The 144,179-nt window shown below is 36.8% G+C and overlaps 1 protein-coding gene, 1 long non-coding RNA gene and 1 other non-coding gene across 10 annotated transcripts in view; all 3 read left to right on the forward strand.

The window, feature by feature from the left end:
• The first annotated feature begins 9,519 nt into the window (after positions 1–9,519).
• LOC126752866 (uncharacterized) lies at positions 9,520–71,543 on the forward strand. Of its 2 annotated transcripts, none has more exons than XR_007666044.1 (4): positions 9,520–9,617; positions 9,679–9,739; positions 41,564–41,599; positions 70,993–71,543. It is a non-coding gene; the product is annotated as an uncharacterized LOC126752866 (long non-coding RNA). The 2 variants fall into 2 exon arrangements; XR_007666043.1 differs by having other exon boundaries at positions 9,556–9,621.
• On the forward strand, positions 62,203–62,368 carry LOC126754301 (U1 spliceosomal RNA). The gene has a single exon (XR_007666282.1). It is a non-coding gene; the product is annotated as a U1 spliceosomal RNA (small nuclear RNA).
• Positions 71,544–116,085: 44,542 nt separating the features above from the next.
• The window catches only part of LOC126752855 (tyrosine-protein phosphatase Lar), a 966,561-nt gene continuing 938,467 nt past the window's right edge, over positions 116,086–144,179 (forward strand). For 3 of the 7 annotated variants that reach the window (XM_050463854.1, XM_050463855.1, XM_050463858.1), the window contains exon 1: positions 116,087–119,366. The gene's annotated coding sequence lies outside the window, so the exon portion shown is untranslated. Of the gene's footprint in view, positions 119,367–144,179 lie in introns of all 7 variants that reach the window. The other 4 variants (XM_050463852.1, XM_050463853.1, XM_050463856.1 and 1 more) reach the window with 3 other exon arrangements.

A 144,179-nucleotide genomic window follows, 5' to 3' on the forward strand; every position in this document is an offset into this window, starting at 1 on the left:
CCTAAATTAGTTTATGTCTGAAAGTTGTTTTTACCACATACCACCTCAAATACTATCAACCGTTATACCAAAAGATATCTTTATTTAATGTAAATGAAAAGCAAGAATTCTTTGTTCGTTTGTGAAGCTCAGCATATCGGTGAAAATGAAGTGGAAATTCTACAAACTCATATACAACCACACATTTGAGCGTTAACTGTCGACGAATATGACCTTTGGGGCATTTGGACAGCAGCTTTGGCCTGGCGCTATGTAGCATTGTGGTGCAGTTAAGAAATTCCCATTCGTTCTGTGGTTGAACCACTCGAACTGCTATTCACAAAAGTGAAAATGCGAAAAGTGAAAAATTCAACAAGCAGTGGTCAGAGAAGAATGAGAATAGAAGTATGTAGCAGAGATATTTAACAATGCAATTTTCTATTCAATTTTATTTCATTTTATTTTTTTTTTGTGCAATGCAACTAGGTACATTCCATTTTCTTCCAGTTATCTGACTTTTAGTTATCTGACTGCTAAATGCATTGCGAGTCAATGAAAAAACGACTGACCGACTAACAATGGCAGAGGAAATAATTTGGTAACTTTACAGTTAATAGGAGGTAGGTTCAAGGAAGTCAAGAAGAATACTCAAATGTCGGAGGGTGGATTTACTTGATTGCCAACGGCAGTGACACAAGTATTTGAATGGTTGGAGAATAACTTGGCGTATACTTACTCAATTAGAGGGCTATAAATGCGTCTACATGGGATTTTTGAAAACGCCATGGAATTTAAACTGAATATAGTCCTTATAACTGAAGTAGACCTTTTCATAAGCCATGCTGCAACGTACAACTAATCGATGCAAATAAGAAATAATAGCCTTTGTCCTGTTAAGGTTTGGTTAAGCTATACTGGTCCTTTGTAATGCCAGACGGAAGTTCATTTATTACCAGCTGAACTGTTCGTCAAGCAGAGCGTCATAATGAAATCTAATTTTGGTATTTCCTTTATTCTCTTTAACTGCGAAGCTCCTATCCAAGCCCATATTTATCTTGGTGATCCTACACATCCTGGAGGCATTCCATCTTATCCTGATCTATCTGTAAGTCTTTCCACTGCTTATTCTATAAGCCACTTTTGATCCGATCGCGTAGATGATGCAAGACCCGTCTTCAGGTCGCATGCTCTTGTGTTATCTACCCACATTTAATGTAACTTGAAACTTTCTCTCCCAGTTAGAGCTTGAGTATATGTGGACAATTGTATTCTATGACAGAAGATTCTTATGGAAAATTCACCTAACGTCGGCAATCTTGCAGCTGCTTTCCCTGCAGAGCAAAGAGATCTATACAATTTTGAAGCTGTGGCCTTTTCGACTCTCTCTTCCACTTTGAATTTTCACAGCAGTTTGCTGTCCAAATTTTTTTCCAGCTACTTGGTGTGTTCTTAATTGTTAACTCAACACCGTTAAGACTCGAGGGTTTGCGAGATCTTGTACCGTACCGTGTTAGTAACTTAGAAGCTCTCCAATATTTAGGGCTAGCGAGTGAAGTGCACTTTCAGTCAGTTCTTTTTTCTAGCCAGACAAAATCTGGGTTAATTCCGGTACCCTAGAACCGGCTGTTGTGTGAATTGTTTCATAAGCCATAAAAGCCTTAGATCGAAAGTTATGCAATGATAGGTTTAGGCAGTTGATAAACGTAAAAATATAAGATTTCTTCGCTAATCTAAGATGATTTTATTGCAATTTTATATCCATACCCCAAGATGGAACAAATGGAAAGAATGTGAGAATGTCAGCTTCTGCAAACAAACAGTTGTCGCACTCGCCACTTAGAAGTCGTAGATAATTTCGTGTATCTTGGAACCAGCATTAACACCAACAACACTGTCAGCCTTCAAAACCAATGCAGAATAACTTTTGTAAATAGGTGATAGATACTTCGGACTGAGTAGGGAATTGAGCAATAAAGTCCTCTTTCTATCTCCTCAAATACCGAATTCTTCAAGTCACTGACCTGCTACATATATGGTTCAGAGTCATGGACGAAGACAAATGTGATGAGTCGGCGTAACAAGTTTTCGAGATTCTACGCAAGATTTATAGTCATTTGCGCATTGGCAATGGCGAATATCGCATTCGATGGAACGATGAGATGTACGAGATGTACGACGACATTGACGTAGTTCAGCGAATTAAGAGACAGCGGCTACGCTGGATAGTTCATGTCGTCCGAATGGATGAATGAATGAATGAGAGTATTCAACGCAGCACCTGCCGGGGGAAGCAGAGGAAGAGGAAAACCTCGACTCCGTTGGTACGACCAGGTGGAGAAGAACCTGGCTACACTTTGAATCTTCAATTTGCGTCAAATAGCGAAAAGGAGGAACTCGGCTATAACAGCGTAAGCGATGTCTGTGCCAATTAAGAAGAAGAAGTACTTGTAACACTCCAAGTGAAGTCTTTGGCAACTCAAACTTTCATCAAAGCATAGTTCTCTTCCAATGTCGTTACTGCTTAAGATCACAATGTGATTTGATTTTTAATTTGTGAATTATGATTCACAATTTATGATTTATGATTTTTGGTGAATGATTTGCGATTTCCTATTTCTAAGATTTACGATTAAAGCTTTAAGACTTAAGATTTAAGAATTAAAATTTAAGATTTAAGATTTAAGATTTAAGATTTAAGATTTAAGATTTAAGATTTAAGATTTAAGATTTAAGATTTAAGATTTAAGATTTAAGATTTAAGATTTAAGATTTAAGATTTAAGATTTAAGATTTAAGATTTAAGATTTAAGATTATAATTAAAGATTAAGATTTAAGATTTAAGATTTAAGATTTAAGATTTAAGATTTAAGATTTAAGATTTAAGATTTAAGATTTAAGATTTAAGATTTAAGATTTAAGATTTAAGATTTAAGATTTAAGATTTAAGATTTAAGATTTAAGATTTAAGATTTAAGATTTAAGATTTAAGATTTAAGATTTAAGATTTAAGATTTAAGATTTAAGATTTAAGATTTAAGATTTAAGATTTAAGATTAAAGATTTAAGATTTAAGATTTAAGATTTAAGATTTAAGATTTAAGATTTAAGATTAAAGATTTAAGATTTAAGATTTAAGATTTAAGATTTAAGATTTAAGATTTAAGATTTAAGATTTAAGATTTAAGATTTAAGATTTAAGATTTAAGATTTAAGATTTAAGATTTAAGATTTAAGATTTAAGATTTAAGATTTAAGATTTAAGATTTAAGATTTAAGATTTAAGATTTAAGATTTAAGATTTAAGATTTAAGATTTAAGATTTAAGATTTAAGAGTTAAGATTCAAGTTTTGAGTTTGAATATTTAAGATTTAAGAATTAAAATTTAGGATTTAGGATTTAAAATTTAAGATTAAAGATTGAAGTTTAATCAGAATATCATTAAAATTATTTGATGATAATTATTTGAAATATTTTTTAAATAAAATTATTTTTCGCACTATCGCCCGCTCATTCTCACACCTTTTCTCCTCAGTCATTCCCAACGTTCGCCAACAATTTTAGGCTTAATTGAAAACGCAAATCGACATTGCTGCGTAAGCCTATCCTTTCGATTCCAATTCGTTCTTTGTTTTGTTCATATTTCTTTTTTTCAATTTGTTGTATGCCAATTGCCACTACATACAAATTTCTACAATTTTTTTTTTTTTGGTAATTGCCCACCAGTTGGCAATTTTTCCCCTCAATTACCTTTGGACCTATTGCAAAAATCACCAAATTCATTGTTGCTTTGTTATAAGCCAATATTGCTGTTGTTATTGGCAAAAACTTTTTCGTGTGTTTGTATTTGTTTTTGTTTATTTTGTTGTTGCTATTATTGGTTTTTCGACATTCAAATATTCAAACAAAATTGTAAGCCAAGCAAATAGCTGCCGGCTGCAACGGAAGCGGAAAAAATTAAACATTTAAATGTTGAGATTTCAAAAAAAAGCAAAACAAAAGCGCTCGTGGATTGCGTCGAATGGCGTGCCGCACTTTACTCGTTGTTCGTTGATTTGAAACGATTTTTCTGGTTACGCACTTTGATTACAAATCGACGCGGGCAGTTGGGTTTATGGTAATTGGCTGCCGTCGGCCTCGGCTAACAATTTCCCAACGTGCCCTGCAAGTGGATTAATAAAGTCGCGAATTTTTCATTTATTGCTCTTTTGTTTTGCTTTCATGCTTTTGTTTTGTTTTTATATTTGACTTGTTTATTGTGCGAAAATCGGTTAATATTTGTAAAACAATTAGAACAACGGCAGTTGGAAATCATTTGGTTATTAAATTTACTAGCTGCCGGCGCTTCTATTGTGCAATACCACTTGAAAGAAAAGTGTGTTAATTGATTTGGGAAATCTTGTACAATTTGAATGTTTTGTTTTTAAGTTGAATTGAGGCAATTTCATGATAAATGTTGCTTTTAAATAATTTTTTTTTCAAATAAATCAAATTTGTTTTTCATAAAACATCGGGTGTTTTTTTAGATGTCTGGTTTTTCATGAGGCAAAACTTTTTTCGTTGTTGGTTTTTTGAACAGCAGTTACTTCATTCATATCCAGTTTGGTCTACCATTACATAATGAACACTCTCTGACACAACGATTTTTATAAGAAATCGTGCGATTTAATACCGTTTAACTGTTTTTTGTGATTCATACGAAAGAAATAACAAAGAAGGTCCAAAAATTTTGAGTGTGGAGAAAAATTTCTGTTGCCGAAACGTTCAGAATGTTGGAGAAGGTCTTCGGTGATAATTGTTTCTCGCGAGCAAGTGCTTTTGATTGGTAGAAATTATTCAAAGACGGTCGAGAACGGGTTGATGGCAAACCACGTTCAGAACGACCATCAACATCAACTGATGGTCAACACAATAAAATAAAGGAATTGGTGCTTGAAAATCGACGATTAACAGTCAGAGATCTTACTGGCATCGTTGGAGTATCGCAAGGATCAGTGAAAACCATTTTGAAAAATCTGTTAGGTCTAAGAAAAATTACTAAATTTTTTCGAAAAACAGCGTCGTTTGTCATTTTGAAAAATCTGTTAGGTCTAAGAAAAATCACTCAATTTTTTCGAAAAACAGCGTCGCGTGAACGTCTATGCCTTCGGACTGCCAGGAAGTTATGAAACGTATTATTACTGGCTATGGGTGTCGGATCTATGTTTACAACCGGGAAACAGACGGTCAATCGACCGAGCATCATTGCTAAGATGAGCCAAGCCGAAAAATTGAAGGCAAAGTTGCTAAAGTCAACTGTTTCGCGGATCGGAAAGAACAATTTCTAACGAAATTAGCCCCGTAGGTTCAAGGCCATAAAAAGTTTTTGGATGTTATTAGACAATTTTAAACAAAAATAAATAATTTTTCAAATTATTGACTACGATTGTTGAGTTGACATCCTTATGAGTGCAAGAGAGCGTAATGCTGACCTAACCTCCGCACAAGATATTGACGCTATGTCAAGAGAAAATTAAAATAATTCTTATACTTCCATGGTGAATGTAAAAATTTGTTCAATGGGTTCCAACGTGATCGCAAATAGTTCTGATGAGCTACACGTTTCCTGAAAATACTTACCATGGAGAATAACATGACAGAAGTCTACAATCTCGTATTGAGAGATCGCCAATTAAACCTGCGACAGATAGCTGAGACAGTAGATATCTCAAAATACAGCGTGGATCATATCTTGCATTAAAAATATGGGCGTGGAACCGCTGTCGGCAGGATGGATGGCGCGTTTACTGACTCTGGAAAAAAAGCTAAACAATGAGATTACTCTTTTGTAGTATTTGAAGCTGTATAGCTACAATTGAAATGCTTGGGTAGTTTCGTGGCTCTCGAGGACAGATGTCGATGATGCGTTGAAAAACTCCAGATACCATGCTGAAGTCTAAATAATGGCAAAGATGTTCGGAAAAAGCGAAGAATATCTTATCGACTGGAATACATTTGGCCACAGATGTATTCGACACCACGAAAGAGTTGGACTTTGAGGATCGATGTATGGGTGTTGCGCAAGTTAACGCAAAAAATAGTTAGTGGTGCTCGACAATCTCAAGCGTAAATGGTCGTGTTCGATTCGCGGTGAGCCGGCTCAAACGGTGGTCAAGTCAGTATAGATAGCTAGGTAAGTAAGAAGAAGTAGGGTTTTTCTGAGCGTTTGGTGCAATTGTCTGATAATACTCCACTAAAACCCTCAGTTCAAATCTGTAGTGTCGGATCGTTGAAGCAAGCCCGCCGGTGGAAGCAAAGGAAGGTCTCCACTCCGTTGGAAAGATCAGATATAGAAGGCCTTGACTGCACTTGGTAACTCGAATTGGCGTCAAATATTGATCGGCTTTTTAACTCGGCTATAACTGCGTCTGCGTCAGCAAAGAAGAAGAAGAAGAAACAATCGCTCAGAAGAGGCTAATAGGAGAGAAGTTCTGTTCCATTAAGACAACACTTGAATACACCCATGCATAGTGATTTGCCAGAAGCGCCTGGAGCTTAGTCGGACGGTTTTGATGCATCCACTGTATAGACCGCACCTGGCTCCAAGTGATTACTGTCTCTAGCTGACTATGGCGAATGCTTTTTCTGGAGAAGCATTCGCCTCAAAAGAAGTTTGTGAAAATCATTTATCTCAGTTTCATACCATTTGGGATGAGGGTTTCTATGAGATTTTCAAAATGCCAACATGTTATCGAAACAAACAGTACATATTTGACCTACATCGGTTTTTTTTAACTATGCTAAAACGCTTCAAATTATTTAAAAAATAATGGATTTCTTTTTAATGGACGTTTTATGTATATATCTAATATAATCAATTATGTACCATAATCCAAAATATATTCCACCTTTTCATTTCCTGCTTGATTTATGTCTATTTGTGTGCACATCGGCATAATTGATCACCTGTTCGCGCCAAGAAAATCAATCTATAAACGTACGCAATAAAAATTCTGCAGCAATAAAAGAGTAAAAGTAGATAATTGTTAAAACGCTTTCACATTATCGCCGTGCGCACAGATTATTTTCATTATTCCGTCTTCACACACATGCGACTAACTTTTTTACGAGATCACGTTTTGCAACATTGACAGCATTTCCAGCAGAAAAAGTTGTATTTTTGTTTATATGAACACAAACACACACAAATAAACAAAAATATATAAGTGGGAGTAAGGCACAGAAGTTCCTCTAGCAAAGCTTTTACAAAGTATAACAGACAAATGCTTAACCCACATTACAGTTTTGCCCAAAAGCAGCGTTCTTGAGCGAGTAGTTGTTGGCCTGCAGAGAAAAAATGTGTTTTGTAGCAAAAGCAGCGCGTGTTTTTATAAAAAAAAATACGGTTTTTATCAGTTCTCTCTCTTTTGTGGCGTTACGTTCTCGATATGGTATTTTTGGTGGAAGCACATATTCTCACTTTTTCTTACTTTATCGCTCTTTCGCGCTCTCTCTCCACATATTTACCTTTGCTTGACTGCAAAAGCACGCAAACTCAATTTTGTTTTGCAGTTGCTTACTTTTATGCGAATTTCCCATTATTTTGCGCCTGAAAGCAGACTACAACACTTTTATAGTATAATGTGTCATTTAGTTTACAAAAGGGTGCCCACCCACTCGTTACATTAACGGCGTGAGGAAGCTATATTTTCATCAAAAAAGACGAAAGACAATTTTACGTAAAAAATAATGGTTGAAGAAAAGATTTGTGGACTTAAATGAAAAATGAAAAATTTTTAAAAATATTACACAAAAAAAAAAAACAAAATAAAAAATGAAAAAAATATAATATCAGTTTGATGGATTTAAATCAAAAATTAAAATTAATTAATAAAAAAATTTAAAAATATAAAAAAAAAGAAAAATAAAATGAAAAAAATAAATAATGACTAAAAAAATTGAGACTGGAATTTGTAGACTCAAGTGAAAAAAAAAAAAATAAAAAAAAAAAAAAAAAAAAAAAATAAAAAAAAAAAAAAAAAAATAAAAATAAAAAAAATAAAAATTAAAAAAATTAAAAAAAAAAAAAAATTAAAAAAAGTTAAAAAAAATTAAAAAAATTTAAATGAAAAATTAAAAAAAAATAAAATTTAAAAATATTAAAAAAAATTAAAAATGAAAAAAATGTAAGCAATTTTTTAAATTTTCTCCAGCCGCAATTTATAAAAATATTAAAAAAATATAAAATATAAAATAAAAAGATTAAAAAAATATAGAGAAAAGGATTTGTGGACTGAAATGAAAAAATACGAATTAATAAACAAATTTAAAAATATTTAAAATAAAAAAAAATAATTAATTAAGAAAAAAGTTAAAAAATATTAAAAAAATATATAAAAAAATAAATAAAAATTAAAAAAAATAACGATATAAAAAAATTTCTGGATTTAAATGAAAAAAAGAAGAGTTAATAAACAAATGTAAAGATATTGAAAATATAAAAAATAAAATAAAAAAATAATGAATAAAACAATAGAGAAAAAAATTTGTGGGCTCAAGTGAAAAATTAAAAAAAAAAATGTAAAAAAACTATAAAAAATAAAAATAAATAAATAATGAAAATTAAAAAAAATAACAATATAGAAAAAGATTTCTGGATTTAAATGAAAAAAATAAGAATTAATAAACAAATGTAAAAATATTGAAAATATAAAAAATAAATTAAAAATGAAAAATTAAAATAAAAAAGTAAAAAACTATAAAAAATAAAAATGATAAATAAAAAATCAAAAATAATAATTAAAAAAATAGTCAAAGATTTAGGACTTAAATGAAAAATTAAAAAAAAAATAATTTACAATAAATTTAAAACTATAATAAAAAAATTTCAAAAAAAATAAAAATTAAAAAATTTAAACAATTTTTAAAATTTTCTTCAGCTGCAATTTACAAAACTTTAAAAAAAATTATAAAAGATTAAAAAAAATATAGAGAAAAGGTTTTGTGGACTTAAATGAAACATAAAAACAAAAATTATTTAATAAAAAAGTTTAAAAATATTCAAAAAATATACAAAAAAAAATAATAAACAAAAATTTAAAAAAATAACAATATAGAAAAATATTTCTGGATTTAAAAGAAAAAATAAGAATTAATAAACAAATTTAAAAATATTAAAAATATACAAAAGAATATAAATATATATAAAAAACGAAAATAAATGAAATATAAAATAAATAAAAAACTTACAAAAAAATAGAGAAATAGATTTGTGGACTTAAACGAAAAATTAAAAGAAAACTAATTTATAAAAAATTTAAAAATTATAAAGAAATTCAAAAAAAAATTAATAAATAAGAAATTAAAAATAAAATAAAATAAAGAATCAAAAAAAATATTTATAAAAAATTAAAAAATATTTATACATTTTCAACTACTACATCACTTCAACAACTTATGAAGAGCTTTTTTGCTGGTTTCTGCTGCATTTGTTGCATATAGTGCGCGTAACACATATTAATTGAATTAACTTTGTGGTCAACAGCTAAGTGCTGCTGGTGGATGTCAGTGAACTGCGGCGAGCAACAGAAATGGCAGACAAACAAAGTTAAAAGCAAACCAGAAAAAATGCATACTATGCATATGTACATATGTATATATGTAAGTATGTATATTATGTGTCTAATCGCATTAAAGGTTATTCATATCAGCCGGCTTGCAGGAAAGTAGCTGAGTAAGGCGTCTGCTGGCAGTAAATTATCGATATCGATTATTGTGGGCTGGTAAGTAACTAAAGGAAATGTAATAATAATATATATATGTGCATTAAGGTGGTCCCAAGAGAAAAATAATTTTTAAGTTCCAATATTATAAGAAGTAAAATTAAGGTTGAATATATCACATTAAGATTTTGCTCAAAATTTGAGAGGCATACCTGTGACATCATAGGTTAGGTTAGGTTAAATGGCTGATTAAAGATCACACGTGTGTAGTCCTTTGTGAAGCCATTGAAAAGAAAAAATCATGTGTTCGGACTTTTAAATTAGCAGAACGCTTAGTAGCCAATACAAATTTGCACAGGCGTTTTATTTCAATTCCCGCCAGTGCAGTGGGATGTCTAAATGTATCCGCTCTCTCGTCTTATTGGACCAAAAGCGTTTTGCGACAACGCATGTACGGATTAGGGCTCAGCACTGGCTAAGCTTTCATGAAGCCCAGCTATCTAGTAGTAGAACACAAGAGAATACGAGAGCACCGACCCGCTCCTATTCTACCGATATCGGTTTTAGGGTGCCTTTTCTTGCTAACTTATCAGCCTTACAATTTTCTGCGATTCTGCTGTGGCCTGGCACCCATACCAGTCACAAAGACACGCGATGCTACTGATAGCGAGGTTAGACACTCCTTGACCTACCCTGAACTCATTGAGTTCAAGGCTAGTATTGTCGCCCTGCCATCTGAGTGGAAGGTCAGTTCTCTGTAGGAGGCTGAACTACGGAGTAGTAAATGAACTACGGAGTAGTAAATCCACTGCTACTTTAATGGCTGCAATAAGGCTTGGAAAACACTGCAATAGTCAGGAAGTCTAAAGCTGGAGTCTGTAGAGAGATCCTGATAGTAAACCCATCCACCAACCTTCCCCCAAGTTTTGATCCAGCCGTAAAGAAGCTCACTACCCTTCTAATCCAATGGCTTCTTCCCATCCACAACTCCTTCGCTGGTATATGGGCAGAGAAGAAGCCGCCTGAGTTCGGTTTGGCGACTCCATGATCCAAGTGATCCGTTATTGGTCAAAGTGTGTGAGGATTTCCGAGTGCTCAGACACGTGTTCTGTTAGGAACCCAGATTCTCTGAGTCTGATAGCAACTATCGCAGCCATACACCTTCCGATGATGTCTACGGGCAATAGGTGCAAGATGGCGTTAATTGCCATGGTTGGAGTGGACCTTAGTGCACCACACGCGCTGATAAGCACCACCCTCCACCACATAAAGACTCCATAGAACTTAATGAGCTTGACTATGGTGTCATAGAGCCAGAGAACCACTTTCGGTGAGAGACCACCTTTTTGAATGGCTCCTCTACAGCAGGACAAGCTAATTGATGCTTTTTTTGATTTATGTTCAATATTCGACTTCACGAAAAGCTTTATATTTACGATGAGCTCTAGATCATTGTATCCGCCGGTTGCGGCAACGATACCACCAGGATCTGTAGTATTTTTTAGTAAATAAAACTGTCTCGGTTGATGGCGAGACCATTTTAGGCTGCCCAATTCCTTGAGATACCCTTTTGTCAACTCGTACACAGTACTCAGGAACTGACTAGCGCTACATCGTCTGCACAGTTTGCAATCACCCGGCATCCACGATCTTCAAGTTTTTACTTAAGATATTAACGAGGAGGATTCATAGAAGAAGATAGAGAATTACACCTTGTAAGTCAACGATCACAGGCGTTTCCCTATTCCGTTTCAATCACTCTGTCTCACAGAAGACTGAAAATGTGGTATTTGAGGTTTGATGAAAATCAAGACCATCCAGAACAGTTACGACTGCTTCGAAGGCTCCGTTAATATCAAGGAACGTCCCCAACAAATTCCTTCACCATAACGGCTTCCTCAAGAAATGACACGTTAGTTTGCAAGGCAGTATTCACTGACTTGCTTTTACAATAAGCGTGCAGCGTTCCTAATAAATGGTCCGTCTTGGAATGGGTCCTCCTATGTACCAGTCCATCAGCCTCTCCAGAGTTTCTAGTAAGAAGGAGGAGAGTCCTTGACTGTAACGTAGGAGCCCTGCCAGCCTTTGAGATGAACATAACTCTGACTCGTCTCAAAGCTTGTGTAGGCTGTGATAGCCTTAATAATTTTTGAGAGATTGATTAGTATTAATATTTTTATATGTATATAATTAGTGAGTATACACAAAAAATTAAAAAGAAAAAAATTTTTAACAGGTTTTTCTTAATTTCCCAAGTTACTAAGAAAAATTTTCGATTTCTGCAGTTATTGCGGCCTTCATATTTAATAAGAATTTAATGTCAAAATTATATTTTTCCAAATATCAGTTTGAACTGAGCTTATTGTTTCTGCTTTAAGGGACCAATTAATTCACAAATTGAGTAAGGTTTTCCCCTAGTTGGGTCCCGGCTTGTTATTTGATCAAATGCCTTCAATTACATTAGAAGCGTCCTTCCAAAATAGCTTCCGAGCAAAATTTTCTATAGTCATTTATAATCCTCTAAGTATTTGTACTGTCCTGGCCTCCCATGCCCATCCTGACAGAGCTTTTAATGTTGCCCCATGCCAGTTCACACAACCGTATTACCTTTCGGGGATACCAAATTCAGACATAGCGGCATAAAGGCAGTTCCTTTTCGTGCTGTCGAAGGTCTTTTTATAATCGACGAAGAGGTAGTGTGTGTCGATCTTGCTTTGCCAGGTCTTTTTCAAGATTTGGCGCGTAGTGAAAATCTAGTCGATTGGAGATTTTCCAGATCTAAGGCTACACTGATCCTCGGACATGCCTTCATCTGACCATATCTTGCAAAGAAGCTGATGCAGGCAATTTGTCACTTCTTCACCGTCGTTTTTGGATAGCTCGGACGGTAATCCATCGGCCCTTGCCGCTTTGTTGTTCTTCAAGCGGGTAATTGCTATTCGGAGTTCTTCATGGTCGGGCAATGGAACGTCTGCTCAATCGTCATCGATTGGGGAATCGGGTTCACCATATCGTGATGTTATGCCTTCCCAGTCATTCAGCACGCTGGAGAAGTGTCACTAGATCACCACTTTAGGTCCTCCAAGAGTATGCTTCAGTCTTGAAATCTTCCGTTAGTCGCCGTATCTATTCGTTCTCATGTTCTTCATACTCACGCATTTCGGCCTCTTTCTTGTTTCAACTCTCAGTATTTATCCCAACCCGCTTGTGTTGTGGTCGATCGCAGCATTGCGGTGAAGGCTGCCTGCTTTTTCTCCACTGCAACACGACAGTTCTCATCGTAATAGCTGTCCTTTCTCGATCCTACATTTGGGAATTCAGTATCCGTACTTACGATATCTGAACATTACAATGGATCGTATTTTTAACTTTGCTATTGGGGTTTGATGTAGTTACAGAAAAACCGGTGTGGATGTCTAACCTAACCTTAATAAGGGGCTTTTTCATAGGATCTTGTTGGTAGATCTAGATAAGACAATTTTTTCTCGCGCTTTTGACATTTCTTTTGAGTGAAGTTTGCAATTTCATTATGAAAAAATATACGATCCAACAACAAGTCGAAATTATTAAAATTTACTATCGAAATTCGGAGTCAGTGGCCTCAACTTTAAGAGCGCTACGTCCAATTTATGGACGTCATAAGGCACTTGTCAGATCAACAATAGAGCGTCTAGTGGAACAAATCCACAGGAATCCACAGGCACAGTACATAATGTTCCCGTACCAGTGAGACAAAGAAGTGACCGTAGTGTCGAGAATATTGCTGCCGCTAGCATTTGAGGAAGACCCAAATCAGTCTCTCAAACGTCGTTCTCAAACGTTGGGCATCTCTGTGACATTGTTGTGGCGAATTTTGCGAAAAGATCTTGGCTTACATCCTTACAAGATCAAATTGACGTAAAGACTGAAACCGCTTGAAAACCAGAATAGTCGTATGATAGTGAATTGAGCTGAGCAACAACTTAAAAATTATCCCAATACTCATTAGAAAATCATCTTCAGCGACGAGGCTCATTTTTGACAAAATGGGTCACCATTGCATGCCGAAAAAATTACGGTTTGGTGCGCTTAATGGACAGGCAGCGTCATTGGCCGTATTTCTTCCGTGATGATCAAGACCGGCACGTTACTGTGAATGGGAATCGATACCGCTCAATGATAACCCAATATGTTTGGCCCGAATTGGATGATATGGACTTGAACAATATGTGGTTCCAACAGGACGGCGCCACAAGCCACACAGCGAATGTCACAATCGATTTATTGAAAACCAAGTTTGGTCACGAAATGACCCAATCAATTGGTCGCCTTGGTCGTGCGATTTGACGCCGTTAGAATATTTCCTGTAGGGCTATGTCAAGCCAGCGACGATTGATGAATTTCGTACGAATATCGAACGTGAAATTGCAGCTGTATCAGCCGATTTATGCATGAAAACCGTCGAAATTTGGGTTCAGCTACTGGACTTCTGCAAGCGTGCCCATGGTGGCCATGCAAAAGAAATCCAAGTCCATACATAATGGCATCGAACGCGCTTTGACAGGAATAAAGAATTTTATTGATATTCCAATCCGCTTTTGTTTTATTTAAATTTAAATTTTGTAGCTCTCTATTGAAAGCCCCGTTATATGGTATAAGTATAGATTTTGGGTGTATTCTAAACCGGCCGGATAATGTAGGATTTTGACTGCCTTAAACCAATTTTAAATTCATAAGTAGCTTGACTGTTATGGATACAACGAATACTTTTTCGCACTTTCACAATGAAAAAAATATATCAAATTATGTTTTCAACGGTTAAAAATACTACACCAAGACTAGGCTTATTTGCAAAAAAATTTCGTCATACCAACGGCTGTTTTTTCCAATCTGTGTTTTTCAATGAGACAATACCTTTGCTGGATTTATTTTTTAAATCCTCAAAATGTCGCTATTTGGTGTGCTCTATGGGTAAAAAGGATCATTGGTCCATATTTATTCTAAAGTGAAGCCGGCCATAATCGTACAGTCTATGAGGAACGCTATGAAGCCAGGATTAGTGACGGTATTTGTATCAGAACTGAAGAATGTTGATGGAGACACGCTTTTGTACCAAAGAGACGGCGCTACTTGCCATACAGTCAACAAACAATAAATTTAATGAATTTATTCCAGACAGCCGCTGCCAACAATTTTCCGAAAGCACTTCTAAAACATATTGGCGAACTCTTGTCTTTATAAAAAAACAATTTTTTAGCCATAACAATAGATTATATGTGTTTTCTATCCACAACCACAAACCACAAGTCTTAAAAAAGCCCCTTTATAATGAATACAAAAATCACAAGTTTTAAAAAACACCCTTTATTATAGATGAATACAAAAAAAATGAAAATTTAATGAGATCAGTCTAGCGAATCACATTAAAAAAAATTCAAAAATCATATGCACAAGCACACACATTTACTGCTCCGAATTCATGTGCTCGTGTGGAAAATTTGAAAATTTCCTTACGTGACTGTGACTACCTGGCTGACTGTCTGCCTACGCTTGCACAACTTATTGGAAGTCTGTGTGCAGTAATGCATTATGACTTGAATGACTTTTGATAATGCTTAAGATGGCTTGCCATAAGGGCACACATACACCTGAGCGCACATATGTACTCATAAGTGTGTATGTTTGCATATGCAAAAATCTATGCATATAACTATGTGCTTACATATGTATACCTCGTGAATATTTGACAATCAGTGTTGAAGAATTCGCTGGGGCAAAAGTCAAAATCTCGAGAAACTTTTGAGCGCGTGAAATTTACGCTGCCATGACTCCGTGCAACTTCTTGGCGACTGCACTTGACTTACTGCGCTGGCTTATGCCATTTTTATGAAATGCCTATTTATATGCTTTGTTTTCATTTTTTCACATGAATATAGCGGTATTTTTTTTTGTATTCGCTTGACTTTCTTACCCTGCATTGTTTCTAGTTGGCTGCGCTCGCTTTCTCATTCTTCTCAATGCGTTGCAGTTGATCCATTGTCTGTCGTTGATTTGCTCGTAATCACTTTTCATAACACTAAATTTGCCCACTTCGAAGTCAGCTCCTTTGTGTAAATAATTAATTAGTGTATGAAATTCCACTATTTACTAAATGCACTCTGGCTGTTATGAAGACATTTGGCATTCATTAGTATTCTGTGTGCGCATTGTTTATAAAAATCAACGAAAAAGTTTTTGATGCACAAAATTAGTATTGAATGCACTTCATGAATACAAATGCATACGCAGACGTGTGCGTGTGTGTGAATATTTTAGCAGTCGAAATGAGTGAAGCATTGTTACAAATCACGAATGTACGTGTTGCTCATACGCACTGGCAGATGGCGGTAGTATATGAAGACTGCATAAATTGAAATTAAATTAGCTAAAATGAATCAAAGCAGACAAAAGTGTATTAATAATGTAAATATAACAATAAAATTTAATTCTACAAATAAAGGTGAACTGATTGCATTGAAAATTGAATTATTTTAAATTAAGGTAAATTAATCTTAAATCAAGCTAAATTAAGTGAAAAAGGTAGGAGAACTGAATGGTAAATATATATAATTACTCAAAGAAATTGTAGTTCGTGAAAATTCATTAGAATTAACCAAATAAATTCAAAGAAATTAATATAAATTAAACTAGTTTCAAAAGTTATTGATAAGTGTTAAAAAAAATTAAAATAACTATATAAATAATAATATATTATATTGTCAAATATCTCGCTTCCGCTTTTTTGCTCTTTACGTAGGTTGCTATATATAATTCTGGCCTAATAATGTAAATAGGCATATTTATCAACGAAAATGGTTTTTTTTTTTTTTGTTTTTTTTTTTTTTTTTTTTTTGTCGATTGCTGTTTTGTTTCGGGCTCATACGCATGGATCCATGATTCGTCACCTGTGACGATCTTATAAACGTCTTTTGAAGCACCGCGATCGTATTTTTTCAGCATTTCTTTACATCCAACGAGAACAAACCTTTTTTACGGCCAGGTGTTTGCAATATCGAATGATTGTCAAATTGTGCCTCTATCTGAAGGGATCCATGACGGTTTTACGGTATCGATCACGTACGGTATCGATGTTTTCTGGCACAACGGCTGTTTTTGGACGACCTTCACGGAATTCGTCTTTGAGCGAGCGTCGGCCACGATTGAATTCGTTGTACCAGTTTTTACAGTGCTATAGGATGGTGCTTCATAGCCATACAAAGATTTTAGTTCATCGATGCACTCTTGTCGTGATAATCCACGTCGAAAGTTGTGAAAAATGATCGCACGAAAATGTTCACGAGTTAATTCCATTTTTTGGCCGAGATGAATTTTTTAATTCCCTGTAAATAAAACAATTCACGATTAAATGACAAAACGTTCTGAGTGATGTTATGCTAAAAAATGTCAAACTTTCCAATGGAAATGTCAGATTGCACCTGGCAACATTTAGTGTTGCCCTAGGCCAGAATATATATAGCAGCTCTCGTATTAAATGCTTTCTAAAAAGTGTTACAGTGATCGGATTTAGTTCAAATATGCGCCGTTTCGTTCGATAATCTGTTTCCATCTAGACGGCAACTTCATAATACCCCCCTCGTAGAAGCCCCCCTCTTTATTTGTGAAGCACTCGGACAGCCACTTTTCACAAGCCTCTTTTGAGTTCCATTTTACACCAACAAAGGCGTTCGCCATGGACATGAACAGGTGGTAATCACTTAGCGCTATGTCCCGGCTATATGGCGGATGCAATAAAACCTCCCATCCGAGCCCCCGTAGCTTCTGACGAGTCATCAATGAAGTATGTGCTCTGGCGTTGTCTTGGTGGAACACTACATCCTTCCTATTCAAGCGGTCCAATTGTTCACAGTAAATGGTAGAATTAAGTGTCTGGCCATATGGGAGCAGCTCATAGTGGATGATTCCCTTCCAATCCCGTCAAACACACACCTGGCCGTCAATCCCGGTTTGGCCACTGTTTGGGACGATTCACCGGCCTTCGTCCACGACCATTTTCGCTTGATATTGTCGTATGTGATCCATTTTTCGTCGCCAGTCACCATCCGCTTTAAAAATAAGTCGAGTTCGTTCCGTTTCCGCAGCATATCGCAGGCGTTGATTCGGTTCCAAAAGGTTTTTTTTGCGTCAAATCATGCGGCACCCAAACATCAAGCTTTTTTGTGTATCCAGTCTTCTGCAGATGGTTTAAAATCCCATCCCATCTTCTGGGCGATGTCACGGTCTAACTCGATGTTTTCCATGATTTGATTGGTGATTCGTCGTCACAGGTCTTCCGCCGGCTGGCTTATCCATGGTGTCGTTTTCACCCACTTTGAATCGTCGAAACCATTCCTCCGCAGTTCGAAGTGATAGAGTTCCATGTTTGCGCGTCTATAACTATTGAACACAATATCCAAACTAATCATGCATAGCGTCGTTTTGTAGGTTATGTCAAGACCTTTCAAAGATGTATAGTATTGCCAGATACGAGCTCTGTAGCGCTTTATACATAGCCGTGAAATTCAAAAGACAAAAAGGCGAAAGGGAGATATTTGAAAACCTAATATATTTCTTCAAAAAAAAGTCTTTAAACGCTTCTTTTCACCAGACCTGTTTTTCTATATGTTTTTGGGATCGTTGAGCTCGTACTCGGAGTCTGTTTTGCCCCATCGCATCGTGGTTTTTTTCTAACTTCAAAAAATATGCTGGATTTTGAATGGAAAACTCCACGTTTTATATTTTTGTTAATAATCTTGGTCAATGAAACTTGTTACGGGGGGTTTTCTAGGTGATTACGAATCTGAGCTTAGGTAAGGTTAGGTTAGATGGCTGATCTAGAGAGATCGCACGTGGACTGCTTTTTGTAGTCCTTTGCGAAGCCATAGAAAAGAAGAACTCCTGTGTTCGAACTTATGAACTCGCAAAACGCTTAGTAGCCAATACAAATTTATACAGTCGCTCAATTTCCATTCCCGCCAGTTCAGTGGGATGTCTGAAGGTATGATATTTACGTCTTGACCTCCAAAACGCGAAACAATCAAGAAGGAAGCATTGAGTTATTTCAACCTCATATTCTTCCATACAGCTGCTGCAGATAAAGCCTTATAGAATTGACGCCAATAAGACAATGACCTTTTAAAAGCCCTTTAATTAGGGAGAGGCTAGCCTTACTGAAGGCAAAAAGATCACTAGTTCTCTTGCGATCGATCTTGGGCCAAAAGGCTTTCGCGACTGCGCATGTATCGATGGTGGCTCAGCGCTGGTCAGCTCCTGCGAAGCACAGGTATCTAGTGGGAGAACATAAAAGGATACGGAAGCACCAACCCGCTCCTATTCTGCCAATAAAGGTTCTGGGGCCTATTCAATTTCCTGCGATTCCGCTGTGACCTGGCACCCGTACCGGTCTTATCACAAAGACATTCGATGCTAGTGGTTAGGTACTCTTTGATCAACCCTGAATGCACTGATAAAGAGTAAAAAGCTAGTATCACCGCTCTGCTATCTGTGAGAATGGTCACTTCTCTAATGGAGAATCTACTGCTACCTTAATGACCGCAACCTCGGCTTGGAAAACACTGCAATGGTCACAAAGTCTGAAGCTGGAGTTGATAGAGACAGTAAATCTCTCCACCAACCTTCCTCCCAAACTTTGGTCCGTAAAGAAGCTCACTACCTTTCTTTTTCAACGGATTTCAACGGGTGGGAACCCACAACTCCCTCGCCGGTATATGGGCAGAGAAGGAGCCGCCAGAGTTCGGTTTGGCGACTCCATAATCCAAGTGATCCGGTATGAAGTCAAAGTGTGTGAAGATTTCCGAGTGTTCATACACACATTATTTTAGGAACGTAGATTCTCTGAGTCTGATAACAACTCTCGCATGCTCTTCAGAGCAACATGTCTACTGCTTGTTGGTAACCACTTCTGTTTGAAAAATAAAACATTAAAGTGATCCAGTAGCTTAAAGTCAATCTTGATGGAGAGCTCTATGCAGCAAACTCTTTCTCTAATCTTCTCTGCAAGCTTCGACACATCCGTGAAATAGCTCACTTCGCCTCTTTTCCAGAAACATCGAAAGAAAAACCATTAGGAATAGGCTCTGCGTAGCAGTGATACAAGTTTTCAAGGATGCAGTTGAAGAAGGAGAGAGTTTCAGAATATTTCTGTTTCGTAGCAGAGATGCCGCGTTATATTTCAAGTTTGACACAGTAAGCAAGTCTATTCTAAAGCTAAAAAATCGTTGAACACAAACACTAGTTCTCGTCTCCATGCTCTATGGAATTTAGTCTGGCCTAAAAACATTGGTAAATGTCTTCCATCGGTCTGTTCCACTCTGTGGGGACATTCTTTGAAACAGTTTTATCTTTTTGAATGTTGTCCTCCTATTTCAATCCTATATATGTATATAAGTGTCCTCAAAGAGTTGACGGAATAAATCTTTAGTCGCTTTTTATGCTGGATGATATTTGGTACTCGTAACATAGTGTCTTTCCCACAATTCCTACATCGCTGTTTTGTTCAACGTGAATCATGCATTCAGAGGGATCATCCCGTTTCAGCTACTTACCCTCAAATAATAGCAATTGAAGGTAGATGATTGGAATTATTTGGTGACCACCGAAGCCAGCGCATTTTCGGTATCTCCGCAGAGTTATAAGAAGATTAAGTACAGTTTCTCCCACTACCGTAACTAAAGTTGTTCAGGCTTTGTAAACTTTGTGTTGGTATTATTAAGATATTTTTTTCAGATTTTACTAATGTTATATAGAGGTTATGGTACTTATGTGATCTCTACGAAAAGACAACGAATTCTTTTTTAAATTTAAAATACATAAATAAAGTTTGTCACGAAGCTTGGAACTGCCAGAATGAAATGTTCGAGATCGTATAAAGAATTGTACATACATATATAAATGATCAGCCTGACGAGCTCAGTCCATTTAGCCATATCCGTCTGCGTGTCGGTCCTTCTGTCTGTATATATGCGAAATGGTCTCTCAGTTTTTGAAATAGCGATCTTTAATTTTGCACATGGGTTTTTCGCCTCCTTTGTCGAAACCGCCGATATCGGACCAATATAGCATATAGCTGTCATACAAACTGATTGATCAAAATTAAGTTCAAGTAAGGAAAACTTTTTTATTTGACAAGATATCTTCATAAAATTTGGCATGTATTCTTGTTCAAGGCAATGCTACAATTTCCGAATATATTGTTCAGATCGGACCACTATAGCATATAGCTGTCATACAAACTTACAAATTTAACTAAAGCTCTTGTAAGGAAAACTTTTTTATTTGGCGAGATATCTTCACGAAATTTGGTACAGATTATTACACAAGACAATGCTAAAATCTCCAAACAAATTGCGTCGATCGGATAACTATAGCATATAGCTGCCATATAAACTGACTGATTAAACTCAAGTATGATGGGAAGCTTTTTTATTTAAGAATATATCTTTAGAAAATTTGTCATGGATTATTGCCCAAAGCAGCGCTACAATCTCTGGATATATAGCTGCCATATGAACTGAATGATCAAAACCCTTTATACTATATGAAATGCAACTGTGAAGGCGGTTATAGCTTGGGTCAGCCGGAGTTAATATGTTTCTCTTGTTTTTTTTTTTGCCAAACCGAAAGGCGATACGATTGCAATCTCAGCAAACACACGAAGATATGTAAGCATTTTTCCACTTCAACTGACCCACAGAAAAAATCTGTCGCAGATCAATTTTCACCGCACATTATTTAACTCTTCGGTGACCAAAATATCAAGAAAAAGCTGCAAAGGACTTGGATTATACGCTGGCGTTAGTTATGTAAGCCCACAATCGACAACACCATGGAGGAGCAGCTAACATACAAATACAACAACTACACAGCTTGGATGTAGGTGTGTATTCCCACACAAATATACAGAGGCACATATGTCAAAATATAGTCAATATATATACAAACAGCTAAGAATGCTCGATGTTGCTGCTGCTTGAAGCTATTTGAGACGTGCTCATGCCACTTTGCCGCTCGGTAGGTCCTCAAGTTCACACTCAGCACACCGTTCGAGATGATAAGGATTAGAGAATTGGAAGCAAAATGCCGACATTGAAAGACACAAAATGAAGAAAAATGAATAGCACTGTGGCGCAGTGGGGGCGGAGCGCAACGAGGTTTTGAAAGCTGAAATCTGTGAAATTGTGTTGGCAGTAGAGCTGATAGAAGAGTGCGAACGTGTTAAGGTGAAATGGGTGGAACCAAATAGCAAAAAACAAAAACAAAAACAAAAAAACGAAAACGAAACTGTAAAGCAAATGACGAAGCCAATATGGTTGCGCAAATAGATGAGTGATGATGAAAAACGAGCAGCTGAACGGCAAATACGCTTGTTGGCAATCCTTTTTGTACTGCAAGGCAACACTGTGCAAACAAGCGTAATTTCAGTTTGTCATTTTCGAACGTAAAGCCAAAGCCAAAGCAGCAGCATGCAAGTTGTGCGAGTAAACTAGTATTTAGGGTTTATTTCATTTTTCTTTGCCCCTTTTCTACAGCTACTTACATGTGTCACGTGCTGGGGACAAACATCACGTGTCACACTTATAAAGTATGTGTTCGAGAGTAACAAAAATAAGAGAGTTTAAAGTTAAAAAACTTACGAACTCAAGTTAAAAATGTCAACTATCTTCTTGCATGCTCGCCGCCTACGCTAACACATAGACGAGCATATGCACTTTGCATTAAACGCCTATATTTTCCACAAAAATCTTGCGAAAGCGCAAACTTTGTGCGTCATGTTGTGCGACATGCTGCCGGGGCGTGTAAACAGCTGTTTGTACTTGAAAAACTCAAAAATTTTGTTGACATTTTGCGAAATGCAGTTTATTTTTTGACGGTCTTTAAAGCAATATTAGACATTTTTGTATGAAAAACTAGAACTTTTCAAGTGAAAATGCGTTAATATTTTTTGAAGGATTATAAAAACTATATCGATACTATTTTATTGCGATGATTGAAGTGATAGGCCTAAACTACAGTCTATAATACAAATCAAGCGATACCAATAAAGTTTTTAAAAAGGCGGCAACACTTTTCAAAATTAATTTTGTCGAAAACCATTCTGAAACCTCTTTATTATGATGCACTCATCATTAAAATATTTTTTATATTTTATAAATTTAACTTAATAAAAAATAGGTGGCAACTCTGCGCAAAAATATGTATTATTTCCTTATGACAATTGAAGTCTCTAATACAATTTATGCAATACAAATAAAGTTTTTGAAAAGGTGGCAACACTTTTCAAAATTAATTTTGAAGAAGACCATTCTGAAACCTCTTTATTATAATGTACTCATCATTAAAATATTTTTCATATTTTATAAATTTAATTTAATAAAAAATACGTGGCAACTCTGCGCAAAAAAATATATTATTTCCTTATATCAATTGAAGTGATAGACCTATGCTAATTAGTATAATTCAAATTAAGCGAAGTTTTTAAAAAGACTGCAACATTTCTCAAAAATAATTTTGACGAAACCATTCGTTTTTCATTAAGGGTGTTTTCCACCCACAAAATGGCGGAATTTTTAGTGGAAAATAACAGTTTACACTTTAGATGGCCGCCAAAAATTTTTGAATGCAAAAAAAAATTATCAGAGAACGTTGGGGGGAATATTTGATTATAGTTTAACTAATTTTTCTTTATTTTTTATTTTCGGATAATTTTTAGCCGAGTTATGGTGAACACCTCAAAGTCTTTTTTTCTCAAGTCGTTATGGGAGAAGCTTTGTTACCGGCTTATGCTTCAATATTTCTACATGAAAAAATTACCATAGATTGTCAAAAATGTGCTCTATTATGTACAGAAGGTCCGAATAAAATTACTCAATTCAGATTTGAGAAATAAATTCACAAAAAAAGTCTTTTTTTTACCTTGACCTCTCTATTATAAAATATCAAAATTATTTATAAATATAATATTATATTATTTCTTTGTGATATTTGTAGTGATAGACTAAATAAAAAATTTCTAATAGGTGGCAACTCCGCTCAAAAATATTTTAAAAATATGTATTATTTCTTAGTGATATTCGTAGTGATAAACTTAAATTACTTTTTCCAATACAAATCATGAGTTGCCAATAAACATTTTAAAAAGGTGGCAACACTATTCAAAAATAATTTTCTCACCATTAAAATATTTTTTAAATTTAATGGAATAAAAATTAGGTGGCAACCCTGCCCAAAAATATATATTCAACACTGAGCTTTATTAAAGTTAGTTGCAACCATTTTCAAAAAAATATATAATATAAGTATATAAATTATTTTATTTCTGAAAAAAAATGTTTTCTTTATTTGCGCAAATTTTAAATTTTCTTAAGTAATTTAATTGTATTAATATGTTTTAAATAACTGGAAACCATTCAATTTAACCGGACTTTGTTGCCCCACTATCGATACCTCTTCCAGTGTATCATACCTTGCGGATCCCAGATGCTATAGAGTTTTTCATTGTAATGTTGATGCTATCTTAACAAATTATTGAAATGCATGCATGTGGCAACCTTTTTTATTTAATTTATTTTTTCCAGCTTACAAATAAATAACTACACTTTGTGTTAGTTTAAAAGAATTTGCTATCATTGTATTAAATGCACATCGTCCTATTGTCATTTACTATACTAAATAATATTTTCAGCTTGTCTCTCCTTTTCGTCAAGAAAAAACATTCAAAAACAAAAAGTTCGCACCACCACATGATGCACCCTCTTAAACTTATCGCACTAATTTAACAAAAGCATATTTGCTTCCCAGCTGCTTGCCGTACTCTACAGCAGTGTTGCGCGCCTAAAAGTAGGCTATTGAAATTGTTGCGCTTGCTAATCACGCTCTAACAATAAATAAAATGGAATATTTTTCACTCCAGCAGCGAAAGCATATTGCTGTTAGCGACGTGGCAAACTCCTGCTGTTGCCTGTAGACACCATTGTTGTAGTTGTTGCCGCTATATTCCACGCTAATATTGTTGGTTGATGTTGCTTTTGTTGCTGGCATTAATGCTAATGCTTTTGGTCGTTGGCTTCGTCTAATGCTATAAATTCTAAGCCAAATGTTTGCATTTTCTTATGGTTTTGCTCCACGCTGTTCTGCAACGCTATGCGCTAAGCTTGTGTATTTGTTGTTATGTTCGCTTTATTTTTTCGTGCTTTCTCTCGCTAAATGTCACATTGAATGAAGAGACTGCATTGCTGGTGACAGCCCGAAATGCAAGATGTTGCATCAGTTTGCCACAGAATGAGAAACGTAGAAATTCAGAAAGAAATTACGCGGCTAATGTGACAGTGTTAAGGCATAAACGGGATTAAAGCGTTCGGCATCAGCTGCGACACAAATTGCTACGGTGTGGAGGTCGCTTGGCAACGCTCTTGCATTATGCATCTGTATATATTATACCATACATATATGTATACACTAGACTGCATTAAAGTGCATCTGGTGACAGGATTATGTGCCACAAACGGTATATTGAAAGTGAAATGGCTGACTGTATTATGTCGGACATGTGGAGAATTTTATGGTTTAGCTTCTGGTGCATTAAGTGCATTTAAATCCAAGTAATTTAATCGAATGTGAAGTTTAATGCTATATCTTCACATATATATATATATATATATATATATATATATATATATTTATATTATATACATAAGTTTATCCTAAAGTTAACGCTTCGGTCGAAATATATCCGCATTTACCATCTAACATTTACCTGCTGATTGGCTCTCTTCGTATAACAGGTCAATTGAAAAGTTCTCGGCCTGACACATAGATGGAGATAAAGTAGATTGAAGTAATCGCAGGATAGCGAGACTCCTTTTCTGAAACCTCGTTTGGTATCGAACGGCTCGGAGAGGTTCTTTCCGATCCTCATGGTGCTTAATACCGCAATGACTGTTAACACAGCCGTATTAGTTTTGCGGGGATACCAAGTTCAGACCACTCGGCATAAAGGCAGCTCATTTCCGCGCTATCAAAAGCAACTATTTCACACAGTACGCTCGATAGAACCTTATGCGCGATGTTGAGGAGGATTGGTAGTTGGCGCAGATTGTGAGTCTCCCTTTTTGTGGATCGGGCAGAGCACACTTAAATTCCAATCGTCGGGCGACCATATTCTACATTGAAGCTGCTACATGCACCTTAATAGTTCTTCGCCGCCGTATTTGAATAGCTCGGCCGACAATCCATTGCTATTCGAGGGGAATGGAGTCATGTTTAGAAGTTCACGCAAGTGAGGAAAGTTCTCTGAGCGCCATTCACTTGGAAGTGGACCAGAAACGATTCTTTTACATATGGCTCAAGCAGCTCACGACTTCCGATCATAAACCAAGTATCATCAGAGTAGCCAAAAACATCCGTTTAAAGGCGACCTAAAGTAAGAAGACGAACCATTCCTCCCCAGGGCTGTCCGCTGGGTTTGGAATAACGCCCTCAATGAAAAGGAACAGAATATGTACTTCACATCACTCACGAAAATTTGGATATGAGAAAGCGCTGTAAGAAATGGGTCCAGCGCGAGCTCACTTTTGGCCAAAACGACGAGTTGATGATTCGGAGCAGTATTTGGATTCTAGATCGCAATAAACCACAGTTTTTGCAACGATAGGTGACAATGCATGAAACATGGCTCCATCATTTCTCTGCAAAGTCCAATCGTCAGTCAAAAGATAGCACTCGATAGACTCCCTCCAAAGAGTGGAATAACGCAATAGACGGTTGACAAGGTAATGGTGTCTGTATTTGTAATGATTTTGATTGACTACCTTGAAGTGTCAGTGAAAACGATGGAATAAATCCATGAATTGGCTTTCGCAGCGAATATTTCCTGATCTAAGATCTCAGAAGAATGTTCGCTGGGAAGAAATTTCCGTCGAATGAAGAGTTAATAACCGAAACTGAGGCCTATTTTGTAGCAAATGACACCCTTTTCAGCCTTAAGGGGAACTATGTTGAATAAAAATAGGACGAATTTAGTCAAAAAAATGTATTTTACTATGGTAAACCGGGGACTTTTCAATTGACTAAATAGCTAGAGGAGAAGCGAAGTTGCGTGTTTGCGGATGAATATAAGTTCATAGCGAAGGTTAGTGGTGAAGTCTGTTATTGGAGACTCTCCTTATGGGTCAGACTTCTAGGGACCATTCTAGCGGCTTTAAAGCAGATTAGATTTTCATAATGGTAATACTGCCTCTGCCTCCAGCGATGTCCAAGACTGTAGGCTCGAGACTGGTGAACTCCTCGACCAAGTTTAGTATTACTATAGTTTCCTGGCTCTTGTAAGCAGCTCTCCGTCAATTCAGTAAGAAGATGCTGTCATAGAGATAAGAAGAGAAAACTACAGCTACCTTCGGAGAGGTGAGCTTTTACATTCACAGCAGAGCAGTAATACTGGCTGCCTGAGGTCTCAAAACTGGTCGAGGAGTTTATGCGGCTTAGTATTAGATTACTGGATCACTCTTGATCAACCATCAGAACTTCCGTCGGTACTTAATATAAAGTTTTCCCAGCACCTGATGGAATTTTCCGGACGTTGGTCTTGGCAAGTTGCACTAGTATGAAATGTTTGGATACACCCAAACTTAGCCTTTCCTTATGTGTTTTGTTATAAAAATGGTATGTGAAGGGTTTCATAGCTTCGCTGCAGCTGAAGTTAAGGTGTGTGTTTGTTTTTTTTTCAAAATTTCGTTATACTTGTTTTCCAAAGATAAACAAATTGTTAATACCCATAACGTGCGGTTGATTTCCAAAACAAAGTTGACAATGATTCTACCAGAAAATTTCTAAAGTCTGATGAGGCAAGCAATGGTTGAAACATTTAATTGCGGCAAACAAACTGAACAATGGAAAACTGTCAAGTTTCCCCCAAACAAATATTACCTTTTTCGTAGTAGTACAAAAAATTACAACAATAAATTCAACTATATTATGACATGGCAGTTTCAAACTTAACGTAACCATCCCACCACAACAGTAACCAACAGCTGACCGCCGAGCGGGCAGAACAATGCGCTTCAAGGCGCTGCTACGCGCTGTGGAGGCGCTGAGTGAAAATTCGCCTCCATTAAATTCGGTTTGCGCAGTTATTTGTATTTTGGCATCTTCTTTGCACTGTGTAGACACCGTTAAGTTCAATACGTTTGAGCGCTCCGAGGCGAAATATTATATTAAAACAATGAAGGGCTTCGGGTGACCGAACATTTTATACTCTCGCATGATAAAGTGATAATCGAGATTTCATTATACGTCATTTACATATTTTTCAAATGCCGTATTTGTGTAAAGTTGTATTCCGCTATCATCATTGGTTCCTAATGTATATCTTATACAGAGAAGGCATCAGATGGAATTCAAAATAGCGTTATATTGGAAGAAGGCGTGGTTGTGAACCGAGTTCACCCATATTTCGTACATGTCATCAGGGTGTTAAGAAAATATTATATACCGAATTTCATTGAAATCGGTGGAGTAGTTCCCAAATATGGTTTTTGGTCCATAATGGTGGGCGACGCAACGCCATTAAATTTTCAATTAAAAAAAAAAGTATTGAGTGCAGCATTCTGCCATTTCTTCCGTAAAATTTAGTATTTCTGACTTTTTTGTTAGTCGGTTAACGCACTTTTAGTGATTTTCAACATAACCTTTGTATGGAAGGTGGGCGTGGTTATTATCCGATTTCTTCCATTTTTGAACTGTATATGGAAATGCCTGAAGAAAGCGACTCTGTAGAGTTTGGTTGACATATATAGTAGTTTCCGAGATATGTACAAAGAACTTAGTAGGGGGCGGGGCCACGCCCAGTTTTCCAAAAAAATTACGTCCAAATATGCCCCTCCCTAATACGATCCTTTGTGCCAAATTTCACTTTAATATCTTTATTTATGGCTTAGTTATGACACTTCATAGGTTTTCGGTTTCCGCCATTTTGTGGGCGTGGCAGTGGGACGATTTTGCCCATCTTCGAACTTAACCTTCTTATGGAGCCAAGAAATACGTGTACCAAGTTTCATCATGATATCTCAATTTTACTCAAGTTACAGCTTGCACGGACGGACGGACAGACAGACACCTGATCACTTTGGTATATATAACCCTATATCTGACTCTTTTAGTTTTAGGACTTACAAACAACCGTTATGTGAACAAAACTATAATACTCTCCTTAGCAACATTGTTGCGAGAGTATAATAATTGCTTAGGACAACTAATGCGATTGCCAAAATTAAATGGCACTTGTAAATTGATTATTTGTGGTCCACTCGTTTCCATATTTCGAGATAGATATACTATATATAATAATAATAAATTTGATGAGTTGATTAGTATGACGAGACGAGCTTATTTGCGTGACTTTGTTTGCCATTCTGTCCGTTTGCTTTCGTCCATCTATCCTTACAACCAATAACTTGAATCAAAATAAAGATAGAGAGGTAATGTTGGACCATTGCCGCACCCTAAAACTACTTTCAATCGAAAAAGTTCAAAGTCTTATGATTCAGCCATAAATTAGTCGTCAAACGTAAGTTTTATAAACAAGATCCAAATAGAGTAAAGTATCTGTGATTTGAAAAACATCTTAAAGTTGGTTTGAGCCCACCCTCTACTAAGTTTAATGGGTATATCTCGAAATTTTCTGGTAAAGGTCGAATCGCAGTTTTTGCGGCCCTCAGATACCAAATAAGAAAGCCTCATAGTCTATGGTTAACTTTATACCGGAAATATCACTAAATTTGTGCGATATCCTAATGAATTTAAGTATTTATCTTTTCTGACAATAATTTGACCTGCTGTTGAAGCAAATACATTCGATACTTCCTCCAGATGGTATATACATATGTACTTAGTTTACAACAGCGCACCAGTCGTTCTTCCTTTTTATTGTTTGGCGCCAATTTTGAGATTGCAAGTGCAGTCTGGTAATTCTCCATCTGGTCTTTCCAACGGAGTGGAGATCTTTCTCTTTCTCTGCTTCCCCTGGTGAGTACTGCGTCGAACACTCTCAGAGCCAAAGTGTTTTCATTCCTAGCCATCGTAGCCGCTGTCTCTTTGGTACAACTCATCGTTCCATCGAATGTGGTATTGTCCAATGTGCAAAGGACCATATATGGTGTCATCGTCCATGCCTCTGCACCATATAGCAGGACGGGGATGATAAATGAGTTGTAGAATTTGGTCTTTGTTCATGAATATTTACGTTTAATGCCAACTGTATATGAAATCGGTGATATACCTGCAATAACCTTATTCGTGTGGCTTGCCAAGAGATGATATAACCTTATTATTACATTGTTCATATATATCATTCATTTCAAACGTAAAAGAATAATCTTTGCACTTAACTTTGTGTCTGAAAAAGAGCGGAGTTTTTCTATTTTCAATACTTTATTAGGGTATTTCGGTGGGAGTTTATGCTGAACGATAAAAAAGCTCTCCAAGCTGAGTTGGGATTTTGCTCCAAATCAAGAAAACGTTAGGTAAACCAGTAAGGCCGGTACAATCAGGAAACGTCAAAAGTTTTATGACGAGAATCTGGAAGCAATAGCCGATGAAAATTGTTGCCAAACACAGAATAACTACCAGAATCTTCAAGAGTATTACAGCAGTCATATCAAAATATTTGCAAACAACCGGATACATACAGAAGAAAGAAAATCAGGTGCAATAAGATACCAATAAACGTTGAAAGACGTTTTTACATGTCAGAAATGCTGCTTCAATGCTGCAAAAAGAAGTAGTTTTAGCATCGAATTGTAACAGGTGAGAGCAATTGAATCCATTACGACAACCCTAAAGGCAAAAAATCATATTTGAAATCTGGAAAACCAGTCAAACCAATAACCATGACGTAACAATGGGGATTAATGGAGCAAAACCGCATACAAAAACCATTAATGGATACTCCAGAAGCCAACAACTCATCAAAGTGGAGCGGGCGATTAACTTTGAAGAATGGCCGAAAATTGAGAACTATTTGCAAACCAGCGGCTAGGAAGTTTTGCTCACCCGTCTTATAGCTTAGAGCGTGCTTCTTCTGACAACCAGTTGTTGCAGTACGACGTCATTGGAATACGGTACAGATCAAAACATCGATAATTGGTATCAAAAATTGGCTTGATTCGTTCTTAGAAGCCAAGTTGGTACTGTTCATTTGGAATGGAATCTACAAATTACCGGGAAGATGGCAAGATTGTATAGGTTTTAGCGGGAAATACTTTTGAAAATTCCTATCGCCTATCGTATAAGCTTTTCTCAAATAAATATTAAAACTTTGAAAGAAAAAACCGCATAAAGGGTGATGCATTTCGAAGTTTTCTACTTAAAAAAAAAGCACATCAACTTTAAATTTAATGGGTAATGTTTATTTTCATTCGAAAGAATATTTTTGGCATTTATTTTTTTTTTTGAAGAATATCTCTTTCAAATTTTGGTCACACCTATATCTCAGATGATCCATCCGTTGAGTCCAATTTTCGATGACTCGTTCGAGCATTACAATTAGTAACTGGCGATTGACAAGCGTGATATTTTGCTCCAAGGCCTGAATCGAAGTGGAATTGTCCGTATAGACTTTAGACTTTACATATCCCCACAGAAAAAAAGTCTAACGGTGTGATATTACACGATATAGGTAGCCAATCGACCGGCTTAAAACGTGAAATTATTTGCTAACCGAAGTGTGCTCTCAATAAATCCATTGATTGATGCGATGTGTGAAAAGTGGCACCGTCATGTTGAAACCAAATTTCGCCGAGATCATGTGATTCAACTTAAGAGATCAAATAGTCGGTTATCATGGTGCGATAACGATCACCATTGACGGCTACGTTTCCACTGGCATCACTTTTAAAAAAATACGGACCGATGATTCCACCGGCGGACAAACCACACCAAACCGTTGTTTTTTTGAATGAAATGGCAGCTCTCGAATTTTTTCGGGTTGCTCTTCGTCCCAAATGCGGAAAATTAATGAAACCGTTCCATATGTTTCTTCAGCCACCACCCATTCAATATTATGATCTTCTACTTTCAGTTGATTGCCCTCGTTTTATGGTAAAATTCATTTCGTTAGCGATTACCATTAATAACACTTTTCATGCCATTTATTTAATTCGACTTAATTTTTATGTAATTCTTAAATTCTTTTTATTTCGCGCCATTAATTTTATTTAATACTTCTTATTCCTCTGACTTAAAATCATTACAATATTAATCGCCTCAAAAGAAAAAAGCGACATCCTCTCATATACTCACACTTATAAATATATGAATTCGCACTGCAAAAGCACAATCGAGAGTCGTAAGCTCTTGTTAGCAAATCATAACGCGAAAAAGCGCAAATTGTGCGGATTTAGTTTTTATGAAAAGCGAAAAGGAAAAGTTACAAAAAGTAAAGAACTATTGCAGAAAAAAAAGTAATTTCTTCTATATTATTTTTTCCACGCGAACGCTAAAAGTGCTGTATATGCTAAAAACTATACCATAAAGCGATAATAACAAAAGAAAGTAAGAGACAAGCGTTCAGCCAGTCACATTCATACTATTATGCAGTATTATGCGCTAACTAACCTAACCAAAAGGATAAATGGTTCAGCGCGCTTGGCTGTTGCCTTTTGTTTTCACAGTTGACATGCCACACTTTAACGCCCGCGTGAGTATGGTGAAAATGGCAGTTGCCATAAATTAGACAAAAAGTTATGTGACAAATATTTTTACAAAGCTGCCAGTTTTCTTCATAAAATACCAAATGCATGTGCATAAGGGAGTTATCTAAGCAGACTTTGTGTGGTGAACGCTTTGTTTACTTTACTTTAATTTTGTGAAAATTTTGTATTTTCCGTTTTCAGATATTTTTGAATAGATGTGTAAAATAAGGACGAGAGATGAAGTTCCTTGCGCTAGGTACTTACATTAAGTCTTATTCGTTCTCTCAAAGCTGGAAAACTCTCGACGAATGACATTAAGAATAAAGACAGAGTCATATCATGCTACTTTCAAACTATTCGAGAGTCTTTATTAAGAGACGAGATACAAAGTTCTCTCAGAGCTGGAAAACTCTGGACGAAACGATGACTAACCAAGCTAAAATGCATAAAGAATGAACTCAGAGTCATATTATACTACATACAAACTGTTCGCGAATCAGTAATATTACGAGTCCGCTATCATTCGATAAAAATGATTTATAGATTGGTATAAATTTTGTTATGTTCGTGTGAAGTTAGAAGCCGTTTGTTTATGAGGCGAAAGTTTGTTTGATGATTCTTCTGGAAAAAATTTAACAACGAGTTTTCTTGAAAATTTTCAGTGGAATCAGGGCTACAGAATTGATGAAAATATCGCAGAACTACAGGGTCCAGCACTCGAAGTGTAACCAACCTCAGACCGTTCGCGCAACTGTCGCACTGGAATCAGCTCTTTATAAATTTGCTGAATGACAGTTCGGAGTATTCTTCAAACGTATACATAAGCGACGTTTTGTCAAAAGTGAACGCAAAAAAATAAGTGATCAGCGATGGAATTCAAACGTAATAGTGTGATTGCTTTATATTTAGCTGAAAAATCACAGCCAGCAATTGTTCGTGAGCTCAAACACCCTAATGTGAATAAAGTTTTTGTTTATCGCACCATCACTCGTTACAATGATACTAATAGCATCGCAAAACGACATGGAGGTGGTCATCAAAAGACTACAACGTCACGTGAGATGGTTCGGAAAGTGAAGAAGCGACTTGAGCGAAATCCACGACGAAGTGCCAATCAAATGGCTAAAGAACTGAAAATATCCGACCGCAGCATTCGACGCATATTGAAAAATGAGCTCAAGGTCAAGCCTTACAAGTTCCAAAAGGCCCATGATCTCACACCGAAGCAGCAACAAGTAAGACTTGAGAGAGCGAAGCAGTTGCTTCGCTTGGCCGAAAGCGGTCAAATTCCGAACATTGTGTTTTCTGACGGAAAAATTTTCCAATTGAGCAATCCGTAAACTCTCAAAACGATAGGGTTTACTTGATCGACCGTTCATACGAGAATCTAAGTCATCGGTTGGCTACCAGGAGGCAGCACCCGCCACAAATAATGGTTTGGACCGCTGTCACCGCAGATGGGCGCTCTCCAATTGTTTTCATCTAGGCTGGCGTCAAAGTAAATGCTTCATATTATCGGGAAAGTGTTATGGAGGCTGGTTTGAAGCCGTGGGCAAACAAACATTTCGGTCGCAAACCATGGACGTTTCAACAAGACTCAGCGCCGTCCTACAAAGCGCGAGTGAACCAAGAATAGCTGGAAAACAACGTTCCGAACTTCATTAAGAAAGCCATTGTCCGTGATTGGGTCAAAATACCGGCAAGTCACATTCAGGCAGGTAGTTAAGGCGAAAGGTGGTCATATCGAGCAAAATTGAATTGGTCCTGAATTTATGATTATTTACACACATTTTGTACTTTAAAATAAATATAAATAATTTTCCAAACCGAATTTATGGCTTTTTTTATTGGTTCGAGTGCCGGACCCTGTATGGCAGGGTGTCTACTTTATCCAGAACACAAGTATTTGAATGACACAACACCTTTAATGACGGACACAAATGATCGAAAACTTGCTTGAAAATCGTCGAGTTGGAGTGACGCTTGTGAATGCTATAATCGTACTAAAAGACGTGATAGTCTTAGAGCCAGTAGTCGGCAGACTGTAGGTACACCATATTACTAATGCTCTAAGCGTTTTTGCTACCTTAATTGAGGTTTCTCCAAAACATGAGTTCTGATCACATCAAACCCCACTTCAGGTGCCGAAAAACGTTGACCTCTTAGTTTATTTTTAACGTACGGCAATAAAAAGAAGTCATTGGGTCCAACGACAGAACTATACGGAGGATGACTCGTCAAAACGATGGTTTGAGTGCTTACATTGTCGTGGTGAAGAGTGATTCGTCTTTCGCAGTTGGTTTTCCTGATTTCTTGAAAGAAATGGTTGTATACTACTCAGAATTTACCGTTCTGCGTTGTACTGTGGTATGTTTGCAATATGTATATCGAGTTGTTCCAAAAAAACAGGCAACCATTAGTTTGTAAGTGCTTCATGCGCGAACAACTTTTGTTGGGTTCGGCTCATCGTGAAACAACCATACAGTCGTCTGCTGTTTACTTTCAGGCCCACACGTGTAAATCCACAATTCATCAACTCTCACGATTCCGTAATACCGCTATCATATTTTTTTATATTTCTTCCAATGAATAGACAAGAGTCTTTTTTGAGCGATTTGCAAATGTGTGGCAACCACTGTGAACCATTTTTTTAATGAAATATTAGTGCAACATTGAATGTATGCTGGTCACACTAATGCCTATAATTGCCCTTATCTCACGATAGGTCACATTATAGTCTGACAATATTATTTTGCGCACAGCATCAATAGTTTCCGACTGATTTTAAACGACCTTCACGAAATCCCTCTTGCAGTGATCTACGACTTCGTTTAAATTCATCAAGCCTTCGACAAACACTGGTCTTTGATGAAGCTTCATTGCCGAATTAATTTCGATACACTGTTGCTGAGATGATACACGTCGAAAGTTGTGAAAGATAATCGCGTAAAAGTGTTTACGATTCATTTTAATTTTTTGGCCACGATGAACATTTCAAGTTACTGTAAATAGCACAAGTAGCGACCGTATGTCAAGACGTTCTGAGTATGTATAACATCGAAAATGTCAAACTTTACGATCAAGTTGTCAGTTCCCAGATTGCAAAGCAAGTCTTTCCAAATTCCGAAATATAAATGGCAACTTACTTACCTCGTGGCAGAATGAATGTTTAGCAAAAACGATGTCATGTATATAAGCTTGACAACGTAGCTGAAAACCCGACTTTTGAGCGAATCATTACTGGTCGTGAGAATGTTCAACAACCTAGCGAAGATCGCTTCAAAAATAAGCCGAAACCGTGAAGGCCTCGTCAATATCGGTGAAAAGTCAAGTTGAAACAGTGGCTTGACGGCCAATAATAAAACCTTCAACTACGAAACAATATAAGAACATATCTTTTTGAGATTTTTATGTTTTATTAATCACTAAACTATCTACACTCACCATAAGATATATACTATCTAAGGTATCAAAATAACTTATTTAAATTAGCTTTGGTTAAGCTCCTTCTTTTAACAGTTTTGTCGATGTCCGTTCCCTCACTCAATACGTCTAAATACTTTTTAATAGATGCCTTCTCTTTAATGGGTGATATGCTTTGTATAGGTAACATCATATTCATTGGATAGGGCAACACTGATCGCAAATTATTAGGGATCGAATCTTTTTCCATACGTAGAAGATTCATAAGTATATCAAAAGTATTAGCGTTGTGTGGTGTCTGTGTCTTTGATATTTCTACTATATTTTTTGGCGTCTCTTCTCGCACTGGTGTTATGGTTTCATCCTGTTTTAATTTGTTTAATTCTCCGATGATTTTTATTTCAAAATCTTGTCGGCGTTTTCGGCCAATTCTTTCCGTCCATTCGTTCCTATTTCCTAAATTTATATTGTTGGTCCCAGATAAGTCCATAATCATAAGGTGTTCAGAGCGTCGATGTTTCGAAGTCGGTATCTGATAATGTCATGATGATGAAAAGAAAAAGGTTGTCATATTTATACCAGCCCGTGTAAGGCCGAGCATATGAGTCGAGCAGGTAGATGTTTAATGAACCTTGATATTATTTTTAAATTTTGTGTACCTGTCCGTGGGTCTATGTACCTTTTTGTGAGTTATTGCATAGTCAGTTTACAGGTAGATTGTTTAATTGTTACGCCTCTAAGGATCAAACACTGACCGCATTATTATACTTTATTATCATCCTTTTATTTCAGTAGAAAATTCCTCAAAATGTTGAACTATTTGTGAGGCCAGTCAAGTTTCTTACGAAACGCTGCTTTTAGCGAAAATCATTAGTTTAAATGTTTCACCTTGATTTTCGACCAACTTTGTAGGGGTTTTTCAGTTTCGGCTTATTTTTGAAGCGTCGTTCGCCAGATTGTTCTACGGTTTCAATGTCATACGAAAAATATGCGCGAAATAGACCTTCCGGTTTTGCGAAACCGATCATCTTTTTCTCTCCCAAGAAGCTATGTCGGAAACAACGTGAGCCTTGAAATTCAACGAAGAATAACTCTTACCAACGAGTGCTTCTTCGGATTGAGTAGGCAATTGAGAAGTAAAGTCCTCTATCGACGAACAAAAACAAAACTCTATAAGTTACTCATTATTCTCGTCCTGTTATATGCTGCAGAGGCATGGACGATGACAACATCTGATGAGTCGATGTTACGAGTGTTCGAGAGAAAGGTTTTGCGAAAGATTTTTGCTTCTTTACGCATTGGCTACGGCGAATATCGCATTCGATGGAATGATGAACTGCATGAGATATACGTCGACATTGACATAGTTCAGCGAATTAATATGCTGGCTAGGTCATGTTGTCCGAATGGATGAAAACACTGTAGTTCTGAGACTATTCGACGCAGTAACCGCCGGGTTGAGCAGAGGAAGACTAAGATCTCCACTCCGTTAGAGAGTTGAAATAGAGAAGGATCTGGCTACACTTGGAATCTCCAATTGGCGCCAAACAGCGAAAAGGAAAAAGTACTGGCCCGCTTTGTAAACTCGGCTATACCGCGTAAGCGTTGTCTACGCCACTAAAGACGAAGAAGTCGTTCAGTTTGTGAGATATCGATCTGAAATTTTGCAGATCTGTTTTGCTTCCCCACGAAACTCCGTCGCAACCGCCGATAGAGTACTACTAGCTGTCAAAGCTGAAAGAGGGAGGTTAAGTTCATGCATAGAAAAGTTGTTTATTTGACAAGATATCTTCACGAAATCGGTCCAAGGCAACACTATAATCTCCGAAGAAATTGTTCAGATCTCTATAGCTTCCATACAAACTGACCATTCTTATAAGGAATTTTTTTCTTTTGTCATCCTTGAATATATTATTTTGTAGAGTGCGGAAATATATGTTTTTTTTAATTTTTTAAGAATGCGCTGAGTTTTATGACGACAGGCCTTTTGTCATCCACCAAAACGAAAGCGTTGAATATATTATATTAACGGTTTCTACAAAATAAAATATATAAAAACTGCTGACCATTATTAGCAAAATTATATGTATAGATGTTAAAGATGAGTGAATGGTCTAAAGAGTTTTAAGAGAGTTGTATTCATTCTACTCTCAATGGGTTTGAAAACAACAATGAAACGAGATTGCAATTAAACTTATGAGAACTGTTTCAAAATGGCGCGGTTCAGCGCAAATTGAACTCTTAGGCACGACACTCTTACCTACCTACCTGTGTTCTCATAAATTCAAAGATATCCAACATCGCGGGGAGACGTTTATTGAGCTAAAATATGAGCGAATAAGTTTAGAAAATAGTGACAATGTTTTTAGTTGTGTTCTTTGAAATATCGGGGACTTTGGTAGAGTAACACTAACAACACTGAAGAGATTCACAGCTTAAGGATGGTTTCAATTGTTGTGTTTCTGTAGCTCTTTCGATTTAATTTTTCATGTTGAGGTTCTAAGAAAGACTAGTTACTTTGACACAGAACACCATCATTCACACTCTTGGAATATATCTCTCAAAGTAGTATCTTTCGTTTTTGTTAAACGATTTTGATTTAATTTCTCATATTGAAATTTACGTTTCAAAAGTTCATGGGAGATCAAAAATATAAGTCAAATTATGGGTTTGTTGTCAAATTTGCTTATTATTTACTAAAATAGATTGCAAATAAAATGTATTTAACAAAAAAAAAAAGTTTGTGAATTTAAATTTGCTGCGAAGTAATACTTACTGTGACCTTATCTATTCCTCTAACACATTCCCTGCAACCCACCACCAATTTACTGGTTGGCAACGCTGCTACTGCCTGCCAGTTCTTCTACTAAATACAATCAAGTTGGCAGATAGCTAAGCTCCCTCTACATTAAACAACAATAAACGCAATTTCAGTGTCACTGATTGCTTCAGCAATTATTCTGGAATTTAACCTTAACCCGCGGGCGAGAAACAGCTGGCAACTTGCAGTACGCGCGTTCCTTAGCATTTAACGTTGGCATCTCAGGTCACACAATGCAAATGCCATTTAATATTTGTGTGCGCTGAAGAAATGCTGGGCATTTCAATGCTGCGCCCTTCACAATATCAGAATACCTGCAGGCAGAGTTCAATTTTATCGCCTTTTGATACTTAGCTGTTGGTAGGTGAAGCTAAGAAAAGGAATAAATTTATAGTTAAAGCTGAAATATGTTATTTGCAGTTAGTACGTAAAATAATTGTCGAAGTAAGTAGTAGGTTAAAGAGCAGCATTTTCTGCAGTATCTTGAATCGAGCTTTAGAAATATATATATTTTTTTTCAAATGATGCTAACGCTATGAACTGAAGCTCTTGGCCCTCATTTGTATTGTAAGTAGTCCTTTACCGAAATTTTACTAAGGATCCGTGCCTTCAACGTCCTTAATGCTGCTAATTGCTAATCCATGGAGCGGCAATTTCAATTTGGGGAACAAGAAAAAATCCTACGGAGCCAAATGAATGGTGAATACGGTGGTTGATCGATTATGTTCATTGCGTTTTTGGCTTTAAATTCGGTCACAATCGTGGCTCGATGCGATGGTGCATTATCATCCTGTAAAACACATGAATTGTTCTTTCACAAATCCGGCCGTATTCGACAGCTGTTCCCAAACAAACGCCTCAATACGATCAAAACCTGCTTTTTGACCGTCTGTCTCTTCTGTCCATGATGCACCAAACTACGAGTATCAAAAAATCTCTATGAATTTGAGATCGAAATTCGCAGGATCAAGTATGTCTAAAGAGATGTATTTACGGTACTCTTTTTGAAATAAATTCAGCTTTATCGGGACCAGTCGAGCAAGAACAAGTTTCATACCAAAAATATCCACCAAAATCATTCAAACGGACTTAGGAGATATGTCGAGCTCTCTTGCCATCTCTCTTACACTCACCTCACGATTTTCAAGCATCATCATATCGTTCACTTTTTTACTATTTCCATCAGTTGAAGAGGTCGAAGTCGTCTAGAACGAGGCATGTCTTTAACAATCTCTCGACCGTCTTTGAGGGCTTTGTAGCATTCGTAGGCTTGTGTTTTTGATAAAACTGATGCACCGTAAGAATTTTCCAACATTCGCATCGATTTCCCAAATGGAATTTGGTTAGAAGTACAAAATTTGAGATAAATTGTTTGTTCGATCATTTTATCCATTGTAAAAATCGGAAGGACCTACTGAAGAGTACCGACTTAAGCAGCTGATGCAAATAAACCGGTTAACAATTCGCGCTCATACTTGCCATAGTAACTAAGTACAGTATTACAAACCTTATTTTTTTGAAATATCTCATTTATCCGGGGAATTTAATTACAATTTCCGGCTGCTTTTTTGCCACAGTAATATCCGGCTGTTAAGATTATTTAAATGACTTGTGGTTTAGTCGAGAAAACGGGCCGGACGGCGAAGAAATCTATTCTTTGAATAAACATAATTAAATATCAAAGATTTGGCAGATGTTTAGCTGAGTTTCACATGTTTTATCGAGCAGCTGATGGATTATCCTCATAGTCTTTCTTCCACTAAACGGTCGCGTTGTAGTTCCTTAAGTACAGATGAGAGTGGAGGCAGAGAATATAAGTGAATTTGTTAATTTTTGTGATTTTATTATCCTTTAACGTAACAAACCATAGGGTCACATTGTTAGGTGTCTCCAGATACCTTCGTTCTTTTATTTTATTTTAAAATTGGCTTGTTTATCCGATATTTAAGTTTCCACTTGTTAAGTCTGTGACTTTATGTTAATGGTTAATGGTACAAATAAGACAGATTTTACTCGTAACTTGCTAAACCTCTTTGGCCACTTGTCAATCACATACAGTCACAGCTTTATAAATTAGTAGAAATTATTACAAAAAACTACTCAACAGATATTTTCGAAGAACAAATATGATCCAAACAGGTCCATGCAACTGAATGCGCATATGTACAAAAATAGTCCTATCTTCCTATGGAGTTTTATTCAACAACGACGGGAGGATACAGAAAGCGATCATTTACACAAAGAGCTAGGCGGCACTACTTACGGCCTTGCCATCGCAAAAAGATCTATTATAGCTTGGTAAGCAAATGTACTCGGACTGTCAAAGAAAAAGCAGGCAGGTTGACTCCACTTTCAATAATTTTAGTATCCGTTCACAAATTGATCACGAATGGGACTGCACTCTTCCTAACATACCTACAATCTTATTTTGTGTTCGTGTAATGTTGTTGTGTGTTTGACAGCTTTTTATTTAAGACGCCACAAGCTTACTTGATGATTCTTATATAATAGGTCAGTAGACTCATGACGCATTCCCCGAAGCGTATTTTTCTCTTTCGAAAACAGAAGAAAGTCAAAGGAAACCAAATCTGGCGAAGACGATGGTTGAGGGATAACTATTGTTTCGTGTTTGGCTAAAATATCAATCACAATCACACCAGAGCGTGACGACACATTCAGGTTCGTAAAGCCTTTCCAGGCTGAATCTATTATTGACCATTAATGGAAATGAGGAACAAAACGTTGCTTTCGTGAATTACTATTGTAGACTTTTTTATGTGAATTAAATGGGACATTTATGACTTGAGTCCATTAAAATATATTGGCTTCATTCGCACTCTCTGCTCTCTAAGTTGACTTGCATTTTCTTTAGTTTCGGGTAAAAAAATTTTATTAATAATTTTTAATTTTTTTCTTTTTCAGATATTCTTCCGAAAATATCTCAAACAGTTTAATACGGTAAGTACAGTGGTCTATCTAAACTGAAAATAATATGTCTATCCTTAGAAACCTTTCGATTATTTCGTTATAATTCTACTACTTTTATAAACCATTTTCTTATCCCAGGTTCTATACAACGTGTGACAATCTAAGGCCGATATGTATTTGAGAAAAAGAGCAAAAATAAAATTTTTAACTGATATTTACTGTAATACCACAATTACACAATTCACATAACGCATAACATGGCTTTCACTGGCTTTTTGATAGCCTTTCGCGGGCATTTATTCGCAGCCAGAAGTCCAAAGGCAATCAAAAAACAATGTATGTAGGAACATTTGTACACCACGTGGCTGCTTTTAAACCAAATTGATTTCAATTCAATTCAATTGTAAAGCAAACACAAGACACACATTAAGTTGGCACGTTTAGTGGGAAAACTTAGTTCTTTAAGTTGAAAATAATTAAAATTTTGGTTGAATCTTTTTATAAAAAAATAAATTAAGGGTTATTGGTAAGTAGATTACACACATTAGGGTAGGGAATTTAGCAAAAAATCTCTCTTGGCTTCTTTGGTAACTAAGGACGTAAAACTGATTTAGGTTAAGTGGCGGAGGATCACACTTACAGTCCTTTGTGATGCCAGACGAAAAACTCTTTTAGTTGGATATCAGCTACCGGCAGAACTCTCTGAAGCTATCATAAATCTGCTTGGTAGTTTTATTTCTATTTCCACTACTTCACGCTGGACTTCTAAAAGTATGAGATCATAGGTGTTTTTGTCTTGATCTTACATAAGCGGGACGTTCGAAGAGAAAGTGTTAAGATGATTATAATTAATCTACTTTCAAACAGCTGATGAAGCTGGCAATCGGTAAGATGTTCAATCTGTCTGCATGACTCCCGTTCGGTTAAAACTGCAACACTAGAACTCTCGCGATTAACCCTGGGCCAGAAGGATCTTGCCATTGCACAGCTGTTGGTCTTGCTGGTCTGTTCTGGAGCTGGCCTCATGCCCAACAGTCTAGTAGTGAACTAGAAGAACCTAATGGAGGTCGTACAGCTGTGACTAGGCACCCAAACCAATCTAATTATATAATAACACGATGCTAGAGATAAGGAGTTCTAGACATCCTTTTATTAATAGATCTCCTGATATCTTTACGGCAGTCCCCTCCACTTGGAAGACGATGGTTAGTTAGCCTTGAACAGGAACTGATGAAAAGTTCCTGACAGTGTATTCCAACAACACTCTCCGCAAGCTTTGATCCATTCGTAAGAGTTCTTTCCTCTCATATCTCCCTCGAAGGTATGTGAGGAGGTTCGGTGACCTGCTAATCCAAGTATTTTGGAATGAAATCAAATTGTGTGTGTCAATTCCAGAATGTCCGGGTTCACAATCATCTCAGTACCCAAATCCTCTGAGTCGGAGGACAGCTGTCGCGGCCTTAACTTTTCGGCTATGTTCGCGGTTCTGGTTTCTTGGCGCTTCCATTTGAATCTAAAGCCCAAGCAGTTCGAAATTCTTTATTTAATTTTGCTTGCCTTTCAATTAATCTGTCCCACCCTAATCCATATAAAAATAAATGCCTTTACCAATATATGTATATATATATGGTACATATATATTTTCGCGTATGTTTGTGTCGCTAGGTACGCAATCTGAAACCACTAAATTGTGCAATGTAAACTTCCGTTTCCGCTACACCACAAGCGTATATGTAACACATAATTTCACCACCACCAAATGCAGCCATACTTGTTCCTGTTTTAATATTGCAATTTTACGACAAACAAAACCAGCCACATAACAAATCTACACACCGTCAACTAAATGTGTATATATATGTATGTACGTATGTGTATATCTATGAGTGCCTGCAAGTTGCTTGCCTTTACAGGTGCGTCACGCTGCAACAAATAAATTTACACAAGCACATACTTACATACATATTAGTTGCACTCTTGTGGTAGCTGTTGGCGCGAACATACTGAGAATCGTATATATATAGGTTTGTTGAAATATAGAAACACTTTGTGTGGTATAGCAGCAACTGTATTAGGATTGTCCTTAAGGTAAGGTTGGGTTAGCAGCTTGATGTAAATTCCAGTGAGGGCAAACACTGCTTGTCTAAGTTTGAACGCACAGTTTACGAGCTAAGCGTTAGTATTGCCGCGCCCGCGCGTCAAAGTGAATGCTCACTTCACTAAAAGAGGTTAAACCTCGGCGCCGCAAATCTACTGTTACTTTAACAGCAGCTACATCTTAATGAAGAACACTACAGTAGACTGGTAGCTTAAAGCTAAGCTTGCTGGAGGGCTCCTTTTAGAAAACTTCCCCTCCAAACTTCGATCCATTCATGATAAAGCTCACTGCTTCTTTTCTCCAGCGACTGTTCATCGTTCAAATAGCCCTCTTCGGTATGTAAGCAGAGCTAAAACCTCCACGTGTAGCCTGTGCGATGAAGTGGTTCAAGTTTTCAGGGATACTATTTAACGAGGAGAGTTTTTCAACATGTCTCTGTTTGAATATTTTCATATACTCAGCTTCCCTGAGCTTTAGAGCATCTTTCGGAACAATGCACCATCCAGTAATATTCAGGGTTGCTATTTTTAAAATGGCATTCGTTAATATTTTTGGTGTAGTCTGTCCTAACTTTACACTAAATCTTACGGATTGAAGATTTCCAACTCAAAACTTATCATATGCCTTGAATACAAAAGAACAGTGTTGCTGGCGACCTTAGATCTTAGAAACGCCTTCAACAGCATTATATGGGTGGATATGATCAATGATCTCGAAAAAAAGCTTTACAGTCTCCGACTTCCTCAGAGCTGTGCTGCGGAGCTACTTTGGTAACAGAAAACTGCTGTACCAAACTAGAGAAGAACAGATGGCGTTCACGTCAGGAGCAGCACAAGAAACTTGTGAAACATCAGAACTCGAAATTCCAGATGAATCGTACTTAATTGGCTACGCGGACGACATTGCAGCAGTAATTACACCAAGAAACACAGAAGAAGCGTGAAAAAAGCATAATCATGTCATGATACGGACGCAAGCATGGCTTGACGCACACCAGTTCGCTGTTAAAAACAGAGCTACCAGTAATAACATATAAGCACATACCTCTCCAAATAACTATCCAAATGAGCACGGATATTCTTAGGACACACAAAGCAGTAAACTTCTTAGGGTTAAGACTGGACTGGTTAATCCGGATTAACCTTCTAGGTACAAATCCAGATCGCCGTAGGAAAGGCATCGAAAATCAACTTAGCAAACTAATGGCCAACAAAGGAGGCCCCAGCCAAGGAAAGAGAGAACTCCTAATGTTCGCGACATTCAGCATTCTATTATACGGAGCTGAGATCTGGGCAGATGTGGTTAAAAAAGAAAACCGGCGTAAGATAGTGAACAGAGTGCACCGCACCGTAGCCCTGAGAGTTGTATCAGCCTACCGAACAGTGTCAGGTAATGCAAAACTAGTTATAAGCTGAAATGGTCCAATTGATTTTCTGGCATACGAAAGGAAAAAGCTGTGGGAGCAAAAGATAACATTCGAAGATAACAAGAGCGCAATAGAACAAATAAAGAAAGATACAACAACACCAAGACACCATGGGAGAATGAGAGTGGCTACAGATGGCCAGCAAGACTATTAAAAGACCTAAACTTATAGACAAACATAACTCAACTGTTATCCGGTCATTGATACTTCAAAAAATACCTCCAAAGAATGGGAAAAGTCGAAGAGCCGTTATGTCTTTACAACGACGCGAGAGAAGGCGACGCTGAACACACATTTTTGGAAGGTGTGCGATGGCAACGAGAACGCACCGCCGTAGAAGACCTGGTTGGCCGTTCCCACGACAGACGAGTTTACGTAACCGGAACGGACCCATTTTTTTATCCGGCCTAGGACTGTCAACTCGACAGAATGCCACCGCTACAACAACAACAACCAGGACATTCTTCTTACGTGGTGATCAAGACAGGTACGTTGCTGTGAATGGGAATCGCTACTGCGTTACTGATAACCGAATATTTTTGGCCAGAATTGGATGATATTGACTTGGACAATATGTGGTTCCAATAGGACGGCGCCACAAGCCACAAAGCGAATGAGTGAGACAATCGAGTATATATTCGAATAACCAAAATTTTTATTCGTTGTTTTAGAGTATACTTAAGTACCACCCTAGTGTTCATACATATGCATGCTTTCACTAAACTTCCATCGCTTCTATTGTTAGATATTGTGCCGCGCAAATATTACGAAATTCCCAATGGAGTGAAATGTGTTCCAATGCATTCCGAAGGATAGCGATAAAGCAATAGGGAATGAAAAATATATGTATACTTATATAACGGTAGCAAGTGCTGAACAATAAGCATCAGAATGCAATTGAATTGCATTTGGTTTATTGCCATTCACTTCTAGCGAAATTGCACAAACACACATTAATATGCACTTAAGTTTTTATGTGTGTATGTGTAGCTCGCACATTGACAGTAAAATACAGACACAATCAAATAAATTCGCTGCACTTGAATTAATGTTTCGTAAAGTAGAAAAACATGAGAAATGCCATTGTGGGCAACTTTGAAGCACCAAAAATAAGTTGAAATTTAGATTCTTTGTCTGCTTCCTTACCTCTTCGTTTTAATTCGATCGCTTGCAAGTTTGTAAGCTTTTCTATTGGGCACCTTTACCTGTGTGGTTGAGCATATAATGTTCGTAAGTGAAAATAAATTGTGTCAGTTAATTAAGAAATTGCTTAGAATGAGATAATTGATTAGCAAAAATGAGTAAAAATTTTCACAAGTTTCTTTTGCATCAAATTTTTCACCAGTGAAATCGTTCACCATAGACAAGAACAACAGGAACAAGTAGTAATCGTTTAGTGCCACGTCCGGACTATGTGTTAGATATATAAGAACCTCCAAATCAATCTCTCGGAGCTTCTGATGAGTCACTAACGACGAGTGCGGCCTGACGTAGTCCTGTTGGAACACAATTCCTCTCCTGTTGGACACAGCTGCCCGCTTTTGAGTGATTGCTTCCTTCAGACGGTTGACAGTACAGGTTCGCATGAAGAATTTGAAAGTAGGAGCGCAGCAAAAAGTAAATAATTCTCTGCCAATCCCACTAAACACGCAAACAGCCAAATCTTTCTTAACGTTAACCCTGGCCCAGCCACTGTTTGCGCCTGCTCCCCTGAATCGACCACAAGCGTTTTCACCGGAAGTTATTGTAAGAGAACCATTTTTCAACAACAGTAACCATTTGATTCCGCAATGGATCGATTTTGTTGCGATTCTGCAGCGAAATTACTGGATTATTTGAAATTTTCCCATAAATTTTGAGGTTATTAGAACAAAGTCTTCCTACAATAGTTACATATAGACGTTTTCTATGCTTACAATATTTAAATATAACTTTTTTCTATAGGAAGTCGGGAGGAAACATTCTTAACCGTTAAAAATTCAGCCACGCCTCTCCTCTTCTTTTTATCGACTTCAGATCGACAAGGAAATAGCTTTGGTTAAGTTAGTCTGTTAGGCTACTAAGCCAGACTTTTGCTCCTTAGCGTTTCAAATGATGTGTCGAATACAATGAGGAGTATTCTAGTCTTTTAGGACGCCAGCGCTTAAAACGTATTTAAAAGGGCTCTGCGCATTATCAGCGATACCTCTTCCACTATCCTATAGCGGTCGAAACAAGTACACAATAGATGCTTCGTTGTTTCCCTGATGCCTCGCTCATGACATTTCCTGTAGTGTTCTCGATCTGTCAGCCTTATTTTGTAGGCCGCCACCAGACAGAGAGCAGTGAGTATTCCACCAATGTTCCTTTTCTCTGTCTAATTTCATCCTGCAGTCCCTTCAATCGAGAGCCAGTAAGAACTTTGTGTATTGTCGATCAGCCGTTTTAAAATATAGCTTTTGCAGGTTTGCACCACGGTGGTAATTCCATCACGTTTTAATACGTTCTTGTCATGCTCCTGTCCAGATTGTCGTATAAACAATGCATAGGTTTACCATTGTTAAGTTGTTATCTCTACCCTACTATTGGCAATAACGATCACTATCTCATTAATCTCTCCATACCTTAATGGCCTGGCTTCCAGGATTAGTGAAGCCAATTGGCGACACTTTCCACTGACGCCTTACAACCCAAGACACTTTTTTACGCTATACAAAATGAGGTTATCGCCTTGAATAATTCTTGGCTGTTCAGGTTTATGTTAAATCTGAAGTTGCTTGCTGATGCAATAGAGGCGGGTTCTTCTGATTTCCCAATAACCAAAACCTCTGCTTAAAATATACCTCAGTGGTCCGGCAGTTCAATGGGCTGCCTTACGCTTTACTCTGTACACTATATAATATATCCCCGCACCAACTCTCTTCTCCATTTCCGAGCCAATCGTATAAATGTATACTGTCGCTAATATCGCTGAGAGTGTCCATGACGTATGGAAGGACTTGGAGCAGGTCAGAAGGTTTTTAGGTCGTAAGGTTAAATTTAAAGCGTTCAATTACAGCTTGTGCAAGAACTGAACCCGATCGACCTTTCAAAGTAACATCGCTTCGCTCTATGGACTCTTGAAAAGTTCCAAGAAGATTAAACATTTTCGAGCCAAATTTTGTACATCGATGAGGTCCATTTCAGGCTAAATGGGTAGGTAAACAAGCACAATATTCGCATTTGGGACGAAGAGGAAGCAGAAGAGATTCACGAGCTGTCATTTCATCCAAAAAGCTACGATTTGGTATGGTTTGTTGGCCGGTGGAATCATCGGTCCATATCTCTTCTAAAATGATGCCGATGATAATGTAACCATCAACGACGACCGTTATCGTGCCATGATAACCGACTATTTGATGCCTGAAACTGAAGCTCGTGGTCTCGGCGACATCCTAATATCCATAGAAAACTTTATTATTTGACAAGGGATTTTCACGAAACTTGACACGGATTATTGCTCAAGGAAAGAAAAGTATAATCTTCGAAAAAATTGTTCTAATCGTACTAATACAGCGTATTTTTTTTTTAATTTGACGAGATATTTACACGGATTATTGTTTGAGGCAGCGGTGCATTATACGAAGAAATCGGATCACTATAGCAGATGGCTGCCATACAAAACTGATCAAAATCGAATTCTTATATGAAATCTATTGATGAAAGCTTTAGTTATTATGTTAGCGTCAACATCAACTTCAGATCCAACTTAGCAAAGTCTCAAACGTGCGTTTGTGCATAACAAATAAAAGCAGATCTTTGCAAAACGTTCATATTTATATATAGAAACATACATACACATATACAAATGAATGTCTATTTCCTATTTTCGTATGCCCAATTGCACCCAACATGTCTACAAGCCGACGGATGCACATATGGGTGTAATCGTGCATGTATTTGTTTGCCAGAATGGTTATGTGTACAGCGAATTTGCGGTTTCCTTGGCGTAGTCAATTGGTTCGTTACTTGGTCGGCTGTACAGTTAGTTGCGTGCACATAACTACACACCAGTGTAAATAAATAGCTAATAGCTATAGAATCATGTGTGTGTGTATATCATTTATTCGAGCGGTTGATCGTTTGGTCATTTGGTCAGTCGGTTTGGTAATGCCGTTAGTTGATTCACTGGTTGGTTAGTCGATTGGTTAACCATTGTGTGTTGAATTGAATAAATATTTGTAAAGTTACATGTACATACCTTATATTTAAGTAACTACTTAGATATGTGCTGTAAATGTCTGCATTATTTAGATGGCGTGCTTACATCCGGCTTATGGGAAAAATTTTGTTTGAGCTCATCCATATTTGAAGTTGTTGTACTGGCACTGAAGGTCCGCCGCGACTGCATCGAGTATATTGAGCGCGAGAAGCCCAATTTTGGACCAGTTTTTGCAGCAATTGGAGCCATATATCAGCAATAACGCGTCGAATATTTTCTTCCCAGGCGTCAATCGTCCCGAGCCTATCTGCGTAGCCAAGCGACCTCACATAACCCAACAAAAAATTGTTCAGCGTTGTTAAATCGCTCGATCTTGGAAAACGCGCCACAGGCCCACGACGCGAGATAATGCGCTCACAAAAAGTAACCTTCAAAAAAATTATTGTTTCGTTGATTATGTGGCATGTAGCGTTTTGTTGGAACCATAGGTTGTTCATATCAACATCCTATAATTCATTCTTTCAAAAAGTCATTAATCATGGTTCTATATGCCTCTGTTCCACAGCAGTAGTAGCGTATTCGGTGGCCACTGCACGACATGCATTATCCACTAGTGTGAACTGGTGTGAAATCTGCGCATGGCTGCTCGAATTACCGACGCTGCTAGGCGATTATGTCCACCAAGAGTAGAAGCTCGATAATCGAAGAAAACTGTCAATATAACCTTGATTTTTGACCTGCTGGTGTTAACGCGGCAGTGTTTTTCGAAAAAATTGAGTGAATTTGAAATAACTGATCTTTTCGATATTCCAACGATGAGTTGATGTTGATGGCGGTGCTGGACGTGGTTCTTCGGGATTTCGGTGTACTGTACAATTTAAATAAATTTTCTTAATGCTATGAGTTCCAAGTCAAATGGCTACTTATACTAAAGATGATAGAAGAATTTAGGTCTAGTTGTATCTGAACGCCTCGATACAATTTTTGGTTACTTGAAGTCGATTTTCGTGAACGAATACTTCTTCAGGGAGAATACTGGATTCTGGCAGAACAGGTTACAAAGAATGTCGTCTCATCGACAACTTTTCCCAGATTTTAAAATAAACAAAGGAATGTCTATTAAATCTTCGAAGAACCGTGAATAATGTCAACATCCAATAAGTCAGATCTTGAATTAATCGAAATAGACTGAAGCGGCCATTTCCGCGAAAGATTTTTACATTGAGAACTTTCCAAAAAAAAAGCAATGACAGAGTCTTGATTTCGAATGATGTTATTTTACTATAAACCAGGTTAGGTTAGGATAGGTCGTAAGATTGATCTTCGCTCCATAGCCAGCGCAGGATCGTACATGGATAACTGTGAACAGTGATTCTTTGTAATACAATAGATCGGCGAAGCGATCTTGCTAAGAGCAAGTAGTTCAGAGGCTTTTTAATGATTCACTCTGGTTCAGGCGTACATAACAGCAGCACAAGTTCTGATTGTGGACTAGCGGACCGAGCTGAGCTTACCTGAGGTCTATAGATCTAACGATAGTACGCAAGAGAAGAACAGACTCCTTTCTAATCGGGTAAAGTTGGACTATAGGTACCGTCCTTAGTGAGCTCATTGTCGCTTGGCGATTTCGGGCGATTCCGCAATCATACAAGCCTAAGATGAGAAAAGCTTGTTACTATTTCTAACGAGGTTCTGTAATCCTTGCTTAGTTTTGAGCACGCGGTCAACGAGCTCAAAGTAAGTATAGTCTCTAGGCTATTGGAGCGTAAGTATAGTATATCTCTGTGTAGGAAACGGCATACATAATACCTTAAGGTAGCACTTAATGACAGCACCTCCGCTTGAAAGGCGCTTCAGTGGTTTGGTAGCCCGTAGCTGGAGTCTCAAGTCGAATGTGACTTATGGAGCTATCGTGAAATGATTGCAAAACTAAACCTGCCGACTTTCTACGATAGTGAAACGGTATCATAATTTAAAATTTGAAAAATCTTCTTGGAGAGATATTTCTGAATTTCTACATTATAGAAATATTAAAGCAAAAATTCGTAATTACTCTTAAATAACGGGTGATCCAAGTAGAGGTACTTTGTTCAAAGCTTTATTTTGACAGATCATCATCTTGAGATTTAATTGAATAATATTTGACCAAATAGACCAAGTCCAGCATGCAGTGAATATAGCAGCTATAGCTAAGAGAGTACATTAAGACCGTGGAGAGTCCGTTCGGCGTTGTCCGCAGAAATTCGGACTGACGTACGAAATGATTTAGCGCATTTTACGTCGAGATCTTAAACTGAAAGCGTTCAAAATATAGTTTGTGCAAGAACTGAAGCCGATCAACTTTCGAAGTGACATCGCTTCGCTCTATAGGTTCTTAAAAAGTTCCAAGAAGAGCCGATGTTCCAATGGGTATGCAAGCAACATTGCCGCATTTTCGATGAAAAACAACCTGAAGAGATTCAAGAGCTGCCATTTCAACCAGAAGAACCAACGGTTTGGAGTGGTTTGTGGTCCAGTCGAATCATCGGTTCATATTTCTTCAAAAATGATACCGGTAAGAACCTAACCGACAAGAGCGACCGCCCCATGATAATCGACTATTTGATGCCTGAAATTGAAGCTCGCGATTTCGGCGACATTTTGTTTCAACAAGACTGTGCCACGTTCCACTTATCGCATCAATAAACAAATTTATTGAAAAAACACTTCGGTGAGCAGATAATTTCACGTGTTGAGTCGGTCGATTGGCCACCAAGATCGTGTGATATCACACCGTTAGAATTTTTCCTGTGGAGATATGTAAAATCTAAAGTCTATGCGGTCAATACGGCTTCGATTCAGGTTTTGGAGCAAAACATACCGCGTATCATTCGCCAGTTCGAAATGATATAGAGTCATTGAAAATTGGACTCAACGGAAGGATCATCTGAGACGTAACCTGGCCAACATTTGAAAGAAATAATCTTCAAAAAGTCAATGCCAAAGAATGTTCTTTCTAATGATAATAAGCATTCGTCATTAGGTTTGAAGTTTCTGTGTTTTTTCTTTCAGAAAGTAGGGAATTTTGAAAGGGATCACCCTTTAAAAGCTAGAATAACTGTTATTTGCACTGCTTCCAAAGAAAAAATTCCAATTTCTTTTTCCAATTTCCGTTCAAGGAAAGCAAGACAGAAAATTTATATCTATTTCTTAGAAAATATTCAAGCCAAACAAAAATATTCATTCAGTAAACAAACGAAAAATTATTTTCGTAATGACATCACTTGAAAAATAAAAAATAAACAAGAAGTAGAAGAGTAGAAGAAATAAAGCTTTTAGCGGTCGTGTAACATTTATCAGAATAATTAATGCATTTCTTCCTGGTTCGAAGTTTATTTTCGTTGATTTACGCCCACAGCTACAGAAATTCGCTTAAATTGTTGTATGCAGTCATATAAAATGTATATTATATTATATAATACAGGCAAATGTTTTCGAGTCACGTAGCGTTGTTTACCCTAAACGAAGAATGAATGAATTGCATTGCATTACTAATTTTTTACTTTCACTCTTTCAACGCTCTCATTTCACTTTTACAGTCACTCGCTGTTTGTTCGTTTTTTTGCTCTCCACTACCTTATTAGTGTTAGGTTTAGAAACTTTTAGAGGCGGTGAAAAATGTTCGTCGATAAAATCGTTTGGCATGCGACCAAAAAATACTAAAGAGAACAACATGAAACCGAAATTGGGCAGTTAATTTAATTGAAATGGGATGCAATTTGTTACGACCAACTATTAACTTAACGAAGGGGCAACTACTAAAATAATCATTTGTGTTTGTATTTTGGGAAATTGTAGAGTTAATAAAAAATAGACATACTGCGGAATGATACATATAAAGGATTATGAAATAAATCGAAACTAGTTATTGTGAAAATTATGGTATATGGGAATTGAACTATGTAATTCACGTAAGCCAATAGGACGTCCAATATTTTCGATTTGGGAATATTTTTTTCCGTCTGTCTTTTAAGGCCTCCGAATATTTTTATTAGCGGAACGTTGTCCTCCGACTGTCTGGGGCTGGTTTCCTGTCATCATCTTATAACTCCAAGGCTCTTGGGGCGCTATCAGGCGCTCTTTCACTTCATGGTTTGTCTGGTTACATCTGGAGGTACAGCCCTTCCGCTACCTCGGGTCTCCGACGGGGTTGCGATAACCAGTCGGCGCCTCCTAGTCTTGCAACGGATGTGGAGTTAGTTCCTGCGCGTCTCTTAGTAGCCGAAGAAGGGTTACTGTCCCTACTGCTGCTTAGAGAGAGCTTCTCTGCTGCCTTAACCACTTAAGAGTGGCACCGCTCATGCCCGCCTTGCGAGGATTGTCAGGGCCACCGGGACATCCAGCTTCTGGTGTAGAGAGCATTTTCTTTCCCCGCTTTATCTTCTTTTTCCTCTCATCCCCGGCTCGACTCACTTACCTCCGTGCAATTGATCCTGCTTCAAGGTCCCTCTTGCCGGTATGTTGTTCGCAGTACACGCCTTCTTTTGAGTACCACTACAGGAAGGCACATCATCATCGAACCGCTCGTGCTTTTCAGGAAACTCAACTTGCGCCTACCACCTGATCCGCTCTTACCTGCAATCGGCATGTTGCAGTCGGTTGATATTGTTGTTGTTTTTTCTGTAGTTGTCTGCTCATCTATTTCTTACGACCATCAGCTTAGCTAGGTAAGCCTACTGGTCTACTTTTTATATGGATAAACCAAGAGTCCCAGCGCGAGATCCTCTTGATGCGGTAAGGCCACTGTTACTTCCTAAGGCGCCCGGTGTTGGGGAGGCTCCGTTAGAATACAGCCCAATTTACCTTAGAATACAGTCCAATTTACCAGGGCATGCGAGTCACATAAGATCCTAGATTAGTAGGTGTGACCGCATGGAGACAAAGTAGGATAATGTCCAGTTTTATCCCTTACAGCCCAAAGTGAACCGTGAAAATTACTTGCGCCTAAAAAGTTGACATCGCCGCTGGTGTAGGTGTTCTGACTGTCCAATAGGTACACGCGCAGCTAAATATTTTGTCGGACACTCTTTGCTAAAGCTATTTGGACGAAGGCGAGGTGGAATTATCTTGTTACTTTCTTGTCTATTGCCAGGTTTCTGCCAGACTGAGATTGAAGTAACTCGGCAGACAGACATTTAGCATCTTAATAAATTTATGGTAAGCTCAAAACGCTTCGTAGATTTATGAGGTGATGCATTTTAAGCAGTGTTCGGGTAAAGGAAATAAAAGCATCTATTTTTTGAACAAGCCTAGGACTTTATATAACCTAACCTACAACCTCTACAATTATGGTCAACCCAATCTTGGTGTGAATGATAAGCTCGCTGCTTCTCTTTCGAGTTATTTTACTCAACTGATACCTTGAAGCCGCACAGGTACCGATTATTGTCCATTACTCCCTTCTTTGCCAACTTAACAGCTTTGAAGTTGAAAATATAGCAGCCGCAGCTGAGAGTGTATATGAAGACGGTGGAGAGTCGATTCGGCGCCGTTCGCAGCAACTCTGTGTATGGAACAACTTGGAGCATTTTTCGTCGAGATTTTAAATTGAATGCATACATAATACAGCTTGTGCAAGAATTTTAGGTCGAGCACCTTCCCAAGCGAAAACGCTTCGCTCTATGGTCTCTGAAAAAGTTCCAAGAAGATTCGACCTTTACGAGCTAAATTTTGTTCAGCGACTAGGCTCATTTCTGGCTCAGTAGGTATGAAAACAAGACATTTGTCGCATTTGGGACAAAGAGATTCAAGAGCTTTTATTTCATTTACAAAAACCAACGGTTTGGTATGGTTTGTGGGCCGATGGAATCATCGGTTCATATTTCTTCAAAAATGATGCCGGTGGGAACGTAACCGTCAGTGGCGTCTATGAGTACCAATAAGGTCCAAAAGGCTAGTTTTGATAATGCGATAATTTCCATATCTTTCTCGACATTTTCGCCATAAAGACCTTGCGACTGAGCAAAAAATATTGTATTTATGATTTGTTACTCATGTCAACGGAACAAATTTGACCCGAACTGTTAAAATATTCAACAATTTCACGTATTTTAATAAAAATCCGTATTTTGCAGAAAAAATACGCTTTATGAATGTGGAATATTTAGTTACTTTGTCAACCATATCTTTTGCGACCTCTACTAGATGTAATTTTTTCACGTGTTTTGGAAAGAGTTTAAAATTAACTAAAATATGCAGACTCGATAGATTTGAGATGGTGGAAACCTCTCTTTCTCACGATTTTTAAGAACGGTTTCATTAATTCTGGCATGAGATCGAACTTCACATGAACATAAGAAAGGTTTTACCAAAAAAAAAAAAATATTTCAAATAAGTTCGCGGTAAATTCGATCAGATGGTAAGTTCATAGTCTCTAGTAAAAGTTTTCTGATAGCAAGTTTTAATTTTTCTCTAGAATCATCTGAAATAGAGAGGTTAAGTATATGACCATTATTCGTACGTTTAGTTCAATATCTCGACCGATGGCATTCTCAAAGTTTTCGTACATTTCTTGCTTAAAAAAAGTCACTTGACGCTTCACGTGTATTTCAAGCTCTTTGATAATCAAATCTATCCAGCAGCTGCGTTGTTTTGATGCATGTACGGACTTAGATCTGTGGATTAAATCATGTGTGTAACCCTCACTCAGACATTCAAGTTGGCCTCATTGTTGGCCTGTCAAAAAGTCAAGTCACCTCGGAACAAAGCCGAAAAAGAGCAACACAAACGAACACAGAGGCGCGGCATCGCCAACCTATCAGCATAAATCTATCTCTAAATGCAGCCAAACTGTTGCGCAAATGCAGAGTCTTTCAAGTATCACATATGTAAATAGTTCAACTGCTGATATTCGTATATATGTATATGTGGGTTATGGATATGTATATACTTCTATATAATAGTCGCAGGCAGTCACCGCTTGTGACTTGGCTAAAACGCTTCCTTCATGCAATAAATCCTTTTCAATTAACTTTGCATTTGAATTTAATTGCTTCCACTACACACGTACATACATAAGTATATATATACACACATACAGATTTGAGATATGTGATTATGTATGTTAGGATGTGCAAAGTTTTTCAAGTTGATTTTTTCTCGCTAACGCCTACTGGCTGAGCATTCATCGAATACAAGTGCCTTATAAATTATGTTGCTCATACGTCATGATGTACGGTAAGAATGCGTTATATACGATATATAACTTCAACTGTGTATAACTTTTAAAGGAATATTTTTATGGAGAAAATCAGGCAGAAATTTTTTCAATCAACTTCGCTTGCGATGAAAATATGAATTTCTTATAGCATGAAGAGTATAAAAAATCTTTATCTCGATTTTGATCGATCAGTTTGTATGGCGGCTATATGCTATAGTAGTCTGATCTCAACAATTTCTTCACAGATTATACCATTGTTTTGGGTTATTATTTATGCCAAAATTCATGAAAATTTATAATCAAATGCAAAAGTTGTCTATACAAGAACGAAATATTGATCGATCAGTTTGTATGACAGCTATATGCTATGGTACTCCGATCCAAACAATTTCTTCGTAGATTATAGTACTGCCTTAGACAATTATCTGTGCCGAATATTGTGGAGGTATCTCATTAAATACAAGGGTTTTCCATATAGGAATAATTTTTGATCGATCAGTTTGTATGAGAGCTATATGCTATAGTTGTCTGACCTAAACAATTTCTTTGTAGTCTATATTATGGGCTTAGATAGTTATTCGTGTCAAATTTCATTAAGATATCTCGTCAAATCAGTGCTATAGTAGTCCGATATTGGCGATTTCAACAAATAAGCAGCTTCTTTGGGAGCAGTGAACGAGTACAAATGCCAGTTCTACCTGCATTTGTGCTTAAACCACAACCATGACGATTCTCTCCGAAGGGCCAGTCCGCATGTGCAGGTTGGGCGAATTTTAATGACTTCTGCCCCCCGCGGTACCAGAAAGAAGTCTACGGTCAGACTTCGTTGCCGAAAATACTATCAGTTGAGCCTCCATACAGCTCTGGACTGGTGGCCAGGGGTTGGAACCCGTACACTCATCACATTCAGACACCACTCACACAAAAACCGCCGCGTAAAATACTTACGTCCTAATAGTTCGGTACTCCGACTAGTGGAGGGCACACTAATCTAACATCTAAGTGTCCGTCAGTTCAGCGAATCCCCATACCAACCAAATCCCTAATGTCCGAGTACTTCGGTAATTCTGCAATTTCATGTACCAAGTCCTCAGACCGTAAGCCACACAAACACCCCGACCAGATCCTGTGATGCAAAAATGCAATCAGAGGCCGATGCCCCGTAAGCAAAAATCCCAGACTCAGACAGAATCCGAAGTCTGGGTTACTCTCAACAAACACAACATCCGGCAAGTACACATAAATCACTCGACCGTTAGGACTATAGTTCCAACGGTCTTGCCACCTATATTTGACCATAACGTCTAGAGGACTACTGCTGCCCAGATATCCCTCCCTCTTCTTCATCATCGGAAATCCAATCATTCCGCAGCAATGACACACTCAAGCCCCTTCTTAACCTGAATCCAACAGCAGGCTGTATGACAATCAGGTCAAGAGGGGGTACACCTAACAGAACCTGCATAGCATCCGTTGAAACAGTGCGATATGCCGAGACGGAGTTTTGACCAGTCGGACATGGCTAAGTCTACTCAGCTCGTCAGGCTGATAAATTATATATATATTTGATAGGGCCCTTCGACGATTCTACACGCTGTTCGTGATGAAAAAATTCAACTTGGAAATAACGGACACCCTTAACATATATGTGTGTGTGTGAGAAGAGAGTTCGTAGCAGCAGTAAATGGAGATGTGTTAGGTTTTTTGCAAAGCAGCTGTGTGTATACTTTATATACATATATGTATGTGTGTCAGTCATATTGATATACATACATGCATATATCTATATACATATGTATACGCGACCAAAAGTTGCATGCATTCAGAGTTATCCTTTTACGTTGCTGATATCCTTTGGCTGTCTCTTTTATGCTTTACGGTCATAGTGCAACTAATAATACCAAGCGCACACACCACACATATGCAGATGGATCACCAACTACTTATGTACATATACAAACATATATGTATATGTATGTGTGGGGCCTTTGTACATTGGCGCCTCTCGCTGTGTGTTATCATCTCATTTCTGCTTGGCTTAGCTGTCGCCATTTTGAGGTATTAAAATTATTACTCACACACACATACACACGCAACAACAACACCAATACAAACATAAACTCCGTCGCACAGTTTTGGCCAAAACACACACATCCAACATCAAGTGTTGTTAGATAATTCAGTGCGCAAAGAGATGAGAGATGAGCGTGACAAAGGAAGCTTATAAGGACTCGTAAAATAACTTGTGTGTAACTTTAGTTTGGCGCAAAATATTTGGTTGCGAAATTTCCGGAACTGTGCAGTTTAGTACTATAATTGTTGGCGTGCATTTCGTTGCATTCTGACAAGCATACTTTGGGGATGAAATGCCAGCCGTCAAACTTTTCTGTGTCGAAGTTGTTGCCCAAATTTTCGGTAATACCGAAATTATTGGCGGTATTCAAGTGGCATTGGTTAGGGTTAAAGTTTTGGTTAAATTAATAGAGTTTGTGGTTATCATAGTGGCCTGCTTGAATGAAATATAATATATTATTTTTTGTAAGAAATTTCTGTTAGTTTTAAGGGAAAAATGTCTGAATAAAACAATATTTAACAAGTAAGAAAGAGCTAAGTATAAGTATAATCGAGCAGTCCATACTCTCGCAACTTGTAAAGATTAAAGCCTGGGAAGTGCCTTCAGGTATACAACGTTTCTTAGTTATGTGGCGTCTAAGGCGAATTTTCACCCAATTTTATTCATCAGCGAGTAAGATCTAAACTAATAAAGTGGCAGCTAACCACAAAAATTACGGATTACCTCAAAAATTTTAATATGTAGTTTTATACTGCATGTAACGACAGAAAAAAATAACAATAAATATAGAAAAATTAGAAGCAGTTGAAAACTATATTCAGTTGAATTAGATATTGTCTTCACCGCCGGTAATACAGTGGGACGATATTACAGTATTCAGGGTTGAAACTTCATTACTGTAATGCTAGATGGCGTTGAAGTAGCTAAATTTGACGATTTTTTGACAAACAATTTTTTTATCTTTCGTAATTTTTTTTTTTTAATATAAAGTACCCTATGTTACTTCTAATACCTTCAAGAGTATATGTACAAAGTTTCATGATGATCGATTGAGTAGTTTTTGCGCGAAAGCGTAACAAACAAACTTACATTCGCATTTGTAATATTAGTATGATTCTTGATTTGTATACTGGAAAAGTTTCAATGGAAGTTAATATTTTGTTATATAGGAAGTAGGCGTGGCTGTAGTCCAATTTCGTCCACTTTTATACTGTAACATAAGAATGGTAGGGAATGTGACATACCGAATTTGGTTGAAATCGTTCGAGCATGTTATGAAATATGTGATTTTACCTGAAGGGTAACCAAGCCTATCGTCCAATTTTGATATCGGCTCTTATAAAGCTCTCTTATACCATCTCGGCGGCAAACTTTGATGTCTCTGGCGTATTTACTGCTTTTATTAGTTTTAAACAGTACAGTTATATGGGGAGTGAGCGGAGTTGTCATTCGAATTCATCCATTTTTAGAGACAGTGCCCGAGATTTCAACTCATCTCATCATCATAATCATTTATAGATAAAGGTGATCCAATCCGAGCTTCTCTACTTTTTAAAAGAAAAAACACAGAAACTTCACATCTAATGGGAAATGTTTATTATTATTCGAAAGAACTTATTTACCCTTTTATTTTTTGAAGATTATCTCCTTCAAATGTTGGTCGTGGCTACGTCTCCGATGGTACATCCGTTGAGTTCAATTTTCGATAACTCTTTCGAGCATTTCACAGCTGACACGAGCGATATTGTGCTCCAAGGCATGAAACGAAGCGGGATTGTCTGCATAGACCTTAGACTTTTTTTCTACAGGAAAAAGTTTAACGGTGTGATATCACAAAACCTTGGTGACCAATCTACTGGTTCCAAACGTGAAACTATCTGCCACGTTCTCTCGATAAATCTATTGATTGATGCGATGAGTAGAAAGTGGCACCGTCTTATTAAAACCAAATGTCGAGAGATTCCGACATTCAATTCAAGGCATGAAATAGTCGGTTAGCGATAACGGTCGCCAGTGACGGTTTCGTTCTTACCGGCATCAGTTTCGAAGAAATATGGATCGATGAGTCCAGAAACACACGAACCCTTATTTTTCTGAATGGAGTGGCCGCTCTTGAATCTTTTCAGGTAGCTCTTTGTCCCAAATGGGGCAATTTTGATTTTACATACCCATTGAACCAGAAATGGGCCTCATCGCTGAACAAAATTTGGTTCGAAAACGTTGGATACTCTTGAAACTTTTCAAGAACCCTTAGAGCGAAGCGATGCCGCTTTGGAAGGTCAAGGGGCTTCTGTTCTTAAATAAGCTGTATTTTGTACGCTTTCAGTATAGAATCTCGATGGGAAAAGCGTGAAGTCGTTCCATACGTTGGTATAGTCATCATGTACACTCTCAGTTACGGCTGCTTGTTTTCTTCACTGAGTGTTGGACATGGTCTGTCCGGTCGAATATTATCCAATAATGAATGCTGGGTCTCAAGATGGGTAATGGTGTTGTGAATAGTACGCGCAGTAGGCCGATTATGTTGACGATAAGTTGAGAGAAGCGCACGAAACACATTCTTTATTTTCCCAGTATGTGAGTTATCTTAGGAAGATAAGAGGAATGAAAATGTAACACTGAATAAATTTGTGAAACTACAAGTTAGTGCCGAAAATGTGTAAAATCGGGCCACGAATTACCCAGCCTCTATACACTTCCTATCATGAATTTCATTATTCCAGACTTTGTGCCCAATATGAGGGGTCAGTGTGTGAATTATCTTCACAAAATTACATAGAAACATGATATTGACTATACTTTAGTAATGTCAAATGTTAATCCCTTGTTGAATTTGTCGAGAGCTTGGTCTGTACTTCATAACCGTAAACCAATTAAGCCATTTTTCACAGTTATACGAGTATAATACTTTTATATATTTCCTTTCACTTAACTGAGTAGATTTTAATATAAATGTCTAGGACATGGAGCAAAACAACTTAGTGGCGTCTATGACCCATTTAAATGGATAATAAGATACAAAAATTGTTTGTGGTTAATGCGGTTTTGTCAAAAAATGAATGGTTTTTAATATACAGTTTTGCAACTCTTGAAAGTATTTTCCCGCCTTTGGTCCTTGAGAGAATATAAAATGTTCGGTTTTACCTGAATATAGCCCTTGCTTTGTTTTTTTTCTAACCTTAATATACTGCTATATTCGAATATTTCATTTTGTGTTTTAATGACAAACCCACTACCCACAATATTAATATTATACATATGCGACAACATTAACTTTTCTCAGAATTTTACGTTGAAAACCTGAACCTACTACTTTAAAGTTATCTTCTCCCTAAGTCCTCTAACTCTTCTCATCTGCATTCCATACACTAAAATTCAGTATACATAAAATTGAAGTACATGTAATTTTCTGATGTTTGAAGGCATATATTTTAAAAACAACCCCTACTACATACAGTATAATGTATACTTGTATTTCTTTTTATGCAGGTAAGCACTAACTTTCTTGTCCTTTCAACGCTCTCCTTCTGATCACATGCCTCACTGTTAATATCATTTTTCCTTTAACATCAAATGCGCTCGCATCTTTGCTTCTACAATTCTCATACACTTTATGTAGCACTTTGCTTAAGTACTTTAGTTCGGTGTGAAGAAAGCATACTTACCTGGCGTAGAGGTAAACCGTGATCATGAAGGCGGTTCCTCCGGAGCGAGACCTGGTCATTGCACTTTCGATTGGGTTGACCTCTGCGATTATTCCTAATGTGAATAACTCGTGCGTGCAATTTTTGGTAGCCGGGAATGGCGTGCGCGCCGTCCCGACATTATTGAATACATTTACCTGGCTTAGGTTAGGGGTTGGCAGTTTGTTTCTGGTTTTATGCTTCAGAACTTAGGGCTTAAAGTATATTTAGGTAGTAATTTACGTAGTTCTCCAGCAAATACCGAAGAAACCTCTTTCCCGTATTTCTGTCAAATCTCCAAATTTTGTCTAGAAATAGACTGACAAATTATTTTGATGCAAAAAAGTCATATATATTACTTAAAATCAACTTTCAAATTTTCAAAAACCAAATCTACAGAAATGACTGTACTTCCCAGAATACCGTAATTTCCTTAATTATCCTTCACTAGTATTTTTCTTCTTTCAAATTATTATTATATAGAAGGAGGACTTTAAAAAACAGAACGAATGATTTTTTTGGTAAAATCAATTTATTTTATTCAAAATAGTCTCCTTTTGCTTCAATACAGCTTTTTGCACGGTCCAAAAGCATGTCGAACGAGTGTTTTAGCTCGTTGGCCGGTATGGCCGCCAGTATGCCGGTGCATGCCTTTTGAATGACCTCTACGTCTGCATAACGCTTTCCTTTCATGGGCAAATGCATTTTTCCGAAAAGGAAGAAGTCGCACGGTGCCATATCAGGTGAATACGGGGAGTGGTTAATTGTTAAAATGTGATTTTTGGTCAAAAAACGGTCACAAGCGTCGATCGATGAGACGGCGCATTATCGTGCAACAAACGCCAACTTTCATCTTCGCGTTCGTGCCGATCACGTCACATACGACACACCAAACGCTTCAAAAATCTAAGGTAGAATACCGCATTAACGTTTCCATGAATTTCAATGATGATTTCGGCTGATTTTTGATGAATTCACGCACAGTTTCGATGGAATTTCCGGTGATCACGGGTTTTGATTGGCCCACATGTTGATCGTCATTTATGTCCTCACGACCACTTTGAAAACGTTGAAACCACTCGTGCACCCTGCTACGTGATAGGCAATCATCGTCATAAACTTATTTTGGTTTCGGTAAAAGTTTTACCAATTTTAAAACAAAACTTAATGTTGGCTCTTTGTTCGAAGCTCATTTTCGCACAGATGACACAAACATACTGACACTTAAAAGGCAAAAACTTCCCTTCTAATCAATCAAATATCATAAAATTCTCACTGGACAATCGATAAAGACTACGTACTAGTCGACATATAGATGGCGCACCAGGGGGTACCAGCTTCAAAAAGTCCTGTTTACTTTGGAAAGCACTTTGTATTTCTTCCTTCAACAAACTGATTGTACCTTACCCGTGAAGCTTTAGACTTGGAAAATCTACTATCAACCAGGTTTTCACCATGCGCTAAATCGTGGCTCCTTCAGGATCGGGAAAAACCTCTCCGAACCGTTCGATACCAAAAGTGGTTTCAAACAAGCGTCAACAACCGCGTCGGATGGAAGAGAACACTCCAGCTTTGAAAGTTTTCGATGCAGTACTCGCTTGTGGAGGCAGAGGAACAGGAAGACCTCCACTCCGTTGGAAAGATCAGGTGGAGATCGACCTGGTTGCAGTTGGTATCTCGAATTGGTGTCAATTAGCGTAAAGAAGAAACGATTGGCACGCTGTTTTGAACTCGGCTATAACCGCGTAAGCGGAGTTTGTACCAGTAGCAGAATTTTGTTTCTATATACTTCGCATACAGAAGTTTTCGGCTATTTTCGGTCCATTAGTTTTATGTCAAAACTTCATGGATATTTTCCTTGTTGCTTCATTTTTCGGTTTTTGTTGGATTATCTTCGTTCGAAAATTTGATTGAAACAATCCCAAAATACTTATGAGTGTCATTACGACATTAATCCATCAAGGCTTCGAATATGTGTTATAAGTTGTGGGTTTCGAGACATCTTATTAGCAATATTTTACTCATTGGATTATAGCTTCCTTTGTACTATAATTCGAAGAATAAATGGTATAAGCAGTAAAGTGATTTTTGAACCATTCGCCACACTACCGACCTATTTGCAGCTATTCTAGGTGGACTATGCTGGTGTCAGCTGTAATTGGGGACTGACTCTTAGCGCTTAAAGGAAGACAGCCATTTTTTAATATTCAATGCTCAATAGCATCTATCGATTCCACCTTCACTTACACTCTTAGCTTCAATAAACTAATAAATATACCAAATTTGTTTCGAATGAGATAGCAGCAATAATTCAAATACTGGGATCCTAGTCCGCTCAACTAAACTAACCAGAGTAATACACTAAATATTTGATCTGCACATTGCTTGAATACCCCTAATTTCTGCTTGGTATTTGCCAGCTCGGCTGCAGATATTTACCTGTAACTCTGTTTTGTATGCTTGTACAATGGCATTTACATGTTGTGTGTTTAAGAATATAGTTATACAAGCTGTGGGTGTTCGGCGATAGTTTTGAGGTCTACGAAACTTTATTGCTCTGCTTTGTTTAAATGTATAGTATGTACTTAAGTACACATATAATTTTTGGTACGGCGAGATTACTAATTTGGAATTTTACGCAGTAGCATTACATCCCAATGCAAGTTTTAATAGGTGCAAGGTGAAAATACAAATAATATTAGGTTGTCAAATATTTCCCTTTGATTTTTTATATTTCATGTATTGATATTTTCATATTAACGGTTTCCGAAAATATAATTCTACATACATATTCAAAAATACATTTCATTCCAATTGAAAAATATTATTCCTTTTAAAGCATAAAAACCTGAGAATTGCCAACAGTCTTGTTGTGAATCACCTTGTTATGAAAGTAGTCTTACAAAAGCATAACATTATCTGGTAACAGAAAAGTCTGAAGCAAGTGGAACAAAAGTTGTAGAAGAATCAGTCAGTAGATTACCAGTTATTTCTGAGTTTTACATTTTTGTCATGTACCCTGAATTGACTGATTTTTCATGTCACAGAAGGCTTTGATTAACACTTTTTTCATAACCTATTTGAGAACTGCAAATTCAGCTTACACTAACGAATGAAATAACAAGTAAGGAAGGGCTAAGTTCGGGTGTCACCGAACATTTTATACTCTCGAATGATAAAGTGATAATCGAGATTTCATTATCAGTCATTTACATATTTTTCTTCAAATACCGTATTTGTGTAAAATTTTATTCCGCTATCATCATTGGTTCCTAATGTGTATATAATACAGAGAAGGCATCAGATGGAATTCAAAATAGCGTTATATTGGAAAAAGGCGTAGTTATTAACCGATTTCACCCATATTTCGTACATGTCATCAGGGTGTTAAGAAAATATTATATACCGAATTTCATTGAAATCGGTGAAGTAGTTCCTGAGATATGGTTTTTGGTCCATAAGTGGGCGACGCCACGCCCATTTTCAATTTTTAAAAAAAGGTGCAGCTTCCTTCTGCCATTTCTTCTGTAAAATTTAGTGTTTCTGACGTTTTTTGTTAGTCGGTTATTATCCGATTTCTTTCATTTTTGAACTGTATATGAAAATGCCTGAAGGAAACGACTCCATAGAGTTTGGTTGACATAGCTATAGTAGTTTCCGAGATATGTACAAAAAACTTAGTAGGGGGCGGGGCCATACCCACTTTTCCAACAAAATTACGTCCAAATATGCCCCTCCCTTATGCGATCCTTTGTGCAAAATTTTACTTTTAATTAGTTATGACACTATATAGGTTTTCGGTTTTCGCCATTTTGTGGGCGTGGCAGTTGGCCGATTTTGCCCATCTTCGAACTTAACCTTCTTATGGAACCAAGGAATACCTGTACCAAGTTTCATCATGATATCTCAATTTTTACTCAAGTTACAGCTTTGGACGGACGGACGGACGGACAGATGGACGGACAGACGGACGGACAGATGGACGGACAGACGGACGGACAGATGGACGGACAGACGGACGGACAGACGGATGGACGGACAGACGGACGGACGGACAGACAGACATCCGGATTTCAACTCTACTCGTCACCCTGATCACTTTAGTATATATAACCCTATATCTGACTCTTTTAGTTTTAGGACTTACAAACAACCGTTATGTGAACAAAACTATAATACTCTCCTTAGCAATTTTGTTGCGAGAGTATAAAAAGGTTGCGATTGAAATAATGTAAGTCTGTTGAAAACAAAGCTGATCAATTAGTACAGGGTGCGGCACATTTACGACTTGTCCATAAATCTAGATCTTTTATCAGCCTGGCCGTCCATCTGCCACGACTTTCATTCTCCCACTTTTGTTGCCATGATATTATCGTATCTTTCCTTATTTGTTGCATTACGCTCTTGTTATTGTCGGGTGATTTCTATAGCTCCCACAGCTTTTTCCTTTCATATGCTTATAACTAATATTGCGTCGCCTGATATCTGTGTCCTAAGAGTATCCGTAGTCGTGTGCATGTTTATTTCGAGGGGTATGTGCTTGTTTGTTAGCAGCAGTAGCTCAGTTTTCTCCGTAGCGAGCTGGAGGCTGTGTGTGTCGAGCCATGCTTGCGTCCGTATCATGACCTGGTTCAGCTTTCTTCGCGCTTCTTCTGTATCCCTTGCTGTGATTACAATGTCGTCCGCTTAGCCAATTTGATACGATTCATCTGGCATTTCTAGTTTTAATATTTCGTCATAACTAATGTTCCACAGGTCTGGGCCTAGAATGGATCCTTGTGCTGCCCCTGACGTGACTGCTATCTGTCGTTGTCCCTCTTTAGTTTCGTACAGCAGTTTCCTGTTACTGAGGTAGCTCCGCACCACAGCCCTGATGTAGTCGGGTATCTTGAAACTTTTCTCGAGGGCGTCGATCATATCTACCCATCTAGCGCTGTTGAAGGCGTTTCGGACATCGAAAGTCGCCAGCAAGACTATTCTTTTGTATTTATGCCATCTGCGTTGTGCGGCTTCTACGCTTTCTATGACGCATTTTATGGCTCCTATGGTTGATCTGCCGGGTCTAAAGCCGTGTTGTCTAGGGGACAGTCCTCCAGCTTCGTTGATAGCCGCTTCGAGTCTGGGTTTAAGTAGGCTTTCCTACAGCTTTCCCGCTGTGTCAAGCATGCATAATGGACGGTATGCTGATGGCGAATTGGGGTCTCCTTTTCCCTTACTGATTAGCACCAGCCGTTGCTTTTTCCAGGGTTCAGGGAATATTCCGGCTTCGAGGCAGGCGTTGTACATATTCACTAGTACTCCTGGGCGCTCTGCAGCGATTATTTCTGCTGGGATCCCGTACGGGCCGGGTGATTTGAATCGGGATTGTCCGCATAGAATTTACACTTTAAACATCCCCAACGTTAAAAACGAACGGTGTGATATAACACGAACTTGGTGGCCATCGACCAGCCCAAAACGCGAAATTATCTGCTCACCGAAGTGTTCTCTCAATAAATCTATTGATGCGATGTGTGAGAAGTGGCACCGTTTTGTTGAAACCAAATGTCGCTAAGATTACGAGCTTCAATTTCAGGTACCAAATAGTTGGTTATCATGGCATGATAACGATCGCCATTGACGGTTATGTTCTCATCGGCATCATATTTGAAGAAATATGAACCAATGATTCCACTGACCACAAACCACACCAAACCGTTGCTTCTTTTCAAAGAAATAGCAGCTTTTGAGTCTCTTCAGATTATTCTTCATTCCAATGCGAGTGATTTGCTTGTTTACATACCCATTGAACCAGAAATGAGTCTCGAAAAAGTCAGATGCTTTTGGAACTTTTCAATAGCCCATAGAATGAAGCGATCTTGGGAAGGTCAAGCGGCTTCAGTTCTTGTCCAAGCTGCATGTATTTTGTACGCTTTGTATTTAAGATCGCGACGTAAAATGCTCCAATTCGTTGCAAACGTCAGTACGAGCTGCTGCGAACGGCGCCGAATCGACTCTCCACGATCTTCGTGTATACTCTCAGCTACGGCTGCTATATATTCTTCACTGCGAGCTGGACGTGGTCTATTCTGTCGAATATGATCCAAAATTGAATACTGGGTCTCAAGATGGTAAGTCTTTCCATGATAAAATGCCAAGCAATACTGAACAAAAATAACATAACAACTTGACACGACTCACGTGCAATCTATAAAAAAGCGGCTATTGAAAAGATTAACACTACTTGTGTGCTCAATATCCATGATATAATATTAAATGTCCATAACATTGAACTGATGTTAAATTTAATGATTTAGTTAAAGAAGTGAAAAAGTTTATTCTATTCATGGAAGTTATAAAACAGCCTTACGTGATCTCTAAGACCTTGTGCTCTGGACTCAATGCCAAATAATCCTCTTTCACTTTCCCATATGCAAAAATACCTTTATTTTCCTACAGTACAATGAGTTTCCTACATTTTACACCACCACATAACTTTAAATACAATAGGAGAAAAGGATTTCAATTAGAAATGTACTTAATGAAGCCATAACAAGTTAAAACTCCGCTCCACACTTAATTAAGTCCACATTTGTATCGCATGCCAATCGGTTTGCAAAAGTATTCATTTACATGTAAGCCGCTTAAAGTGACTTTGGCATTGAAATGTTGGCATGCGACTTGATAATTGAAATCCAGTAAGCAAAAAAGGAGAATGCAAACTTTACAAATTGCATACATACTTGTGTCTGCTTGTCAACACCGACGATTAGTTGGTTAGTAAATTAGTAGCAACTAATTACTACTTTTTCAGAGGCACCCATCCAGCTTGTATGCGGCTCGACATGCAAAAAGCAATTGATAGAATTAAGATTGTTAAATAAGTTACTAATTGGCTGCAAAGTTTCACTTTAATTCCTAAATAAAGAAAAGTATGGTTGTACTTAGGTAGATATGTATGTGATACTTTAATTTTTCATGTCTGATAGCTAATGATTGTGAACGTAATTGAGCAATGGTGTGTCCTTATTGAGTAGGTGTTACTGAAGTTGTCTGCACAAAAACTTATCTAGGGTATTTTGAAAGAAATGGAATTTCCTACAGGAACAGCCAAATGAGCTGCCCAAGATTTGTGAAAATTATTTCCAGATTTGTGAAAATTATTTCCAACACTCTTAACAACAGCAAAGGGCAACCGCAGGCTAAAAAGGCTCGCTCCTTAAGAGTTTTTAGGGGTCATGTACAATTAGAAGCCTGAAAAAAACGAATTTTCCAGATTTTTTTATGAAAATACTTTCAAATTGATTGATCTAAAAATGTGTACACTAGCTGTATTCTAAGACTTAGTATTGATAAAAATATTTATTTGGGAAGGAATTACGGCTTATCTCCGGGAGCTCCTCTCAAAAGAGACTTTTTGCGGTGACCACTATATCTCTGAGCTGGATCCTCTGAAATTAGAAAACCAAACAGATTTCGTTAAAATAATGTAACATTTAGTAAAGCAAAACAAAAGAATAAGCAAAATAAACTTTTTTGACAAAGCTTCTCAAAAAAAAAAAAATCGATTTTCGACCAAAATTTCGTTATATATTTAAGAAGCTCGTGTTAAAATTTGAGAATAATCGGTTTAGCCGTTTTCGAGTAATATAGGTTACCGACTTTGAAAACACCATTTTGAGAAAAACGCGTTTAAGGTTTGGCCTTCTTCCAAACACTCTGATACGCCTTTTCAAATTTGCGTATAAACTGTAGAATATTCATTATTATTATATTATTAATGTACCTTCTAAACTACTAAGAACTACTTTAAGAACCCCTACCGACAGGTGATATCGCCACAAATGACGCATAACACTAAAATGGTATTCCTGTCGACATCTTAGTCGCTCGGAAGGTATTCGGAGTGCACCTCACCTAGATAATCAAAGAAAACTGTCAACATAACCTCGATTTTTGACCTGCTTTGTCGTGGTTTTTTCGTTCGGCTCACCTTTGCCTCGATATTCCGATTGATCTCGTCTATTTTCGGGTCGCAAGCATAGTACCAAGATTCATCGCCAATAATAATAAGTTTTTCGAAAAACATTGTTTTACAGACGTTAAAGCGACGCTGTTTTTTCGAAATAATTTAGTGATTTTGGAACCAATCGTGCTTTCACTATTTCTTAGGCCCAAATGATATTTCAAAATGGTTTTCACTGATTCTTCCGATATTCCAACGGTAACAGTAAGATCTCTGACTGTTAATCGTCGGTTCTCAATCACCAATTTCTTTGTTTTATTGACGTGTGGATCAGCAGTTGATGGCCGACTTGGACGTGTTTCATCATCACTTTGAAAAATTTGTACCAATTAAGCGTCAAAAAATTATCACCGAAGGCCATTTCCAACATTCTGAATGCTTCGACACCAGAAATTTTATTTCGAACACAAATTTTAATGGAACTTCTTTCTTGTATAATTTCACTAATCGTAAAGATCGCCGAATACATTTATGTACTTCAGAAAGACAGGGGTATGCTAAACACTAATGATTATTTTGGTTTGACATTTGGCACAGCCAAGTTTAACAGTTATACTAACCAAAAAAAAAAGAATATTTCGACAAATCGATTTTCACGCGAATTTGAAATTAAAAAGTCTTACTATTTTTTGCCCACAATAGTGTTCTATTATAATTAGTATATGCTAGTGATCAACTAGCGTAATCTGTTGTTCATACAAGTATATAAAATCATATAATTTAAAATAAATAAACAAATACACATTTTCTCTTTTTCAGTTCCTAGTTTTGATGTGGACTTTGAAACCGATAACAGCTGTAGCTTTAGATGTTCGTCATTTTATATTTTAACTAGCTTAAAATAGTATATAATTTATACAATAGCAGTTGATTTAAAATAATTTTAATATACAAAAACCTATTATTAAGTCAGTAGTATAAGCTTAACGAGAATATCCCGTTTAGTTAATCCTGAAATATTATCTTTCATTTAAAAAAATTTAAAACTAGTGTACTCCTTGCTTGCCTTATGTTCTATATTCCTTTCCGTAAAATCAAAATTTCTACTGAAACTTAGGAAGTATACTTAAAAACCTTATTCACTTCTTCTCTTAATATCTACTATAAAGCAGTTTAACGATATCCTACAAATAAAACCAAATGCTTAAAGCAGAAATTGTCTAACTGAGATCCTCAAAAAAAAATTCTAAAATCTTGACAATATTTTAAAATTAAAAAAATATGAAAACACAAAATATTATAGAGTTTTTCTTAAAAATTATATTATGACAAATATTATGAAATCTTTGAGAAGCATCTTCATATATGAAAGTAAGAACTTTCATAAAATATTAGAAATAAGTTTATGTAAAATTCAGAAGTTTTTATTACAAATATGTAAAATATCTAATAAGTTTTAAAATAAAATTAATGACTTTTCAAAAACTTCAAATATAGTAATTTGTTTCTTTCGATATATACATAGTTTAGGAATAATCTTCTTCTTCTTCTTTATTGGTGTAGACACCGCTTATGCGATTAGAGCCGAGTTAACAACAGCGCGCCAGTCGATGCTTATTTTCGCTACGTGGCGCCAATTGGATATTCCAAGCGAAGCCAGGTCCTTCTCCACCTGCTCCTTCCAACGGAATGGAGGTCCTCCCTATTCCTCTGCTTCCCCCGGCGGGTACTGCTTCGAATACTTTCAGAGCTGGAATGTTTTCGTCCATTCGGACAACATGACCTAGCCAGCATAGCCGCTGTCTTTTAATTCGCTGAACTATGTCAATGTCGTCGTATATCTCATACAGCTCAACGTTCCATCGAATGCGATATTCGCCGTGGCCAACGCGCAAAGGACCACAAATCTTTCGCAGAACTTTTCTCTCGAAAACTCGCAACGTCGACTCATCAGTTGTTGTCATCGTCCAAGCCTCTGCACCATATAGCAGGACGGGAATTATGAGTAACTTATAGAGTTTGGTTTTTGTTCGTCGAGAGAGGACTTTACTTCTCAATTGCCTACTCAGTTCGAAGTAGCACCTGTTGGCAAGAGTTAATCGTAGACTTTATTTCGTTTGCCATGGCCATCATCAAAAGGGGGGTCTCTCATCTGAGCCTGTCGATAATTTTTCAATGGTAGAGTTTTTTAAGTGGCGGGTCCCAAACCCAGCACGATACACTGCGGAGTAGATATTTCGCCTTCTCACTTTAGCTCGCTTTCAAACGGATGTTCTTAGGCTACCCAGAGGATACCGGAAGTCGTGACCGGAAGTCGTAAAAGAATCATTTCTGGCCACTCCCAAGTAAATGGCGATCAGAGAACTTTCCTCACTTGCGTGAACTTCTACACACGACTCCATACTCCAAGGATCTTTAGGAATAATCTTAGCAAATGAAAATTTTAAGCTTTAGTGATGCAATGAAAATATTATATTATTATGCAGATTTTTCGAAAAGAACTTGGTTGGTTTGCTGAAAAGGTTGAAGCTCCACTTAGCAGGCGGCAGCTATCATTAGGCCCGTCGTGCTCCGAAGTGGTAACCAGTTAAACCTTATTCAGCAGCTCAGTGGATATGTTAACTGAGTTTTTTTCACCCCAACAGCCCAATATCTTTTATGTTGAAACATTGGAGCCCATAGCTGACGGTTGGCTGGGTGTTAATATTCTATCGGCATCATTTCATTCTCTACATTTCGCTTATTCCACTTTACCACTATTCTGGGATTCGAGAACGTTACCTAATTCCCTCTTGCCTAAAAATATTTAAAAGGTTATCTACCATCACCACTACCGATAAGTACATTTGTGGTGCGCCCTATGCTGGTAGTGACCCAAGAAATTCCCCTAGAGTTCATTGATTCAAGTTTGTGTTTTTAAGGAAATGAATTATCCTAGGCATCTTAAGCGTATTGCATTCCCGGCTGGGACAAAGCGAGCCATCTCGCTTACCTTTTCGTTTCCTTCTTTTTAAATATAGTATAACTAGGTACCCAGATGACTTTTTCCGAGTTTCCTATTATTAATGCAACTTTAATTTAGACTGCAAAGGAAAATCAAAAAATGGCAATTTACTACTCAACAGAGTAGTTTCTTTTTAGACTGATCCAATATACCTGGAAATGTTCCAACTTCTGATAGTCCACATACATGTAGGACTTCTCTTCATTCAACTCGAATTTATGCTTAACGATTGCCTTGGTCGGATGGAGTCATGTGTAGAAGTTCACGCAAGTGAGGAAAGTTCTCTGATCGCCATTCACTTGGGAGTGGCCAGAAACGATTCTTTTACACATGGCTCAAGCAGCTCACAACTTCCGGTCTTTGACCAAGTATCCTCTGGGTAGCCTAAGAACATCCGTTCGAAGGCGAGCTAATGTGAGAAGGCGAAACATCCCCTGCTTAGGGTTGTGCGCTGGGTTTGGGACCCGCCACGTAAAAAACACCCCCAATGAAAAGAAAGCGACAGCCTCGGAAGAGAAACCCCGCTTTTGATGACGACCATGGCAAACAAAATAAGGACTACGAGATAAGGGCATGCACCTGGAATGTCCGGACCCTTAATTGGGAAGGTGCCGCTGCCCAGCTGGTTGATGTCCTCGCGAAAATAAAGGCTGACATCACCGCCGTCCAAGAAATGCGATGGACGGGACAAGGACAGAGAAGAGTAGGTCCTTGTGACATTTACTACAGTGGCCATATAAAGGAGCGCAAGTTTGGTGTTGGATTCGTGGTGGGAGAGAGACTCCGTCGCCGAGTACTATCATTCACTCCGGTGAATGAACGTCTAGCCACAATCCGCATCAAAGCGAGATTCTTCAACATATCGCTGATTTGCGCCCACGCCCCGACGGAAGAGAAGGACGATGTGACCAAAGATGCCTTCTATGAGCGCTTGGAGCGCGCTTATGAGAGCTGGCCCCGCCACGATGTCAAAATCGTGCTTGGCGACTTTAACGCCAGGGTGGGCAAAGAATTATTGGAAATAACTGGCTGTGTTGAAAGTATATTTGGCACTACGGTCGGTAAATTCAGCCTCCACGACGAAACATCCCCAAATGGGTTGAGGCTGATCGACTTCGCCGGGGCCCGAAATATGGTTATCTGTGGTACTAGATTCCAGCACAAGAAGATACATCAAGCTACCTGGCAGTCTCCGGATCGAAAAGCCACCAACCAGATCGATCATGTTGTGATAGACGGAAGACACGTCTCCAGTGTTCTAGACGTGCGTACGCTCCGAGGTCCTAACATCGACTCGGATCACTATCTTGTTGCAGCCAAGATACGCACCCGCCTCTGTGCAGCAAAAAACGCACGTCAACAAACACAAGGAAGGTTCGACGTCGAGAAGCTGCAATCACAACAGACAGCCGAACGATTTTCTACTCGGCTTGCACTCCTGCTCTCTGAGAGCACTCGTCAACAACTCGGTATAAGGGAACTGTGGGACGGCATTTCAAATTCCTTACGTACAGCTGCAACCGAAACCATTGGTTTTCGGAAAGTGCAAAAGAACTGCTGGTACGACGAGGAGTGCCGTGTCGCAGCGGAGAGAAAACAGGCTGCCTACCTCGCAACGTTACGATCGACCACTACACGTGCGGGATGGGATAGATACCGAGAGTTGAAGAGGGAAGCGAGACGCATTTGCAGACAGAAGAAGAAAGAGGCCGAAATGCGTGAGTACGAAGAGCTTGATAAGCTGGCCGACAGGGGTAATGCTCGAAAATTCTACGAAAAAATGCGGCGGCTTACAGAAGGTTTCAAGACCGGAGCATACTCTTGTAGAACCCCCAAAGGTGATCTAGTCACTGATGCCCAGAGCATACTTAAATTATGGAGGGAACACTTCTCCAGCCTGCTGAATGGCAGTGAACGCACAACACCAGGAGAAGAAGAACCCGATTCCCCAATCGATGACGATGGAGCAGACGTTCCATTACCCGACCATGAAGAAGTTCGAATAGCAATTGCCCGCCTCAAAAACAACAAAGCGGCAGGGGCCGACGGATTGCCGGCCGAGCTATTCAAACACGGCGGCGAAGAACTGATAAGGTGCATGCATCAGCTTCTTTGTAAAATATGGTCGGACGAAAGCATGCCCAACGATTGGAATTTAAGTGTGCTATGCCCAATCCATAAAAAAGGAGACCCCACAATCTGCGCCAACTACCGTGGGATTAGCCTCCTAAACATCGCATATAAGGTTCTATCGAGCGTATTGTGTGAAAGATTAAAGCCCACCGTCAACAAACTGATTGGACCTTATCAGTGTGGCTTCAGACCTGGAAAATCAACAACCGACCAGATATTCACTTGGCTCTCACGTCACTGTTGACAGTCATAACTTTGAAGTTGTAGATAATTTCGTCTACTTAGGAACCAGTATTAACACCACGAACAATGTCAGCCTGGAAATCCAACGCAGGATTGCTCTTGCCAACAGGTGCTACTTCGGACTGAGTAGGCAATTGAAAAGTAAAGTCCTCTCTCGACGAACAAAAGCAAAACTCTATAAGTCGCTCATAATTCCCGTCCTGCTATATGGTGCAGAGGCTTGGGCGATGACAGCAACCGATGAGTCGACGTTACGAGTTTTCGAGAGAAAAATTCTGCGAAAGATTTATGGTCCTTTGCGCATTGGCCACGGCGAATATCGCATTCGATGGAACGATGAGCTGTACGAGATATACGACGACATTGACATAGTTCAGCGAATTAAAAGACAGCGGCTACGCTGGCTAGGTCATGTTGTCCGGATGGATGAAAACACTCCAGCTCAGAAAGTATTCGACGCAGTACCCGCCGGGGGAAGCAGAGGAAGAGGAAGACCTCCACTCCGTTGGAAGGACCAAGTGGAGAAGGACCTGGCTTCGCTTGGAATATCCAATTGGCGCCACGTAGCGAAAAGAAGAAACGACTGGCGCGCTGTTGTTAACTCGGCTATAATCGCGTAAGCGGTGTCTACGCCTATTAAGAAGAAGAAGAAGAAGATTGCCTTGCTCAAGTTTGGAAATAAAAAAAAATGGTTGTCATGTTGGCAAAGCACTTCTTTCTTCGACAAATGAACAGTTTATCTTAAATTCGACGTCTTATCCGACAACTAATTCAACTAAGTAGAGCCCTGTGGGTTTAGCATTTCCACAGATAGTCGAGGTAGGTTACAGATTTTGAATCCCGGAAAACAGTGATCCTCATCTTTTTGTCTTCGCCTTTTACGGAACAAGTTGGCCGAGGTTCACTCTTTCGACATGTTCTTATGACGCACATGAATCGGTGCAAAAACTCCTAAAGCATCGCAGGAATAGAGTCTCTATATATAGCAACACAGTTTTTATTTCCCTTAAAAGTACAAGAATCCAATCACCGACTGGTTTACATTTCTTTAAATCCGCGGAAACACCCGGTTTCAGCAGCGGTCTATGTTCGATTCGGCTAAAAGTATCTATTATATTATATGTTATAATAGTATCTTACGATAATGGACCGTCGGCAGGTGTGGCTGGGTACGTATTGGACCGCTTTCGATAACTTAATCTTCTCTTTATAGTTGAAATGACATTGCCATAGTTCAATGAATTGAGAAAAAGTTAGCTCGGTGATGTCTTCCCAATGGATGAAAACACTTCAGCTCTGAGAGTACTCGATGCTGTTCCCGCCCGTAGGAAGCAGAGGAAGCAGAGGAAGAAGAAGATCTCCACTCCGTTGGAAAGTCCATCTGGTCTTGACAACACTTGGAATCTCCAATTAGCGCCAAACAGCGAAAAGGAAGAAAGACTGGCACTATATGTTACTATTTTACGACAATGAACCACCGGCTCCCAATAGCTTATCCTTCTCTTTAGAGTATTAATTCACTTTTGTCATCCAAACTTATGCTTGAGTACTTGTACATTTTTGAAATAAAATAGCTCACTGAATTGTTTATGCCAATACTTCGATCGAACTCCAGGATATTAGATATTTCTGATCCAATTCTTCAACTTTAGGAAGATGATTCGGAATATATCTCTTTTCTCTTAATAAAAATTAGTAGTGACAATTTTGATTAGAATTAAATTATAGACGAGTTTAATCATTAGCTGAACATTACTAGATCTCGACATTTAACAAATTTCTGTTTTCAACTTAAATCTTATGAAATCCATTGACTGCAGACTTCAGCTTTAAGAAAATAACTCGCTTATGATTTTCCAGTATACAAGCTTTGCTCCTATGACACATTTCAACAATACTTTAATGTCCGCCTCGAACTCGCACCAACCAATCCGCCAACATGACAGCGAGAATAATCACTGTCTGCATTACCTACTTTACAGCCAAGCAGCCTGTTGCTTCATTGCCGTTTGCGGGCGCTTTCATTAACTCTACTTGGGGCATTGCCCACCACCACCTTACATCCAATTGAAGCAGCTGAACTGAAATACAATTTGGTATACGAGTATTTTCATCAGTCAGTACAGCTCCTATAGCCAGTCGGTTGTCAGTCAGTCAGCCAACTATACAGTTAGGTGTCACATTGACACATATACAGCCCTCGAACCGACCACCGCCACAAGCGGGGTACCAAGTGTCAAACTAATAAAGTGTGCGCCCTCGTTGGCATACTTTGGGGCGACCACTGCGGCAATTGAGTAAAATATCCACTCGCCGAACACATCCCATACATATCCGCAAGGCAACACTTCAACTGCTGCAAAGTGTTAGACAATTTTTGTGTGTCTATTTGGGAGGCAACGGTATGCTGTGAGGTGGCGGCGAGGCAGTGTTCCTAGTATGTAAAGTTGATAAGCGGCGCTCGGCTTGAAGGAATGTGCTATTGATGAGGCTTTAAATACATGCATACATATAAGTATTCAATCCTCTATAAGGTATCGATTGAAGTATCTGGGTCTCATGTGACATGCGAGCAAAGGAAGACAAAATCTCACAAATCAAACAGCTGAGGCAGGAAAGATGAGTGAAATGCCGCAAATGAGTGGAGAGGACAATGTACTTGAGGTTGCTGAGATACGTCAGCCACAGGGAATAAGAAATATAAAGCATATGAATTTGTGCTTCAATTGCCCTAACAGCTAAGTTTTGGTTAACATGAAACTCGCATAGTTTTGTGGTGTAAAGTGAAATCGAGAATTTTTAAACCACCCGAAAGCAGAGAAAAATATTGTTAAAGAGAACCAAACACATGCGTCGTTGATAAGTGATAATGTCAACTATATACTGGAGAAATCTTTTAACTTAACATTATTCAACAACTTTTTAAATAGTTAAAACTCTAATTGTAGTATTAATAAGTAATAATAAAGAACCTCCGGAAAGAAGTTATTAAAAGCAATTAATACCTCGTAAGTAACACCGTCTTCTCTCTAATTGTAATCAATCCTAAAACGGCGCACTATCTTTATTAGTATAGAAATATAAACTTGGATCACATCTTCAAAACAGTAAGAGAAAGGGGGAAAATATATGCATATCCCTTGGAATCAATGGTATCTTCTACTCCCTCCAACTAATCGATACTATTTTAGTAGTACGATTTGTCCTTTGCTTCAAAATATGACTCCGTTTCGGCGATCACCGCTTCATTCGACGAAAATTTTTTCCCAGCGAGCATTCTTTTGAGATCTGAGAACAGCAAATAGTCGATGCGTTGAAGACCTAGAGAACGCGGAAGCAATTCGAAGCCCTATTAATGGATTTTTCAATCGTTTTCACTGACTTAAGACGTGGTGTATTGCCTTGGTGAAACAGCACTTTCCTTTTCTTCAAATGCGGTGATATTTGAGCCGTGCAGTCCACACGGATGAAATGATGGTGCCATGTACTATTCATTATAACATATCGACGCAAAAAATCGTGTTCATTACGACTGAACAACTCCAGACACTGCTCCGAATCATCAACTCGTCGTTCTTTTTGGTCAAAAGTGAGCTCGCGCGGCACTCACTTCGCATGCAGCTTGCTCATGCCCATTATTCGAGAATGATATGATGTACGTAGTCGATATCTTTAGAGTGTTTGCTATCTCGGTTTACAGTTTCAAGATCGGAGCATACAGAGGCATGGACGATGACAACATCTGATGAGTCGACGTCACGAGTTTTTGAGAAAAAGGTTCTTCGAAAGATTTATAGTCCTTTGCGAACTTGCGCAAGAGAAAACCTCAGTCGATGGAACAATGCGCTGTATGCGATTTAAGACGATAGTGACATAGTACAGCGGATTAAAAGACACGGCTGGCTAAGTATTTGACACAGTACTTGCTGGGGAAAAGAGAAGAGCTCCACTCTGATAGAAAGGTGGAGGAGGACCTGTCATCGCATGGAATCTCCAATTGGCCCCAATCGAAAAGGAAGAATGACTGGCGACGACATGTTCAAACGAAAGTCTTTCCATGATGAAATGCCAAACAATAATGAACAAAAATAACATGTCAGCTTGGCACGACTCATGCGTGATCTGTCAAAAAAATGCTATTGAAAAAAGTACCTGCACTTGGATCGTGATTTGTATTTTGAAGGTGATTTCATAATGCCGCTATCAATGAAGCCATCATTCTTTTGGATAACAGTTGGGGCAGCCAATTTTCAGTTTAAATTTTTTAGCAGATTCGAGTTAGACAGGAACATAAGAGCCTCTAAACCAGTGTTTCCCAAAGTGGGCGATAACGCTCCCTTGTGAGCGCTGCAGGTGTCAAGGGGGGCGGTAAGAGACCCATAAAGAAAATGGGGGCGTTGTGTAGAGGCCTGGGGGTTATTTGTAATTTTATTTAGCTAGGAGGCCTCTTAGACAACGACTACATGAGCTCTCGACTCTCAACAACAACATGTGAACATCAACTAATATGAATTAAAAGATTGCTCAAACTCGGTTCTATATTTCTCTCCGCGTAGTTCATATATCTGTCCTATTTTATTGAATATAGAAAAAATTAAAATCATGTCAATCGGTCGCTCCGTTTCATAACGGGGCATCTCGACAGGATAAATTTATAGAATACTAACTGTCAAACGTATTGCTATTGCCATTGCCAAATCTGTATGTGGGCATTTGCTATCATAATATAATCATTTGCGCAAAGGTGTAGGGTAGGTAGGTTCGAGCTGATGTAGCGAATGCTTTGAGCTCTTGAATAATTTATTTTATCACTTGCGAAATGACGTCAGGTAGGTAGCTGATGTAGAGCACGTTTTAAGCTTTTGAACTCCTTGAATCTTTTATGTGGAAAATAAAAAAAGGATTTTTATTCTTTCTTACAAATGTATTTCTGGGAAAAATAAGATAATACGAAAAGGAGAAAGATCCTTTTTTTACAAATGTATTTCTAGAAAGAATAAGAATTCATATTTTTGGACTACTATATAATAATTGTGCTTAAGCATTCCTATATAAACAATGTAATATTTATTTTATATTCATTTGTGGTTTTGCGCGCAATAGATGAGCATTACTTACGCCTCCTTTACACTACTCGCGAAGTTAAACGTATTTCTCAAAGCAAAACAATGTCGGAAGTAAAAAAGAAGAGACGGCAATACTGTGCGGAATACATTAAATTCGGATTCATTGAAAATCCCACAAACCCATCCTCGCCTTTGTGTCTTCTATGTCTAAAAACATTTTCGAATGAAGCAATGAAGCCTTCAAGACTACAAGATCATTTGAATAAAATGCATCCAGATAAGAGAGACAAGAATGTAGCATATTTTCAAGACCTAGAGAAGAAGCATAATACTCAGCCAAGTGTAGCAAAACTATTTTCGGCGGCTGCTAAGCAAGATGACGAGATTAACTTCGTACAATATCTCTTTGTTAATTGCTCAAAAAGGCAAACCACATAACATCGCAGAAGAGTTAATATTGCCAGCAATAAATGAAGTAATAACTACCGTGCTTCATAATCAGAGCATCAGATTCATCCTTCACATTAGTTTTTATATATAGATCGATTATTTTAGTTTTATTTTTAATAAAATATTCTCTGTTCTAATACTATAAAGTTGTGTTTCAATAATCATTCTTATTGGCAGGTGGAGCCCGTAAGAGTTAACTTGAGACCTGAGCGCAGTTGTATGTTATCAACGGCGCTTTCAAGTCGCTGGTTATAGTAAAAGTTTCGTTTAGAATTCTCCGTTAATAGACATATATAGGTCACAATAATTAATTTGAAGTTATAGTGGTTTTTAAATAGGTGAAAAAATGGGGGCGCTAAAAAAATATTTATTCTCAAAGTGAGCGGTAGACAAAATAAGTTTGGGAACCACTGCTCTAAACCAAGTTCCCGGAGCTCGTGGCGAGTTTTCCATTAGCCAAGAGCCGCTTCTGAACAACTGCTTCTTTCAGATGATTCAACTGTTGACAGTACAGATCCGACTTAAGAGTTTTGCAATTCATAATGGTTGACTGATACTCTGGCAGTCCCTTCAAACCGGCTCACCGCGTATCGACCACGACCATTTTCACTTGACTTTGACGAAAGTGAACCACTTTTGATCACCAGCAACGTTATTGATTATGTTTGACCAACCAAACCGAAAAAAATTAAGTTTTGTTCGCTACCAACCAATTGTATCACAATGCTCACTTCATCCCGGTATACCGGTAGCTTCAATACAAACTGAAACATCGGAATAAAGTTATTGTATAGGACACTTTCTATATTTAGCAAGATATATTCAAGAATAGAATGTAGTAATCCTAAGGCAATTGTGCAAACTCCAAAGTATTTGTTTAGATTGATTCAATATAGAATATATCTGTCGTCCTTTTGGATAGCTGTGTGGTATAAAATTAACGATTAAAATCCAATCTTTGGATGGAATCTGTTGCCGAAGTTTGTCTGAAAATGACTGAATCAAAAAATAGTTTTGTAAAGTTTCTTGTCAATATCAAATAAATTTCTCAATATACTATTTAGAATCTGTTTAAATATAAAAAATATAACTAAATAACAACGACTGGTACCTTTTCAATCTTCTACGTTGAAAACTATTGTTCAGCAGAGTGTCAAATATATTTTCATGATAAAATTTTTCGATTATTTCCTTTACAGTAAACAACTTTAGATCCCGGTGAAAAAGATTGTTTCTCACATAGAACGAAACCGCCACTATGTTGCGCAGAACTTAATTATGAAAAGTTTGAATTACTTTTAAATTTGAATTCGTTGCAGAAGGCCTAAGTATTACCTTATAAATTAGCAACTTATTCTTCAGACTTCGCATGTGTTTGTTGGTAACAACTGACTATACAAAAGCCACTTGAGGGCACAATAGACCCTAAGTCGCGGTGCAATACCTCATTAGCAATATCTATCTATATACCACTTGTACGGACTTTCCGGTATTGATACCAATGTTCCATTTGGTGAGCCACGGTTCTAGAGTATTCAGTTGCAACTGCAGTTTTCTGGAGGCAGTATTAGGGTTCCCACTTGATGCTAGCCGTGCAGTATCATCAGCGTAGGTTGCCGTCATTGTGCAGACAGAGTTGATCACTGGTAGGTCTTCTGTATAAAAAATGTAGTGCACAGGGGCGAGTAAATTGCTAGCACTAACAGATCTCAAATCCGACCCAGCATCACGGCATCTAACGTAGAACGTCCGATTGTGCAGGTAAGACTTTAGCAGCACATAATAAGGCATTGATAGTTTTTCCTTTGATTTGAATAATAGGCCTGGATTTTGTCAGAGCAGAGCAGTATTTGTTATTTTTCATAGGATTATTTTACTTTATTACATTGTTTAATTTTAGCATCAAGTTTTCTGAAGCCAAACTGATGATTCGAAATAAGCTGTTTGCTTTCTAACACCGGCAAGAGCGTACGTAAAAATATTATTTCAAATACTTTCGAGATTAAGAATAAACCAGATAAGATGATAGGGTCGAAAAGAATAAACCAGATGTTCAGGTTTTCTGGGTTAAAGAATTCAAATACGCCTTCTGGCATACTTATATGGGCAGCATTGTGTATGATCAATAATTCCACAGCATAATCGATATCTGCCTCAGAGGAAATGGCGATGAGGGTCCACATGTTCTGCTAGCCATTTGCGCTAAATTAAAATGTTTTCCAATTTGCCAAGTCCTGGGTTTATTCATTGTGAAAACAAAATATCCTCCAAATTTTAGTTTAATAATTAAAAATACATATTTTTTAATTTTTAGTTGACCTTAAGCCTTGTTAAATTTGAGTGAAAAATCAAAGGTCGACTATAATAATAATTTACAGAAAAGCTTAGAAATAAATACACAGTGTTGGAGTTTATGCAAGAAAGAGAAAAATCATTTCAAAGGACATCATTTCATACATCAATTTGACAACGAGTGCAGAAATACCCGGAACATGACCCAGTTCGCCAGCAGCAGTCAATGAACGTTTGAGTTGTTGCCAAGCACAACAAAAACAACAACAACAATGCCAAATGGTGTTGAAAATGTCATACTGATTTTCAATAAATTGAGACATTGCGTGAAAATATTTATTTCCGTCAGTACATATGTTTAAACATAACGGTAGGTATATATTGCTGAAAGCACATTTATAACCCCTTGAATTACGACAACACAAACACATGCACACTTGTACATATGTATGTAACGACAGCTGTAAAGTTGTAACAACCGCATCTGCATGAAATTACGAGCTTTTTATTCATGCAAACTAATGCTTGGGCGCCTTTATCTATGCAACGCGCCACAGCAGCATGTTTATGTAGTGGTGTTGGTGCTCAAAATACAATAAAATGCAAAAAATAACAAAAAATTGTGCCCCAACTGTTTAGCATGTGTGAATAAGTAAGAGCGATGAATAAGCAGAAAGGCTCCCGTGAGCATGAATGTGTGTATCTGTGTTTGTGCGTGTGCTGCTGCGTGAAAGGGGATAAATATTGATAGGATATCAAGTGGCTTTAGCTGCTGCCAAGCAGCTTGTAACGAGCACGACACGTCTGCTAGCTATCCGCATGCTCAAGCAGGCCACACACACACATGCACCCACTCACGCCTCGTTGTGACAACCATTAGAAACGCGTGTACTGTGTCTGGTGTGTGTGTGTGTGTGTGTTCTAGGAAATTGGTTGTATTGTGTCAGTAATAAATATATTTATATGTATGTATATGTGTGCGTTTGCTAGCGTGCCAGCTCACTTACACAATATGTTTGTTTTATAAATTTATATTGCAAACATGCTTTTGTTTTTTCATTATATTCGCAAACTCTGGGATCACTGAAGGTAATAACGTGATGAGCATGGCAAGTGATTTATGGAGTTCTGTAAGGATATATTTTTCAGGTGCGCTACAAGTACACTCAGGCATGTATGTCGGTATGTTTGCAACTGTAGTAATAAAAAGGTGTTTGAATGGAAATTGAAAAATTAGTTCGAAAGTGAAGGTGAATAGTGAGTGTTCCTGGAAAGCCCGCCAAGGGCCACTAAATAATAATGAATTAAAAAAAACGAATAGATATTGAATAAAATATAAACAGAAACAGAAGAAGCGTTAACATCGGTTGTACCGAAGCTATAATTCCCTTCAAAAATAAGCAAATTTCATACAAGGACTTGAATTTTAACCGGTCAGTTTGTAAGGCAACTATATATTGTAGTGGTTTGAAGATTGTACCGTTCCTTTAGACAGTAATCCATGGCAAATTTCGTTAAGATATTTCGCCAAATAAAAAAGTTTTCTATACGAAAACTTCTTTACGATCGTTCAGTTTGTATGGCAACTATATGCTATAGTGATTTGTTCTAATCAGTTTCTTCGGAAATTGTAGCCTTATCTTGGAAAATAATCCATGCAAAATTTTGTGAAAATATCTTGTCAACGAAGAAAGTTTCTTATACAAGAAATTGAACTTGATCCATCAGTTTATAAGGCACCTATAGTTTGAATTTGTTTTTATATTATTTCTACAGTAATTATCATGAGCCTACAAGGTTTTCTATCTTTTTATCTTAGACTTTCCATAAATACTAAAAAAGACCGGCCTTACTCTAAGCACTTAATATATAAGTATTAGTTGGCCGAAACGTTTTGACGTTAATCTTTGATATCTTTGGAGCTGTTAAAATTTTAAAATATACAAACAGACGAACAGCTCGGCTGTACTGACTAAAGAGTAGCTTTTTGGAGAGAAAAGAACGGGTGCATTTTAGAGCGACAACAGATACACGGATATGGCTGAATCGACTAAGTACGCTGACCATTAGTATATATACTTTATAGGATTTCTGATGTATCCGTTTGGGTTTCACAAACATCGTGGCAATCTTAATATACCCTGCTCAAGATTTTCGCTCAATCGACTCAATCTCGCTACTTATGAGATTCGTTATAAGATATCATGCTTATCTGTAATCTATAGATAAAATATATCTTGTCATCAAACAACCAGTCGTCACACACACAATTTGTCTCCCACGTACCTGTTGACAGAGTCCGTTGTGATTTACGTGAGTACCTGCCTGCGAAGGCCTAACCTCACGGCGTTTTCTATTTCTAGAAGCACGTAGATCAATACAATGCGTTGATCAGCGCCCTAAAGCATAAATGCATTCAGCACTCATACTTTGGAGAACAAAATTATGAATGCATTCTGCACTTATACCCTGGTTCCAATTGGTTCGGGTGGATAGGGACACCCTAGCCGCCTAGGTCGGGTGCGAGGCCGACCTAAAACCTCTGCCGTACTCTGGGTCCGGTACCCGGCCGCAATGTGACTCCACATGGGATTAAATGCCCTGCCTGCATTTAGGTACAAACCACAGCTACCACGAATCTCCACAAAGGGCCAAACCCAATGAGCAGATTGGAGTAAACTCCAAGGGCAAACTGCTCCCCGTGGTACCAGGTTATAGTCTCTGGTGAGACTTTGTAGCTTTTGCTAATACCAGTTGAACTCCCAAAATCCCAAACTCAATGACTGGTGACCTTTGTCGCCTGAACAACAAATGCCTTTATATTAGGAATTAATATAAAGTCTATAATATCATTTCAAGCTGAGTATTATAGCACTATTTCTGACTTAGACCATGCTGACATTTAAACAAGACCTGTTATGTCAGACACAGTGCATGTGGATTATAGTCGCCTCTTACGACAGGCATGCCTTACCACGGGTATATTCTTCCCCCTCCAACGCAGGAGCCCCCCTACCCGCAGGGGGGGGGTTTACGAAGTCGTAAATAATTTCGTCTATCTTGGAACCAGTATTAACACCGAAAACAATGTAAGCCTCAAACAACATGTGCTACTTCGGACTGAGTAAACAATTGAGAAGTATCTATCGACGAACAAAGACCAATCTCTACATGTCCCTAATCATTACCGTCCTGCTATATTGTACAGAGGCATGACCGATGACAACATCGGTTTAGTTGACGTTACGAGTTTTCGACAGAAAGGTTATGCGAAAGATTTATGGTCCTTTGTGCATATGCAACTGCTTTCTATTTTAACTTTAAACGGGCTTCACTAGATCTTAGGTCGTGTTCAAAAATTCCTAAAATACCTAGCTTATCTTTCTGGTAATCTCATTTTTCAACAAAACAAATTCCGCGAAGCAACAACTATCAATAAAACCAATTAAACCTCACCTTTCGCCAAAACTTGTCCACTTACGTTAACACAATGAGCAATACAATAATTTCTATATAATGTTAAGGTGGAAGAGTTACTGAGCACACTGTTCATTTATTTGTTCTCAAAGTTTGGAACTCTGTTTTTAAGTCTATAGCTCAACCTAAGTTTTTGTACTTTTTAAGTTAGTAAGGGCAATTCCACACTAAAACTATCTTAGTTTCCAGTTTAAGAACACCATGCAAACTAGTTCATGTTAGGTTATGAAATATTAATTATATCACCAACTACTGCAATTTGCTTTTACTATAGATTATATATAATGTTGCAGAGAGAGATAAGGCAACTTTTCACTATTGTGTGAACGAAAAAAGTCGGAATCGAGCCACCCTAATGAGACATATTTCTCATGACTTATTTTTCCAAAGAACTCTGTTTTAAGTCTATAGGGCAAAAATATATGTTCCACACTAAAACTATCTTAGTTTGATATAAGAATTTAAGGCTTTTAGTTATGTATGCATATTTCAATTTGCTTTTACTAAGATTATATATCAGAGAGAGATATCACTGTGTGAACTTCTCGTCATATTTTCCTTTCAGCAAAATATATGTGTCAAACTTGTATTAGGCAACAATCGCTTTATTTCTTCCACAGAGAGAATTATGTGCTGTTTCTCATTCTCTGCAAACGTATCAACACTATTTCTAAAATTATGGCTGTTTCTCATTCTAACCATGATCTCTTCGATTCGGTGTCTGTCTAAATAAAACAAGTTTCCGCGATACGTCAGGGTTAATGTAATTCAGATCGTAGACAAACAAGTATTTTATTTTGACTAATTTGTGGCCGATTCCCAATGTATGTCATCTCCTTCAAAGTAATCCCCCTTGGCCTTAAAACACTTGTGCGAACAGTTGTTAAAGTCAACTTCCGGAATAGACCTCAACGCATGTAACGTGACTTCAATTGACTTAAAACGGCTCCAGCGTAGCGGTCGTTTGAGTTTGCTGAATAGCCAGGAGTAACACGGGCTAAATCAGGCGAATATGGTGGTTCTGGCACGAAATGTGTTGAAAATTTGGCGAAAAACTCACGAAGAATCAATGCAGTATTCGACGGTGCATTATTGTGGTGCAAAAACGAAGGAAATAGTTCGGAGTGCACTACAACTCGATAATCGAAGAAAACTGTCAGAAAAACTTTGATTTTTTTACCTGCTTCGACGTGTTTTTTTTCGGCATCGGCTCATCTTTGCCTCGATATTCGAACGATTCGTCTGTTTCCGAGTCGTAAGCATAGATCCAAGACTCATCGCCAGTAGTATAACGTTTCATGACATCCTGGCAGTCGGAACACATTGTTTCACAGACGTTCACGCTACGCAGTTTTTCTAAAAAATTTAAGGATTTTGGAAGCAATCGTGCTTTCACTTTTTTTAGGCCCAATGATCTTTCAAAATGGATTCCATTGATCTCTCCGATATTCCAATGCTGCAATTAAGATCCCTGACTGTTAATCGTCGATTCTCAAGCAGCAATTCCTTTTTGAAAAGTTTCAAGAAGATCCAACGTTTTCGAGCCAAACTTTGCTCGGCGATTAGGCTCATTTTGGCTCCATGGGTACGTAAATAAGTAAAATTGTCGCATTTGGAACAAAGGGCTGCCATTTCATCTAGAAAAAACAACTGTTTGGTATGGTTTGTGTGCCGGTGGAATCATCGGTCCATATTTCTTCAAAAAATGACTCCGGTCAGAACGTAACCGTCAATGGCGACTGTTATCGCATCATGATAACCAACTATTTGGTGCCTGAAATTGAATCGCATGATCTCGGCGACATTAGGTTTCAGCAAGATGGTGCCGCTTCCCACGCATCGCATCAATCTTCGGTAAGCAGATGATTTCACGTTTTGGGCAGGACGATTGGCCAACAAGATCGTGTAATATCACACTGTTAGACTTTTCCCTTCGGCCAACATTTGAAAGAAATAATCTTCCAAAATAGATGCCAAATTTGAAACTTCTGTGTTGTTTCTTTAAAGGAGTAGGGAATCTCGAAATGGATCATCCTTTATACATATGTGGATATAAGTCTTTAAGTTATTTCAATAACTTTATAAATTACACGTTTATTCGTGTATTTTATTCAAACTAAATATTCAATTGTAAATTTGCTTTTATAAGTGAAACTAACTAACCAAATCCATTTTCTGAAACAGTTATCAGTTTATGAAGACCACTAGCATGGGCTGATTGAAACTGACACGAACATTTCTATTGCAAAACTGTTGAAACAACAAAACGGCACATAGGAAAATCATAAAATTTTATTATGTATACATAGAGCTTTTTATTAAATATTTTCTAACAAATATAAAATTAGTTTGTGTAAATATGTAGATTTTAATAAATATATATTTTTATATATTTTTAGATGTGTATATGTATGTGCATAAGGGTGAGTCAAAACCAAATTATTTTTCGCTTGGTACTCTCAATAATTGGTTGATAGACACCTCTTAGAAAAGCTTTCAAGTGTGAGTTCTTAATTGTTGTGAGAGAACCTTCTCGTCTTACAGTTTTCTATATTTTTTTTATTATCAAATAGAAAAATTCGTAACTCGCTACCAATTTTAAACTCAACCCTTAGTTGACGAAGCTCAGAAAAATATAGCATTTCTAATTTATATTTCAATATTATCATTCATATACGTATTTTATTAACAAAAAAAGAAAATTAAATTTTAAGGATGCCGCTGTGTAAAAAAGGATATTGTACTTAGAAATACCATCAGGTTTGAGGTGCTCAAAAATGTTCATTTATTAATGCCATATATGCAGAGAAAAAGTTTTTTTTTCATTGCAGCTTAACAGTTTGTACTGAATTTTTTTTTGTAGCACGCCGCATATATTCCTCAGCTTTCAATAAATATAGGCTTATGTACTCCCAAGTTACCAAATCGATCATCAGTTGCAACCGACGCACCCTTACCACGACGTTTTTTGCTTGACAGTGTTGCCGTCTGACTCAAGCTCCGTTTATTGGCACCAATATGCTTTTGCGTCATTGGGCCTTGAAACAACGGACCGTCTATTATATATTCCAGCAGAGTGATTTTTTCATGTGTTTGACAGCATACGCCATAGGAATTAACGGAAGTTATTTCCAAAAGCCCTCTAAAAACCATCTATGCCACCATTTTTTACATCGCCTGCCTATCGCGTAGGTACTTCACAATTGATCTGCATGGTCAACTCCACCCATGAATGAGTTGTAATCTTTAACGGCAGTTGTGCTTTGAACATGTACTTCGTGGCCTTATCGTTCTCCTCTTGTCTGTAGTTTGCTCAGTCCAATGAAAATTAGACGCCAATAATATTGATTTATTATCTATCCATTTGTAAATAATTACTCCTTTCGTTGTTGATCGTGAATCAAACTCGCCTTTTTCAATCGCTTGTCTGTCTTCATGTTTGATGGAAGTTCTTTTCGTTTGCCTCTAACTGTTCTACATGCAAACACTTTCTGAGTTTGGAGGAACTATAAGAATCTAATAGCGGTAAAATAATTATCAGAGTACACGTACTTGTTCTTGCCACAGTCATCTTCTCTGAGGAACAAAAAAACTCTATTTCCGAGACCAAATCCTTCGTACTTTGCTTCCACAGTTTAAGTTTTTCCTTGTTCTTGCCACAGTCATCTTCTCTGAGGGACAAAAAAACTCTATTCCCGAGACCAAATCCTTCGTACTTTGCTTCCACAGTTTCAGTTTTTCCTTGGTATAGTGGGAGCCATATGATTTGATTTGATGATGATTTTTTTTATTCAATAAGTTAAAAAATGAATAAGAGAAACAAGTTTTTCTCAAAACACTCAAACTTCAACCGTTAATATCATTTAAACGGTTAGATGTACTAAAAAATCGTAAGTCAGCATTTTGCAGAGTATTTCTTATAGAATTTATGAAAGCGGATATTTTTCGAGGAGTTGGAAACTGTAAGGCAAAGGACCTTCTCGTTACCATTAAGAGCTCATATTTGGAGAGATTTTCGTTGAGGTGTCTCAGACGCGAAGAAAAATAATGTGGTTTTTGAAGCACCTTTATGTTTATATATACTTATTTGTGAGTATGTGTGTATATGTGTATATAAATAGGTATGTTTGGTATGTAAATTTGTTGCATGCCGCCAGCCGACTAACGTTGCTCGTAAAAATGCATTGATGGTTGACATAAAATAAAATGGAATTTATAGGTTATGCGCATAAAAATTTATAAGTGGGCATATCTGTAAGTACATGTGTATGTTTATGTGTATACATATGAAGCTATGGTAAATGCAAATGAATGTTTATGCGCGTGTTTGTGTGCCAATTTCTGTGCATAACTCAAAACGTATACACTCGACGCAAAAATATGGCTTCATGAGGAGTGAAATATTTATAAAAAAAGTGTGAATATATGTATATGTATATGTGGGTAGGTGTATATGTTATATCTGTGTGTATCTATGTAGGTATGTATGTAAATAAATATTGATTCACATATGCTCTTGTGTTGAGCGTATTTTCAAGTCGGTGTGGGTGAGTTTGACTAAATAATATTCATATAAATATACATCAATGTGAGTGTGTATGTGTGTGTGATTATTTGCAAAATACATACATATTTAGACATGCACATATGTACATATATAAATGTGCTATTAAATAGCGAAAAAATCTCGATGTGTCGAAGGCAAATAATTTTATCAAAGTAACCTAGTTTTTCTTGCAGCCAGAAAAGTGGTTGAAAAAAATGCATACATACAAACATTTGATTATCGTAGAGCACAGCAGTAGCTTCAGGCCAGCTGGGCAAATAGCCATGAAACTGTCAGCACACATACACACACACATATGCTTAGGTGATCGTATAAATATTTATTTCTATAAACATAAATATCAAATATGCATATACATATATATGTATATGTATATATATATATATATGTACGCACACAAATTGTGCGCTAAAAGCATCCATATATGGATTTTGTGGACGTCCACACATCCTTAGGCATCCAATTATTTTGAATTCGGCTACTTTTCTTACTTTCAGTGCCTTTTAGCCAATGTGAAAAGCATAAAATTGGTTTTTAGTTGCAGCAAAAAAGCTGCAGAAAAAAGCAACAAAAAATATTTGTGGCTTTGCCTTGAAACTGCCAGTTTTTCGTATTTTCTGTTATTTGAACGACGATTTTCTGAAATTGCCAATAATTTATAGTGTTGAGTGTGAGGAATTAGACAGATTTTGTGTGAGTTTGCAAACTAAATGCATTTCTATTGGATTTCATTGCAGTGATTATATCAAAATTTTAATTGAAAATTGCTAAATAATATTTTTAATTGATGAAAATTGAATATTTGAAAATTTCTTGTTAATTTATTATTTATTTATATCACATGAGAGTGACTTGTCAAACATGATATGTAATTTCCATTGCGATTTGATTTGTGAAGATTGCTAATTCGTTGCCACTTTTAAGAAGGTATACAATTTTTATACCATGAACAGTATTTTATGCCCTTTAGGCGGAAAATTTGGAGTGTATAAATAGCAATCAGCATGGCAAACTGAATCGCTTTGGCCATATCTGCCGGTCTATCTATATATTTGCCAACTATTTCTTCTGCTTTTGAGATATCGGTCTGAAATTTTATACATGTCCTTTTCTCCCAAAGAAGCTGCTCATTTATCGGTTCATATATATAGCTGCCAAATTTGGCACGGTTTATTGTCGAAGGCAATGCCGCAATCTTCAAACATAGTATTCAGGTCGAACTACTACAGCACATAAAGCTGGTATAGTACATAATCTATGTAAACCATAGTAATGATCTTCATAAAAGATCTTTTTTCTTTATTAAGTAACCCTAATATGACTTGAACTTCATTTTTATATTTTTATTTTTATTTGCAAAATATGAATTGGTATCTCTTACGACTGTTTTACTATAGGTTTGATGTTATAAATCACTCTTTTCTTGCTATGTTAGAAGGGCGTCTCTATTTTCCTAACCTGATTTTGCATGGCACCATGGTCAGAAGTTCACGAGAGTGAGGAAAGCTTTCTGAATGATATTCACTAGGAGATGGTCAGAAACGATTCCTTTACATATGACTCAAGCAGCTCACGACTTCCGGCCTTAGAAGGAGTATCCTCCTGGTAGCCAAAAAATATCCGTTTGGAGGCGAGCTAAAGTGAGACCCCTCGCCAGGGTCGGATGAGAGACCACTCTTTTGATGACAACCACTGCAAACGTATTAAGAGTTACGATTTAAGGCCATGGACCTGGATTATCCGGTCCCTTAATTGGCAAGGTGCCGCAGCCCAGCTGGTTGATGTGCGCATAAGAGTAAATATTGAGATCACCGCCATTCAACAAATGTGATGAACGGGACAAGGAATGAGACGAGTAGGTCCTTCTGGCATTTACTACTGTGGTTATATCGGGTGATTTTTTAAGAGCTTGATAACTTTTTTAAAAAAAAACGCATAAAATTTGCAAAATCTCATCGGTTCTTTATTTGAAACGTTAGATTGGTTCATGACATTTACTTTTTGAAGATAATTTCATTTAAATGTTGACCGCGGCTGCGTCTTAGGTGGTCCATTCGGAAAGTCCAATTTTGGGCAACTTTTTCGAGCATTTCGGCCGGAATAGCCCGAATTTCTTCGGAAATGTTGTCTTCCAAAGCTGTAATAGTTGCTGGCTTATTTCTGTAGACTTTAGACTTGACGTAGCCCCACAAAAAATAGTCTAAAGGCGTTAAATCGCATGATCTTGGTGGCCAACTTACGGGTCCATTTCTTGAGATGAATTGTTCTCCGAAGTTTTCCCTCAAAATGGCCATAGAATCGCGAGCTGTGTGGCATGTAGCGCCATCTTGTTGAAACCACATGTCAACCATGTTCAGTTCTTCCATTTTTGGCAACAAAAGGTTTGTTAGCATCGAACGATAGCGATCGCCATTCACCGTAACGTTGCGTCCAACAGCATCTTTGAAAAAATACGGTCCAATGATTCCACCAGCGTAAAACCACACAAACAGTGCAGGATGCATCAGCTTCTTTGTACAATATGGACGGACGAAAGCATGCCCGACGATTTGTCTTTAAGTGGGCGCGGCCCAATCCACAAAGAGAGAGACCGAAAAATGTGCGCCAATTACCATGGTATAAGCTTATCTTGTGACCGTGAATACTGTGTGAAAAATTAAAACTTATCAATGTGGCTTTAGACCTAAAAAATCTACAGTCGAGCAGATTTTCACCATGCGCCAAATCTTAGAAAAAACCTGTGAAAGGAAGATCGACACACACCACCTCTTCGTCGATTTCAAAGCCGCCTTCGACAGTACGAAAAGGAGATGCCGCTATGTCTGAACTTGGTATCCCCGCAAAGCTAATACGGCTGTGTAAACTGACGTTGAGCAATACCGAAAGCTCTGTCAGGATCGGAAGGAATCTCTCAGAGCCACTCGATATCAAAAGAGGTTTCAGACAAGGCGACTCTCTATTGTGCGACTTCTTCCACCTTCTTCTGGAGAGAATAATTCGAGCTGCAGAGCTTAATCGAGCAGGTAAAATACTCTATAAGTGTGTACAGCTGCTTGCCTACGCTGGTGATATTAATATCATCGAACTGTGTAAGGAATTGAACGAAGACCAAATTCCACAAGCCTATCATCATCTCCATCCTGCTATATGGTCCGGAGACATGGACAATGACATCATCTGATAAGTCGGACTTAAAAGTTTTCAAGAGAAATGTTTTGCCGGAGGTTTGTGGTCTTTTGCGCATTGGTAACGGGGAGTACCGCAGTCAATGGAACGATGAGCTGTACGAAGATATATAGTACAATAATCCAGCTTAGAAGATTTTCGATTCAGTACCTATCGCTGGAAGCAGAGGACACTCCGTTGGAGAGATCAGGTTGAGAAGAGGCTGCTCTGGGTATCTCGAATTGGTGCGAAATACCAAAAAGAAGAAACGATTGGCGCGCTGTTGGTAACTCGGCTATAACCACGTAAAAAGTGTCTAAAGAAATGAAGGAGAAGAATAGATATCAAATATTATTGTAAAACTTTACATTTTCTTTAATTAATTAATGTTGAATTTTTTGGTAACATTTTATACATACTTGTATATATAATTTTTCACTACCTGAAAATATTTTTGATGCTTGCGAGAGTATAAAATGTTCGGTTACACCCGAACTTATTTCCACCTTCCTTGTTTTTATTTACACACGTGCATAATTTTGTATTTGTTGTTGCTCTGGCAATGTGTACACTTTGGATTAGCACATAATAATAAAGACGTTGACACCTAATGCAATAAAAATGTAGTCAAACTAAGTCAGGCTTTCCTGCGAACAAAGTATTTTATTTGCACAGTCACTCACATAACAATAAAATATGTGAGTGTGTGTGTAAATGCAAATATAAGGCACGCAATACATATGAACACATAAAATCAATTTGATATGTATTCTTAGCGCCTCGAAACTATATACTACACACAAATATATGAACTACAATAGAGATGTATTGTTTACAAATATAAATATATATACATATGTACATACTATTTGTACATATGGTCACATGTATATATGTATATACACATATACTCGCTTGCAGACTTGTTCACGTCTTCGCACTTCCTTATCTCGTAGCAATAAAAATCTGTCATAAAATCATGTGAACCGAAAACACTTGGCAGCTCGTATCTCTAAATAAATGTAATAAAACGCCCATAAGTAGGCAATAAATTTTATTATTTTAGGACAATCTTACAAGAAATGGCGGCGGGTCAACACACTTGGCTCAGCGCTAATACAACATATACATAAACAGTTAGATATACATATATTGCTTGTATATATAGATACACATGTATAAGTATGTGTAGCATATGTCTGTATGTATGTTTATGGCGGGCCAAAAGTGCGCAACTCAGTTGAAGTGTGCGAATAAAGCGGAGTAAAGAATAATTGTTGCACTAAAAATGTCAGTGGGGTTAATATTTATGGTATTATCAGGGTTAATAGTTATGTTTGGCCCATTGACACCAAAGCAAATCGTATGGATCAGCAATGATGTGATAGAAGTATTGAAGTATGTTTGGCGGTGGTGCATGGACAGTATAGTTGGAGTAATAACAGAAGAACTGTTGAAATTTCTTTCATTAAGCGCCTGACGGTTTCTAGGATAAACTTCGATAGAAATGAAAACCTATTATATAATTATGATTATTATTAGTAGATATTTTGTAGTCTAAAAAGTCTTTTCGTATTACTAATCCGACTTAAACTTATGTTTTTTATATTTATAATAAACTTTAATGAACCAAATATGTACCATTTTGGTCGACTACTTTTTGCCATTTTTCCACTAGAGACATTATTCCACCAGTATAAAATTTTTCTGGCTTTTCGGCGAAAAACTGCGACAAGTAATTTCCACAGGCTCCTTTTGAAACCAGCTTTACTCCATTAAGGGAGTTCTGCATTGACTGAAGCGAATGGTAGGCCGATGGTGCAAGGTCAGTGCTATATGGTGGATGCATCAAAACTTCCCAGCCAAGCTCTCCCAGTTTTTGCCGAGTCATCAAAGATGTGTGTGGGCTAGTACTGTCCTGATGGCAGACGAAGCCCTTTCTGTTGATCAGTTCTGGACGTTTTTTTCGATTGCTTGCTTCAATCTCATCAGTTGTTGACAGTAAAATGTAGAATCAATCGTTCGACCATGCTGGAGTAGCTCATAGTGGATGATTCCTTTCCAATCTCACCAAACACTCAGCATAACTTTCGTGACGTCAATCCTGGCGATGCGATCATTTATTGAGCTTCACCTAGCTTGGACCATAATCTTTTTCACACATTATTGTCGTATTTGATCCACTTTTCGCCTCCTGTTACCATTCGCTTCTGAAATGGTTCGAGTTCAATTCGTTTTAGCAAAGACTCGCAGATGTTAATTCAGTTCACTAAATTTTTCGCATACAATTCATGTGGTACTCATAACATCGATCTTATTTTTGTAGTCATCCTTTTCTAAATGGTTCAAAACCGTTTAGTGATGAATGCTAAGTTCCTTAGCGATGTCATGGCTGCTTATGTTACGGTCCTGGTCAATCTTTTCCATAATTTCATCAACTTTTTCAACGATAGGTGAACCAGAGTGAGGTGCAGCTTTCACAACGAAATTTCCAGAACGGAAGTGAGCGAACCATTGTTGTGCTACTCGAACTGACACAGCACTGTTTTCGTAAACTTCACAAATTTCATTGGTGGCTTGCGTGGCATTCTTCCCTTTTTTATACAAAATTTTCAAAATATAGCGAATTTCTTCATTATTTTCATTCATTTTTGTACAGCTCTAACTTTTTTCAAATTCCCCGAATTTAATTATTTTTCTGGTTAAATGAAGTTTAAAATCTCACCTTTCCAACACTATATGGTATGACACAATGTGGTTGTAAGCACTGGAGGTATACGACTGCAACGACATATATTCACGTAGAGCTTTAGAAGCTGGCCGATACGAGTAATGCTCAACCAAAAGATGCACTGACTAACGGAGTGGTTGATGTTCACAGCATACTGAAGAACAATTAGTTTGTTTCGACGGTTGGTATTTGAATTGAAACAAATATTTTATTATATTGTTGAAGACATGACTCGTTCTGGACGACCTTTGATCTCTACAACTGATGAAATAATTAAAAAGTGAAGGATATGGTGTTTAATGGTGCTAAGGCAAGTGTTAGAGAAATAGTAAGAGAGCTCGACATCTCTATTTTTGCTACGAAACGTGTTCGTGCTCGACTCGTTCCGATAAAGCTCAAATTTTTTTCAAAAAGAGTACCGTAAACAGGTATCTTTGGACACGCTTGATCGTGCGAATTCCGATCACACACTCCTGGAGAGCTCTATAACTGTCGATGAGACATGGATTTATGAGCTTGACTTGCAAACAAGTCAACAATCGTCGGAACGGAGGAAAAAACGAGACGAAACCAAAAAAAAACCACGCCAAAGCCGCTCAAAAATCAAGCTTGTTTTTTGGATATTTGTGGTTTGGCACATCAAGAGTTTGTTTCGTAAGAACAGCTGGTCAATAAGAAGTTCCATTTGTCCGTATTTATACACAATGGCAGGAATTGTGGAAGTACAATCATGGATTTTACACGATGTTATTACACCATCGCATCAAGCTACAATTTTAACCGAATTTGAAGCCAAAAAACGCAATGAAGACTAACGATCAACCACCAGATTAGGCTCCGTGTGTTTTTTTCTTGTTTCCCAAATTGAAACTGCCGGTTCGTGGAACCCGTTTTCAGTCGATCGAAGAGATAAAACAAAATTTTCTGAAGGAGCTGATCATCAAAAAAAGGCCATCACAAAAAGTGCTTATGAAAAATGTTTCGAGAACTGGAAAATTCGTGTATTACATCTGGTGGGATTACTTTGAAGACGATAAAATAAATATTGATGAATGATTAAATATTTTGTTGTTTTATATTTTATTTAGAGTTTCCTGGTACCTTTTTGTCACGATGTATATTTGTTATTCCTTACAGTGATTAAGGCTCGTAAGATCATATTTTGATTAATTGGTTTTACTAATACAACATCTTTGCTCGGCAGTCTTAGTCAATATGGAGCTCTATGTTCCCTCTACTGTTCTTTTTGTAATTTAGCGAATGGCACTGATTCAATTGCAACCCTGCATATGATCTGAAAATCATAAAACAATTATATTATTTCGACCGTTGGTATTTATTTAAGCTCGGTAATTAAATTTTGAGGTCTGGATAGCCTTGAATGACGTTAGCTCTGGAATTCACCACAGTATGGCAATCATTTTGAAATACGAAAATGCAGTTTTGAGAAAGACGGACTTAAAGATCAAGCCATCAGGCAAATTGAACTGACCGGCTATATAAATATTATTAGAAGGTACGCAAAATAATTAAGTGTAACTCAAAAACTGTTTGAGATTTCGATTCAAAATTCAAGTGGATTATTTTTAAATTATTATTTTTAAAGTCTTAAGCTTTCGAAATGCGAAAAAAGATTTTTAAAAAGTTTACCTTGTTTCATTGTTAAAACTGTTTTTCGATTGAGTATAACATTTTTGAAATTTTCACCTTTTTTTCCATAAACACATTTGCACAATTTTTTCGACAAAATACAAAATTTTTGAAGTTTTTGTAATACCCAACGTTTTTATAAAAATAAAAATACTACACATACTTTTCTGTTTCAGAATCTCTTTCACAGTGTTATCTTTTTTTTTGTTTTTGGCTCTCAAGAAACCTAACCTCACATGCATGGTTTCAATTTTGTTTTTTGTATAAATTCGCATACGCTTTAAATTTTAGCCTCAACCCGTCAATGTTCCGAAATGTCACAATGTCACCTTAATTCTCAACTCTCTTACTTTCTTCTTGTTGTTGTCTGCAAACAAACCGTAAACTTTTTAATTAAGCATACGCCTGCTTGACCTCAACATCAAAACATGCAACTAAAATTTCGTAGTTCATTACTAACTTTTCACATTTTTATATTTTCCTCTTCCTAAGCGGTTTTCAAACATTTTTCGCTTTGTTCTCTAACTGAATCAACTATTGTGCTTTACTTGTACCAGTTTCCATTTCCACTGCCATTTATACCTATTTATAACGGTGCAGAGGTATGCAATACTTTTGTTCTACTTTCAACGTCTATCAGCTTTCGATGACCCTTTAAATGCATTTGCTAAATGCTCTCTTGGCCTACTAAAGGCGGCTAAAGGAAAATGAGTTGATAAAATGAAAATGAATTTAGCGCAAAGAAAACAAAAAGAAATCCCATATTATCTGTCTTAACTTTGGTCATTTATTTCACTCTTAATTTCAGCAATTTTTTGCATTGCTTTCTCTAGTATTTTAGTGGCTATCGGTGGTACTATTCTTAGATCACACAATAAATGGGGAATGACATTAGAGGGTTTTGTTATTTATTTTTAAAGTTTGGTGTTTTGTAGTGCTATTTTTCGGTTTGTCTTTCTTTAAGGAAGATTAATGGATAGTTTTATCAGAACAGTTTTAACAGAACTATGTACTCTTGAGACAGTAGTACACAGTAAATTTACTGTAAGATAATTGTCATGGCTGGAATAGTCCAGAAATACTCCAAACTATTGGAACTGATATCGATAACCTATCCTGAAAATATGTTGATAAGGGAATCCCTTTATTATCTCGTTCTCTTTAGTTCAGTTTAAGGTTTGCACTGCTGTACTGGCTCTCAAAGGAAAGATCCGACTCAGTCTAAAAACAAGCTACTCGTATATAAGATATACCAATCAGATTGTATAGTTTTCAAATCTGAAGGACCGGATTTTTTGATACACCCTTTTTCTTGCCTCAGGTGAGTTGTCCATCCACAAATTTTGATTACGATAAATGTTGCCAACACAACGATTTTCAAGTGCTGGCATCGGAGAGATGCCATCTCTTATGGAACGACATAATACATTTTGGTTAATATTTTGGGTACGAAGTGGGTTAATGGTAGATTTGAAACCAAAAAATCGTAATATTTTGAAGAAACTGCATCGAGTAAAGGTCGCAACAGAGATGGTTGTCTACGTAGCTGAAAAATCTAACGAATGGTGCTCCACAAATTAACCGAAACTGGAAAAACTAAAATTGGCTGAAGTCACTGAACGATAGTCGACGCTTATAACAACCGTACGGGGAAACTGGATTAATAGTTGGAATGTTTTTATTGCCTCAAAAAAGGAGCCTCTTATAGACGCTACTCGCAAAGGACAAAACCAAACTGCAAATCTCCGAAAGATCGATCCTAAGACAAATCTTTGGAGCAGTAAAATATAATGTCGAGCAGCATATAAGGTAGAACATTGATCTAAACCAAATTATTAAAGGCGAAAATACTATACGTTCTATCAAAACTAGAATAGACAACAAGAGAGCGCAACAGAGGCCACATAAATCACTACAAATGCAAGGGGAAGGCCGTCTAGATCTCTTAATGTATTCTTTTTCACGATATACCAGCAAAGAATTTCAGGACATTGCAGAGGAACTGGCCCTATACAGCAATCAGATTTCGAAAAAGACTATATTTAACATTTCCTTATGTTTCTAACTATTTGTAGATATTTAATGAACAAACAAGTTATAGACATAGCTGAATCTCGGTGGAATCAACCCCTAAGTTGCTCAACAAATAGAGAAACATGGCATGAATGGAATATGGGTCGCGTCTGCCGACTATTACAATTCAAAGAGAATGACAAAAGAACTCTAGTAGGAATGCAAACAAGTCATTGTCTAATTGGCAGACATTCCATTCTTTTTATACTGATTAACTTCATCAGAAGTATGGAATGGTTCAGAGAGGAGACAATAGATTGAGAAGACTTTAGTCCAGGTGATATCACTATGGGCCTTTTAAAGGTCTGGGTGTGTCGTTAGTCTACCATACATGCCGCTCTTTACCGTGATTCTGTGTCAAATTACAAGTTTGTATCTTAGTTTGTGTTATTTATACGTGTATAAAGAACTTTAGATCTTTCTGTAATGGTTTTAGATATTACAGTAAACCCTTTAGGTGATCAAAAGTACGATATTATATACAAAATTTTAAGAGAGTAAATTCTGTGTGAAACTCGGTAAATCTGCGACAGAGACGTTTTGATATGATCAAGTAGGCTTACCCAGATGTGGCTTTAGAAAGAAGTAGTGTGTTTCGGTGGCATCAGGCTTTTTGGAGGGCCGAGAAGAGGTTACTGATGAAGACGATGCTGGGTGACCTGCGACTTCGGATCCTATTTTGAAAGTCTTTAAGGAATTGTAACGAAATTTTTTTTAAATCGACTCAGTCTTATTACTTTCCGGGCAAACACTTTAGTCCGCAGTATGAAGAAAAGATTCTACTAGAGATTCTAGAAAAGAAAAAAACATTGTGATCTTCAAGTTATCGAATTTCTTGTATTATACATACATAGCTATGTTATATTGAACAACCAATTCTAACCTTCAAAGGGTAACTTAATTTAGGTTAATTAAGTAGAGAACGTAGTTGATTATGTCCCTCAACCAGACTCGAAAATCAAGGTCAGTGCTGTGAGTATGACCCACTTATCGTTACAGTGATCTTTGGCAGTATCTCTCCTATTAAGACACAAATACGTATTCGATGTTTTTTATGAAAATAAAATAATTCCGTAAATCGCTTGCTCCTTGATATCGTAGAGACAAGTGGATTTGCATGCAAATTGCTGCACTTATAGCTGCATCTTAAGGCATAAAGAAGCACTAATAAAGCAATTATAAATGCTTTTGGTAAAATAAAAGTGAAGCGAAAGCGAATAACTGCAATTTCTGCAAGGCAAAGAGCGGCAAACGTAAGCAAGCCAAAAAAATGTGAAGCGAAGCACAGACAAAAAAGAAATTATAACTGCCCCTTAAGTATGAGTGTGAAAATGTGGCAACGTGAAAAGAAGAATGCAAGATTATAAACGGATATTGCATTGTGAAAGTGCTATTTAAAAGTGAAGTGGAATTCTTACAAATTATCACTGCGTGTACTATCGTTAAAATGGAATAAAAGCCACCTATGAATAAAGCGAAAAGCGAACAAAGAGGAATTTCCTTACCAACAAGAAGTGGTTAAGGCGAATGTAATTTTAAATACTTGACGGAAAATACCGAAAATAAAAGCAGTGAAGTAAACAAAAAATGTCCAAAAAAGAGAACACAAAAGGTTCGAATATACGAAAAGTGGCTAAAAAGAGACAAAAAGAGAGAATGCTGAACTTAATTTGCATAAAGGAAAAATGAAAAACAATTGCTGTGGAGAAAGCCTTCACAAAAACGAACGAAAATATGAGCAACAACTGCCCAAGGATGATATTGCATTGTAGACGAAAGGAGAAAGTGAGTTGCGGAAGATGCAAAATAAATTAAATACCATGAAAAAATAAAGGCAGATAAGTTGAAATATGCAAAAACGTTAACTTCGGCTGCAACGAAACTATAATACCCTTCAGAGGTTCAAATTTTCTTAGAAGAACTTGATTTTTATCTATCAGTTTGTATGGCAATTATATGCTACAGTCGTCTGATCTAAACAATTTGTTCGAGGATTGCACTGTTGCTTTAGATAATAGTCCGTGTCAAATTTCGTGAAGATATCTTGGCAAATAAAAAAGTTTTCATTACAAGAACTTTATTTCGATCGGTCAGTTTGTATGGCAGGTATATGATATAGTGGATCGACATCGATGATTCCGACAAGTGAACAGCTTCTGGGAGAGAAAAGGATGAGAGCGAAATTGCAGGTCCATATCTCAGTTTCTGATGGGTAATTCGTGTATATACAAACATACGAACCGGCTAAATCGACTCAGCTCGTCACGCCAATCATTTATACCTTATAAGGTCTCCCAAATTTTCTTTTAGGTGCTTCAAAATTCAGGGATAAACTTATTTAAAAACAATCTGTTCATGGTATAATAAAGGCAGATAAGTTAAAAAAAGCCTTTCTACGCATACATACTTATGTACATACTCGTAAGATACAGCAAATGAAGATGTAAAGCGGATAAAAATAATCCACATGATGGCCGGATAAGCGCCAATGCTGCAACAAGTCATGCGGAGAGGAGAATTGGCGGCGCCAGCAGAAAAGGATACGTCAAAGTTTATTTCAACATGCAAAGGCAATGAAATGCTTGGTAAGGTAAATGAAAAAAGTATGAGAAATCAAGAGCGAAAGTAGCGGCTTTTCTCTTTTGTAGTTTGTAAAAGAAGTCGAAACCACTTAAAGACTATTTCGCGATTATAGTTTTAAATGAAATAAATTAAACAATTAAAAGGTAATAAATGAAATTTGTAGAAGCTTTAGAAGATATGCTTTATGACATTTTTACAGCACTGCTTTAACGTTTCGTTTTGGCAATTAAGCGAATTCCCATTATTAGCTTTTACTTATGTATATGTGTAATTGGCGGCTATAGCTTTTTTAGTTGCTTGGCAGAACTACCATTTTCCGTTTTGTAGAGAGACAAGCACGTTTTTTTAGCTGTCTTCGAACAACTTAGAGCTTTTGCATGGAAAACTAAGCTCGGTTGCCTTACCAAAGCTTATCGACATCATCACTAAACAAAGCTTAGAGTTCGGAATCAACTCTTGAAAATACAAGAAGCTATATTTTGTCGCCAGTACAAACCATTACCAAGTTCTTGATGAACAAAAAGATCCTCAGCTACGTTGTCAAGCATCTATTTTGCGATTTTCAATCGACGCCATTTTTGCGATCGATTCAAGAATTTTGTTACGAGTCTAGCATTGACCCGCTTGATAGCCAAAACATTAACCAAATTGTGTTGAAACGATCCACTAAAGATCATGAGGTCCTCTGCTATTGCTCTGATGTCAACACGTAGATTTTCAAGCACTTTTTCGATCAGAAGTGGAAAGACGACTCGCATAAGGCAAGCCTTCGATCCTATTAAAATTAACATTAACATTAACATTAACATTAACATTAACATTAACATTAACATTAACATTAACATTAACATTAACATTAACATTAACATTAACATTAACATTAACATTAACATTAACATTAACATTAACATTAACATTAACATTAACATTAACATTAACATTAACATTAACATTAACATTAACATTAACATTAACATTAACATTAACATTAACATTAACATTAACATTAACATTAACATTTACATTAACATTAACATTAACATTAACATTAACATTAACATTAACATTAACATTAACATTAACGTTAACATTAACATTAACATTAACATTAACATTAACATTAACATTAACATTATCATTAACATTAACATTAACATTGGTTAGTTTTTAGTCACCGATCAAAAATTTAATTGATAAAAATTACTTTAATTTTTCACTAAATTACTTTAATATTTTTTTAACAACAGCCTCCTGAATTTTCAAGAATGATGGGCTATATATCTGTCTACTGTGGTTTTAGAGAATATTTTTCGCCCCGAACAGGATATCCGTAGTTGCTAGATACGATCAAGACACAACTCAAATATAGCTAGTGAAGTCTTTGTGAAGTTTAGATAACACTCTTTTTGATATGAAATATCTGGCAAGGACTAAATCTAAAAGCCATCCCGAAAGTCTTTATGGATCAAAATAGACCAGTGTTCCGAGTGTCATTAATAGCACATCTCTCGGCTTCTACTTCTTTTCAAAAAAAAAAATTTGATGAACACAAAAATTCCCAATCCTTTTTGAATTACAAGCCTATGCACGCTATCATTATAAATAACACTAAATCATAGAAGTGTATACAAATGCCATTACTATTCGCCTGACTTTCCACCATTTGTCACGCTTCTAATGCCAAAGCAATAATGCGGGCACCCATTACTGCAGCCGAAAAATAAGCGAGTCAAAGAGACAAAAAAATGTCTATCGATTAACTTAATCCACTTAAATGCCGAAATGCGTGGTCTAGTCACCTAGTCACTAGTCAAAAGCTACGCACAAGTTAAGCCCAAAGCTAATCGGCAATCAACAAACGTCAAATGCAAAGCAAAAACAAACAAAGCAATGGAAATGCCTCTGTGTATATGTGTGTGTGTGTGTGCCAATGCCGGTGAAAATCCAATCAAATCGTACGTTTAATGTGCACGGAAATTCGCTGCCAATGATTCTGTGTAACAAATCCCAACATTTAAATAACAGCCGTTTTTGTATTGTCCTGTTTGTCCTGTTCATTGTTTTTACATTTGCCAGTGAATATTTGAATACTGCCAAAAACACAGCGTGCAAAAAAGCCTATAAAAAGTCAGTGACAACAACGAGCAGACATCAAAAGCTCAACTAGAACACATTTAACTATGCTGAAAACCCCAATGGATTTGAAAATGTCGGCAATTGACCAAAATATGCACTGAAAAAGAGCAACGATTGACGGAAAAATTGCCAATTGAGTGACAGTTAACAAAGATAGACAAACGGTAAAACAACAGTGTGTAAAGCAAAATGCAGTGCAATTTGTAAGTGCGAGGGTGGTTTAATGAGTTTAAGATTTTAGGCTTATACTACTATATGTGAGAATGGAGCCGTGTGTAGAAGTTCACGGAAGAGTGAAAAGTTCTCTGAGTGCCATTCACTTGGGAATGGTCATGTCGTCCGAACGGACGAAAACATTCCATCTCTAAAAGTATTCGACACATTGGAAACGGAGGAAAAGAAGATCCTACATAGATTTGTTTCTAACCTATTGAAACATTCCACTGATTTCAATGTCAATGTCACAATCTAAAAGATCAAAAAAGGAAACCTTTAGGCAGCTGTTTAACTCGACAGACAGATCTATATAAACAGTTACGATTATGTCACAGAAACCGAAACAGGCTTCTTCTCTGGCAATCCAGGTCATAGAAAGTAGCATCAATCTAAATTACTACAATTCTGGTCTTCTGGCCGAAATAGTTGGCAATATGGAATGCGTCAAGTGGGCTTCTGCTCGAACGAACAAGTCCATTTACTTTTGAGTAGATAGCCAAAGGACAATTAAGGTTATCCGTAGTGCTTACACTAAATCTCACTTCATTGGGTTATGCAAGGAGGCTATAACTAGATTTTCAGGGAAAGCCGTTAAAATATCTCGGTACCCTGTCATGCAGGAATAGAAGAAAACGAAAAAGAAAGCATGTTGGGCCAGCTCATTCAAGGGTAGCTTAATGGAATGGACTCTAGAGGACAACAAAAGGTCGTTGGACAATAAAAAAAAATACAGGCCCTACTAAACAAATCTTGTCGATAGGGGCACCTACAGCTAAGATACCACCCTCAGAAAGTCGGCGGAATGCAAAGCATGTGTGAAGATGTTGAGATGCTAGAATTACCTTTGGGAAACCTCAGCCGGCTGCGACGAGATAACTTCCACGACTCTCAATGCAGCAACTTAAAAGGCCTTGGACAGTTGCAGTGTAAAAAATCAGGTGACCAATTGATTAAAACGACCGCCCAACGCATCACTTTTTAACCAACTAAGCGCAGTTTCTTTTTATGAGAAATCTGAAACTTGCTTTTACAGTTAAGAAAGAAGCTGTTGCTTACCATCACGTGATCTGAATAAATCTTGCACAGTTTAGTCGTCTACATCCCAGCTGTTTAAGCTGATATTTACCATATTTTGATTCGAGTCATCAAGATTCATTGATGAGATTATCTTGGATAGCTGTATAAATATTTCCATACCATATATTAAAGGAGTTCCCATGCAGCAAATACTATTTTATTCTAGCCCATTTGTTTCAACTTTTTGGTAGGTATTTCCAGTTTCTCGCCCTGGGTAACCTGAAGTCACTACTTTCAGATTCTATGCTTGATAACCCTAGTGAGAATCCCCAACATTGTATGTTAGGTTAGTTTAAAAGCTAACACTGGATTCCACTTAAACAGCTGTGAACTTTGAGATTCACAAAACTTTCAGATAAGGATTATCAGACCCTTTTAAAGGTTTTTTTTTATAAATTTCTCTAGAAGAAACTCCAGTTTAATGTGTAACACTAAAAAACAGTATGACTTCATTCCCAATTGAGTTACATGCTAACCAACCCTCGTACATATCTGCAGTATGAGTGTAAGTGCACGCCATCCCACAGCAACATGCTATTGAAGTCCTTCAATGCGGCCAATTTGCATTTTCAATTAAGTTGAAAGCAAAAACGTAAAAGCGAAGCCGATAAGAAAAAGTGCGCAGTGAAAATGTGATAGTCGCCTGGTTCGTAAAGCGGAAGTGCTCGTGCGTTTAAGTGAATTTAGCATAACAGTTTTTTAACTCTCTCTTTTCAACTTTCGCTTTGCATTGAGAAGGGTATAATTGAGGTCATTTCATACAAAAATGCTAATTTATTGTATTTATTTATTGACATTTTTGGTTCAACTCTTTATTTTAGTGAGCTTTTACTGACATATGTACAGTTGTACACGCCAATATCCTGTCCGTATTAATTAAGCGTCGACGGATAACATTATTCATGTCACAATTCTAATGTTTCCGCTTCAGTGAATAAGGCAGTAGAACAAGTCATTCAATTTAAATTCTATTTGAAGCAATAAAATACAAAATATGGCAATATGGGTGTCTGTGGATTTTGAATTGAGAAAGGTGTTTTCGTGTTTCTGTCTCAATATTTTTTCAGTATAAATGATTTCTAACAGCTTCTCTCTTTGCCTTTGAAAAATTACCCGTTAAGTTACCTTGAAATCTTACCATTGTAAATTTTCTTATTATAAGTGCCAAGATTTTAGTGGCTTTTAAAAAGAATACTACTTTGGGAATGAGTTTCCTTAGAAATTCCTTGCTTCGAATTAGAATCAATTTTGTAACTCACTGTAGTAACTTCTTATGGATATTATTTTCTTCTTTATTGACGTAGACATCGCTTATGTGATTATAATGGAGTTTACAACAGCACGCCAGTCGTTGTTGCTTTTCGCTGTTTGGCGGCAATCCTTCTCCCCCTGGTCTTTTCAACGGAGTGGTGGTCTTCCGCTTCCTCTGCTTCGAATATTCTCGGAACTGGAATGTTCTCATCTATTCGGACGACATGACATAGTCAGCATAACCGCTGTGTCTTAATTCACTGAACTATGTCAATGTCTTCGTATCTGTCGCATTAACTCTCTAAATTGGATATTAGCTCTCTGAATTCGGTAGTTATTATTGCAGTAGAAATCAGTCTCAAAGTTTGATTCGTATTTTGTAACTCAATACTCAGAGAGATTTAAATATTGTAACTGATATATCAGACTACAGATTTATATTAATTTTTAGTCGGATGAATACATGTCCAATGATTGGAAATTAGTGCCCTCTGCCCTATCCATAAGAAGGAAAATCCCATATTCTATACTAATCATCGCGGGATCAGTGTTTTTAAACAGCATTTTATGTTCTTTCGACAGTATTTATAGGGTAGAAGACTTAAGTCTATTGAAAATAAACTAATTGAACTTTATCAGTAGCGAATCCACCACAAATCAGATTTTCACAATATGTCAAATCCTGAAGAATCCTTTTGACAAACGGATCGACGCCCATCACTTTTTTTGTAGGCTTGAAAGCGGCCTTCGACAGCACCGAGAGAAGCTACCTATTCGTTTAACTTTGTTATCTTTTCATGCTTTGCAGAATGACGTTGAGCACAACCATCAGCTCTACCACAATTGTAAAGGATCTCTCCGAGCCATTCGATATCAGACTAGGTTTCGGATAGGGTGATTCTCTCTCGTGCGTCTTCTTTAATATTGTATAATGCTGGAACGCGCAACTAATCTGAACCGCTGTGGCACTATATACTCTAAAAGTACAATGCTACCGATCATATAGACATAGTAGACCATAACTACAAAGCCGTCAACATAGCCTTTTCCGCAACCAAGCAAAAGAAGCGAAAAAGGTTTGTCATAATGAACGAGGGCAAAACAAAGCACTTGGAGGTCACACATAAAGATTCCGAGTCTTGGGAGCTACGACCTTGTTGCCAGTTAGAAATTTGAAAAACTGAATTTGTATATCTCAAAAGCAGCCAAAAATTCCAACTACCATCTAAGCTTAGAGGTCAAATTCTGAATGACTCTTACCAACAGGTGTTACTTTGAGATAAGTAGGCAGTTGAGAAGCAGATTCCTCTCTCGATGTAAAATAGTTATGCTCTATAAGTGTTTCTTCATTCCAGCTATTTTATACGGCAAAGAAACATGGACGATGGCTTACCGAAATGAGAAAACACAGTGTTCGTGGAGTTTTCGAAAAAGCTGATCTCCGTAAAATTCGAAACCTTGTGACAACGGCTAGTCCAACTACGCATCCAATGGAAGGACCAATTGAATAGCGACCAGTCAGCAGATAGAGAAGAAAGGAGACAACTGGCGAAGTTTTTGGTTCTCTGCCAAGATTCTGGGAAACTATAAAAGATAATAGAAATATGTTAATTATTTTGATTCACAAAACATCACACTATCCTAAAATTAAGTACAAATTTGTTTCAAGGTTCTGATGGCAAACTGACCTTATATGTGTGTAACATACCTAACAGAGATTGGAATACCGTTAAAAACGGTGCATTCTGAATTTTTGTTTTTTTTTGATATCCTCTTTTATCGCCGCTAACTAATAAATCTACTAACCTTTACGACTATCTAACGAGAAACAAGAGCTAAAGTTTCAAGCGTTATGAAAAGTGTGATCAACATGTGGTTTTCAAGAAGGAATAGAACATGTATATTTTAGTGAAATTCCCAAGATTTTAGATTATGTTTTAAAAATGAACTCGAGCAATAAACTGGGTAGACTAGCGTATTCATATAACAATACTAGAAATAGTCCAGCGGTGGTAATCAAACGATCTTGGAGGCCACGGCATAGACACACAACGCTAGATAATACGCTCACCAAAAGTTTTCTTCAATAAATTGATTATTTTGTTGGCTGTATGCCATGTGGCGGTGTTTTGTTTCAACCTAAGGTCGTCCACATCAACATTCTCTCATTCAGGCACGCGAAAGTGATTAATCTTGACGCTATAGTGTTCCCTATTTACTGTAACATTATGCTTGGTTTCATTTTTGATGAAATATGGACCAATGATTACCTCTGTCCATTGAGTACACCAAACTTTTTGACGATGTAACGGCGTCTTAGCAATGGCTTGTGGCATCACTTGAAATGCAATAATCTTGTTTATTAACGTACCAGTACAATTAAAGGTGCGGTTCACCGCTAAACAAAGTTTTCATGTCAAAATCTTTATCTGTGGTCATTTCTTTTTGGACCTATTCACCGTTTGATGATCGTCTTGCTCAAGTAGGATTTTGTAAGGCCACAAACTAAGATCCTTCCGCAAAATCTTCCATTATCTACGAAAGTAAACGTGGCGCGAAACTGACTCAAGATTGCTCGAATTACCGACTCTGCTGGGCGGTTACGGCGTCCGAATATTGAACGCAAAGCGCAATGTGTCGCGCGAATTATGAAATGGTGAATCGTTATGAAATGGTGAATGGAACTTAATATAAATCTGGTATGAGCTGTTAAAAGGGGCAACTCCGAAACTACAGCCTCATTGGAAAACATACGTCTGAAAAGACTCCTTAATAATATCGGATCTCGTTTTGAGGTTTCTATTAAGGATCCTTCGGTATAGTATTTAAGCAATTTTTTGATTTTTATTGAGAAATTTTTGTATACTTCACTGGGTATTTAAAACCTTTTCTGAGAGCAAACTGTAAAATATTTTGAGATTTATTGTTTTTTTACGAGAGATTTTGGAACCTGCATGTACCCTGTCGAAAGATTTAAGTTCTAACTTGGAGTGGCACTAATTCTAGAAATTTTTCGCTCTCATAAATTCAGCTTAAGAATACATAATTGCAAATGAACTTTCCATTCCTAGGCTATAAAGTATTTCTTATAAGGCATTAGATTCTTTATAGTTAGACCTGCCTAAAATACAAAAAGTATTGCGGAAGTAGTTTAATAGTTTTAGAATAGTTCTATTCTTCAAAGAATAAAAGTCTTTAGACCCATAGTTCTTAAGTTTTTGTGTATTTCTTTCCATAACAACATTGTATGAACGAATTCTCGAACAATTTGTTGAAAACAAAACACGATAATGAAGTGAAAAATGCTCAACTGTATGGAAAGCCCTTACGGGGTTAAACACCTGCTTTTAACTTGGCTTAAAGCAACTTTAAGAACAAGAAAGAATTACTGTAACCCATTTAGAGAGTACAAAGTGACAAAGTATGAATGGGATAAGTATGTACTAACATGACAGCGCCGGTATATTAGAAATGAGGGGAGACTACGTAATCTACAAGGGGACATTTTCATACACACACTTACAGCAGCTAAACACACACATATACAGACATAATACTATAATGTAGAAATGCGTGAGTATATATGTATGTAAGTGTAACACTTGCGAATGAGGGAGGATTATATGAACATAAAAAAGCAAGCGGCAACATTGTTGACAAACAAAATACACGCGAGCATATATATATACATACATATGTACTTTATATGTGACATATATACATACATATACTATGTACATATATTTATAATATATATGTGTTTGTCATACCAACACACTCGCACAGAAATCTATATTTACGTAAACAAACGCAAACATAAGCTTACAAACAGAATCAAATCAACGCTGCACAAATAAAACAGCTGTGTCAGCGGCGGCGGTGTCGCAGCTAATAAACACATGCTTAACCCACATTACGAGGGGCGCAAACACAAAAAAAGCAGATAATAGTTACAAAGTAACGGCAAAAGCACGTTTGGCTAACTGCAAAGCGAATGTGCAGCTTGCAGCCACAAAGTGTTTAACAGATTTGCTGTGTGTTAAACGCTGCTTTCCAAATATCCCTTGCTTTGGGAAATTTTCAAATGCACGTTATTTGTTGTAGTAATATGTAGCATGATGATTTGTGCAGCCACAAAGAATTTAATAGATTTCCTGTGTGATAAAGGCTGCTTTACAAATTTCCCTTCTGGTGGGAAATTTTCAATTGCACGTTATTTTTTTTTCTGTAGTAGTAAGTATTTAACAGATTTTCTGTGTATTAAAGGCTGCTCTACAAATTTCCCTTCTGATGGGAAATTTTCAAATACAAGTTATATGTTGTGGTAATATGTAGCATGATGATTTGTGCATTCTATATGTGTTTTGAAACAAAAATTTAAATTTCCCAGCGCGGAAATTTTTTGTAATGTTTTAATATATTTTCTTTTTTACGTACACTAACTTACTAGTACTGTACGCGTATTTACATTTATAAAACATAAATTTCCCTGCAGAGTTTGTGTTGGGAAATTTTCAAACGCACGTTATTTTCTGGAGGTATATAAAGAATGCATTTTATATGTATTTTAAAACGAAAATTTTAAATTTCCCAGTTTTTGTACACCTTCAATGTGTCTTATTTTTTGCGTATTCTAACTTACTAGTACTTTGCGTGTATTTACATGTATAAAACAAAAATTTCCCTGCAGGGAAATTTTCTCATTTCAACTTGCTACATGAAATTTTGAGCGCACAACCAAAAACATGCACGCTGTAGTTATGTTGTGCGCACGCAATGCTGAAATTTCCCACTATTGCGCGCCTAAAAGCAGATTGTCAACTGGCATTGCTTACGTTAGGCATGCAACACACAATTCAGTTCATCGTTGGGTACCTGCTCTCTCGTGCCGTTGCTGATTGAATAAAAGCGCTCAAGCGAAAAGCACGTTAAATTTGTGCGTATAAGTAAAGTTAAACAAATATAAATATATCACAAGTAAAGCGAAAACGCGCGTACAAAAAAATATCAAAATTTAATGTTTTACCACAAATGTGTATAACGGTAGAATGTTGAACATATTACTTGCTTGTGGGAAAGTAATAGAAATTTGCGCGTAAAAAATCGATTCCTACGGCATTGAAAAGCATTTTGTGCGTGGCAGTAATTCTTACTTTTAAAGCGGCAATTACACAGCATTGGCACGCGCGCGTGTGTCTGTGTCTGCCTGCTTGCGTGCGCGTGTTGCCACAGCAATTTAAATTTAACAGCGTGCATTGCAGTAAAAATTTTGTTTGTGTACGCTAGCATAAGACTGACTGCCAGCTAATGGCTTTTGGAAATACTCGTACGCGCCTAAGTTATTAAAAGTGAAGTTTCGCATTCAAAACATAAACGTAAAAACAGTGAAATTCGCCGTCTGAAATCAATTGTCATAAAAAGGCAATAATATATTTTATATGCAAAATTACGCCGTTAAAAATATTAAGTCATTAAAATTCGCGCTCAACACTTAGCGGTAAGAGAAATTTCATTTCTAAAACAACAACAAAAAATCAAGTAAATTATTTAATTTTCCTGCTGGAATTTCATAAATCAAGTTGTGGCATTTTACTAGCGCGCGCACACACACATACAACGCCAGCTACACGCTCCAGCTTAGCGCTTAGCGTGGCACACACTTGGGTCAACAAACCCCCGTGGCAGTATTCGTAGCGCACAGCGGGGGTGCAGTGAGCGCGCCGCACAAAAAAACGAAAACGAAAAAAGTGCTAAAGCTTTTGCCGCAACTAATCGCACCCGACGCCGTGGTGTGACGCGCCGTTTCAAATTGTGTTACGCATACCACCCGTTGTACCCGCAAACGAGCGCGCGGCGCGTATGTGTGTGTGTGTTCGTCTGCCGGCGACGTAATCTGACAACGCGCTGTGCTAGTGATTGTGGCGCGTAATTTGTGGTCTTCAAGCTGTCTATACAACACATACAACCATATATGTATATATGTATACCAACAACGACATACAGCCGCGCATTTGTGTTTGTGTGTGTGTTAGCCCAGGCGGGTTAATGTGAATTTGTGTTTTGTTGCAGCGCGTGAAAATTTGCAAATAGTTTGGTGTGTTAATTGGCGCTCCAACCAAAAATTTTGCTGCTGTAAATTTGCAATTTTTGCGTGTTAATTTTCGCGTTGAAAATTAATTGAAATTTAGAAAGTTTGAAAATATACAGAAGTTCGGAAAAATTAATTAAAATTGCAGCGTATGCAGTAATAGCTGAAGTATGTGAGTATTGAAGTTGTTTTAAAAATAAAAAGCTGTGATTAAAAAGCAAATAAATTTGCGCGATTTTCGAGAAAAAAAGCGATAGCAGGCTGCTTTAGTTCTCTCTGTGGTTTTGGCTGAAAAATGCGCGATGCAGCAATAAGTGGTAAATTTAAAAAAATTATTACAAAGTTTGAATTTGCGTGAATTTTAAATTTTACGTGTTTAAAATATAAAAACAAAAAATACTTTTTTGATGTTGAAATGAAGTAAAATTGAAAAATGTTCATTACAAATTAATACAAAATTGCAAATGGATTATTAGCAACGTGAAAAATAGTTTGGAAATTATTAAAAAATAAATTAAAATATTTTTTATTTATATTATAAAAATATATTACAAAATAATTTGCAAGTAAAAAGACAATAAAGCATTAGAAGTGATGGAAAAATATTTCAAAGTATTTTAAAAAAATATTTACAGCATTCTTTTGGTGAGAAGAAAAAAAAGGAAAAATTGTGAAATATTTCAAAAATAATTAAAAATATTTTTAAAAAATACATTACATATTTATTTGCAAGAGAAAAGAAAAAACAAAATTATTTCAGATTTATTTGCAAGTGAAAACACAAAAAACAAAATCATTTGCAAATAATTAAAAAATAATTACAAATATTATGAAAAAATATATTACAGAATTATTTGCAAGTGAAAAAATTAAAAAATGAATTTGACTGAAAAATAAGTATTTTATAAAGTATTTACCGAATTCTTTGGCTGAGAAGACGAAAAATAATATTGAAATATTTGAAAAATAAATAAAACTATTTAAAAATATATTACAAAAATATTTGCAAGTGAAAAGGCAAAAACCAAAATTATTTGCAAATAATTGAAATATAAATAAAAATAATTTTTAAAAAATTTATTACAGCATTCTTTCATTGAGAAGAACAAAAATAATTTGGAAATAATTGAAAAATAATTAAAAGTATTTAAAAAATATATTTCAGCATTATGTGAAGTAGTAAAACGTAGAAAAATATTTTAATAAAATTAAAATATAACTGCAAATATTTAAAAATAAATCACAGCATTTTTAAACAGTGAGAAAGCAGAAAAAGCATTACAAAGGTGATTAAAAGTGAAAGAAGAAAACGAAAAATTTAAAAATTCTTAAATGCAATTTATTGCCAAATTCTATTAATAACTAAAAGCTGTATATACATACATATATGTATACTAGAAATAAAAAATTCTTCAAAAATAATACTAACACAATATTGGCATTACAGACCCAAGGTCGCGGTGCAATTCTCGTCTATCTAATAGCAGTATAAAAAAAATTCAATTTTCAGCTCAAAAATAATTGGAAAATTCTTTGATAGAACATACAGAAAAGTAAAATATGTAAAGTGGATAGAAGTATATTTGCTATGAGCTCATAAAATTGTTTATTAAAAACGTTATGGGCAAAAATTGAAATAAAAAAATAATAATATAAAAAAACATTTTTGCAAAAGTATTTCGGAAATTGATTTGAAAAAAATTAAAAACATCTATTCAACACTACAATAAATATTTCTTCTTTATTTATGTTGGAGATAGTTTTAATTTACGAAATTAAAATTTAAAAAATTATAAAAAAAAAAAATCTTACTCAACAGTTAAACTGCTCAGAGACATTTACGTTTTGTGTAAAAGCAGCTTGGAAGTTTTTCTGTAAATTATAAAAAGTGCGAAGAATCGGAAATGAAACAATAAGCTGCAAAAATAAACAATAAAAATTTAGAAACTTATTAAAAAATATTCGCAAGTCAATATAAACAGATCGAGAAAGAGCGAAAGACAAAGAAAGTTAAAGCAATTTACAACCAAAATGCTGGCAATGTTAAATCAGTTTTCAACAAAAATTGTATACGAATATTAGTACCGCAGAAATTAACAAAATCAAAGCAATTTAGTTATGAAAATATTGTTTTCAAAAAATACAAAAAAAATTAGAGAATAAAAAATTTAAACATCAAAATAAAAACAATAATACAAAATTGCAAAACAAAAAATCAAAAGGAAATCAATACATAAATTTCAAAAATAATACACTGCAATAAACATTAGAAAACAATTATTTCAAAATCCACAAATAACGAGGTTATGTGATAGCTGAAACAAATTTCAAAAACTGTAAGCGAACAAATCAAACTGCTTCATACAAAAATTACAAAAAATTATAAGAAATATAGTTTTTAGTGAAAAGCAAAAAAATTAGTAACAAACAAGAAATTGTTCACTGAAAGTTTAAAAATTTTAATGAAAATTTTAAAAACATCATCTACGGCCACTGAAATCTAACAGATCAAGGAAAAGTAGATAAGAGTTCAAAAGAAAAGTTATACTAAAATCTTAAAAAAAAACCTAAAATCTCAAAAAAAAAACAAACCACATTTATGAAAAAAGAGCGAAAATTTAAAGATGTGAATGAAAAGTGCAAAGTTTAGTATCAAAAAATTTGAAATATGTTACTGAGAAAAATGTTTAAAAATATGAATAAAATTTGAAAAATTCGAAATCACGTACCACTACCTATCACTTAAATCTAACCAGTCAAGAAACAGTAGGTAAGAGTTAAAAAATTCTACTAAAATCTTTATAAGTTTGAATTTTTGAAAAAGGAGCATAGATTTCAATACAACAGTATAGCACAACATTAAAAAGTTAAAACTAAAATTGAAAATACAGCAAAATAAATTAAAAAATTAGAAAAACAAACAAATTTTTGAGTTCGCATCATATAACACAGATTAAAAAGCATTTATTGCAAATAAAGAAAAACAATAAATTATGAAGAAATCAAACTAAACCAATAAATGAATTTGCGCGACTTTCAAAAAACGGGATAGAAGGCCGCTAAAAAACTTGAGCATACAAAACAAAAATAAAAATTTACAAAAATCATAAAAAAATTTAACACAAAAATAAAATTTCCGAATTTTCGAAACCTAAAAATAAACATAAGTAATACGAAAAAATTTTAATAGAAAATTCAATTTTCAGATTTTTAAAATATAAATACGGAATTTATCCAAAAATGAGCTAGAATCAAAATGTCTGCAAAAAGTTAAATATTCAAAAGGAAATAAAATTAAAAATATAAATAAAATTAAAACTTGTGCAAAATACCAATCAAAATCGTTGCAGTTTTACGAAATAACACAAAAAAGTTGAGTAAAAATTTATTAAAATTAAATAAAAAGCAACTGAAAATGTATTAAACGAATAACGACAATTTGAAGAATAGCGAAAAATAAAGAAATAATTTTCAAAACTAAAATAATTAAAATAAAAAATAATGGAAGAAGAGCTTGAATGATAAGGAGCTCTCAAAATACAATACAAAAACAAAGAATTTTAATGATCAAGTGATTTCAAAACATAATAAAAAGTAAAGAATAAAGAAATATATTGAAAAAGAAATTTCAAAACGAAATAGTGAATAAAGATATTTAATGATCAAGTGTTTTCAAAACAAAATAAAAAATAATAAATGCGGAGATTTACGGATATATAGAAAAGCTTGAAAATATCTCCAACACAAAAAAATATAAAAGTGTAAAAAAAATTATTTTGAAAAATTCAAAAAAAATATAAAAAAATTGTTAAAAAATCATTTGAAAAAAAATTAAAATTTCCAACTGAATAAAGTTAGTGAAATTCAAAACAAAAATAATAACAACACAGCCATTATTTTTCAATACACAAGTTTTGCCTCAATAGTAGTGCATACGAGTTGGCAGAAAATCAAAAAGTGCTTGGTATTTTTGAAGCGCCATACTAAAAACTGCAACAGTAAATCAAAAACAAAAATCAAATACAATAACATTGGCATCAACAAAATACAACAACAAAAGCATTGTTTTAACAAACTGATACAAAATAAAATTGAAAGCAGGCAAAGAAACAAACCTAAAAGTTAAAAACAAAAAACCGTAAAGTGAAAACCACGACTAAAATAACTTTAGAGAATACACCAAAATTTCCAAGAGGAATAATAACAACTGTTATAACTGAAACTGCAGAGGTTAAGAAAAATAATAACAATTGTTATAACCAAAACCGTACAGGTGAGGGTTCAGCGCAACCATTAACCAACAAAACGTTCAAAAAACAGAGGCAAAATATTTATATTAGAGACAAAAATATGCAATAGTTTGGCCACCCCACAAACTATAGCCACCGCGAGCCAGTTTTATCAACAAATCAGTAGCAACAAAATTCACTACCGAAAAGTCTTCGAAACATTTGCAAAATATTTACAAAAATCAAAATAAATCGACAGAGTAGAAGCAAACAAACACAAAAAGTTATATACCAGCAACAACAAAAAGCTAAATATCAACAACCGCAAGCAGTTATATACCAACAAATCAAAGCAAAAATAATAAAAGTGTTAAAAAATCAAAATTCCATTAAATAATCACACACAATAACAAAATTGTGGTAAAGTGAAACACAGTGGCATATATCTAAAAATATAGTATTAAAACAAAATCAAAAAAATCGTTATTGCAAGTGAAAATATCCTTAAGCATATTTATGCAGTTATATAAATAAGGCTGACCATCAGCATATCCCTAAAGCGCTTCTAAGCAGAAAAAAAAAAATATATATATATACAGAAATATGTGTGCTTAGCATATTTAGATTATCTATTAATATTTCGTAAAATATTTATTGAATAAAATTACCCAACGCATGAATTGAATATAAAAAGAGAGAGAGAGAGAGAGAGAGAGAGAAAGGAGACACAATTTGTGTAGGATTAACTACAATCCATAACTGGTAAGTGAAATAGATTAAGTTTTGAGATAACCTACACTCTTTAACTTATGTTATAACGCCATAAATATATAAAATAACTTTTTTACAATGCTAATATCCTTTATTTCCCAAATTTGCCATGATCTTTCAGTTTTTGTCGTAATAAAATATTAAGCCTATTTCTGAGGCAGACGTCTTACTTAATTTAAATAAGTAAAAACCATATTTTAATACGGCTCAGATATGATACACTCATGCTGTCTGTGCCAAATACATCTTCTTGCCTTTGACAAGAATTTTTATTTCCTCTCTTAAGCAAAGTATATTTCCTTCATTCTGAAAACAGTCATTTATAATCCCTTTGCATAGAAGTGGATTTAAATCTTACATTGAAAACTATACGATTATTAGAAAACTAACAGTTATACCTATAGTATTATATATATTTATTAGGGTGCTTCAAAAAAAAATTTTTGAATTTTTTTCCCCCCTACTCCCTCAAATGTTAGTGATTGACCAACAAAAAATCCTCCCTCAAGCCAGGCACTGTAGCTTAACTCTAGAGTTTCGCTATTTTTTTTTAGGTTGCCATACATTTAACTTAGGAATTTTCCTTTTTTCATTCGAACTAAAATTTCACCAACAAACTTTCGTTTCTCAAAAATAACCGTCACATATTCAGAAAGTTCACTTTTCAAACTTTAAAATATTTGCGACAAGTTTGATGATCAAAATTAGACGATTAAACATAGTGATTTGAAATTTGGAATTTTTTCAATAATAATAAAAAAAGTTTCTGAGAATAATAATTTTGTCGCGGGAATTTTAAAGTTTGAAAAGCCAAATTTATGAGCACATGTACAAATATAGTGGGACAGTTGCTTACAGATACAGTGGACAGTAGGAGCAAAAAGGTCTTAATAAACTAATACAAATTGGAAGAAAATTATTTTATTTTGCCTTAGGCATCGTAATATAGTCTTAAAGCGCCTACAGTCGCAACCGCTGATGCAATGACACTATTACAAGCATTCACGATGTTACATAGATTCGCATATACCCTCCCAAGAATATTTTACACAACCCAAACTGCTATGTAGAACCACATCCCCTTTATGTGGATACATTTGTAAGTATTTGTAACCGTAACTGCAGAGTGTGTCTAAATTTGTAATGTCTGCACTCTAACTTGGCTAATGTCATCCGGCACGACGAAACCAGTATTGCTAAACGAGAAAACGCAATGCATCACAACATGACATAGCAACACCGCCAACAAACAACCAACTATGCACCGACTACAACCAACTACAAGCGGCAATTCCTTTACAACTAAACCATTTTAATGGTGTAAATTAAATTTCAAAAGTTATAACGAACGCGTTAGTAGTGTTTTAAGGACATTTAGAAATGCGTAATTTGTTTTTGCGAAAATCTTACAAAGTGGGTTTGGCTGCAGCGTGTAAGTGAGAGCTGTGGAACAAACTTAAGTTTGTTAGCTGAGATGAGTTGAGAAGATGGCATGGAGAGTGAGAAATATGTAATGATCGTTCTACATACAGTTAATCAACTTTTGTGCTATGCCAGACATATCTACAACTAGAACTAAAGTTAGGGTAAATTTTTACTGCTCGGTGGTTGAACTCAGGAGATATTGGACGGTTACTTTAGACTTAGTGCTTAGAAAAAGCTTTCTATAACTACTGCTACTTTCTTTTGAGATAATACAGGCATGCCAACGTTTAATCTCATTTTCTATTCACTTGTTATAAGCCTCTGCTAGGAGGGCCTTCAGTGCATTTAGTGAATGGAAAACAGAAAAAATCACAGAAACCCAAATCTGGCGAATAGAATGGCTGAGTGATGGCTCATGTTTCATGCTTGAAAAAAAAAATTCGATACTAAGTAGTATTCCTTATTTACGATTTAACCATGTGGAATAAATGCATGGTGAACTATATCATAGTAATCAAAGAAAACAATGAACAGCACCTTGATATTTGGTCGAATTGACTTGGTTTTCTGGTTTCGGTTCTATTAATAAACCTATGTACGTATCGTCACCAGTAATGAGGCGATTGATGAATATCTTTCCGATGAGAACACGACGGTTTCCACACAGAGGCCAGATTTCGGTGACTTCATGATCTTGACTGAATGCTTTAGTGCTATTTAGTTCTTTAGTCGTGATTACTGGAAACACGAAATTTCAAGCAAACTCAATTTAACTTTTTCATGGTAAATATCGCCAGAATATCTTTCTGATGCCAACATGCATTTTCGCCTCGTAAATAAACAGCAGCCAAGCACACCATAAGTTTCATATGGACATCAAAGTTCACACAACTCGAAAATAGTTACAAACTACAAGTACAAGTACTAATCTAGAAAATAATTTTCTATCGATTTGATTTGCGCGCGCAGCTTAAATGAAGCAGTCCGAGTCAAATTTGTTCAGATAGTATAAACAACTTCTATAATGCAATTATTGTACGTTCTCCAGAATACTACTGTGATCAGAATTGATAATTTGAAAATAGAATTTTGTCCATTTCATCTCCTTCAAAGTAGTCCCCTCCCGCTGCAATACACTTCTGCCAACGAATTTTCCAGTCATCATAGCACTTGGAAAAATCCTTCGTCGTGATGGCCATCACGCCTTCTTCGATTCAGCTTTTATATTCTCAATTGGGTCAAAACGATGTCCTCGGAGTTATGTGAATTTGCTGAATAGCCAGAAGTTACGCGAAGGTAAATCAGGCGAACACGTGATACCTGACTGAAACTGGGGTAGTTCTTCTAATGTTTAGAAATCTATCCTCATGTAGTGTTTTTCGATTTTTTGCTGTTCTTTGAGGTTTTGCTGGCCATGCTATTGGGAAAAGTTGACCGTTGAGACCGAACATAGTGTTTATTTCTTATCTGTTGCTTAAATTGCATCACTGAATCCCTTAGAGAAACTAGACCAGATAACAAAATTCATCAAAACATTATATCTTTTTTTGTCGAGAACCGCTGAGGATATGGATACGGTTCTCTTAAGGTGCTAATTAATTGATATTGTTATTATTTTTCATTTTTTTTTTTTTGGGGAAAAAATTAGTTTCATTTTACGATATGAAATTTTTTTGTTGAAGTTAAAAGTGATCGAGTACATATGTAACATATAAGTTAACTTGGTAATGATCTCGCTGCTCGAACGAAAGATTTGTTGAGACTCTCCCACGTTCTGTGGGGTATTCGACAGGCCATATTTCTCAACTCTGACCACAAACAGCTTACGAGAGCAGGAATATTGTTTTTAAGCCACGTTTGTATTGTATGCTGGAACAGAATGCTGGAAGACCCAATGCTCTTTATCGAAGAGAGTATGCCTTCTACATCCTCGTGGTGCATTTTTGCCCCAGTTTTAATCCCTTTACAGAAAAGTGAAGAAGCGTTCCGCCTTTATGGGAGACTCTTCACCAATCCATTATAGCGGCTGGCACCTTGGAATAAAATTTTTTGTCTTTGTAAGTTTCTGCGTAGATTTTGAATGTGAGTATTTGGTTTTGACGTATATTACTTGTGTTAGTACGACTGCTCTCAATTCGTACATTTTTGAATTAAAAGTTATGTTTGGCAACTGTTTTCTTTTTCATGGAACATTTTTTTTAAACCTTGTGTATACATATGTATTTTCATAAAAAAATCATATGGCAGCACTACAACTAAACTATTTTTTTGAAATTTTTATAATTTTTTTTATTTACTACTCATTATTTTTTCATAACATGCATTTTCCTGAATCAAATAATCTGGCAACTCTATAATTCGGAAATACATATTTTTGAAATTAAAATATTTTAAATGTATTATGAACTAAACAAAATTCTTAGAGAATGTATTTTCAATTTTCATAATATATGTAAATATGACAACATTATTCTAAAAAATCATATGGCAACACTTCTACTAAACTATTTTTAAAGACTTTCAGTCGTTTTTCTTTGAAATTTCCAAGCATTTAGTTTATTATAGCTCGTATATTTTTCATTATATACATTTTCTGAAAAAAAAGAAAAATCACAAATATGGTAGCACTGCTACTGATATCGTCCGAAATATTTGTATAAATTTGTTATAAATGTTTGAAGCATTTTGTATACGAAATTCCTTATGAATTTCATAATAATCATATTTTCTTCGAAAAAGAATCTGGCAACCTTATTTAATTTTTAATTTAAAAACCAACTATTTTTTTTTATGAATTTTGAAAATTCCGTATGCATTTTTTAATAATCATATTTTCTTCGAAAAAGAATCTGGCAACCTTATTTAATTTTTAATTTAATAATTAACAATTTTTGAATTTTTGCAGCATTTTATATACGAATTTTGAAAATTCCGTATGCATTTCATATTAATCATATTTTGTTCGAAAAAACAATCTGGCAACCCTATATAGTTTTAATTTAAAAATTTTACTATTTTTGAATATTTTCAGCATTTATCTTAAACTTTTTCGAATATTAGGGTAATTACAACTCTTAAAAATAAATGGTGGTAACCCTATATTAGATTAGTATAATTTAAAAAGCTTTGGTTACCATCTCCCTCCTTTCTTAAACGAAATTCCTTTGTTTTGTTTGCTATTTATCTTATGTATTTATGCATATGTATGTATGTATGTATGTTTAAACATAACTTGACGCCATTAATTGAAAATTAAATTAACACCGCATTAATCAATCAAACGGCTACAAAAGGCATGTTAACTATCAAAATAATTACCGTCACCGCATTAATAATAATATGAACATGAAACACTGATTGACATCAAGCCAGCACAAGCTATTAACATCAACACTCTTTGACACCTGTCATTTGCCACAAAATTTCCCCCATGCGTCACAGTCGCTACGCCATTTTTGACAATTTCCGCTTCGCATCCATGTTTTTAGGTTGTCATAGACGAAATTGTCGTCAATGCAGTCAACAATGCATGCTTTCTGCCTCATCTTCTTCGAATTTGGTGCCCTCTGCTTGGTCACATCACCTCTCCGTCATCATCATGTCATCATCATCGAAGTAGTGAGGCTGTGGTCGTGACTTCATTGTCAATTCTTCCGACAAACAGGCGACTTTTCAACACTACTATCACTCTCGCATTCTCATACGACATTCTTGCATGTGTTCATTTGTTAAATACGCCATTGTCCTTTGCTGTCTCCAAATTTTTCTCTTGCACGGTCTTCGTGAACTCAACCTCACAACTGTTGACCAATAATTTCACAGACACTGCAACGTCATGGTTAGTCTTGTCTTTATTACTTTCCTTTACGTCTACATTGTTATTGCTGTTGGCTTTTGTTGTAATGTCTTGCTGTTTTTTTATATTTATTGTAATTTCTTTTTTGTTTTTTTATTTTTATTCTTGTTGTAATTACCAAAGTCATTACATTGTGTCTGCACGGGGTTTTAGTATCACCATCAGGTCGTCCCTATTGTTCCAGTCTAGTTGGCATGAGTGCGCCACCAACGGGTAGCTTCATGTCAAGTAATGAATATAAAACTCAATTACATCTGGCACCGGTCATTATGAAGTATGTAGGGCGTACAAAAAAGGCAGTGATGACCAAGAAAGCTAAAGCAAAAAAAAAAAATCTTTCTAAATGAATGCGTAAATAATTATAAAATATTTAAGGCGCAATTCCCTATGCGGGTGTTAATTAATGTATGACATTTTAGCTTGACAGCGATGAGTTTTCCAATAAAATCAGGGTTGATTAGACGTGGAAGTTTTCAATGCAGTGGGGTAGCTGTTGAAATGATTAGTTTTCAATGAAATTTAATTTCTGCCTAGTATTTTCTGAGCATCTGATTTCATTTTAAGGTCTTCTTCTTTTATCTATTTTTCGTAACAAACGAGTACAACGACGATGTAGTCTCTTCAAATAAATTTTTTTCTTTCTTAGAACCGCCCGAGGGTTTTTGATTCGAAAAATATATAATATAGTATTTCTCGATAAAGTCATCTAGAATTTTACCAGCTGATTTGTATGTCGGAAGGGTAAATTTCTCTAACTCAAAAGTTTTAATTATCATTAAGGTTGTGTTGAGGAAGACCCAAATCAGTTTCTCACACGTCGTTCTCAAGCGTTGGAGATGTCTGTGACGACGTTGTAGCGAATTTTGCGAAAAGATCTTGGCCTATATCCTTACAAGATCAAATTGAGGTAAGAACTGAAGCCGATTGATAACCAGAACCGTCGTATGTTCGCGAATTGGCTCAGCAACAACTTGAAAATTATCCGGATTTTCGTCGATAAATCATCTTCAGCGATCAGGCTCATTTCTGACTAAATGGCTTCGTCAATATGTAAAGTATGTGTTATTGGTCAGGCAGCAATCCACACGTACTCTATGAGTCACCATTGCATCCCGAAAAAATTACGTCGTACTCGTATGCGTCATTGGGCCGTACTTCCTCCGTGATGATCAAGACCGGCACGTGGCTGTATATGGGGATCGTTATCGCTCAATGATAACAGAATATTTTTGGCCCGAATTGGATGATATGGACTTGGACAATATTTGGCTCCAACAGGACGCCACTAGCCACTCAGCGAAAGTCACAATTGATTTATTGAAAATCATGTTTGGTGAATTTGTTACCTCACGAAATGGCCCAGTCAATTGGCCGCCTCGGTCATGTGATTTAAAGCCGTTAGACTATTTCCTGTGAGGCTACGTCAAGTCCATGTAAATTCTCGTTCGAATAACGAACGTGAATTTGCAGCAGTATCGGCATGCTTGAAAACCGTCGAAGATTAGGTTCAGCATCTGGATTTATTTATTTAAAAAAAGCATTGACACGCTTCATACCCAAAACATTAACCACCATGTGTTGCGTCGTTGCATAAGAGATGTTGAGATTCTCTTCTAACTCTACGGTGTCAAAATGACGATTTTCAAGCACTAGATTTTCCTAATATAGAGATAGACAGGTTTTTTTGGTTTTCTGAACTTGTTTAAATACCGCATACAGTAGTTTTCAACTTATATTATACAAATTCTTCATTTCTTATAAACATAATAATCCGGTGATATCACTTAATAGACCCCTTGACTATTTAGTTGAACACTTTGCTCAATTAGTACAGCTTAGAACACGTACTGTGACTTCGAACTAATCAACAGTCCATTTAAGCAGCGCTCTACTGTAACATCTTGACTATATGCCATGTAATGACAAGCTTACCACGATTGTTGCTTGTGTAATCTTAAATGAGAAAGTCAAACAATTATGCTCACCCACAACAGTCTTGATGCTTCTTTGCTAACCGCTCTGCTCTTATTACACTTACACACATACAAACGTAGTTACATGTGCATGTTGGAGTATGTCTATATGTGTACATCCTCCATCGCCTCTTCAATATGTATTCCGTTAATGCTACGCCATTGCTAATTCTGTCCGTGATTTGTCGTCTCTTGTTTCGCCAGCGTCTGCTAGACATTTAGAAATAGATGTACATATAAACATACTATGTATGTACATAGTAACATTTCTTCTGTCGTCGTCTGTGTTCTGCTTTTTTGTTGCTGTTGAAGTGTCAAATAATATTACTTATCAACACGCTGTACCATATACATATACATACATACATATAACATATACATATTGTTAAGCATGGCACGAATGTTTCTCTGCATGACTATATACATGTATGTATGTATGGACATTTTATCGTAGTTTTCTCGTATATCTGTTTTTCTGTGTCTTTATTTTGTTCTAGATGTGAAGCCTAATGTTTTAATGGCATTTTTGATATGCTTAAGACGTACATATGTATGTATGTGTGTAGGTAATATAGTAAGCGACCTTTTGGAGTATCTTATGTGGAAAAAACTTTAAATGCTACATATGGATATATACGAATAACCTCTCATGTATCAGTTTGTATGAGAATATGTTAAAAATTTCTTCATATTTTTCCTTTTTACTGCATTTAATCTCAAGAAACCCAATTTAAGAATTAAATCTCGCTATAACCAATAGTATTGCTTTCTCAAGAAAACTTTACAATAATTCTCAGCATTAATCAATTTCGAAAGACTTGAAATTTCTTCTATTTCACCTTTATTCTCTACTCACTTCACACCTTCTTTTGTATTCTCATTGCATTTTTAATATCTTCTGTATTTTTTCCACTCACGTCCGACTGGCTGTCACTGTCACTACAGTTTTCAATGTTGAAATATTCACATTAAAAAGTCACAGAATGTCACTGACATTTACTGAAATATGCTTAATGAAGCTGGCAGTTTAATGGATAGAGAAAATAAAAAAAAATATACATATGTACATTAGGGTGATTCAAAAAAATTTTTTTTTTTCAATTGGTACACGCAAAAATAGGTTCCTAGACACCTCAAAGAAAGCCTCTCCAAAAATCTATTCATAATAATTTTTTTTCATTGAGTTATAAAATTCATAAGAAATAAAAAATTTTCCCAAAAATAATCAAACTTTAACTGTTAATATCGTTTAAACGGTTGGGTTTACGAAAAAATCATAAGAGACCATATTTTAGAGCATTCAATTTCCTACAAAACCTAAGTAACAAGATATTTTTTCAAGTAGTTGGAAGCGAGATATAAATTTTTCTATCTGATAATAAGAAAAAATAGAAAACTGTATGTAGGGGGACCTTCCCGTTACAATTAAAAACTCATATTTGGAGAGACTTTCTTAGAGGTGTCTAGGAACCTATTTTTGCGAGTACCAATTGAAAAAAAAAAAAAAAAAAAATTTTTTTGAATCACCCTAATGTACATATGCATATTAATTTTAATTTTTATACCCTCAACAGGGTATATTAAGTTTGTCACGAAGTTTGTAACACCCAGAAGCGTCGGAGACACAAAAAGTATATATATAAATGATCAGTATGTTGAGCTGAGTCGACTTAGCCATGTCCGTCTGTCTGTCTGCCCGTCCGTCTGTCCGTCCGTCCGTCTGTATATATGTATACGAACTAGTCCCTCAGTTTTTAAGATATCGTTTTAAAATTTTGCAAACGTCATTTTCTCTTCAAGAAGCTGCTCATTTGTCGGAACTGCGGATATCGGACGACTATAACATATAGCTGCCATACAAACTGAACGATCGGAATCAGGTTCATGTATGGAAAGCTTTCACATTTGACAATGTATCTTCGCAAAAGTTGGCACAGGTTATTTTTTAGGGCAACAATGTAATATCCGAAGAAATTGTTCAGATCGGCTTACTATAGCATATAGCTGCCATACAAACCGAACGATCGGAATCAAGGGCTTATATGGAAAACTTTCGCATTTGACGTGTTATCTTCACGAAATTTGGCATGGATTAGTGCGTAAGGTAATAATAGAATCTCCGAAAAAATGTCTCAGATCGGCTTACTATAGCATATAGCTTTCATATAAACAGAACACATAGTTACTAAAAGAAATGCACCTGTGAGGATATATCAGTTTTGGTGCAGCCGAAGGTAACGTTTTTTCTTGTTGTTTTAATGAATAAAAACATTTATATACATATTATAATTTTCATAATACCAAACGCACTGCTTACTTATGGAAGCTTTCCGATGGTCTTATGAGACTTATGTCACACGGCTACCGAAACTCGAATATATTAAACCAATTAGCGCGGAAACTAAAACATACACAGCAAGGTCTTTGCGTGAGAAATGGATGAACGATCACACGTGTACAAGAATTTTGGTTAGCAGCGACAACTGACCCTTAAGAAACTCCAAGAACTTTTAACAGAAATCTTTGGCATAGTTATTGGGTAAATAGCAGGTTACTTAACCGATAAGTGTCAGTAAACACATAATATGTCCTAAGGAGATACATGGGTTTCCTCGGGTAGAAAACAGCCTTTTTTCAACAATTTAACAAAAAATTCCTGGGGGCCTATTCTGTAACTCGATTCGAAAAACAATTTACTCGAATTCGGATTTTTCATATTCTGTAATATTTTCATATTCTGTATATATTCGGTTTTCGGAAAGCAAAAACGAAAATTGTACGTATTTACTCTGGCACAGGGTGGTACAATTTTTGGATAATTGTAAAGTAGATTCGAATTTCGAATAGAATACATTTTCGAATCGAGATACAGAATAAGGCCCCTGAGATTTTTGGAAAAAAAAATATTTTAAACTCTGCCATTGCTACCATTTCCGTAGTTCCGTTGACCCTTCGGAAAAAATATGCACCCCCATTGGCAAAATAACTCTTTACAGGATCATCTAATGTTAAAAAAAATACGTTTTGTAGTTAAAACCTTAACTTAAAACTTGGAGGAAGGAAAAAAACTGAAAATTGGATTGTTGGCAGACATTTTTACAAAAAAAACATTAAAATTTCAGGGAACATTTCGCGACATTTGTTTTTTCAAATAGTAGTTGTAATCGAGAAAATCCTTCGTACCTGTCTTTAAAAATTGTTTCTCAAAGGCCTGTGTAAAATTTCATTAGGTTTGGTTGAGTGGTTCTCGAGAAATCTTGCCAACCGACTGCTACAAGACAGTTTCGAGAAAAACGCGTTTAAAGACGGCGACTTAGCTTAGCTAGCCTCGAGCGTAAGTTCTCAAGGCTGTATCTCCGAAACTATTACTTGGATCTGCTTGAAAATTTAGGACTATATTATATTGTAGAATTTAATAAGACAATAAAAAAATCGATTTTTTGAAATCCTTAGTTAATTCCTGGAGTTTTTCTTTCGCTGATGTCAATGAATATCTCATAAAACAAAACTTTAGCTATGATTTGTCAGTATATTATATTGTAAAAGTGTACTATATACCGCTTATGAAGTTGATAGGTGGCGTTGTTGTCAGTATATTTCCATAAAAATATTTTTAGTCTGCGATTTTTTTTATGTGCAACATAAAGTAGCTAATATTTTAGAAAAAGTGTTATACAACAACTTTCTGCAAACTCTATGGTACGAAATTCTTATCACTTCCAAATAATATCTTTGGTAGTTTACTTTAGCTTGAACTCATTAAAAATCCTTCTTTCATCACATTGCTTGCCTTAGAGTAATATAAAATTGAGGTCACAATTATGAAAGTATGGAATGAATCACTGCAGGTGCGTAGTCTTTGTTAAAAATTGCAGCATCATATTCTTGAAACCAAAAAATTTTGTGCTTGCTTAAGGGGCTATACCAGTGTGACGCATGAAAAATGAGGCGATTTTCGTGAATTTTTTTAAAAGAAAGTACTAGATTGAATGTTTCGACGTTATATGGACGTAATAAAATATATTTTTAGCTATATGAAAAAAATATTGAAAAATAACGGAGTTATGTGCTGTCTGCGGACGTGCCGAAAAAAAAAGTGCCTCAACTGCTGGCATGATTCCGGTCGATTGAGTAGCTGAATCAAAAAAATTCAAAATGTTTATTAAACTTAAATATATTTTCTATACAATGAACTACGATTTTTGAAAAATATCAAAAATTAAGAAAATGGCGTAATTTTGAAAAAAAAATCGTTTTTTTACGAAAAAAATGGTGGTTTTTTTAATGCCAAATTGACAATTTTCAACCAATCAAAAAGATCGTAGTCTATTGTATAACAAATGTATTCAACTATATCCAGTTTTAATTTGAAGTCGATCGGCCAATTTCTCGTTAAGTTATGATGTCAGCAAATTTACTTATATATGTTTGCACCTCTGAGCGGTCTCTATTTAGAACGCTGCCATTCAAAAACTATTGAAGATACGACCTCGCCGATTTCACAGGATATTTTTGAATATATAAGCTATCGAAAAAGCAAAAAAAAAAATAAAATTTTTTTTGAAAGTGTCACACTGGTATAGCCCCTTAATGCTTCTAATCAAACACCAAATTTTTTTTAATATCCGACAAAACGGCAGCTATTTGAAAAAAGTCAAAGTATGAAACAATGGAAGAAGTGGCGATAGTGAATTCACAAAACCTATTGAAATTCAAGTCAAGCGCTGGCATCCTGAATGATGACTGCATCTTATGAACAAGGTAATGGCACTCCAACTGGTATCGCTAAGAACAAAACTGGTCTATACATGACTCACGAGCTTACTGGACTAACCTAACCTAACCTTAATAAGTTTACGAAATCGTAAGGAAAGTTTTCAAAATACCTAGTGTTTAAGCATATTATAGATCCCGAAGATCTTTTATAGTTTTGTCAGGATCGTGCCGAAACTTTGAGCAACACTACTTTTGAGCAAACGCGATTAAAATACTTTGAGCGACATGAATAGTCAGCACTGGACGGGGTTTGGGACTTAATATTTGTAGTTATATTAGAAATATGCGAAAACAAATCGATTTTTTCAAACCGCAAAGAAATTATAATGAATATTCAAATTTAGTTTGGGATACTTTTTAGAACACAACTTCAAACAGGTTTCTTCGCTTTCGAATTTCTCATTTAAATCAAGAACTTAGTATGAATAACAATTGGCTACGATATGTTGACGAAAGATAAATTTAATAAGATTATTTGAGCAAAGCCGATCCAACTAACTACTCCAACCATTTTACTGTATATTTGAATTGATTGAAACTTATAATAGTGTATGAGTGTTATTATCTATAAGATTTAACAAGAACCCTTGCCTGTAACTTCCATACAACCCTCTGATACAAAATATTTATTAGAACATCTCGAGTTGAATTGGAAATAAATAGTTGAACTAAACTTCGGAGTGAAATGATGGAGCCATGTTTCACCCATTGTCACATATCTACACAAAAACTCAGGTTTATTACTCTTGACCATTTCTAAACACTGCTCTGAATCATTAACGTCGTTGTGCTTTGTCAGAAGTGAATTTGCTCGACACCCACTTTGCACAGAGCTTTCTCATAACCAAATATTCGTAAATGATATGATTTTCACATGCAGTTGATATCTTTAGAGTGCCTGCTATCTCGGCAACTTCACTCTACGGACAACCAAAATAATGTTGTGGACTTTTTTTTATGTTTTCGTCGGCGGCGTTCACTGCCTCTAATGTCTTTGGTGCTCATTTTAACACGTCTAAACTTTGTATACCAATCTTAGATGGTTGATTTTCCTGGGCAGTGTTTGGAAACTAATCATTAAGCTAAGTTTTCGCTTCAACTGTATTTTTGGCCTTCAAAGAGCAATTTTCCATCAAAACGTTAAGTACATTTTTGTCCATTTTTTTTTAAATAAAAAAAGTTGCTTGACTCAAATGGATATAAATCACAAACTAATGACTCAACATCTGTCAAATTTATACACGCGTCTTTGGAAGATTATGGCTAACTAAAATCATATGGATTTAATTCTAGTAGCGTCATCTATGTGTCGGGTGTGACTTTTCAATTAACCTGTTATGCCAAAATATAATGGTTTTCTCGACTTTGCAAAAAATATTTTGACCCAAATGACACTATTTCTAATGAAAACCCAATCAAATCCAAGTTGTCCGGTTGCACCGAAACTATAATAACCTTCAGTCCCAGTTTCGGCCTGTTTAAATTCACTTTTTAATCGGATATACGTGAAAAACTGGCACATCATTGTATAGAGAGCCAAAAAAGACTCTAAATACACGCTTTCAAAGCAACCCTATATACATATAAATGTCACTTAGAAACTCTAAAACGAACTTTCAACCTATTTATGGTGTGCAGCTGGGGTTTTTAAATGAAAATGAACGTTCTTACTCAATTTTTATCGCTTTAGAATGGCTGATGAAATCTAAAAGATGGATTTGCAAGTCGCAAACTCACTTGAAATTCGATATTGGCTGCCAGAGCTCGACCGCTGTTAGAACATAAAGGCAGGTAAGCTCAAGCTCGCCTCCGATGCTACTAGAAGACTATGCTGAGTACGAAAATGTTTTCTTAGCAATATGTCGTGTTCGAAAAGTTATGGTTTTGGCAAGCAGCTCTCGGCTAACTATATGTATATGTATGCTTATTACCATGACAAACCTCAAGCGACGCAAGGCAAACGTAAACACAAATACAAGTGAGAGCAAGCAGCAATTCACCATTGTTTTGAGTAAATATACATATTTATATATATATAAATGTTTAACCATTGTGTTTCGAACCATGGTTGCTATTTTTAGTGGTCCTTATTTTTGTTGTAAATGTATTTGTATTGTAACTACTGCTTGCTTACTTGCTTCCACACACACACACATATACACCGGCATACACATTGGTTTTTATTGTTATTCTTGAATTGGCTAGCTTCCTTAGTTCGCTTTGTTTCTATGCCCGACACAAATATGTTGCTCCCTCCGCTGTTGCTGTGTTGCTGTGCCACTTGCGTCGCAGTTGAGTTGTCGAAATCTTGTTAAACTTTTTGACGCTTCGAGATTTTCGCTACCATGACTTCCAGGACTTTCAGGCGCTAGCTGGTTGACTTGACTCAACTTGACTTGACTTGCTTTCATCACGCTTCTCGCCAGCCAGCCATACGTCTATTCTGATTGTTTGACTTTCTGCGACAAAGCGCACATACACACACACGCATGCGCATGTTGTAACGGTACAACACATTCATATGTGTAGATTGTGTTTTTGAGTTTCGTATTTGGAAATGCATATGCTCGAGTGCGGAAGCCGGTGACTGGCTGTGACTCCCACTTGTTTGCCTGAGTTCAATAATTTCCATTGTTTACTGCCGCTGCTGCAGCAGCTACTGGCTTTTGCTGACGCTTTGCTTGCTACTCGACAGCTTCTTTTGTGCTTTGTTTGCTAAGCGCTGCAAAGAGTGATGGGCATAATAACAACAAATACGCGCGCTGGTAGAACAACAATAATGCACAATAGCGTTTGCTTCGCAAAGAAGATGTACAAATACATACTTATGTGTACAAAAACACATATACAAGTACACACACATATAAGTATACACATACACATATAAACGTTTTATACATTTGTCAAGTCGATTGTGCAAAGCCAACGCTTTCTGTGCACTTCCTGTTGAACTTTCGAGTAGTCGCCTACACTTAGGCGCCCACCCACACACATGCACTCAAATAGAAAACCACACATAATAAGATTTGAAAAGTTTGTTAAAGCACCGTTTTGTGTTAAAATTAAAGCCGAAATTTTGCTTCAACTTTGTTCTAAGATCCTGTGGTTTGTGCTTGTCAGTAAATATGTGGAGCACTCCAATATAGGTTAGGTTAGGTTAATCTGGTACACCAATAAGCCACGCAGAGATCAGTTTTAGTCCTTTGCGATACCAGAAGGAGTTCAGTTGCAAGGTCCATGAGGAGCAGTTATCCTTTAAGATGTCTGCGCTTGACTCGAATTTTAACAACCTCTGCGGTCTCACTATCGATACATCTTCCAGTGTATCATACTGCGAGACCACAAATGCTTGTGTAGTCTTGCCAATGCAGGACAAGTGCACAAGAGATGCTTCAGTATTTCCCTGGTATCCTGCGCAGAACATTTCCTGCAATCTACTCGATCTGTTAGCCCCATTCTGCGGGCGTGTGTCGCCACGGTCTCAATTACAAGGCTAATATGAAGAAATCCACTAGTAATAGATGCCCTTAGTAATCCGTATCTCGCATTATATGAGTGCGATCGGACAGTTCTCTGACAGTTTTTTGACTGATTGACTCATTACTGCTTGAACAAGCATCAAAGACGAACAAGAAGAAATTATTCCTTATTTAAAATTTTTTTCCCTTAAAGACAAAAGCACGAGACAGGTAGTTGAAAATATAAAAAGTGCTTAAGGTCTTTCTTAAGACCTTGCTTGAGGTTTTCGTCTATCTTGGAACCAATATTAACACTAAAAACAGCCGTCAGCCTTGAAATCCAACGTAGAATAACTCATGCGAACAGGTGCTGATTCGGACTGAGTAGGCAATCAAGAAGTAAATTTCTCTCTCGACGAACAAAGACCAAATTCTACAAGTCACTCATCATTCCCGTCATCTGATGAGTTGGCGTTACGAGCTTTCGATAGAAAGGTTTTGAGGAAGATTAATGGCCTTTTGTGCATTAGGAACCGCGAATACCACAGTCCATGGAACCATGAGCTGTACAAGATATACGATGACATTAACAAAGTGCGAATTAAGAGACATCGGCTACGCTGGCTAGGTCATGTCGTGCGAATGGATGAAAACACCCAAGTCTGAGAGTATCGACGCAGTATCCACCAGGGGAAGCAGAGGAAAAGGAAGACCTCCACTTCGTTGGTAAGACCAGGTGGAGAAGGACCAAGCTACACTTGGAATCTCCAATTGTCACCAAACAGCGAAATGGAAGAACGACTGGCGCGCTGTGGTAAACTCGGCTATAACCGCGCTATCTACACCAATAAAGAGGAAGAAGCTTGAGCTCCTGATACTGCAATAGACAATCATACGCAGGTTTGGTTTCGTTGGTTGCTTGGTCATGTAAGATACTTTGGCGTTGAACTGTTGAGTCAAAGAGATCGAAGCTCATTAAAAACAAGTCTTCACCCGTCTCCGACTCTCCTTTTGGGCCACTTCCTTCTTTTCGGCAGTTGCGCCGCACCAGCAGTTGGTGAAGAGGTGGAAGTACAAACTTGCTGGGGTACTTGATGAACTCCATTATGGTAGCAGCTTCCTTGAGCGACACTTCGGTAGCAGCGTCAATAGCTAGTAGACTCTTTATCTTGTGTGTAGATCCTCTTTTTACGGGTCCTTAGCGCATGGTGAATATCTGGTCAAATTTTCCAGGCCTAAGGCCACACCGATATGGTCTAATCAGCTGGTTGGAGAAGTATTCCCTCCATAATTTTAGTACGCTCTGGGCGTTGTACATAAATATGATCCAGTCTTGAAACCTTCTGTTCGTCGCAACATCTTTTCGGAGAATTTTCGAGTATTACCCCTATGGGCCAGCTTGTCAAATCTTCGTACTCACGCGTTTCGTCCCATATTTTTTCAATTGTCGGTACCTATCATCGTACCATCTGTTCGTTTGTCTTGTCCGAAAGCCATTAGTTTCGTTTACCGCTGTACGTAAGGAGCTTGAAATGCCGTCCCACAGTTCCCTAATGCCGAGTTGCTGATGAGTGCTTGCAGAGAGAAGTAGTACAAGACGTGTAGAAAATCGTTCTGCTATATGTTGTGATTGCAGCTTCTCGATATCGAACCTTCCTTGTGTTTGTTGTTGTGCACTTTTTTACACAGAAACGGGTGCATATCTTGGCTGCAGCATGATAGAAGTCCGAGTCCATATTTCGGTCTCCGGCGAAGTCGATCAGCCTCAACCCATTTGGGGATGTTTCATCATAGATGCTATAAATTAAAATATTGTATACTTTTTCAGTCACCGCTTGATGTAAATGCTTATTCAGCCTAAAAGTAGGCAACATAAATGCACCATATAGCAGTTTTTAGAATATTTTTGATAAGCAGGCGATTCTCAGAACTTGGAATTACATTGAAAAATTATTAGTAAAATTTTCTGCCGTCAACTTGAGTAAATTTTTTTCTAGCTTTGAAATACATTTTGTTTATTGAGTTTCTTATTAATTATATCCTCATAAATTAGCTTTCTTTGTGTCAACATTTTATACAACGTAAGTCTCTTATTGAAGCAAATTTAGTATTACATTTTAAATATATGAATATGTTTACTTCGTAAGTAAATGCTACTTGCTTCCTTCTCTGCTGAATTTCAAAGAATCCCTAACCAAATATCATACTTCCCTTGGTTGAAAAGTGGAAAATGAGAGCGAACGCATACCCCTTCTTAAGTACATATTTCTCAACCAAATATTTGCAACGAGATTGATGCCTCAACTACTACACACTCACATAGTTCACATAGTTTGTATGTGTATGTGTTTGCACTGCAGCAATTTGTTGTTTGTAAAGCTGAGGGGTTGGGTCGTGTTGCTAAGCATTTGGGGCTAAGACAACTTAATGAGTGGTAATTAGTGTTGAAACGATTAACGGCTGCACAACAATAACAACAACTTAACTGGCTGATATAACTGCTTGCAATGTACAGTTCAGCTGTGTACCAGACAAACTGTACACAACAACAACAAAAACAATAGTGCTATTTTCTTTTTTTTTCACACTGATTTTTTTCCTTATTGCCAACTAAATTGCGCCCCATTAATGTAAACTTTTCACACTTTCCGTGCGAGCGCTGACGAATGCACACGCACACACACACTCTATGTACACTCGTATGTGCAATGCGCCTGTTTGTATGCTTGTACATATGTGTTGATGTGACGATGAATGATGGTCTAAGCTACAGTTCATGTTCTTTGGCAAAGCTTTTTATTCGCTTTGCTGGTCTTTGTTGCTTTTGTGCGTGTGAAATAGCGGGGAATGCCAGTTGAAATTGTTTCCCCACCAAGTCTAGTGTTTTGCGCAAACCGACCGAGGGGTGACCAACAGCAACTATCAAGAATGATTGTAGCGAGTAAGTTGTAAGCGGTGCGAATGTTTCAGCTGTGATTGATGCACATCATCTCATCAACTTTCATGGAAGAAACAGTTCTATTTTGAATGTGGGAAAGTTTAATTTTATTTGAAATAGAATGGAAATAATTGACGAAGAATCGAGCGAGTGTTAAATCGAATTTCGTAAATCTTTAAGGCTTACTACTTTTGGAGGTTTGATATTGAAATTTTGAAGGCTAATAGATTTGTATGGTTAAGAATGTTTTAAACCTCCGAACCGTAGTGGCCAAATTATGATCTGAGCATCCTTTCCGAATTGCAGCAAAATCGATCCGCTTATGAAGCAGATGGTTACGGGTGATGAAAAATGGTTCGCTTACGACAACGTCACGCTAAAGTGGAAAGGGTGGAAATGCGATGAGCCGACAAAAGTGTTGGTGCACAGAACTGCTACAGCACTTAGCGTTATAAACGCCCAAACAGCTCGTGGGCTTAACCAGAAACCGCGTTTTGAGAGGACTGTCCTTGCCTGGACTTATCGAAAGCTTTTGACACAGTAATCAACGCTGCTTGAGGACATCAAATTTGGGAACTCTAAGGCTAAAGAGTTGGACCATGAATTACTTGAACGGTCTACTAACATCGGCATTATTTCGAGGTGAACAATCTAAACTAAGAAGAATTAAACGGGGGTTCTACAGGAAGCCTATAACATACCCTTATCAAATCCACGGCTACCCTATTAACAGACTAGACTTCTATCGATGATATCAAAATTCCTACGGTAAACAACCCTGAAATTTTAGGATTTAAGACAGAGCTGCAACAAGATCCTCAAGTCTCTGGCCTGCAACACTTGGGTCAAAGACTATGAAAAGTTGTTGGCAACATGCAAGATAATCGGCCGGACGGTTACCAACTACGCTGCCCCAATATTTCTATGTGTCCATCACTCTCAAGGCATTCTTTAACTAACTTAGACGAAATCTAAGAGACTTTAGTGATCTCAAAACCGCCGAGCTATCTATATATATACCTAAATATACATATATCTTCTTGTAGGCACACTCCTAGTCAGAATAAAAGCACTTTAATTGCTGTGATCTCCGCTTGAAAGACACTACAGTGGTCTGATAGACGAAGGGCGATTTTGGCTTCTAATTTTGCTGAGAAGACATCACCCTCCACGCGGTTATCTAGTTTGGAACCATGCGTATAGATGCTTATACCTGAGTCCTTGTTTACCTCGCCAATTCCCACTCTTCTCTGGAAGGGAAAGCATTATTGAGGACCGAATTTAGATTCAACTCTGTGAGATTACGATAACCCGAGCTAAGGAGCAGAAACGAAAACTTTTTAAGTTTCACAGAATGTCCCTTGTTACTAACGACTAAAAGGGAGTTATTACTCTCGGACTTTACTACCATTTGCTTACAGAGCAAGTTTGTTGGCTGTAAATGTAAGATGATTTGGGCGTAAAACTTGTTACTTGCTGTAGTAAACCCAGTTGATGTTTATAAATCTTCTTCTTCTTTATTGGCGTAGACACCGCTTTCGAAGCTATATATAGTATAGAGTTTATAACAGCGCGCTAGTTGTTCCACTTTTCCACTGATTGACGCCAACTAGAGATTCCAATTGTAACCTGGTCTTTCTACACCTGGTCTTTCCAACGGAGAGGATGTCCTCTTCTTTCTCCCTTTTTCTGGCTGGTACTGCGTTGCATACTCTCAGAACTGAATTGTTTTTATCCAATCGGACAACATAATCTAGCCAGGGCAGCCGCTGTCTCTTAATTCGCAGGACTATGTCAATATTGTCGTATACCTTGTACAGCTCATCGTTCCATAGAATGCGATATTCGCCGTGGCCAATGCGCAAAGGACCATAAATCTTTCGCAAAACCTTTCTCTCGAAAAATCGTTGGCTCATCAGATGTTATCATCGTCCATGCCTCTGCACCATATAACAGGAAGGAAATGATGAGAGACTTAACTCGTGTTGGTAGGAATTATTCTGCGTTGAACTTTGAGGCTGACGTTGTTGTTGGTGTTGATACTGGTTCCAAGATAGACAAAGTTATCTACGACTTTGAAGTTATGACTGTCAACAATGACATGGGTGCCTAGTCGCGAGTGCGACGATTGTTTGTTTGATAACAGGAGATATTTCGTCTTGCCCTCGTTCACCACCATATCCATTTGCTTCGCTTCCTTATCCATTCTGGATAAAGCAGAACTAACGACGCGGTTGTTAAGACCAATGATATCTACAGGAGTAGATTGAAGAAGTCACACGATAAAGAGTCGCCTTGTCTGAAACCTCGTTTGGTATCGAACGGCTTGGAGAGGTTCTTCCCGATTCTGACAGAGCTTTTGGTATCGCTCAACGTCAGTTTACATAACCGCTTTAAGTCATAACGGCATTAAAGCAACTCCTTTTCATGTTCTCAAAAGCAGCATTGAAATCGACGAAGAGGTGGTGTGTGTCAATCCTTGTTTCGGGGATAATGTATGGAATCATGTGTTGAAGTTCGCGCAAGTGAGTAAAGTTCTCTGAGCGCCATTCACTTGGGAGCGGCAAGAAATGATTATTTTCCATGAGTCTCAAGGAGCTTACGACTTTCGGTCAAACAACCGTTGGAAGGAGAGCTAAGGTGAGAAAAGGAAATATCTCTCCATAGGGTTGCGTGCTGGGTTTGGGAGCCGCCATGTGAAAAACACCCCCAGTGAAAGGAAGTCTATAAATACTATCAAGTAATTTAAAAGCTCACTTATTTATAACTCCTCAATTATACAAAACTTGAAGCTTCTTACGATAAAACTAATGAATCCTAATGCAAGTAAAACTCAAACTACAAGGTCTCTCTTAGCTCTACTTGATAGCATAACCTCAGCTAAACCGCGCAATATATTCAAAAACATATTATTCAATTTGTTGCTTAAATCCAATTTCTCAACAAGCTTTTTTCACTTTTTATTTATATTTTGAATTTTATGTTGTTGCGCTCTCTACATCCTCTCTGCTGCTGGCAATCTTTCCGCCATCAAGGCAATTTTCTGCCTCAGCTCAGCGCAATGGTTGAGCCATTGTTTGCCTGCTTTGTAATTTACTCAGCTCACATTTACCCCTGTTTCTAGGGGCGCGTGCGTGTGTTTGTGTGTGTGCTGGACGGTTTGGTCTGACATTCACGTCCTAAACTACGTCGTTGAACTTTTAACCGGATAAATCTAGGCATCAGGTAATTTATCTTTGTTGCTGAAAATTCTTATGCTGTCAGGTCACGGCAGGCATTTCTCTCGCCGTTCTCTGGTTTCATACGCTTTCACTGCAAAACACCGCGTAGCCTTTGTTGTTGCCATGTATTTTGGTTTCATGTATATATTTTTTTTTTGTTTTTGTTTTTCACATTTTCGACTGACTCCCCATCCAATTAGACTTATCTCATTTCACCCTGTGTGTGGCAAGTTGAGCAGGTGTGTTGTGTTGCAGACAATCCAGCATTTTTGGAAGTTGTGTTTGTGTGTGTGGGTCTTTAACGCACACAGGCTTATAATTATATATACGAAAAGGATAATGCTATATTTGCGCATAGCGAAATATAAACTCATAGACTGATGTTGTTGCTTTTTTATATTTTATTTTAATTTTTTTTTTTTTGTGTGTGGTTCAAGGCGTGATTTTTGGGATTTCACCTGATCCTCTGTCCTTTGTTGTGCTTCCACACATACACAAGTTTCTAATAGGCGCTTGTGTGTGTGCTCTAAAATTTATGGTTCTTCATGTATCTATTTTTTTTTTTTTTTGTGGCGTGCTCTCGCATGTGTGTCGTCTTACGCCTGTCCCGGCTTACATGAGTGTGGGCTTAAATTGAAATATATTACGACTAATTTTGCGTATATTTCCAGCCAGCTAAGCCTAAGTACTATATTTATTTTAATTTAATTCACACACTTTATTTTCAATTTCCTGCATTCTATTGTAGATTTTAATCCCCTTGAGTACCTTTTGATTCCACAGCTCAGCTATTATGGTTGGCTGTCGAACCCTTTTCTACACAATTTTACGTATTGATTTAAAGGTATAGTATACTATTTAGGTAAGTATTAAAGGGCTTGCTAGGTATAAGTAGAGTTTTTTTCGGTTGGAGAAGTGTCAAATAAGGCATGTGAAGCTTATAGAATTAGTTAGTAAAGAATTAAAAGTGATTTTGACAGTCATTATCTTGAAGTAATAGATAATTTCGTTTATCTTGGAACCAGTATTAACACCAACAACAATATCAGCCTTGAAATCCAACGTTGAATCACTCTTGTCAACAGCTGCTACTTTGGACTGAGTAGGCAATTGAAATTTAAAGTCCGCTCGCGACGGACAAAGACCAAACTCTACAAGTTTCTCATTATTTTCTTGTCTATAGGAGTGTTCGAAATAAAGCTTTTGCGGACGATTTATGAACCTTTACGCATTGAATACGGCTAACACCGCAGTCGATGAAACGATGAGGATGAGCTGTAAGAGATATACGGCGACATTAACATTGTTCAGCGAATCAAAAGACAGTAGCTACGCTGGCTAGATCATGCTATACGATTGGATGAGAATACTCCAGCCTTGAAGGAGTTCGATTCAGTACCCGCCGGTGGAAACAGAGGATGAGGAAGACCTGGCAGTGGAGGAGGACCCTGGCATAACAGGCATACGAATCGTGAAGCCCAGTTCAATAAGCTTCTGGCCTGGCGCTGTTCTAATGGAATACATTTCTTCTCCCATTGGACTGAACTGACCGCTTTTAGGTGATGGTTTCCTTCTTTCCGGTAAATGTAGAGGAAGAGGAAGACCAGGCGATGGAGGAGGACCCTGGCATAACAGGCATACGAATCGTGAAGCCCAGTTCAATATGCTTCTGGCCCAGGGCTGTCCTGATGGAATACATTTCCTCTCCTATTGGACTGAACTAGCCGCTTTTAGGTGATGGTTTCCCTCTGATGGTTCAACTGTTGACAGTACAGTTATAAATTTAAAGTTTGGTCGTAAGAAAGGAGCTCATAGTGGATGATTCCTTGCAATTTTTCCAAGTACATAATAAAACCTTTCTAACTGTCAATCCTAGTCAGATCACGGTTTTCGCCGGCTCATCGCGCATCAACCACGACTGAGTATATGTATATATCGAGTACTTAAGTGATTCTATCCGTGCCGTAGTTACAGGCGATTCCGAAGAGTGAAGTGCTATCACCGCTTCTATAGACATTAGTGTTTAATAATTCTGCTAACGTCCAGAAATAAGCGTCGTAAGCGGTTCTGAAACAGATCCTACTCTATGGAGGTTTCCACCAAGTACCTAGGGATAGTTTTAGACAGCGAACTGCTGTGGACGCACAACGTCGAAGAAGGAGCGAGAAAAGCTGACAATGCTTTATATGCGTGTAGACAGGTGCTCGGCACAACATGGGGCTCTCTCCCTCTCTCATGAATTGGTGCTACACAGCTATTGTAATACCAATTTTGATCTACGGTGCAGAAGTATGGAGGACAAACGTACGGAAATCCACCTACCAGTAGCCAATGGAAAGGGTTCAGAGGTTTGCTGCGCTGTGCATAGGGGGGCTTTAAGGACCACTCCAACGGCGGTTGTTGAACTGGTACTAAATCTGCCACCTACAGACCTCTTCGCTGAAAACTGCGCAGTAAAATCGGCGGGACGACTACTAATTGCAGGAGAATGTATATATAGAACCTTAAGGCATAACTGGGTGGGTAATGGTGGTTGCAAAAACACTGATTACATGACCCCACTTCTCAATTGGAAAATAAGGCTCGAAGTAAACATAGGAACAGATGGCTGGCATAAAGGTATGTTACCTACGCGCCACACTCTAAACTTCTATACTGATGGCTCGAAAATGGACCATGGAGTTGGTGGAGTGGAGTGCGTGGATATACTGTACAGAGTTAGGCATAAGTTGCCGGACAATGCAGTATATTTTATGCTGAGGTCTTTGCTGTTGCGAAAGCCACGGAGCTGGCCACTTATATACCTGCAGGAAATTTCAGAGTTCAAAAAGTGTTGTCAGAAGCAAGCAACTTCACTTCTACTGGGTGCCAGGCCATAAAGGCTCGATGCAATGAAATAGTGGACGAGATTGCCAAGAATGATGTACGGTTAACACCCGAAAACGTGATCAACATTGGAAAATCCATGCATTGTCTATAGGGCAATCTGGACAGAAGCATAGTAATGAAAATCAAAACCTGATGGAACGAGCTACCTGGGTGCAAAACTGTAAAAGTCTGGTGCTAAACGGTAGATCGGATGTACACAAAATTCCAGATAGAAAAGACTGTAAGAACAGGATCCGAATACTAACTAGTCACTGTCTGGTGGCGATAC

The sequence above is a fragment of the Bactrocera neohumeralis genome, chromosome 3, assembly GCF_024586455.1.
Source record: "Bactrocera neohumeralis isolate Rockhampton chromosome 3, APGP_CSIRO_Bneo_wtdbg2-racon-allhic-juicebox.fasta_v2, whole genome shotgun sequence".
NCBI classification, from domain to species: Eukaryota; Metazoa; Arthropoda; class Insecta; order Diptera; family Tephritidae; genus Bactrocera; species Bactrocera neohumeralis.